Source organism: Microtus pennsylvanicus, chromosome 5, assembly GCF_037038515.1.
Source record: "Microtus pennsylvanicus isolate mMicPen1 chromosome 5, mMicPen1.hap1, whole genome shotgun sequence".
NCBI classification, from domain to species: domain Eukaryota; kingdom Metazoa; phylum Chordata; class Mammalia; order Rodentia; family Cricetidae; genus Microtus; species Microtus pennsylvanicus.
Window position 1 is genome coordinate 64297793 of NC_134583.1, and position 121896 is coordinate 64419688.

The following is a 121896-nucleotide window of genomic DNA, read 5'->3' on the forward strand; positions in this document are numbered from 1 at the left end:
ACCTGTTTCAGTTTAAGTGCTATGCATATGAACACCAAATGTCAATGTCAAGTGTTCCTCCCCAGCTGCTGTGTCTCTTCTCTCACTGGGGTTTGTTGATTAGGCTAAACTGGGTGAGCAGTGTGCTCCAGGAATCTGCCTGTCTCCCCCTCTCCAGGGCTGAGCTTACAAGCACACAGCACTGTGTTGGCTTTTAACACACACGCTAAACCATACCTCCCTGACCCCAGCATACATTTTAAAACATTATTCTGTCCATTTCACTTTGGGTGGGAAGCTACACGTGTGGTTATAGAGACATTGGAAGCTTCATGAGCATTCATGAGAAACACGTGTTAGAGGCGCAGCATGAGGGGAGGGCACACCTGGGATGAGCCCCAACCCTGGCATCGACTCTCTGACCTATCTTGATCTTTCAGTTCACTTTCACTAACCAAAGACAGTCCAAGACTTAATGGCGCAAACCCTCATGATTCCTAATTGTTTGTGAGTTCGTGGGTCAGCAAGGTAGTTCCTCTGGGCTGGGCTGGACTTCTTCTTGTGGTCAGCTGCAGGCTGGAGATAGCAAGTCTGCTGATATAGGCTGGGCTCTGCCAATGCCCAGGCCTCAGCTGGAATTGAGCTTCACTCTAACAGGCCTCCTGAGAAGCTGGCCTGATCTCGGATGTGTGGCAGTGGTCAGTATTCAAAAAGCAGATGAAAGTGTGTATGGTCTCTTGCAACCTAGGCTTAGAACCAGCCCGCCATCTTTTGCCTGCATTCCCAGTCCACATAGACAAGGCCAGTAAGGGAGAAAATAGATTCCCCTTTCAGTGAGAGAGGCTGCTGTCATTTTGCAGAATGACAGCTATGTAACAGGTAAGGAGGGGAGGAGAACTCTGATCATCCTTCCACCATGGTTGTCTGAATGAAAATGGCCCCACAGGCTCATAGGGATTGGCACTATTCGGAGGTGTGGCCTTGTTGGTGGAGGTGTGGCCTTGTTGGAGGAAGAGTATCGCTGGGGGCAGGCTTTGAGGTCTCAGAAGCTCAAGCTTCTGAGTATATTTTCTTAGTACATTCTAGCATATTTTGTATTCTCTTTCTGCTGCCTGTGGATTTAGACATAGAACTCAGATACTGCTCCCGTATCACGTCTGCCTGCGTGCCAACACACTTCCCACCATGACGATAATGGGTGAAACCTCTGATCTGTAAGCCACCTCAATGAAATGATTTCCTTTGTAAGAGCTGCCATAGTCATGATGTCTCTTCACAGCAATAAAAACCTTAACTAAGACAGCTACCATGTGTGAGCAAGCTTTTGGGACCTCTCCTCAATGGCTTTGTCTACAGGACAGAGACAACGTCTCCCATCTCAGAATTGTGACAATTCAGTGGCTGGTGCCTGGGAAGATCCTGCTTCTAGCATAATGACTGTTACTCTGTGTGCTTCTTCTACTTGTTCATGTTTGTCTGTCTGTCTTTCTTTCATTTTTCGTTTTTTTTTTTTGTGGTTTTTTCAAGACAAAGTTTCTCTATAGCTTTGGTGCCTGTTCTGGAACTAGCTCTTGTAGACCAGGCTGGCCTCAAACTCACAGAGATCCTCCTGCCTCTACCTCCCGAGTGCTGGAATTAAAGGCGTGCGCCACTACCGCCCGTCTCATGTATTTCTTCTTCTTCTTCTTTTAAATCAACTTTTTATGCTTAAAACCAGACTCATTATCAACACCACCATGGCTTTGAACTGTCTTGAGTACTGCGTTCTCCTCACACGTATCAGCCCTCATACAGAACAAGTTCTGACCTATAAACGACGACTTCTTTTTGCTCCTATCTTCCAGCCTTTGTCCACAAGCTCAAGAACATCTTGTGTATTTCAAAGGTTGGGCTTAGGGGAGGAAATTGCTTTTGCTCAGCACAGTTAATAAGGCCTGTGTGACTCATCTTCCTTCCTGGGTACTGTGACTCCAAACTGGCTGGAATGGCCTGAGGGAACCTCACGAGGCCTTTCTTGGAGCGTTCCCACATCTGTCTCCATTGCCACAGTCAGATGCACTGGGGTGCAGTGGGCTCTGGCTCCTGCTTCCCATCCACATCTCCCGAGGAGAGGTCACCCTTTGCTCTTCCTTGAGGTCAGCAGTGGCTTCAGGTAGAGATGCCCTGGAGACCAGACAGCAGTCCGTAAGCAGCACTCCCTTGCTGTGTCTCAGCCCTGATTAGTGGAGAGAATTACAGTTTGCTTTCACACCTTCTACAATTTGCTAGCTTCCCTTTTTAGCAGAGTCTCCCAAGTTCCTCTACGAAGAGCGCCCCAGCCAGACGTAATGATCCTGCGGGGACCCATGGTTTTTAACTTTCCCGCTTTCTTTCATGGTCCCTGATCCTAGCTTCACAGTTTCTTCGTGGTACTATATGTTTCCTTCAGAACCACATTTAACCAATACAAAGGAATCGACTTAAAGGAAAAACAGCCTTACGTAAAGAATCGTGTGGGTGAACCCGCAGGACAAAATAAAGTGGCATGCTTCAAAGATCAGCTCGGTAAGCTCATTTAAGAAAAAAGTCTTATAGCTACCATCTAAAACATAAGCTTTCTTTCACTGGAAAGAAAATACTCAGAGCAGAAGATGTAGCTTGCAGAATGCTTGAGTCAGAACCACAGAGCCCCGGGTCCAGGACCCAGCACCACATAAATCAGGTAAGGGGCATCTGTAAGCCCAGCACAGGAGGTAGGCAGGAGGATCAGAAATTCAGGTTTGTCTACATATTGGGTTCAAGGCCTGCCTAAGACCCTGTTTCAAAGACATAGCAGACAGCTGGGCTTGGTGCCTCCGGCCTGTAAGGCAACACTTCTGCGTTCCGTGGCTCTGCCTATAACTCAGCACTTGTTAAGGCAGGGGGACTGTGAGTTTAAGGCTAGCCTGGACTACGTCGAGCACTCTTGTCTCTAATAAATAGTGGATTCATAGTTATCTTCCCCTATTATATTCCCCAGCAGTTTGATGTGTCAGCCATGGTCTGCGGCTGTATGTGCGCAATACCTGTGTCTCCCCAGCCTTGGACCCCCAGCTTCTCACTGAAGGGCTGTGAGGTTGGACACTCTGCTCCCCTCCGTGGGGAAGGACTGGCTACCAGTGACTCATGGTCATGCTTTGCCAAATAGTGTCACTACCACAGTGGCAGCAAAGGAGGTGGTGGGGCGCTAGTTGTAGTTGTGGGGTAACAGTAGCAGCCCCGGCCATGGGAGCGTTCGGGGGCGGGGGGAAGAGCTGAAGCAAGAGTATCAAGCACACTACTGAGCGCCTAAGGGAGACCCGATATCCACACCACCCTCATCCCTGCGTACATTTAGTTTTCACCATGACCCTGAAGCAGCCGACATTTTTTTAGTGTCCACATTTTGCAGATGCGGACATTGAGACTTAGCAAGGGAACAATAAGAAAGCCGGCACTGCACAGATGCAAGTTTGCAATACTTAGGTTCGCCTGGATGTCCAGGTTCATGGTCTCCCAGATGACCCCTCCCATAGGAATGCTGCTTCCGGGTGTGTAACTGAAAGGAACTCTGAGGCAGCTTGAATCTTTAACTGATGTCTCAGCCATGTGCAAATCTGCTTCTCTTCCATCTGCATCCCCCAGAAAGTCAATAAAACCGTGGAGAAGGATCCTGTCTCTCCTGCACCCCCAGCCCCACCAGTGCCGTCTGAAGCCTTCTGTGCTGAAGAGACGAGATTCAGATGGGAAAGTGCTGGCACCAGGTTGAGCAGGGTTCTCTAATAAAGACACTGCGCATCACACATCAGCTGCCTTTGTTGCCATGGTGACAGCCACAATTCCTCCCAGACAGCTCGGGTCTGCAGGGAGGGTGGACCCTGGGGGAAGCAAGTGTATTTCTCCAACCTGTCAGACCCTGTCACCTTTCCTGTTTCTCTCACCTCTCCCACCAGCGCCCCCCCCACTTCCTTCCATGGGATGACAGGGGCGCTGGCACCCCCAGGCCGTCATAATTAGCATCTGGCCAGGAGCCCAGAGTTCTGGCAGCACATTCCTCACTTTCCTTGCCAGCCAATCTCCTTTCCCCAGCATCCCTTCAACAGCACTGCAGCAGCTGTGCGCAGACAGCCCCAGCCCCAAGGTCACCACGGCACCAGCAATGACGAAGCATCCCCTTCCTCCCCGGGTGGGCAGGGCACTAGCTGATGTTTCCCTGTTGCCCTAGCCATTTGGAGGTTATAACCTTAGGGTTATGGAAAAAGAAGCTAGCCATAGGAAGATGGAGAAGGCTAAACTCTGTCTAGTTCTTGGAGGGGTTAAGAGATTCTTCTGGCTGAGATTCCCCAATTAGGTTCAGAGAGAGAGAGAGAGACAGAGAGAGAGAGAGAGAGAGAGAGAGAGAGAGAGAGAGAGAGAGAAGAGGGAGAGGGGCAAGATATCCCAGAAGGTTGAGGAAGTAATCAAAAAGTCTGTATGTCAATATTCCTTGAAGTTTAAGGGCTTAAAGATGGCGGTGGCAATAACAGCCAAAAAGAGCTAGTTGCTATGGTGACAGCAGCAACACTCATGGAAGCTGTGTTCCAGGCACTGTACTGAGCACTTTACAGGCATTAGTTTGTGGAGTCCTGACCTTGACTGCATATGTAGAAAACTACGTGGAGCTACTCTGGTCACTTCCCAGAAGGGAATATAAGGCCAGGAGGAGTTAGCACTCATTCCCTAGCAGGCAATCGGGCGAGCCGAGAAGTGGTACGCTCTGCAAGATGAGTCCCCTAGATCCTTCCAAACTCAGTGTTATTTACTAGTGGGTAAACAAAATTTGCCCGAAGAAAAAGTGTTAAGAGACATTAAGAAGGGGCTGGAGAGATGGCTCAGTGGTTAAGAACACTGTGGCTCTTCCAGAGGTCCTGGCTTCAATTCCCAGCACCCACATGGCACAACTGTATGTTACATGCAGACCACAACTGTCTGTAACTCCTGTTCCAGGGACCCAACACACTCACACAGACATACATGCAGGCAAAACACCAATGTACATAAAATAAAATGTAAAGAGAGAGACAGACATAAGAAATGTGGTTTATTCCACCAGATTGGAGTCTTACTGGAAGAATTTAAACCACCATAAAGAACCTTGAGGGATGTTTGATGGAACACAGACTCTGCAGTGAGACAGCAGCAGGCGGTCACGGTCAACATTCCTTGAATGGGATTCTGGCGTTGTGCTTATGTAGGAGAATACTATTTTTAGGCAATACAGGTCAAAATATCTAGGGAGATGTACAAAGCCTTTAATTACTGGCACATATGATGGTGTCTTACAGAGCAACACAGGGATATGTGTATTGTGTAACAAGGAGAGCACAATATTGACAATGGTTGAATTCAGGCAGGTCGAAAGGATGGAGCATGGGCCGCATGTGTCCAGGTTAGCTGGCCTGTGTCCCAGAAGACACTGGATTGCAGTGTCAAAAGCTTGGGCATAGTGAGATGGCTCAATGTTGCTCAAGCCAGGTCCCTTCAGTCAGATCCTAGAACCTAGAACACAGTATTGTCTGTTAGTCTGCCTGCCTCTCTCTCTCTCCTCTCTCTCTCTCCCTCTCTCTCTTCCTCTCCCTTGCCCCTCCCTCCTTTCCTCTCTTTCCTCCCTCTCTCTCTCCCTCCTTCCCTGTCTCTCTCCCTCCCTCTGTTCCTCTCTCTCTCTTTCTCCCTCTCTCTGTCCCTCCCTCCTTCTCTCTCTCTGTCCCTCTCTCTCTCTCTCTCTCTCTCTCTCTCTCTCTCTCTCTCTCTCTCTCTCATACACACACACACACACACACACACACACACACACACACACACACCACAAAGAAACGAAATGAAATAACTATTAAAAGGCCGATGCCACCAAATGGCTCATCACGGGTCATCACCAGCATGTCGTCATACACGCTCTCTCAGCTCTTTCTTTTAGGTTTCTGCACGTGTGAAAATGATCCTCAAAAGACTGAAAAGGGAAGCTAGAAAAGACAGGTTTAGCAGCAGGCCAGAGCTCAAGGTCACACAGCTGCGGTTTCAGCTCACATCCCTGTCCTCCGGCTTCAGAGCTCTTCCCAGAGAGAGGCCTGCACTCACCCAGGGGTGCCTGCTGTGTTCGGAGAGGAGCCAGAGGAGCTGTAGGCTGTAGTGGCAGCAAAGAGGAGATGGGGGTGCGAAGAGCAAATTCATTCTCAGCTTCCAAAGCTCTGATCCATCTTTTCTAAATGTTCACTTTCCAGTATAAGGCTATTTCAGGTCCGGTGCTTGTCAAGGTCCACTTTGTATTTCCAGCATGTGATTCAGATTGTTGGTGGGGCTGAGCACGGTGTGGCTCCGTGACAGAGCACATGCTTGGAGTGCCTAACGCCCTGGGTTTAATTCCTTGGCACCGAAGAATAAAATAATAACTAAATATAGTATTAAATGATTCCAGTGAACCTCACTCTGGACCTCCATAGAAAGGGACTTGCAGCATGACAGAGCCTGGATTTGAGATGGAGGTGAGGCAGTTCTCCCTCACTATTGCAATAGGACTACACAGACAAGCAGATAAATTCCTCAACGCGTTGATTGCAACGGATGGTGAGGTTTCAAAAACCAATCCGTGCAGACCTTACTTATTCTCTTGAAACACAGACCCCCCCACCCCACCCACCCACACTCCCCATGGTCCTGATCTGCACAAGCGTGTTAGAACAGTTGTCTCATAAAGGGTCACCAAAACGTTACAGAAAGGAAGCTAATACAATCCAATGTCTTCACTCAACACTACTGACTCCGCGCAGCTTTCTGAGTCCTCAGGAGAAAATGGGAAACGAAGAAACAGCGAGTCTGCAGATGGACAGGGATGACATATTGGAATGGGCAGAAATATACAGAAAGATGTGTCTGCGTGAAAAAGAAAATCATATGATTCTCAATATGTATTACTAAGTGCAAAGGGGAGCTAGAGAGGGGGCGTTACTAAGAACAGCTATTACGACATGATTGTTTGGAAAGCAAGTAAAAATGAAAATACTGTTGCCGGGGAGGTGGCACAGGCCTGCCACCCCCAGAACTCGCCAAGACTAGCTCCAGGGTGAATGCCTGAAGTTGCTCTAGGTCCTAGAGTCTAGGCCATGGGTACATTTTAACTAAAAGATTTGTTTCAGGGGGTGGGAAGATGTGCAGTGGTAGCTTGCTTGCTGTGCAAAGCAAACCCGAGTCAGGATCCTCAGCGCCCACATAAAAAGCTGGGCAACCTGGCGGTAGTGGGCATGCCTTTAATCCCAGCACTCGGGAGGCAGAGATAGGCTGATCTCTGTGAGTTTGAGGCCAGCCTGGTCTACAAGAGCTAGTTCCAGAACAGGCTCCAAAGCCACAGAGAAACTTTGTCTTGAAAAAAAAAAAAGCTGGGCACAATGGTACTCATGTGTGCTAAGGGGAAGGGGAAGGAGAGTGGAAACAAGATAGTCCCAGGGCTTGCTGGCCAGTCCGCCTAACCTAATATGAGCCTGAGTGATCTGTCTCAAAAGACAAGGAGGCCATCTCCGCACTCACTCAGGGACCAGCTTTGTGAACTGTCTTTGCAAGGTAAAGGTGAGCCTTAACTCTCCCATCCACCCCTGTCATTATCTCCTCAGACCCACCCTACACCGGTGCCCAGCCTCAAACCGCCTTTATTCATGGGCCCTCTTTGCTTGATAAATGTAGCTCTCACCTCTCATCCAAAAAACCCTCATTTTTCGGCAGAGAGCAGCACAGACAGAAAGCCACCAATGTTCAAAATCCAGAGAGCAACCAAGTGCGGGGTGCCAGCCCCAGTGGACATCTCTACAGTGCAATCCCTACACCTGAGGCTCAGTGAACATCTCAAAAGGAGGCAGGAACATAGTGAGAGCCAAGGAGGTGACATTTGCTGTGGGATCCATGTCTCCTAGAAATGCCCAGGAAACTGTACCCACTCATGATACCACAGCGATGTGGCTGCCTAGACAAGACCTGAGCCAAGACAGCAACAATAGATTAGATTGCTAAAGTGGAAGGGGGGGAATCTCCTGGGGCCCCCCACGCCTTGACAAAGAACTTCAGGAGCTGATGACTGCAGATAGAGAGGGAACTAGTCCTTCGGGGGCGAATCTCCTAATTAATTATCCAGTATCATGTGGTCAGCCCCGAAATCATATGCATCCCAGCAATGCTAAACAGATTCGTTCAACAGATTGTATTTATATATTTATGCATATGTAACAATAATAAAGAAAAAGAGGATATGAGTTTGAGAGGGAGTGGGGGGACAAAGGAGGGGTTGGGGAGGGAAAGAGAAGGGACGTATGATGTAATTATGTTTTAATTGAAAATTGTAAATTACTTAGAAAAAAAAACACGGCGGAGGGCAATCAAGAAAGCCATTGTCAACCTGTGCTTTCCGCGTACATCCACCCAGAGGGAGGAGGGAGAGGAGGATGGTCGCTTCTGATTCTGAACATCACGTCTGGGAGCTCAGACCATCTGCTGTTTGTGTTCTGAGAGCCTCTGCTTCGCTGTCCACTGGACATTTTGCTACTTCCTGTCTCAGAGCCCAGCACGGGTCACTCTATCCCCTCTCTTCGCGAGCAGTCCTATTCACCTGGCCTAATGGAACGATGCATTAGGAGCTAAGCAAAGAGGAAGGGCTGGCAGCCTCCCAGACGCTCGATGCTTCCGGGAAGGACATTTCATTAGATAATAGCTCCCGTCCGGGCGTGTGTCCACAGGATGTGAACACTCCACACTGCTCTGCACTCAAACTCTCCATCCTCCCCTGCCTCTCAATCGGTCCTTTCTTCTCCCCACTCCCCATCTCTTTAGTATCTCTCAGCAGGCAATGACCTCCTTTCTGGACCACTGGAGACACACTGGGTTCCTGCCGGTATTACTTACTCAGTCATTATTTTCTCCACCAAGTCTCTTTACAGAATCCATGACACCCTTCCGGCTTCTCTGAGTCCTCCCTGGTCTTCTTTCCTCCTCTCCTCTTTTCTCTCTCCCTTTCTTCCTTTTTTTCCTTACAAATTACCAGTTTCTCGGCTCCGCGAGCCTTTTCTCTCTGCATTCACTGGAATGGCTTTAAATATGACCACCGCGCCCCTCACTTATGGCCAGGTGACATGATTCTGAGACCCTCCATTGCTGTCCATTCTGCTCCTGAATATCACCTGGTAAAAAGAATCTTTAAATTCTTTTTATTTCCATACTGAGAATTGAATCCAGGACATGCTAGGCAAGCACTGGGCCACTGAACTACATTGCCAGACCTTTAAACAAATAGTTTATGTTTTATTTGTTTGTTTATTGAGACAAGGTCTTACTGTATAGTCTGGTTGGCCTAAAACTCACTCTGTAGACCCAACTGGATTTGAACTCACAGAAGTCTGCCTGTTGCTACCTTCTGAATGCTGGGATTAAAGATGTGTGATTCTATGCCCAGTCGGGAGGGGGGTTGTTTGTTTTTATTTGTTTGTTTTGTTGTTTTTGGGGGGGTTGTTTTTGTTTGTTTTGTTTTTAAGTTAAGGTCTCCCTGAATTGTCCAGGCTGGTCTTGAACCCTCTCTCTCTGTAGATCAGGCAGGTCTTAGACCTGTGACTGATTCTTTTCCTTCCTAAGTAGCCCGGGTGCTGGGCCTGTGTCAGTGTGGATTCCTTAAATTCCACACAGCAGACGCCAGGGTGTATTAGCCTTCACTAGATCTAGTCTCCTCTCAGCTTCCTTTCTGCGAAGCTAAGCTCCAGAATCCACCAGCTGCCCAAGCTCGGGAAGAGTTGGACTCTCAGCTTCTCCTTCCCCTCACTCACCAGCATCCTACAGTCACAGACTGCGGTGATTTACTGTGAATGGCCTAAGGCCACTGCTTTGTTTCTTATGCCTTTAGCTTTTTGGTGTCCTCGACTAGTCTCTGCCGACATCAAGGGGGCTTACATAGACATGAGGCCAGGGGAGCAAGCAGGTACTCCACACACATTTGTTGAATTAATGAAAACCTCGTCTATCAGCTCCTGCCTTAGACAGCTGATACCTCTTCCATTGTCCTCCTTCATACCCACTGTTCATACCCACTTTGTGATCAGCTTTCTATGGCAGGAAACTAGAATGACTTTTTTTTAAAAAAAAAAAAAAAACATGGTTTCTCTGTATAGCTCTGGCTGTCCTGGAAGTTGCTATGTAGACCAGGCTGGCTTCAAACTCAGAGATCCACCTGCCTCTGCCTCCTGAGTGCTAGAATTAAGGCATATTCCATTAAACCCAGATTTTTTGTTTGTCCACTTTTGAGTCAGAGTCTCACTATGTAGCCTTGGCTGGCCAGGAACTCACGATGTAGACTGGGCTGGCTTTGAGCTCATAGAGACTTTCCTGTCTCCTAAGTATTGGGATTAAGGTATACCACCGCGGCTGGCATGTCTCCCTAGTGATTACTTTCTGCTATCCTTGCCCCTATAAAATCTCTCCCCCTTGAATGTGGGAGAGAGCAAGACACTTCTTATAAATTGAACTTGCCAACTTGATGAGATGCCATGTCCCTGTTTGATGAGAAGGCTCTGGCTTCCTCCCTGGGTGGCCCCTCTTACTGGGTCTCTGAGTCAACCCCTGTGTTTCTCTGTAGCCTATGGAGAGGCCCACATGTCAAGGAACAGAGGAAGAACCTCCAACAGGCAGCCTGCCTGAAAGCAGGTTTGCCAAACATGGTGAACGAGGCTGGAAGAGGATCCTCCTTGGTCTGAGTTAGATGAGTTCATAGGCCTGTCCTATGAATGCTTGATGGCCAAAAGAGGGTGTTAGATCTCTTGGAACTGGAGTAACAGATGGTTGTGAACCTTGAGTGCTGGGAACTGAATCTGGTTCCTCTTCAAGAACAGCAAGTGTTCTTACATAGTGATCCATCTCTTCAGGTCCATGGTTGAATTAATTTAACTAGTCAGCTACTATCAGATAGCTGTTTTCATCCCAGCATTGACTGATAGGATTATTATCTTTAAAGTGAATTTCTAGCTGGGCAGTGTGGCGCACACCTTTAATCCCAGTACTCGGGAGGCAGAGACAGGCAGATCTCTGTGAGTTTGAGGCCAGCCTGGTCTACAGAGAGAACCCCATGACAGGCTCCAAAGCTACAAAGAAACCCTGTCTCGAAAAAAAAAAAAAAGAAAGATTCCTAAGGATTAAGTAGAGTCAAAGGGACCCAGCTTTTGAACTTTTGAAATATATTGCCAAATCCCTTTGTGTTTAACCTGAACTATACTGTGCAATACTGTGTTTTCACCTACCAACATGTGAAAGTACCACTGTCTGTCTCTTGGGGATTGGATGGTGATATGTTTTGATGGGACACTCAACTATGGATGTTGTGGAAAGGAACAGAGTTGGAGTCTCAGGAGACTGGGCAGAATACATGGAGTCCCCCAGATGTGTCTGGGTCATTTATTTCAATGAAAAGTACTTCAGTCAGACCCCAGCAGGACAGAGGGCGCATGGTCTAATTTGGTCACATGAGGAGCACTCTGTGGGAGTTTTTCCCAAAGAGAGGCTGAATTGATAGAAAGTCCGAAGGACCCAAGACTTGGACCACCAGGCTTTTGTAGCAGCACTGGGCTGTAGGGCCAAGAGGAGCAGTGGGTTCTGTAAGAGACAGAGGTGCAAGCTAAGGTGCAGAAGATCATGCAGGGAGCAGAGGCATTTTTATAAAAAAGGTTTTCCAGACAGGGTTTCTCTGTGTACCTTTGGAGCCTGTCCTGGCTCTTGTTCTGTAGACCAGGCTGGCCTTGAACTCACAGAGATCTGCCTGCCTCTGCCTCCAGAGTGCTGGGATTAAAGGCATGCACCACCGCTGCCCGGCGAACAAGGCAACTCTTAAAAAAGAAAGCATTTAATTGGTGCTTGCTTACAGTTTCAGAGGTTTAGTCCGTTATCATGGCAGGGAGCATGGCGGCACACAGGCAGACATGGTGCTGGAGAAGTAGTTGGAAGTTCTACATTTGGATCCGCAGGCAGCAGGAAGAGAGCCACTGGGATTGACTTGGGCTTTTGAAACCCCAGAACTCACCACAAGTGACACACTTCTTCCAACAAGGCCACACCTCCTAATCCCTCTCAAGCAGTGCCACTCCCTGCCAACCAAGCATTCAAACATATGAGCGTATGGGGACCATTCTTAGTCAAACCATCACAGAAAAGGGTTTGAATAAAACTAGCTTTCCAGATAGCTCAGTTACTCCTATGCCTCTTCCAGGAAACTTAGCTGTTCTTAGAGTATCTCTCAGTTGTCCTTACAGCTTATATAAACTTGGGAAGGGAGGGTCTTTGTAAATCTGGGACTTAGTTTCAGGGACTTCCTGAAGCTATTTGAGTTGTATATGCCTACTCTTAACAAGCTTCCCTGCAGGAAGGAGTGTTCCACCTCCATTCTGTCTTCATGAGCCTCCCCCTTAGATGGAGGTTTTCATCTCAGAGGAATCTGCTGCTCAGCAGAGAACAAGGAGTCTATGTGTCCAGCAGAAACTCAACAAAGTAGCAGAATTTCCAGCCCCACCTGCAACTTTTATGCCAAATGAAGTAGCAGCTCCGGTAAGGTTCAGTGTGAAAGTCACTCCTCCACCTCTCCAACATCTGGCATATACCCTCGCCCTGAGAGAGGGCTACGGTGCTGAGAGCTAAGATTCTGGAGGCTCCAGTTCATAGCCTGGCTCTGGCACCTCCTATATTAATTGTTTTTCTACTACTATGCTAAAACACCATGGCTAAGGCAACTTACAGAAGGAAGGGTTTATTTGGACTTACAGTTCCGGAGGGAGAAGCGTCTGTCATGATGAAGAATCATGGCAGCAGGCAGCAGGCATCAGGCATGGCGCTATACGAAGGATGCTGAGAGCTCCCATCTTGAGCCACAAGCACAAAACAGAGTGAACAGGGATTGGTGCTAGTCTTTAAGCTCTCAAAAGCCAGTGGCCAGTGACCTATTTCCTCCAGCGAGGCTGCAGTGTTCACAAACAGCACCACCAGCTGGGGAACCCGTGTTCAAATACAGCTGAGGTTATGGGGACATTCTCTTTCAAACCACCACACCTCTATCAGGGCAGGGAAGGCGTGATGGAAGAATGCAGCTCACAGCATCAGGACCCTGCAGTGGAAGCTATTCATGGGCTGGCTGACCAGGAAACAGGAAGCGAGACAGGAAGGGGCCAGGGAGGATATTACCAAGGACTTGCTCCCCATGAACTGCTTCCGCCAGCCACGAGGAAACCCATTGCTTTAGACGTTAACCTAAAAGGTAATAATTTTAAAAAGACGAATAAACCTGGTGGGCACATTTTGACATTCAGCCTGAAGGAGCTAGCCCCTGGTCCATGGTGGGCATCCTGGCAGTGCCCGTGAACTTGTCTGTCTTCAGGGCTTCCTGAGTCAGATGTGGAACAAACCCCACCTCTGTCAATTAGAAATTAATCTCCCTTGCTCCCTATGTGATCAAGCCTTTGTTTCTTCAGCGCCTCTGGCTTCTTTTTCCTTCTCCCAAGGAGCCAACTTGCTCCCACCTGGGGATTTCCAGAAGCATCCCGTCTTTCTGTACCAAAAGCTGTGTGTCTCTGGTATCATCTTCGTCTCTTTCCTGTTATACTAACCGTGCTCGATATAGTGCCTGTGATACACAGTAGGTGCTTAATAAATGCACATTGAATTTAGCATCATACAATCTTTGAAGGTAGTGAATCATCAAATGGCTGGGGGAGGGGGTGGTTAATACTATACTGTGAGTCTGTACTCGGAACATTGTCAAAGTACCTTAGATCCTGGTGACCTTAGAAGGACCTCCTAGTCTCCGTTTCCTCACTGGTAAAAAGAAAATCATAATAATGGTTGCTATGAGGACTGAATAAGTTAATAAATCCAAAGAAGGTAGACTCTGGCATACAGCAAACACAATATAAATGTTTAAGTCTAAAGAAGGTAGAATCTTGCATACAGCAGACACAATATAAATGTTTAGTCATTGTCAGACTTCAGTTGCCGGCTGCGAGAGTCTGAGAAGGTCTGAGGCTGAAGTACAAAATGGCTGCTTCTTCCATCCCCCACACTTATGTTGCCCCAGGGACACTGCCTGGGCCAAGTAACCACTCAGCCCTTGATGTCGAGGGTACTTGGAGGAGAGGCCACTGGAAGTTTCTGGAGAAAACCAAGGCCTCACTGGCTAGGAGATGAGGCCACCGCGGCTTGGTGGGGGTTAAGTCCAACCCGAGTGTGTTTATTTTCCCCTCTGTCTGGAAAGGCCTCTCTGGTCTCCATGGCAACATGATTTCCTGTCCTGGTTTTCCCTTGGAGGAGATACCTGCTAAATACAGAGGCTGAATACAGGGTGGAGGCCAACATGGGGGCTGCTTTCTTCAACCGCCTCCCCCATGTAAGCTGAGTGGCTAGCCTGGCCAGGGGCCATGTCACAAGAGCCTTTGTTTACGAGTGCAGACATCCAACTTGGGGTGACGTCATGGAATCTAGTCTGGAATCCTTGCTACGCCCCATTTTCTTTCTTTCTTCCTTTTGGAGGGCTTTGTTACTGAGGCCGAGGGCAGGCTCAGGCACAATCTCCGGTTTGCTAAGAATATTTTCAAATCCTCCTAGCCGCAGGCCATACCCAGGATCTGGAAGCTTCCCTAGCAGTCATTCAGTCATTCCTTCGTCCAGTTTATCAGTTATTTAGTTCATTCAGCAAACATCTGCGCAGTGGTTAAATGCCGAAACTGTTGTAGGGTTGACGAAGCAGAGACGAATAGACCTGGTCTTTTCTCTTAAGCAGCTGTGACCTTAGTGAATGGAGACGGGGTGAATGACTAGACCCTGCAGTAGGGCTGAGGCTCCCACACAGGCCCCTGCAGAGATGGTGTGGGGCTCTAGTGAACAGCAAAATCTCTTAGACCTGCCTGCATTCTGATTTGGTTCCTAGACTCAGTAGCCTTGATCAGATTCTGCCCCGAGTCTCCTCATCTTCTCGTCTGTAAAATGGGGACAGCAATGGGGGTAACCATGGGGAAGCAGTATACTGCATGGTGATTAAGAGTTTTCATTTTGCCAGGAGTCGGCTCAGCTCTTAGCTCTCCCTGGCCCAGCTCTGTGTCTTGTGGCAAGCGGCTTAGCCCGTCTGCCAGAAGCTGCCTTCTGAACTTGGCATCCTGTTCTGTGTGGTGCCTTCAGCCCTTCTCCACATTCCCACTGCCTCGGGGCCTCCTGCTAGCCTGCAGGAGCAATCTCCCGGCTCTACCTGAAGTCCTGGGGGGCAATAGGGAGCAGATCCTCAGCAAAAGCTGGAGCATCTATGTGATTAGCCTTTTTCACGTGTATGTGGATGTACGCATGCATGAGCATGTGGCGTGTGTGTTGAGGGGGTGTCCTCACACACATGACACCCAGGACGACCTTGGGTGTCATCTTTGGGAATCTCATCTACCTCCTTTGAGTGTCTCCTTCCTTCGTCTGGAGCTCACCTACTAGGCCAGACTGGAATCTGCCTATCTCCCCCTCCGCATGTGGGCCACCACAGCCAGCATTTTTACACGGCTCCTGGGCATCAAACGGAGGTCCTCGGGCTTGTGCAGCAAACTCATTACCACCTGAGCCATCCTCCCAGTCCCTGCAATTACTTCTTCACGTCATTATCTGGGGGTTTGTTGTTAGTGCTGCCGAGGAGGGGATAATGTTGTGTTGTGTCTTGCCGGAAATCCAGATCAGGTCCCATGCTTGCAAAGCCAGCTCTAGCACTGAGATGTACTCCAGCCCTAACTATCTGTTTATTGCCTGTCCCTCCTCCCTGCCGGAAATAAGAAGCCACATGCGCCTCAATTTACCATCTTACCTCTACCTCCAAGAATGTGGGTGGAGCTAGAGATCAAGGAAGCTGAAGCGCGAAGGGTGGAAATGACTGAAGGATGAAGTCAGCTCAGTGTGGCAGCTCATGCCTGTTATCTCAACACGTTGGAGGCTGAGGCAGGAGGATTGTTGTGAGTTTGAGGCCAGGCAGGGCTACATAATGAATCTCAGGCCAGTTTAGGCCATCACAAAAATAAAACCATGAGGAAGTCAAACTTACTCTTTTACCATATGATCTTTCTAGTGTAATTTAAGACTCACCAGCCTCTTGTATTATGCTCTAGGCACACCAATCTGAGAAGCCATGCAGCTGCACACTACTGAGCTCTCTAGAACAGAACTTCTTTCTTCCCTATCCGGTAGTGCTGTCCTCATACATGAGCTTACCTGTGTTCCAAACAACTGTTTGAAGGAGACAGTGTGCGGGGCGTGCTGCTGTTTATTCAAGGCCTTTCCCACCCCCTCTCCATCACTGTAGAGCCTCGAGAGGCGTTCATTGATCCTCAGCTCCAGGGAAGCAGGGACACTCTGGAGCCTGTTTCAGTGACAGATTAGGAAATCCAGACCTTGGGCAACCAGAGTGAGCTCTTCTTCTGACAAAGATTGGGCTATCGGTGGTGTGATGGTGATTAGATTACCGCTTTAGTCTCCTAAAAGATGAGCCTCTGGGCATGTTTGGGAAGGGCTTTCTCAGTGAGGTTAACTGAGGTGGGAAGGCCTGTCCGGTGCCGTGGCCTCATCCCATTCATTCATGTTCCAGACTGAATGAAAAGGAGAAAGCAAGCTGAGTACCAGCATCCGTTTCCTCCTGCTTCCTGACTTTGAGTGTCTTGTGACCCTTAAGCCATAGCCACCGCTATGATTTCACCAAGCATGATGTGCTCTTCCCTGGAATTGTGAGCTGCTTTTGTCAACGTACACAAGTCACAAATCCTCAGTATGGAAAGAATATGTCATAGTCCCATATCCTTGGACACGGTTGAGTGAAGAAGTGAAGCTTTCAATCTCCTAAGGCTGTGTTCTCTCACTGAACCTCAGAGAGCTATCTATGAAGAGCCGAGCCACTGAAGCTAGTGACTGTCAGGGTTGTCAGCTCTCTATCAGGGCTCCTTATGGCGTCAAAGCCAGCTGGAAATATGTTTTCTGGCCTTAGAAATGCCCAGGAACATTGTAAGTGATATAAACCTGTAACATGGGTGTAGAACCCGGATAGGGAGCTGGCATTCAAGCAAGTTTTAAGAGATGGCAAATGTTATTTGTAAGTGACAGGATGGGGACAAGGTATTCCAAAAAGCCCTCTGGCGGCAGTGACAAGGTGGACGGTCTTTAGGACGAAAGGCAGGACCATGCTGTGAGTGGATGCGTGGTGTAGATGTGGTCAGGGCAGATGATGAGAGAAGACATTAGACAAAATGTACCCACTGCCCTGACCAGCAAGGTGGCATGTATCTCAGGCAGAAGAATCACTTGAGCCAAGGAGTTCAAGGCTAACATGACCAGCAAAGCAATTCCTCCCTTTTATAAATATGTAAACTAGGGGCTGGAAGATGGATCCGTGGGTAAAGAATCTGCTGCACATGTAAGGACCTGAGTCTGGATCCCCAGAACTCACATGAAGTCAGACATGGTAGCATACATCTCTACCAAGTGCTTCCACAAGATAGGAGGTGGAGACAGGAGCATCCCTGGGAGCTCACTGGTCAGCTAGCTTGGTATATGTGGTAGTGGATGATGGGGGACCTATCTCAGAGATAGTAGAAGGTGAGTACCAACACCTGTTCTTGTGGCACACATGCATGTGCATACCCAAAGATAATTAATTAATATATTAATATGTTAGATGATATTATAATATATTAATCTCTATATAGAGATATATAAATTCTCCCTCTCACTCCAGATGCTCTTTGTGGGCCTAGAGAAAACTAGTGTTATTTGTTCGTTCGTTCGTTCATTCAGGGCTTTTCCATTCTGCTGGTTGCTAGGTGCACAGCAATGAATCAGACAGAGAAAACAACTGCCTTTTCCAAGCTCACCGATCAGTGGAGGAGCAGACAGTGAGCCGGACGAGCAAGTGCACTCACCATGCTGGTTGGCTAGATGTTGATGCAGCCATGAAGACAAAGCTTTCAGGGGAGAATGAAGAGATGATCGAGTATAGCAAATGATTTAGCCATAAAGTTTCCAATCCGTGGTCTTCAAAAAAGAGACTTTTTTTCTCAAACAAAATCTTCCAAAAATCATCCTAACAAACACATACACACAAACACTTTTTCTTTCTTCTTTTTTTCTTTGTTTTGTTTTTATGGTTTTTTTTTTTTTTTGAGACATGGTTTCTCTGTAGCTTTAGAACCTGTCCTGCCTCCCGAGTGCTGAGATTAAAGGTGTGCACCATCACCGCCTGGCTTACTTTTTCTTTAAATTGAACCATTTCTTCATTATGCAGCTCTCGGCTGGTCTTGAACTCTCAATCTTCTCCCTACGTCCCCACAGCTGGAATCCTGGGTGTGCACCATCACATTCCACTTTTTAAAAAATTACCATTATGATTAAAACCATCTTTCTACATAAAAGCCAAAGCATTGACCAGTGGTGCACACCTTTAATTCCAGCTTTCAGGAGGCAGAGGCAGGCAGAGCTCTGTGGGTTTGAGGTCAGCATGATCTATAGAGTGAGTTGCCAGGGCTACACAGTGAAACCCTGTTTCAAAAAGCCAACAAAACAAAAGCCAAAGCATTGATCCAATCTGTTTATAAATATTAATTTATTTATCTCCATTCTGTGGAAAAGGAAATCAAAAGTCTATGATGGACTATTAGCCAATTAAGATGTCACAGTGGTAAGCTGTGTATGGTAGGATATGCCTTTAATTTCAGGCAGAGGCAGATAGATCTTTGTGAGTTCAAAGTCAGCTTGGTTTATATAGTGAGTTCCAGATCATCCAGAACTACATGGTAAAACCCTGTCTTTAAAAAAAAAATGTCACAGCGGCTGCAGCTCAGGACTTCAGAACTTCCATCTAATTAACACACCAAAACCTTGAGACGGGTTATTGCTTGAGACAGGACCTCATGTAGCTTGGAACTCACTGTGTAGCCAAGGATGGCCTTGAACTTCTGTCTCCTCTTTCCACCTCCTAAGTCTTGGGATCAGAAACGTGTGGACACCACACCTGTTTTTACACAGTGTTGGAGATCAAACCCAGGGTTTGGGACGTGCTAGGTAAGCTTTCTACCAACTAAGCGCTGTCACCAGCTTTCTTGCTGTTTCGACTGTACAAAGCCCCAAGCAAAATGAATTTCCTTGAAGGCTGTGTTTGATTAGATAAGTGAAATCTTTCCAATGTGTTCCAAGAGACAAAAGGTTTTAGGCAGGTGACGTGAGTCAAACCTGCCTGCAGGACCAGGCTAGTCTTGTTGCCATTCTTCCTGATTAACACCCATTCTGTTGTCTTATATAGCTCTATGCTCTCTTTTTTTTAAAATTTATTTATTATGTATATAGTGTTCTGGGCACCAGATCTCATTATAGATGGGTGTGAGCCACCATGTGGTTGCTGGGAATTGAACTCAGGACCTCCAGAACAGCAGTCAGTTCTCTAAACCTCTGAGCCATCTCTCCAGCCCTCATTTTTTTTTTTTTAATTCAAAAGTTCCAGTCTTCAAGGAAGGACTGTCTGGAATGCACTGGAGACCTGGTGTTTTAGTTTGGTTTTCTAGCGCTAGGACAAAACAAACAAAAACACCTTGGGGAGAAAAAGTTTATTTGGCTTACATATCCTGCTCACAGTCCATCATCAAGGGAAGTCAGGAACCTGGAGGCAGAAACTTAAGCAGAAGCCATGGAGGAATGCTTCTTAGTGGCTTGCTCTACACAGCTTGCTCAGCCTGTTTTCTTTTACATCCCAGGACCACCTGCCCGTGAGTGGCACTGCCCACAGTGGGCTGAATCCTTCCACATGGATCATGGGTTAAGAAGGTGCCCCCACAAATTCGCCTGATGGTCAATCTGAGGTTCTTTCTTTCCAGATGACCTAGACAACCCTAGACAATCCACACCTAACCAGCAGCCAGTTTGAGGGAGAACCTGGGAGAAAACTATAATGTACCATGGTTGTTGTAGGTGGCAGACGTTGTATTAAATTATTTGTCAAAAAATCTTAGACTTGAGCCAAAGTCTTTTACTTACCCAGTGGCAAACTGGTAACATTGCCAACTGTAGCTTGCAGAGAATAATGATAATCCTAAAAGAAAATCACTGAAACAGTCACTACCTGGCACCGTCATTTCGTGAGATATTAATTCTTAGTTTGTTCCTGGTGGATTAGTCCCTCCCTTCATCCCAGAAGTAAAACGGCTCTTTGAGTTTTCTCACTAAAAGAGGTTCTGTTGACAAGGCAGGAAGTGGAAGCAAGTGAACAGCCAAACATGGTGTCACCCACCTGGAACCCCAGAACATGGGAGGCGGAGGCAGGAGAATCACTAGAAGTTCAAATCCATCCTGGGCTACAAGCAAGTTCCAGGCTAACCAAGGCTACACGTGGAGATCCTGTCTCACAATAGTAAGAAGAGAAGGGAAAGAGTAGGGAAAGGAAGGAAGGGGAGAGAAAAGAAAGCTAGAATCTTCATTTCCAGTTTGGTTTTCAGAACGTTATTTATGGGGTGGCCACAGGTTGGGTCTTCCCTGAGAACAAGAAAAGGTGAGTGTCTCTCTCTGGTGGAGGGAGGTGGAGGGCAAGCCAAGGCAGAAGAGCTTCGGGTTAGAAACAGGCAGATCTAGGGAGAACAAATGACTCTCCCCACCTTTTCTACCTGTTGGGAAGCAGGCTGCTTCCCAGAGAAATGATCTCATGTTGGGCGTTTGGACTGGGGCCTGAGGCTCACAGCCTAGCCTTGGCTCCTTGCCCAGGTGGGCACAGCAGCAGCCAAGCTGCTTATCTTCCAAATACCAACAGCACACGGATCCAGATACCGATCTGAAATGTAGCGAGCAAGCAGCAGACCTGCGAGCCCTTCCGCCTGCCGCTGTGACCGTCCTCAAGGACATTTAGTTCCTTCCGCTCACTGACGGCTGAGTGGATGTGTCCAGCAGCTGCCCCCAACCCAATCCCCAACACACACTAACCCTTGTCCTAAGCCGCACTGGATCATGTGCTGAGCCCTTCCCAGACATCTTGTTCAATCTCATCCCGAGGGCTAATGTTTTTCCACTTTCGTAGATAAGGAAACTGAGGTTCAGCGATAAGCTGCCTGGGGTGGGGGTAGGTTCCACACCAAGCGGTCTCACCCTGGAAGCTGGGGCTGTGAATCACAGAGGCCCTGTGTAGCTAAATCCGTGGAACCGAGGAAATCGGGATACCAAACTGATGGCTTAGCCCTGTGTAACTGAGTCTATGGAACCAAGGAAATCAGAATACCAAACTGATGGCTTAGCCCTGTGTAGCTGAATCCATGGATCAAGGAAATCAGAATACCAAACTGATGGCTTGAGCATGGGTTACCCAGCGTAGGCAACTTTCCCATTCTTTCTCCCCATTCCATCTTCTCATAGTATAACTGTGTTTTCAGTTATGTCTGTGTTGTTCAAGAAGGTTGCCAGAAGCTTCTACAGCTACGGCTATCCTTGTGGATATGCAAGTCTGCTTCTTTGGTGTCTCAAGCAAAAGCTCTTGTTAAAAAAAAAAAACACCTCTTTAAAAACAAAACAAAACAAAACAAACAAAAGCCAGAGTCCCCTGTGTTGCCCAGCCTGGCTTGGAACTCAGAGATCTGCCTGCCTCTGCCTCTGGTGGCGGAGCTGATAGCTGATCTGGTCTGATCTGGTCACGTCACAAACCTTCATGCCTTGATTTTCTAATTAAGCAACTTTGCCCCAGAGTGACTTCCCCAGCAGAGTGACAGCTGATGGGTGAGGGAAGGAAAAACTGCGCTGCTCGGTGGAACCAGAGTCTGAGAGGCTTCCTTCAAAAAAATCTGTGATCACGGTGCTTATTTAGCTTGAAGATGAGGGGCCAGAAATGAAGGTTGATTCTGGGACCGGTGTTCAAATAATTGCCTACCACTCCAGCAGTGGCACCAGAGCATCAGAGGTGGGAGATGCTGCGTTAGTGACCCTGTCATCTGGAGGGTGACAAGCGGCGTGCGGCTGGTTTTAATAGTTGCTTGCCTAGTGTCCGCTTTTCCTTTTCTTGGTCGTTGTGTTTGGGGCGAACTGAGCCAAGTTAAACGGTCCCTCATCCTTCTTTGAATGTTGGGGTGTGAGCAGGCTTTGTTTCAGGGATCCGGGTGTAAAATGGACCATTGCATTAATGGGTCGCACACTCAGAACTTGTTCTTGCCCTTACCCATCTCTTCTCTCTGCCCTAGTCCTGGGCTTGATGGCTGGAGCTTAAGCAGTCATTCTGAGGCCAGGAGACTCACACACACCGAGGCCCTGATAGTATGTGAACTGTCGAAACAATGGAGAAAGACTACTTATGCCTGGGCAGCTTTGTTTGCCTTTTAAAAAGTGTTTTAGAATTCATTATTCCATACGTGTGCTCACATGTAGTACCAGTGTGTGAATGTCGGTGTGCTCGTGCCATTGCGTGTGCGCAGAAGTCAGAGGTCAACTTTTAGGAGTCGGTTCTCTCCTTCCCACATCTTTCTGTGGATAGAACTCAGGTCACCAGGCTTGGGTGGCCGGCGCTTTGTCCCTGGGAGCCCTCTTACCAGCCCTGCATTTCCTCTTACTAACCTTCTTTGGATCCTTTGTTGGTATGCTTGCTTCTTCTCTCTTCGCCTCACTACACAGATTTGTGAGAACAAGGAGCTCTCATTGTTTAGGGTCTCATAAGGTGAAGCGTGGTCTGTGGGCCCACAGCAGCAGCACCTGGGATCTAGACCGAGATGCAGCTTTGGACCCAGCCCCAGATCCCAAACGGCACACACAGCTCCTCAATGACCTCACGGTTGCGTTGAAATACAAAAGATGGGAAGTTGGGGGTGGGGGTGGTTCTACAGGTACCATCAATGCTTGCTGCTTAAGCACGAGGACCTCAGTTTGGACCCCAGGACCCAGGCGAAAACTCCTGGCTCATCTGTAATCTCAGCACTGTTGTGTCCCTGGGGTTGGCTAGCCAGCCACAGTAGCCAAAATGGCAATCACCAAGCCCCACGAGAGATCCCTGATGCAAAAAAAAAATAGTGTGGCGAATGATTGAGGGCATTCATTATTGGTCTCTGGCCTCCACACATATGTGCACCCACACACACACACACACGTGCACACACGTGTACATACACAGCTCATTGCATTCCTTTTCTATAGTAAACTTTTGCTAAAAATAAAATTAAATAATTCTAAAGCACGAAGACCCATAAGTAGCTACAAACTGTGACTGATGGCCACCTCACTGTTACAACGAGGTTGTTTGGACTCCACCAGATTGGATTACGTGACATTTGTGGTAGATCAGCGGCGATGGTTTGAGTCTGAAATGTGCCCAGGCTTAGGTGTTTTGAACACTGGCTCTGCTCTGGTGAAGCTCTTTAGGGAGGTCATGGAAACATTGGGAGCAGGAGATACATCTGGCAGAGATTTGTCACTAGGACAGGCCTTTAAAGGTTAGAGGCTAGCCCACTTCTGGTCGAAGCTCTCTGCTTCCTGTCTGCCACCACATTGTGACTAGCTACAAACTCCACACCACACTGATGAAGCTGTCCCAGACTCTCCAATCACCTCCCTTTTCCCAACACCATGGACTGATATCCCCTAAAATGTGAGGCAAAATAAAACCTTCTTCCTTTGAGTGGCTCGTGTCGGATATTTTGTCAGGGCAATGGGGGAAAAGTAACTAATTTAATTGGCTTAGCTCACCATCGCCAGCATTAGTGAAAGAGAAGGAACTCGTGGGGGCAGCCAGGAAGAAGGATGTGCAGAGAGTAAGTTCCTATACGGGTATTTACTATGTTCCAGGCACTGTGAGAAGCACCGCGCCAGCCGCTTATTTAGTCTCCCCGGCAACCGTGTGACTCATTCTATAGATGAGTAAGCCGAGGCACAGAAAGGGCAAGTTACCGAGCTGATAAGTTACAGAGCCAAGACTATAGCAGCCATATGGTCTCTGCAGTCTGGGCTGTCTTCCTTGAGCTCGGCCCAGTCTCTAGGGAGAGTTTAAGAGTACCTATGAGCTGGCAGAGAGAGAGTACAGGTCAGATAAGAGTTCATGTTTCTGTTTCCCCTCCAAGTCAGTGCTGCTCGGGAAGGGAGAGTTAGACAGCGCTCGATTTTAAACCTCACCCCATCAGCATGCGCTTGCTGAGCACCTGGTGCCGTGAACTGGGGACTCCCATGCAGGAGCTTTCTTCTGCCGTCACCGACAAGGGGGCAGGTGGGCAGGTGACGAACGAGTCCTAGGAGGAAGCAGGCAGAGTGAGAAAATCCATGGGAACACAGACCAGGGACACTAGTCCTGGCTGTTTCCATGAAGAAAGATGCGGTAGACATTCCACTGTACCCAGTGTGCCACTGTGCAGGGGGTTTGCAGAGGGGGTGATAACACATACAGAAGCTCAGAGGCGGCCAGGGGAGCCCTGTTTCTTATAGCCAGCCCTCAGGGGTGGGTTTTATGATCTTGCATTTTTCAGATAAGGAAATCGAAGTTCGGAGAGGTTTAGGAACAAGTCGGAAGCTAGTGTGGCCCAGGAAGTTCAGCAGCTGAAGCAGGCTCTAAACCCAGATCTGAGGCAAAGACTGTGTTGTTCCTTTCACATGCCACCCTGCCGCTTGCTGCCAGACCCCCTGTGTTGTCTGTGCCTAGATACAACAATGCCAGTGCTGGGTGGCAGCCACAGCCCTGTGGATTTCTTTGCTTTCACCCCTTTCTCTTGACGTTTGGAGCTCCAAGTGGCCTGGATCATGACAGTGAGGGTGTTCTGTGGCTGTGCTCAGTGAGTAGGCTCAAGATGTGTGACTGCTCCTTTGCCTAACTGGCTGGCTTAAACCAATAAGAAACCAGCAAATCTCATATTGAAGGGTGCCAACCCCAGATCCCCGACCCTATTCCTCTGTGTGTGGTTCACCAACTATCATGCTAAACACCTCAGGGTAACGTCTTAACAAACCACTATCCCCTACCACCCCTGTGCTATCAGATTCCTCTGCGGTTTTGTTTGTTTGTTTGTTGTTTGGTTTTGTTTTTTTATCTTTCACTGTCCCAATGCAAGGAAATAATGAGATGTGTTACAGCCATTATTATTTATTATTAATAAATGCATGTGGTACAGAACCAGGGAAGTGGATTTGAGTCGGCCCTCACTAGGGAAGAACATTCAGTTCTGGGAGGAAGGATGCCAACAGGCCATCCATCCAGTGGAGGGTGTCCAGAGAGTGAAAGGCTCAAAGCCAAAACGAGTGAGTAACATTGAAAGCATTTGGGGTTGTCTGGCCTGCCTCAGATGACTCAGGAGGAGACCGCGCTTGCTCTGAGCTCTGAGCTCTTGCTCACGGGCCCCTGCACACTTCATTTGCTTACTTGCAGCTGAGGCTCCAGTGGGCCTCTCTCGAGCCTGCTTAACTTTCCTGACTTTCCTCCTTTGAGCCCAGGGCCCCGCTCTCTCCTCTCCCATTTACCACTTTCTTTCCTTAACGAGACAAACAAGAGGAAACAAAGTGCTGTGCACTGAGTGGTTGCTGTCTCAACAGATCCTCCTGTCTATCGTCTGTTCATCTGTCTGAGCTTACAGAAGATGGCACCGCTTCTGCCTGCGTCATCCCCAGCCGACATCCATCTAGGTCCTCCCACTCTCCCACCCTTCTACAAGGAGGCTCCAATCTCGAGCTGATGTGACGGTTTAGTGAGGAGTCAGGGTACCTGCCGAGGGTCCTGATGATCAGAGATTGAGCTAGGAATCCACGTGGTAGAAAGACAGAAGCCATCTCTCAAAAGTATCCTCTGACCTCTACACATGCGCCATGGCATGTGCATGCCCACACACATGCATGCAAAATAAAAGAATCAGTGTACAAAGTAGGTAAGAAGCTTGATTTTTTTTCTGTCCTCTAAACGGGCCCCACTCCCGCCCCTCTGCTCACTTAGTTTCCCATGGTCCAGTGAAAGAATGTGCATGTCATTTTGTTTACTTATTTGTTTGCTTGTTTTGAGGCAGGTCGCACGTATAGCTTAGGCTGCCTGATGCTCGAAATCCTCCTGCTTTAGGCTCCTGGGTGCAGAGACCACCAGGAGCCCGTGCCATCATGCTTGGCTCCGTGCCAGCACTCCTTTTGCCTTCTTACCAAGCTAGCTCTGTTAAATCCTTCAGCTCATACCACAGCAACCCAACATCCCACTAAACAATGGCACAATGTTTGATTGCCACTTCTGGCAACAGCGTGTTTGAACTATAATCCACAGACCTTAAAAATTCGCACATTTAAAAGCACGCAATGCAATGGGCTTTGCAATGGGATATTCATAGAACCGTAAGTACAGTGTGAGAACATTGTCACTACCATAACCCCATAATCTTCCAATTTCCTACCCCAGTCTTAGGTAACCATTAATTTGCTTCCCATCTCTATGGATTTGCCTGTTCAGAACAATTCGTGTGAATGGAATCAAGTGATAGCATGTACTCTTTCTTGTTTGACTTTCTTCTTAGCAAAATGTTCCCAAGTTTTATCCTCTTGATGGCACGGGTCAGTTGTCCCCTGGCTTTTGTGACAAGTAACCTTACTGAGCAGATCTGCTGCACATTCGTCTCTGCATGCCTCGGGTGATGGACTTTTGAGTGATCTGCACTCCTGACCGCTAGGAAGAAAAGTGCAATACACATGTGTATGGTTTTGAGTTGGCACATGCTTGCCTCTCTCTTGGTCACACGCCTAGCACTGGTAGAGTCCAGGGAAAGTTCAGGCTTGGTTTTGTGCAAATCTGCCATTCCCCTTGGTAAGGTGGGAGGATTCTATTTCCCCCTGTTCTTGTTATTGCTTGCTATTAACTGCCTTTTTTCACGACAGCCTTCCTTGTGGTGTAAAATGGAATTCTGCTGTGCCTTTGGTCTGTGTTTCCATGATGACTCTTAGACCTCCCATTTTTTGTCCCAGATCCTGAACATCTTTTGACGTTCATTAGCCTATGCGGTACCTCTTCCTTACAGACACACCATGCAGCTCCTTTGCATATTTAAAGCTTTGGAGCTGGTGTGTTTTTGTTACTGTGTTGGACGGATTCCTCACTTATATTCCACATGCTAGTCTCTTACTAAAAATGTGATTTGCAAATATTGTCTCCCATAATCAAGTGATATGCTTCCACCTTATTAGAATTTCCTTAGATACATCCACTGTCTACTTTGGCTGATGTCCAGTTTACCTTTTCATTGCTGTTGCTTGTGCTTTTTAGTGTCACAGCTAAGGAATTATTGCCAAGCCTGGGACCATAAATATTTATGAGCCCAACATTATAAAGATCTATCTTTTCTTCTAGGGGTTTCGTAGTTAATAGTTTTCATCTCTGATCCAGCTTGAGTTAATCTTTATATATAATATATGGTATGAACAATAACCAAAGAAAGCGAAAAGCATAGTTTGTTGTAGGGCTTGCCTTCATTCTTTTGCTTTCGGATATTTAGTTGCTTCAGAGTCACTTGTTTAAAAAAATACTCCTTCCCCATTGAATTGTTTTGACTTTCTTATTGCAATTACATTGAGCACACGTGTGAGATTGATTTCGGGACCCTTGCCTCCATTCCTTTATCAGCGTAACCATCCTTATAGCAATCTCCAACTGTTTAGTTATTGTGACCAGGAATACCAACTTTGTTCGTATGTGTATGGGAGGGGATGGAGAGTGGAGGGAGAGAAGGAGATGGGAGGGAGAGAGGGAGATAGGGGCAGGAGAGGAGAGAGAGAGACCCAGAAAGAAAGAGAGATTCAGAGAGAGCAAGAGATATTCAGAGAGAGGAGAGAGTACGTGTGGTGTGGAACTCTGAGTCTTCTCACACTCATCAAGTCCTCTACCATGGAGCAACACTCTGAGCCCCAACTTTGTTAATAAAAGATTATTCTGTCCATTCTGGATCCACTAGATTTCTCCATCAATTTAAGATCGACTCGTTAATTTTCACAAAGAATCTAGCTGTGATTCCAACGTCGATGGAACCAAATAAGTAAATTTGGTAAAGAAATTTGTGTTTTATCATCTTTTTTTTTCCCAAGTCCTGGAACTGGCTTTGTAGACCAGGCTGGTCTCAAACTCAAAGAGATCCTCCTGCTTTGGCCTCCCAAGTGCTGGGATTAAAGGTGTGCATCACTACCACCCAGCTGAGTTTTCTCATACATGAGTGTATGTATTCTTGGATACCCACACACACATGTTTACACATACATACCCAAAAAATGTTAAGAGAAAGAAGGAAGGACAAGGATCCCATAGTTTCCTCAAGAATACACCCCAATGACCTGCTGGCCTCTCTTGAAGCCTCACTTCTTAAAGTTTTCATTCCTAGGTCTAGAAAGATGGTTCAGCAGTGGAGTGTGCACTGCTCCTGCAGTAGACAGAGCTCAGCTCTAAGCCCCAGCATGCAGTGGCTCAAAACCACCTGCAACTCCAGCTCTAGGGGATCTGATGGCCTCTTCTGCCCTCCGTGGGCACTTATACCCACGTACACACACTCACTCATACACAGCCACATGCAAATACATAGAATTAAAAATAAAGGAAGTGTGTTTGTGCCTTTTAAAGAAAGTTTCCACAACTCGGTGGTACCAACCTGGGGGGTAATCTTTGAGGGAACACTAATGATCTAAACTATAGGACTGGCAGAAAATAAGGTGAAACACAAGTAATGGCCACGGGAACAAAAATAAAACACTAGGGGACGGTGTCCCTACCATCTTGAATTGGGGGATAATTTTAAAAGTAAGTTCTCAAAAGTCACACACTAAAAAAAAGCAAAAATTAATGCATAAACTTAAAATAACTACAGAACAGTAAAGTATCTGAGACCAAGTTAAAAGCACTGGCTGTATGAGCTCAGTGGCAGAGTTGTTCTTAGCATGCCTAATATCTAGGGTGCTGTCCCCAGGACAGTCATTTAAGGAGTTGAAAATTTTAAATAGTTTACTTAAAAATAAAGTTTACAGACCATACCATAAACAAAGAGACAACTGCTTTAATATACAAAGAGCTCTCATAAAGAATAGGAACTGCTCATAGAGATTATTTATAAGTAGACACACAATATACATTTAATGAAGAGTTTGCTGTGAAGCCATAAAGACCTGAGTTCAGATCCCCAGAACCCATGTAAAATCTGGTTGTGGCAGAGCAAACTATAACCCTAACGTTGGGGCATAGAAACAGGTAGATCATAAGGGGCACTGCCGAGCCAGACTATCCCAAACAGCAAGTGCTAGGTTTAGTGAGAGACCCTGCCTCAAATACTAGGGTGGAGAAGTAACTGAGGAAGACAACCTGATATCAGCCTGCACACACATATAGGAAGAAAGGAAGGAAGGAAGGAAGGAAGGAAGGAAGGAAGGAAGGAAGGAAGGAAGGAAGGAAGGAAGGGAAAGGAGAGACTGATAACCAAGCTAATTAAGGTAAGGGAATGGATTGACAAGCACTCTTCACAATGGGAAAGAACATGGATGTGTTTCTAGTGGCCTACAAGGATCTGAGCTGGTACAATCCCTTTTGGTATTTGATACAACCAAATAGTCTATTTCTATGAGTCTCTGCCACCAATGTTTCAAATATATCAACAAATGTGTAAGCAAAAGGAATTTTAGAATAACTGCAAACTAACAGAAAAGTTTGAAGTACCCTAAAGAGCTCTTTCTTCCTGAATCAAAGGAAAATAAATTGCTGACCATCTAAAAATACATCCAAATGCATGCTAATTGCTTTGGGATAAAGTCATATCTGATTTCCTGAAAGCTGGGAAGTTCTAGTTAGTCTCACTACAACCACCAAAGGCAAGAAATTAACATGGACACCATCCAAGCCCCACATTTCTTTTAGTCTCTGGATTGCATTCACACAGAGGATCCAGTTTGCAATCAAACATTGCTTTTTAATATTTCCTTTCTCTTCTCCTTCTCCTCTCTTGACTGGGGGCAGAAACCAAGGGCTTACTCAGCTTAGGCAAATGCTCTACCACTGAACTACACCCCCAACCTTAAAAAAATTCTCTAAATTGCCCACACTGGCCTTGACTATTTGATCCTCCTCAATAGCAATCTCCCAAGTAGTTGGGATCTCAGGCCTGCTTCACCCGGCCTGGCTTTGGTCTTCAGTCAGCAACAGTTCCTTCATCTTTTCTTACTAGTTAAAGTCTTGACACCCTAAAAACCACCAGCTTGCTCTTGGAAAATTTAATTTGTGTGAGTTCTTCACGATCAGATTCAAGTTGTACATCTTGAAAAACACAGGAGTGCAGGGCGGCAGTGGCTCACGCCTTTAATCCCAGCACTTGGGAGGCAGAAGCAGATGGATCTCTCTCAGTTCGAGACCAACCTGGTGTACAGAGCTAGTTCCAGGACAGGCTCTAAAGCTACAGAGAAACCCTGCCTTGAAAAGAAGAAGAAGAAGAAGAAGAAGAAGAAGAAGAAGAAGAAGAAGAAGAAGAAGAAGAAGAAGAAGAAGAAGAAGAAGAAGAAGAAGAAGAAGAAGAAGAGGAACAACAACAACAACAAGAACAACAACAACAAGAAGAAGAACAAGAAGAAGAAAGACACAGGAGTGATGCTATATTTCTCTCGAGGATGCTGGGCTTGCATGTGTTGGCTCCTGTGATGCTAACTTCGATTACTTCCCTGAGATGGTATCTTTTTTTCCCCTTTTAAGTTCATAAGCAATTTGTGGGAGGTATTTTAAAATTATGTAAACACCCTGTTTCTCATCAGAGACTTTTTGAAACAGCTTTATTGATTCACATATTTAAAGTGCATAATTTGATGAGTTTTGACATATGTCTACAGCTGTGAAAACATCCCCACAATCATGCTCGCAAACCTATCTGTCATCTCCTAACATTTCCCCTTTTTCTTTCCTGTCATCCTTCCTTCTCATCCTTTCCCACACTCTTCCTATCTGCAGGCAACCACTGACGGCTTTTCTGTCACCACAGAATAATTTATGTTGTCTGAGACTTGGTACATTGAATCACCCGTTCTTTGTCGCCCTCTTCCCCCTCCCGTCCCCTGTGGCCTGGATTCTGTCACTATGATAACCCTGAAATTCCTCCACGTTGTGTATGTCAGCAGCCCACCTCTTTGCTGATACGCACCACACCCTTCTGTGCAGAATTCACAGTTTCTATGCCTTGGTTGGGTTTAATTAATTGATTCTTTTTTTTAAACTTTGTATTAAAGGCACAGTTTTGTTTTTCAAAGTTCTGGGGCTTGGGTCAAGATCAAGATACTGATTGTTTGGCGAGGGTTGCTTCCTGCTTTCCCAGGTGCCATCTTGTTGCTATTTCTAGAATCAGGAAACCACTGGAACAATTTTGTCACTTGTTTCCCATCTCTCATAGATCACCATCTCCATTGCTTGATGTCTGCTGTTTTTAAAGCCATTGTCTCATAATTTGTCTAGCATTTTTTTTACTTGTTTTTTTTTGGGGGGGTGGGGGATCATCCTAGCCAATCCATTTGGTTGGAATCATCAGACTTTGAATGATTGAATAGATTTTATGAATATATTTGTCTATTTATAGACATTTAATTTCCTATTGTGTTGCTATGATTCTTTACTACCATAATACATTTTAGTGTTCAAATTATCTTCCACTTGGTCAGGAGGCATAAGCATCACTAATGTAAAATAGCATTTCTCTGCTAAAACCTATAGAGCGGGAGTGGAGGAAGGTAGCCAGAATGACAAGACAAGGGACGTTATCAGAGAAAGGAGGGAGCAATATTATTGCTTTAGCTGTAACTGTCTGAGGGACCTACTCAAAAGAAGAGGTACCCATTTGATCCTCACTAAAGCCACGAAGATGCCTGGTGGGTCTGGTGGCAAGCCATAGAACTATTGAAAGGTTGCTCTTGGTATTTGTAACATAAATCAAAATAGCAGTTGAAGAGACCATTGGGGAGTCTAGAGGAATCCTATTCCTGCCAGTAGTCCTGATGGTGACAGACAGCTGCCTGGCAGAAGAATGATGCTTCTTGACACCATTAAGGAAATATTAGAGAAGGGGAGGTGACATTTGTTCTTCTTTGTTCTAAAAATACCTTTAGTTAAATGTTTGGGCCTCCCAAGCACTTAGTCAGGTACTGGCAATACAGCAAATACAATGGACATGCTCTACTCTCTGGGAACTGACATGTCAGGTAAATATGTTTAAATAAGAGAACATAAGTTGTCTCATGAAAACACGTGAGATTCCGACCCTGAATACGTCAGTTCTTTACAGAGAACTGGGCTCCCACTTCAATAGCAGAGAACCAGAATGATGCCAATTTACTAGTTGTACTTGACTCATATCTGCATTCTGATGAGAATCAGAGAATCTCAGGGACGGTTTGCAAAGGAGATGGCATTTGAACTTGGCTTTGAAGTGGAATTTGTGAGGTAGACACAATGGGGAGCAAAGGCCTCCCGTTCACACAGAACAGCATGTTCAAGCCACAGAGCTACTGAAAGACACAATAAACTGGCTGTAGTTCAATGTCACTGGATCACGAAATAGGGATTCTGAGAAATGGGGTAGGGTAGGCTCCTGAAAGCCTTTATGTTACGTGAGGGGTTTCAGATGGCGTTCTATAGAATGCAGCTATTCAGGAAATTTTTAGCCTTCGAGCCATTCAAGAGCATTTAGCGGCAGCGGGAGCTCATCAGATTTACTGGCTAGGAAAACCTCTTTGCCAGCAAAATAGATACTTAGGTGAAGGAGATAAACAGGGTGGTAGGAAGATCATACATTCATTAGCAAGAACTACAAAGAGCCTAATATGTACTAATATGTAATTCTTCTACATGCGGAGATTCGAGGAACAGGGCAGACATGTGCCTTGTTCTCCCAAACTTCCCAGAGAATCAGAGACTCAAAGAATAAACAAATGGCAGAGAAGTTTTGTTACAAATGTGATTAATGCTATGGAAAGTCTAGAATAGTTTCAGAGTACGTAACTGGGAGCGTCAAAGTGAGGAAGAGCACGAAGAGATGAGAAGGGAGAAGGCAAGGCTTTCTTGAACAAGGAGACGGGAGCCTTTTAGAAAACGAAAGGCTGAATGCTTGAAGCAAGGTGAACAAGGAGGTGATGAAAGGCCATGGCTACGGGTAATGTTGGGGGATGACAAAGATACTACATGTGGAGCCAAGAGCCCTCAGCGCCTTGGCATTATTTTAAGATGGACCGTAAGATGATGATGGTGTTTTTATTTAAAGTTAGAACATCCAGGCTGTTGGATGGGAATTGTCCCAACACACGGCAAACAGAATGAGCATGCGCACTGCTGGTGACAGCGAAATCATGACCCTTCACCCACTTGGGAATGCAAATGGGCACAGATTATTTTAATAGCATTCTGTTGTTTCTCATCCAGTTAAATATGCATGTATTCTGGGGTGCGGCAATTCTGTTCTAGAGGTATGCTAGTCAGCTCTCTTCTTACTATAACAAATACCTGAGATAATCTACCATGAGAATAAGAAAAGGGTTTTGCTGTTGTTTGTTTGTTTGTTTGTTTCCAGCTCACCGTTTTGGAGCGTTCAGCCATTGATCAGTTGATCCCATTGCTTATGAGCTTGTGGTTCAGAGTATACTACTGCAGAAGTACAAGGCAGAGCAGAAATACCTTGTGGCTGAGAAGGCCAAGAGAAAAGGAACAGGGGTTCCCACTATCCCTGTCAAAGATAGATACACCCACAAAGACTTGAGAAGCTCTCACAAGGCACCTAAAGACTCCACCATTTCCCAGTGGTGCCATGCTGGGGAAAAACCTTTACCACATGGCCTTTCGAAGGCATTTTGTAACTCAAACTATAGCACCAGGTATAGTTGAGAGAAATGAAGACATGTACAATTGTGCCAACGTTTCCTGGGGAGATGCAAAATAATGTCTACTCATCCCAGATGGGGCATCTACCACAGACCAGAGTCATAGTGCCACCAAAGGCCAGCTTTAATAAACAAGGGGTTTACTGGGTCCCTTACAGGGATATGGGTGAGGAAGTACAGGAGCAGAGGTAACGCAAAGGCCGCTGCATCACTGATAAGCTCACCTCAGCCTGGATAACCGCTCAGGAAAGCTGCACCTGGAAGCTTTCAGAATGAACACATGAAACTCCTTCAGTTAGAGTCTTTTCTCCCTGGAAATTGTTCATTGCTGATAGGACCTTGGAGGGTAACCTTGTGAACTTGACTGGTTTCAGCATTTCCCAAACTTGTGAGGAGTTTTCTTCCTCCCTCCAGGAGGGAATGTTTGAATTCAGATGAAATTGTTCCACAGATGTCCACTGTGTAATAGTAATAGTCCCTAACTAAAAGCAATAACTGATCAATAGAAGGACTGGCAAGCAAGTTTTGGTATATCTATTCAATGGATATTACCCACAGAAAAGAAACAAATTTGGCACACAGAGCATATAAATAAATCTTCGATTTGTTCAGCTAGAGAAATCAGACGGAAAAGGGTATATAGGGCGTGACTCCATTATATGAGCTTCCAGAATGAGAGTACTGATTTGTGGAGATGTGAACCGTAGAAGTAGTTTTTAGGTGCTCAGTGTATGGGAGAGGATGGGAGAAAGGGACTGAGAAGAGGCGCAAGGGAATTTTCTTGAGTGACAGAACCCTTTTATATTGATTGTGGTTGTGGTTACATGAATACCTTTGTCATAATACATGAGGGTTTCCCCTTTAAATGGGTGAATCATGTTTTGTGGAAAGCATAGCACCATAAGGAAAAAAGAAGAAAAAAGGGATTGAGAAAGGGACACTGGAGTTTTCAGGGTGTGCTAGAGGGGGTGTCAGTGAGAAAAGAGAGGAAGAAAAAACAAAGAGGATATTTCCAAAATAAAATGTCCTGCAGTTGCATTGAAAGAAGGGGGTGGTGGTGTTAAAATTAATTTTTAGGTCTCTAGTTGGGACAGCTTATGGACTGGTCCTTTTCCTATTGGCCTGCCACTTGGCTCCATTACAACACGCTTACCCTGTTTCCCCGTCCCATCTTGATAATTCTATCACTAGAGTATCAGGCTTTCTCAGGGTGCATTCCTTGGCTCTTTTATGGTATCATAGGAATGTTCATTAATGAAGTATCTAGCTGGGGTCCACATCTTCAGCTTTAATCAGTTGCACATAGAAAGTACTTATGACAACGTTGCGTCAGTCCTGGGTACCCACAGACTTCCGTTATTATTTCCTTAGTAATACAGTTTAGTAACTCTTTGTGGATATTCACTTTGTACTGGGTATTATAAATACTTCAGAGGTGATTTAAAGTTCATAAGAAAGCCAGGTGTGGTGGCATGTCCCTTTAATCTCAGCACTCAGGAAGCAGAGTCAGGGGGATCTTGGTGAGCTGGAGGCCAACCTTGTCTGCATAGTGAGAACCTATCTAAACACAAAAGCAAAACTGCACTATATAAGTGAATTTATTTTCTGTTTGCTCAGAGCTTGTCTGTTCTAGCTATGGTGTGTGCAGTGTAATTTCAGTCTCTGAGGTGTAATTGACTAGACTCAGCCATGTCAGTCTCTGTGTGGGGCACAGTTCCTCCATGGAGTCGTCAGAGCATTTACAGACTGAGTGACATTTGATTTCCTTTCAGTTACTCTGTCTCCTTTACAGCAAATGTATGTATACACATATGTATATATTTAAAATGATTGTGTTTGGTTGATAGATTATGTTATCTGTGATCATCATTTTTGGGTGGCAAAAGGTTGTAGTTATAAAGTATCATCAAAAAAATATGTTAGAGCCGGGCGGTAGTGGCGCACACTTTTAATCCCAGCACTCGGGAGGCAGAGGCAGGCGGATCTCTGTGAGTTCGAGGCCAGCCTGGTCTACAAGAGCTAGTTCCAGGACAGGCACCAAAGCTACAGAGAAACCCTGTCTCGAAAAACCAAAAAAAAAAAAATATGTTAGGTCTAATGCATTTGAGATCCGCAATATAGTGGTTAGGAGGGGGCTTTAGAATCAAACTATATACACACACACATACATATATGATGTGGGAGTTGATGTATGCTGTGAATATGTTTTTATTGCTATTGGTGAGTAAAGCTGCTTTCAGCCAATGGCTCAGCAGAGTAAAGCCAGGCTGAAAGAGATGTACAGAGAGAGTAGGCAGAGTCAGGGAGAAGCCATGCAGCCTCCACTGGAGGAGCCTGCCAAAAACTTTGCCGGTAGGCCATAACTTCATGGTGATGCACAGATTAATGGAGATGGGTTAGTTTAGGATATGAGAGCTAGCTATCAATATGCTTAAGCTACTGGCCAAACAGTATTATAAATAATATAGTTTCTGAATGATTATTTCGGGTCTAAGTGTCTGGGAACAAATGAGCAGCATTCCAACAACAATTTGGCGCCACTAACGTGGTCGACTATATCCATGTAAAACACACACATACACACACATATAAAATCTTAATCACAACCAGGCTGTGTTGGCACACACCTTTAATCTCAGCACTCGGGGGGCAGAGGCAGGTGGATCTCTGTGAGTTCAAGGTCAGCCTGGTCTACAGAGCTAGTTCTAGGACAGGCTCTAAAAGCTACAGAGAAACCCTGTCTCGAAAACCAAAAAAAAAAAAAAATCTTAAATCACTTATTACTTATGTGATTTTGGGAAAATTAATCACAACTGCTAGTAAAAGGGGTGTTAACACTCCCACCTCATTGGGTGTAGAAAGACAACAATTAGTGACTAATTAGTATTTGTAAAGTACTTAGAATAGTTTGGGATAGCACATTAAATACTGAAGAAATTGTAATTAATGATGTAAACACACTCTCTCCAGGAAAGCTTATCCATGTTCATGTTTTCAACTTCTTTCTCTTCATTACTGTGAAGACTTTCTCAATTTAAAAATATTGGTTGGGGATATAGCTCAGTGGTATAGTGCTACTTAGCATACATTTTTGCTATGTTGAGCATTGCAAAGAAAAATTTGTATATATGAATGTTTTGCTTGTGTATATGTGTGTACACCACATGTGTGCCTGATGTCTAAAAAGGCCAGAAGAGGATGATGGATGTCCTGGAACCGGAATTACAGACAGTTGTGAACTACGGTATGGGTGTTGGGAACTGAACTCGGGTCCTCTGGAAGAGTACCAAGTGCTCTTCACTATTGAGCTGTTTCTGCAGTCTCCATTTTGGTTTTTGATAAAGAGGAAAAATTAATCCTTGCCTTCCAAATACATAATTTGTGAAGTATTAGTCCAGTCATCTAGCCTTCTCAGTAAGGCAAGGATGAGCGATTGGAGAAAATTCGTGTTGAAGCAACCGTAGGAACTGAACGGAAAGACAAGTGAATAAATAGAGGAAAGGCCCTGTCTTAGTTTGCCTTCTTATTGCTGTGATGGACACCACAATGACAAGCAACTTGGGGAGGAGAGGGTTTGTTTCAGCTCACAGTTTATAGTTCATCATACAGGGAAGTCAGAGCAGGAACTCAAGGCAGGAACTGAAGCAGAGGCATGGAGGAGTGCTGCTTACTGGCTTGCTCCCAATGGCTTGGAACCCACTTTCTTTTTTTTTTCTACTTTTTTTTCCCTACTCCCTCCCTCCCCCCAGAGTTTCTCTATATAACAGCCCTGACTGTCCTGGAACTTGCTTTGTAGACCAGGCTGGCCTCAAACTCACGGATATCCACCTTCCTCTGCCTCCCAAGTACCTGTAGCTTACTTTCTTATACAGCCTGGGGTAGCAGGCCCAGGGATGGTGCTACCCACAGTGAGCTGAGCCTCTCCACACCCATCAATCAAGAAAATGCCGATAGATCCGCCTATAGGCAAACTCTGTCGGGGTTCTTCTTCCTAGATGATTCCAGTTTGTGTCAGTTTAACAAAGAAACTAACCAGGATAGGTCCTATTTAACTTTGAAGCTGGGGATTTATGGTAAAGCACTAGCATTCAGGAGACAGAGGCAGGCAGACCACTGAGAGTTTGAGGCCAGTCTGGCCTACATAGAGAGTTCTAGGCTAACCAGGCTACATAGTAAGTCAGACCCACGTCTCAAAGCTTACTGGCATTTACTTGGTACTCTTCATTTTATATTTTATAATTTTTTTCAAAAAATGTTTATAGGCTCATAAAATTAAAAACACTAATTTATTTATTTACTACAACACACATTTCTCCCAGAACAGAACAGACAGTCACATAGCTTGTTTCATGGGAGAGAGTGGAGCATGTCTAAGCCAGTTGGAGGATTTAGGACAGAAAAGAGCCAAAAGGAAGTAATCTGCAGAGTGAGTTTTCTGAGAAAGCAAAAGGGAACAGGCTTTAAGTAGAGGAGAAATATGGCAATCACAAGAAGCACTGTGTGCATCGAATATACAAGAATATATGTATCTATGTGCACTTAATATACAAGAATATATGTACCTATGTGCACTTAACTTAGCCTTATATTGCCTCATCTACCTGTAGGTCTGCATCTTATTGTATTTACATTCAGGTATGCGCCTACATTGTACTTTTTTACAATTATTGCACTAATTATAGCTCCATGCTTTATGTTGCTGTATCTTATTGTATCTATATATAGATTTATATGCTTTACGGGTATTTATCTTACAGTATTCACAATTAGGTGTTCACATGTTTTTCTGCGGACTAGTCTGGAATCTGCCTTTTCATTCTTTTATTGTAACCAAGTCCTCCGGCCAGTATTTTCCCTCTCCACCTTTTCCTGCCGCCGCGAGTGGCTGGATGCTTTTCATGCCATCTCACGTCGCCGGACTTCGGAGCTAGTTAACAGTTTTCACCCTTCCCAGTGTCGTGAGTTAGTATCTTGATGATGAAGTACTTAAAAGCGATACCCCAAGTGATTATTTCTTGAGTAGAAATGAGTGGAAGTGGAATTTGCTGAGTCAAGGGTGTGTAAAATTTTAGGCGTAAAATCGTTTTGAAACCTCACAAGCGGTCTCAGGTACGCATTCGTCACCTGAGGAGAGGCTCGAGCAGAGAGGTTAAATAATCTGGCTCAAGGTCAAAAGTAATTAGATGTGGGTGAATTTAAAAACGGGGCGGGCTCCTCCGGCAGCAGCAAGGGTGGAATTTGCGGTTTGGTGGATTTTTTTTTTTAAAGGCGTGTTTCTGTGAGGGAGGGGGGCCGGGCAGAGGGGAAGGAAACTTGTGTCGCAGTAAAGAAGGAGGAGGGGAGGATCGGACTCAAACCCGAACCGGCCTCGGCGAGAAAGGCTGCGGTCTGCTCTCGCCAGGCCCCGAAGACATTTGCGGGGAACCTCGGAGTTCCCCGACAGCTCCGGTGAGGTCCCGGCCGCGTCGGGCCGTTGCCAAGCGTCTGCCCTGTCCAGCAGGCCTAGTTGCTAGGGCCTCCATCTTGGGGCTTCGAGCCCCGCGCCCCCGGAAGGGGTTGCCAGTAGGGCATTCACTTCCGGTCTGGGGCCTGCGGCGGCAGCGGTGGCGGCGGCGGCGGCGGCAGCGGGTCGGTGTAGAAAATGGCGCTGGTGCAGCGGCTCGGGCCTGTCCCCGCGGCGCTGCGGAGGGCTTGAGGCTCGCGAGCCTCGTTCCCCGCGCCCCACGCGCTCGTGCACTTTACACACATGAGGTGAGCGGACCGGAGGGGAGTCTCGCTCGGGGTCGGGAGGCAGCCGTCGGCGCTGCCGCAGGACCCCTTGGGCTGCGGGGCGGCGGTAGCACGGGGCAGTCCCCGGGGTGCGCGGGCCTGGGTGGGAGCCCGCGGGCGGCCTGGGAAGCTTCGGCCCCGCGCGGGCTGCGGCGCTGGGCTCGGTCGTCCTGGGCTCGGAGGCCCGCAGCGCTGCAGCCCGCAGCCCCGCCCCTCCCCCACCGCGCGGGCGCTCTGCCGCAGAAGCTCCGTTTTCACGCGCATCCCCCCCTCCCCCGTTTTTTTTTTGTTTGTTTTTGTTTCCTGTTTCAGAGAATTGGAAGCTAAAGCTACCAAAGACGTAGAGAGAAATCTTAGCAGGTAAGATGGGCGAGCCTTCAGTCTCCCGCCCCCTTTATAATCGTGTGTTTCTACTCTGCTTCTGCTTCGCCCTTCCTGGGTTTACGGACTCTACCCCTCCCGCCCCCCCCATCCCGTGTCATTTGCTTTCGCACGCAGGGAACAGACATTCGGGAGAAACGTCCTCAGGGAATATTGCATGGGGGGGGGCATTGCAGGGAGACGCGTAATTAAGAGTGTGTTCGTTCTTAAAAAGAAAAGCAAAAGGCAGTTCTTGTAAACTTAGTTAAAGCATTCTCACCCTTTTAGAATTTAATTAGGGGACTTGTGCATTAATTACTATTGTAAATGGTTGCAGGCATTGTGTGACTCATGATTGAGGCGGCCCTTATGGCGGGCTGTCAAACTGTTTTGGCTTCCCCGTTATTACTTTGTAGCTAAATTGTTGCCTTTATAAAAAGATACTATGTGTTCGCATTTTTTCCCTCTCTGTCTCTGCACATTGTAGTCAGGCGGATTCTGTTGCATTGGAAACAGTTTTGTCCTTGAACTTCATCGAGCATAAACTGCGTTTTGTTTTCTTTGAAACTACATTTTAGTCTGTGTTCAGTGTGTGCTCTTTTTATCAGCTGGGAAAGTAATTAAAAATCGTTCTCAGTAAGTGATTATCACTTCTGTTGGGCCTGAGTGCTCTGAGTGCTTTTGCACTGGTAACTTAAGCATCAAATACTACCTCAAAGAAAAGGGTTGTTTCTTGTCCCTCACCCCCAAGTGATGCATTTCTGGAAAACGTTTGGTTTTATTGAGCTGTAATTGCTTCACCATCAGGGAATTGTGCTATACTTAACCCTTTTTCTGAGCCATTTTAAAACAGGCTTTCCTTTCCCTATTCACTTTTTTCTTTTGCATCATATTTGGACTCACAGAAACTTCGAGATTAATACAATCTGAACAGCTTCATTTATGACTTACGTTTGTTTGTTGGAAGTTCTAGGCTTATGTTGGGGTTATTAACACACTTGTAATTGCACAAATACTTTTCACCATGTAGAAATTATTGCAAATTTCTGGCTCTTTGAATTTATGTTAATCTGTTGGGGTGACTGTTAAAGAATCTGTTCTGTTGGCAAAGGAACAGGATTGGCTTACCCAGTGAGAGGTTTTCTGGAACTCTAAATAATTACAGAATCATTTAAAGGGACATTAAAGCTGCTATCAGTGGCTAAATAACTGTCATCTGTATGCTTAAACAAGTTATGTTGTCAAAAACTGGGAAAGAAATAATAAGATACAGAGCCAAACAAAATAGATTGAATTATTAAGGTGTAATTTTAGTAACAGTGTAGGTGTTGGGTCTTTTTCTCCCTCCATTTTTGTTTCGGCAGGCAGCCACATAGGTCTTGTTTCTGTGAGGGTACCTAGACCTTAGGTAAACATTGTAATACAAGCATGGTTTTTACTTCATCATGATCGGGCAGAACTTGGACTCTCTTCTATTGGCCTTGTATCAGAGTTTGAATTCCAGCTCTGCCTCTTAAAATGACCTTGACTCTTGGCAAGTCACTTGGCCTTTCTCTGTCTAATCTATGAAATGAGAGGCTTGATCCATCCAGTTGCTAAGGTCTCTTAGGCCCCTTGGGTTACATAAAAAGGAATCCATTGCTGTCACTGTCCATAGAAGGCATGTACAATCTGGTGGGGAAACTATAATATGTGCATAAATAATGGTAATACAAGGTAGTCGTGATGTAGGGGTCAGAAGGGGATGGTGGTCTACCATGTGCTTGAAGCACCTCAGTTGATCATATAATGTGAAAAAGAAAAATATTGAGATTTTTTTTTTTTAAAGCACTGTCCAGTGAGAAGGGAGCAATTAAGGTGCTTTGAGTAGAGAAAGAGGTGATTAGATTAGATGGACACATGCTTCAAGTAAAAAGTGTCAATCTTTGCCTGGTGGTGGTGGTGCAAACCTTTAATCCCAGCACTCGGAAGGCAGAGACAGGCAGGTCTCTGAGTTCGAGACCAGCCTGGTCTACAAGAGCTAGTTCCAGGACAGGCCCCAAAGCTACAGAGAAACCCTGATTGGGAAAACAAAAAAACAACAACAAAAAATCAATCTTTATTAGTACCCTACTCAGGACTCCGTGGCAGGTAGTATTCACCCTAGTAAACTTAGCATTTTCTAGGAACCAGTGAGGGATGAATGTGGGTAAACTTAACAACTAATCATCATCTGCTTGCTGTACTCATCCAAAGACTTTGCATGCCTCCTTACCCTCAAGAGGCTGGGTGAATTAAGGGTTCTTAGCCTTGCTTTACATATAAAGGTTTGAGATATAAAGAGGTTGAGTAACTACAGGAGTCTTACCACTGGGCATTGCAGGAGTCATCAGCCTGCATGCTCGGTTTAAACTCTTACTGAAGGTAACACGCTTCACTTTGAAAAATTGGAACATTTCTTTTCAAAAGTAGACCCTACAACCGCATGCGGTATGTTTATCTTGGACCTTTTCACTATGGACACTGCTTATATTTTACAGCAGCTAATTAAATTATTTGAGGACTGTCCTTTGTAGTGTAGGATGTCCAGCATCTACCAGGAGTACTCCCTACTCAGTGTTTGTAATGATCAGAGTGTTTTCAGATTCTGACAAACATCTCTGGTAGAAGGTGGGAATGGGGGGCAGGACTGTTGGAGATCTTGGTTCAGGTTTTGAAAAGTCCTAAGTATATAAATGATGAATTCATATAAGCCTCTCTTTTTGTATAATGGAAACCCAGCAAACCCCAATATGTGTGTCCAGCTTGAAAGCTCTGTTTTGTGTGTGTCAGAGCTGTGTTGCCATTCTTTCCAGGGATGGTGGCAAACCCTTACCAAGATAGTCCAGGTGTCCAGTGGCAGTGAAGCAAAATGGTAAAACAGACATTTTTCTCATTAGGTTAGCTAGCATTTAAAATTCACTTTTTGACCTTTAGAATTGTCTCACTTTGCAGCACCATGTACTTCATTCAAAAGAGGGAGCTGTGATGTCTAGATGAGGGTGACTACCATTGGAGTGGAGCTTAGGAACCAAATCCAAGTTCAGAGAGGATGTTAGAACAGAAGAAATGAAGACTCCAAATCCAGTAAGCATACAGGAATTTGGTCTCGCAGAAAGAGCAAGTAATTAATCAGACTCTCTTAAGGTATGTTATCTGGAGGGCTTTGAATGTCAGGCTGAGAACTTACACATTTAGATGGTCTAAGGGGCCTCTGCCTGCCTTATGGTAAGATGCCAGTGTGATAGGAAACTCTTCTAGCCTAGGGGTTGTGACCAGGTGTGTACGTGCTGGAAGGGAGAGGTGAGAAGATGAGTTACTGAGGAAGTGGAACCTGGGATTTCAAAGCAGATTAGTAGTGAGGGGTGTTCTGCATTTAGGGTAAATGAGAGATTGACCCAGTCTCCAATGAAATTTATGTGAGGAGAAACAATGATAAGTTACAGTCACAGTTTAGAGGGGAGACAGAAACCTTCCATTAACTACTACAACTCAGTTGATGCAAAACAAACTTTTTTTTTTTTTTTTTTTTTTGCGTGTATGGGTGTCCAGAAGAGGGAAAGGGAATTGGATCCCCTGCAAGTGGTGTTACGGATGGTTGTGAGGTGCCGTGTGAATCAAGCCTGGATCTTTTAGAAAAGCAGCCAGTGCTTTTAACTGCTGAGTCATTCCTCTAGCCCCCAGTTGTTACACTTTTTGAAAGTATATTTGGAGGCTAAAGTTACAGAGTTAGTGAATAGTCAGAGCTAGATCTTAAGGCATCAGTTGGTGTCTATTCTTAAGTGAGAATGCTGATTGAGGGACTATCTAGATTTACAGAGCTGGAACTCCAACAGGTCTTCTCACTCAATTCTGGTCTTTTTGCACAGTAGATAAAACATAATGTACATTTCTGTTCTTTGGACAGAAAAACAAAACAAAACAATTATCTCACTATGTCTCATGCCCATTCTAGTGCTTTCTATAATTTAGGAATATTGTGTAAGTAGAAGTTAGCAAAATTTGTGATAGTGATCCCTGCTCCCCAAACCAACTGTTAAATGCCATTGCACAGCAAATACAAAAGGTTGCCCGTATAGCATCTAACCTAGGATACTTTTGACTGAACCATGAATATCTGAAACAGATGCTATATCACAAGAGACCCAAGACAACAGAAGTGAGCCAGGCTGTACCTCTCTCTAGATAAGGCTATTTGTTGTTGCTGGTCTCCAGTTGTTTAGGTGAAAAATCATCCTGATTTGCTAGGCTTTGCTGTTGTTTTTTTTTTGCTCTGATGTGGTTTGTAGACTAGGCTTCTTTCTAGCTTAATTTGGAGATGATGTGGTGAATTAGCTGCTAGGATAAATGAATACGGACTTGGGGCTTAGCTTAAAACTGACTCTGCTCTGGAAAATTTGAACATGAACATTATAAAAAGAATAGTTTATAATCTCTTTTGAATTTTGGCATATTAAATATATCTGAAAGTATAATTTGAAAGGCATAAAGTCTTTTACAGTTTGATTTTATGACAAACTCAGAAGTATTGCCCACGATTGGAAATACTAAAATGGCATGTGTTATATGTATTCTTTTCAGTTTGGATACTCTTACTCCAGATTGAGATAGCATTCACCAAATTTTCATTTAAAAAAAAATTATTTGAGGGCTGGAGAGATGGCTAGGCAATTAAGAGCTCTTGTTGCTCTTGCAGAGGACCCAAGTTGCACTCAGTTCAGTTCTTAGTGCCTGAGTTGGCTGGCTCACAACCACTTGTAACTCCAGCTCTGGGGGATCTACTAGCCTCTTCTGGACTCCATGGGTACTTGGCACTCACATATGCACATGCACACATAATTAAAAATACAATTAATCTTAACAAAAAGTCATTTGTAACCTTAAGCAAAGTACCAAAACTAGGGTAACATGCTCGTGCTTTTCATGATTCTTTATCATTACACTCTATCCCCAAAATACAGCATTATAGTACATAACAGTCAAATGACCAAACATGTAACATTTAACTTTACACTAGGGTCTGGAGGATGGCCCAGCGGTTCAGAGCACTGTCTGCTCTTCCAAAGGTCCTGAGTTTAATTCCCAGCAACCATACGGTGGCTCACAACCATCTGTATGAGATCTCGTGCCATCTTAAGGAAGAGACCTGGTCAGTAGTCCTCATCAACTTAGACCATGTAACCATGGACAAGTTCAACAGAACTGCCGTATATGGGCTGCCCATGCATGCTTCAGTATTGCCAGGGCATACATTTCATAGGTTTATATTTACTTATTTTCAGTTGTCATGGTGGGTTTTCTTTTCACCATTTCTTGATCCAGGGTTGCATTAGCTGTCTTGTCTCTGAAGCTTCCTTGCTACCCCTTTTGTGAGAGTGCAATTTTGATTAGTTGTTTTACATAATTCAATTTGGGGTTGTCCTATCACTTCTGAATGATCAGATTGAGGTTAAATCTCCTTGGTTGAAGTGTGTCTCACCATTGGTGATGTATGTGTTCTCAGCACATCTCTGCAGGTGTTCTTGACCATTTGAAAGGAATTTTCTGTACATTATTCAACACTTGCACCTTTATGCTGGCCTAGTTAATGTTTCTTTCATTATAGGAAATGCTATAATTTCAGTTTAGTTTAATCTGAAACCCAAGTTTTAAAATTACAGAAATTTTAAATCTACTTTAAATTGACTAGTGGTTGTGATTGCTACTTTTTTTTTTTTTTAAAGAGTGTATCTTTTTATTTCTTTCTCTTTGTTTTTTTAAGACAGGTTTCTCTGTAGCTTTGGAGCCTGTCCTAGAACTTGCTCTGTAGACTAGGCTGGCCTTGAACTCATAGAGATCCGCCTGTCTCTGCCTCCCAAATGCTGGGATTAAACCACCTGGTGTTTAAAAGTGTTTTTGGCTCGAAAAAAGCAAAAAAAAAAAAGTGTTTTTGAAGATAGCTTCCTTGTTAGTGGACATAAAGGTTGTTTTCAACTTTGATCAATGATGGTTGGTAAGAAAATGAAACATTGGTTAGGTTTGTAATTTGTATTCTATATTTTATTTATTTTGTTTTTGAGACAAATTCTCACTAGGAAGCCCACCCAGCTTGACCTAAAATTTGGGATCTTGCCATATACTTCTCTGTTCAGTACACTCTGCATCATTGTGCCGGGTATTTAGATTATCTTGGCATTGTGGCCGCAGACAAGGTAAGATGCTCATGCTGTGAGTGTACAGGGTATGGCAGCTGAAGAGAAGTACTTTGGAAAATTGATTATATATTTGAACAGAACAACAAAACAAACACACTCAGAACCGAAGACTTGGTATGCATTAGAGTTAGAGGAGCTCGAAGAGGAGTTCCATGAACATAAATAGAGTTAAAAGTTCTATTTAAGATGTCTTACTTTAAATATCATTTGCATACTCTGTTGAGTTGGCTAGGCAGCAGAAATCCTAGCATTTCCTTCCTTGTAACCAGGGAGAAACATTTGAATTTTCGGCAGTAAGTAGTGTTATGTGACAATGACTCAGCTTCCCATTTGAAGTGGAATGTTCAAAACAGATTGAAACCTAGTTGAAGAATTTTATACTTTGAACCTTAAGAGATATTTTGTGCAAACAGCAATTGATTGAATTTTGTATAACAACAAACAAGACTGAGCTAGTTCACTTGTTTTGCTGTCCTTAGTGCATTGCAATCTGATAGTGTTTATTGGGCAGTTTGCTGCAGAGATATTGGATGTTTTTGTAGGGATGATGTCTGTGTTTTTGTTGACTTTAGTCCCTTTTTTCTTTCTTTTTTTTTGTCCCTTCTTCTGTGTTTCTGTCCCCTGAAAAATGCATATGTGAGCTAGCAGGAGGAAATGGTGCTGCCTGGTACCTAAATATCCTCTGACCTGAAGAGCATTCTAGTATCACTTACCTGTTGTTAATTGCCATAGAAGGGCAAGAGAAATGCATTCTTGTGAATCCTCAAGCAGGTGTGAGGCACGTACAGGAAGCTTAGTGAGCATGTAACAGGTTTATTGCTTATGTAGCTAAGGCTCTTCTGGATCCCATTCCTAGTGGGGTACACCTGTAATCTCAGCTCTTCTGAGGTAGAGGCAGGGGGCACCCAAATTCAAGGTCAGCAAGTTTAAGGCCATCTGGGCTACCTGAGACCTTGTCACAAAGTATAAAAATGGAAAGGGACGTAAATAAGCTTTCTCTGCATTGCTTACTGCAGGGTAGCAGTTGTAAGCCAACTACTGGAGACTTCTGATTCCTCAGTGGCTGTGGAATCAGAGGCAGCTATGCTCAGTACTAAGATTTTATTAGTGCTGTCCTGCTTTTGATCTATTCTCAAGTTCCTTTCTAAAGTGTCATTCTCTGTTCCTTCTGCTCCTCCTTGCATCATGTAGTCCTCACTGGCCCTGAACTCAGACTCTCAGCTGTTTTTGTTTGTTTTGTTTTTTTGAGACAAGGTTTCTCTGTAGCTTTGGTTCCTGTCCTGGAACTAGCTCTTGTAGACCAAGCTGGCCTCTAACTCACAGAGATCCGCCTGCCTCAGCCTCCCGAGTGCTGGGATTAAAGGCGTGCTCCACCACTGCCTGGCTGACTCTGTTTTTTAATATTAGCGCTATTGAGATCAAATCGCCATGCATGTGAAGTATGTGTCTTATACATTCTGTGATTCCAGACCATGTTCACACTCACACACCCTCTCCCCAAACCCCAAATACTAAGCAGTCACTCTTCATTTAGTGTGGCTTCCAGCTCCTGTCAGCCACTAGTGGATTTTTCTGTTCTGGGCATTTCATAAATATGGAATCACTCACTAGAATTCTTCAGTGTGTGTATGTTATTTGGTGCATTCTCAAGCTTTACCCATGGTGTGTCATTGTCACTATTTCATTCCTTTTAATGGGTGAAAAATACCATCCCATTGTGCAGGCCCCATTTGTCATCTTTTGCTGATATAAATATGTGATATTTTTGGTCTGAATTGATAGGAATTGAACTCAGGGCCTCAAATGCCAAGCATGTACTGCGTTGCTAAGGTGCGACCTCAGCACTGTGCCACATTGTATTTATCTCTGCATCACTTAGTAGGTGTTTCAGTTGTTTTCACTTAAGAGTTGACTAATGCTCCATTAACATTTGTGTGCTAGTATATTTGTATGGATGGTTTACTTCTATTGAATATCTACCTAGGAATGGAATTAATTCCTGGGTCGTCTGGTGGCTGTAACCTTTTGAGGAACTGCCAGGCGGTGTACAATGTAGTCAAGTCATTCTCTTCACCAGCAGCTGCCCTTGTACACATCCTTGCTGACACTTGTCCTTATTAATTGGTAGGCATGCATCTTTGTGGATGAAGACAACTCGTTGTGGTTCTGATTTGCATTTCCCTAATGACTGATGAAGTTGAGCATTTTTTCATGGCCTTTATTGGATGTTTGACTTGGAGAACTGTCTATTTATAGTCTCTGTCTTTAAATTACAGCTTTGTCCTCCCCTCCCTTCACGGTCTCACTGCTACTCTGGCCTGGAACCTTTTTTGCTTTCTTTCTAAGTTCTGGGGTTAAAAATGTCCACCACCATGTCTGGCTTGTTTTTAAATTTTTAAATGGATTGGTTTTCAGTTTTTTGAAGCAGGGTTTCAAGTAGCACAGGCTAGCCTCAAACCTGATATGTAGCTGAGGATGACTTTGAACTCCTTGACCTTCTTGCTTCTCCTCCTCCAAAAACTGGGTGTATAAGCATGCATACCACATAAGTTTTGGGGTGTATTTTGTATTGTTGAGTTTTGAGAGTTCTTAATGTATTATATCTATATATTATGTATTTATACTTATGATTTACAAGTATTTTCTCCTATGTAATTTTTCACTTTCTTGTTGGTTCCTTGAAGCACAAATATTTAGGTCTACTTACCTATAATACTGTTGCTTGTGCTATTGGTACTCATTCTAAGGTTGCAAAAAATTTTGTTTCCCAACAGTTTTATGGTATGTATGTATTTATTTATTATGTATACAATATTCTGTCTGTGTGTATGTCTGCAGGCCAGAAGAGGGCACCAGACCTCATTACAGATGGTTGTGAGCCACCATGTGGTTGTCTGGAATTGAACTCAGGACCTTTGGAAGAGCAGGCAATGCTCTTAAGTACTGAGCCATCTCTCCAGCCCCAGTTTTATGGTTTTTACACTTAGGTCTGTCATCGCATTTTGAGTTGTTTTTGTGCATGATATGAAGGCTCCAATTTCATTCTTACAATTTTCCAGTTGTTTGGCACCATTTGTTGAAAAGATGGTTTCTCTGGTGTTCTTGAAGATCAGTTGCTCATTCTGAAGGGCGTTGTCTCAGGATTCTGTAGCTGTAACATTTGGTTGGTCAGCTATCTGTAGGCCAGTTTCCAGTCTCTTTGTTACTGTGGTGTTGTAGGTAGCAGGCTTGAAATGAATCCTCCATTCTCTCCTTCTCAGGAGTGCATTAGTTCCCCTTGTGTGAATTTTAGGGTCAGCTTGTCAGTTTTAATGAAAAAGTAGAGTTTTTTATAAGATCAGTTTGTAGATCAGCTTAGATAATATCACCATTTTAATGACACTAAGTCTTCTAGTTGTTCATAAATATAGAATCTTTCCAGTTATTTTGGCCTTTACTTTTTCAAAGATATACTGTGTTTTAAATATACGGTTTGTACTTCTTTTGTAAAATTTATTCCTAAGTATTATATATTTTTAATTGGTACCAAGGATCGACACTGGACCTTACTAAGTATGCTGAGCTTGTACTACATCACAGCTATTCTACCGTCTATGCTATCTGTGAATAGAGATAGGTGTACCATATTCCTTTCTGATCTTGCTGTGTATTTGCCTGAGTGAACCCTCCTTCCCTTTCACTTCGGCCAGCCAGCCAGCCTGCCTACCCACCTGCCTTCCTTTTTTCTTGTTATTTTATGCATGCGTATGGGTGTTTTGCCTGCAAGTGTGTCTGTGCCTGTGAAGGTCAGAAGAGGCTGTTGAATCCCCTGGCACTGGAGTTATAAATGGTTGTGAGCTGCCACCAAACTGGAGTTCTCTGAAAGAACAGTGTTCTTAACTAGTATGTTATATCTCCAGCCCCTGTTGTTTTTGTTTTGTCTGTTTCGTATAATGTTGAAAGACAAGTGTCCTAAACTCTGGGCTTTTCTGTAACTGCCCTCTGTCAGTTTAATGACATTTTCTAAATCCAGTTGGATTTATTTTCTTGGTGAAAGCATTTTTCATTTTTGTGACTGCTGCTCTTGTGTACTGATGTCATCATGTAGAGCTGTCTTCATTCTGTTAACATTGTAATTGATTTTGACTTGGAATCTGGGGGGTTAGCTGTTGCTTTGGGGTGTTTCATATGCTGCATTGAGTTGTTTTTATGTATTCATTTCTATTTTCTCTATATTCTTGCTCCGACTTCTTTCTGTCCCAGCTTGTCACTCACAGTGTCCTGAGTTTTCTGTAGCCTGATGATTAGTGTACACTTACTATGTGCCTTCAGTTAGCACTTTATCTGTATTGCCTAATTTAATCTTCACAACAGCCTTTTCGGGGAGGTACAGCTGGACGTCACTAATTAGAGGACAGAGGCTTGTGAGATGTTACACACCTTTGGAAGGCCACACAAGCTGCTGCTGGAGTTGAGGGTTAACTTCTCCTCTTCTTGACATGGGCCCCAGAACTCTGCACTGCAAGCTGTGCTTAGAAAGGGCTGCTTTGATCCCGTCTTTGAAGAAGTAGTATGTGGTGGGAATAAATGAAAGGAGCACAGTTAGGGAATGTTAGTAAAGGGAAGGAAGCAGGAATTGTCTAATTAAGAGCCTCTCTCTGCCAGGGAGTACAGTTCAAGTAGAACTGGTTTTGTCCCTGGACCAGTAATTAGTCCTTTCTGGAGCAGTGAGATTAACATCTAAAATAATTAGACCATGTATATTGTTTAATTGAAGGTCAAGGGTGAGGTTTGTGTTGGTTGGAAAGAAATGTGAAGGAAGTAGTAATTGAGCTAAGCTTCAGAAGGGAAGTGGGACTTAGGGATTTAGATAGGCAGCTTTACCTTAGCCTGTACCTGACAAGCTATGGAAGAGTGTTTTTAACAGTCGATGGGAATGGAACTAGTATTTCAGGTTGTAGGTCCAAAATAAATAGTTCCAACACTGTAGACTACAGAGTGCTGCTTTCCTGGTGGTGGGATATCTATTTGACTAACTTTTCTCAACCTAAACTTTCATTATTAGTCCCCCTTTTTACGTGCATAGTATTTTTACTGCTTGAGAGAAACTTGCTTGTAACAAGATGCTCTTCTACCCCTAAAAGCTTGCATTTTCTAAAATCAAAGGTATTTTCTTAGTAATTAGAGTGCAGTTCTCATAGTTGGGGAAATAACACTGACATTCGTAATTGCCAATGAGAAGACCTTATTAACATTTTATGTATTGTTTCAGTAATGTTCGTCATATCAAGGCAAAAAGAAAAAATATTTATTTTATTTTTTCTGGTTGGAGAGTCAATGTAAGGCCACAGGTTATATTTGGTTTACCTGCCTGTACTCTGGCACTGGGTTGCAGTTCTTTGTTGTGCAGATTTTTGGTGTATAAAGAGTGAAGCTGTTTTGTAGGTTGACTCTCTGTTTCTGTTTGCCTGGAGCTCATTAGGTCCAGAGCTGTGTTTTGGACAGAAGCAGCATAGGGGACCGAGGTGCTTTTCTTTGTGTGGGGAAATTCATGAAGTCACTTCGTCTCATTGCCACGGATGTTAACTGTACATCAGGTTTCGTCATACTTTGACAACATGTACGTATTCTTTTTCATCAGTGTATATTTTACAGTGAAGATCAATCTTCATTCCTTATTTACTTGATGATCCATCCACATCAATGTGGAATCACAGATTCTTTTCAGAGGCTTATAATTTTTTATTAATGTTATTTTATTGCACAAGTTCTGGGAGTAATGGGAGGTCTAGTGAGACCCGGATTATGTTGTCACCTGGAGCCTCATTGCTTTTGGTTTGCCTATTGTCTCTTCCTTTTCTTACCTTACATAGTTTGAAAGAGAGTATCTTGTACTTCAAGCTGGTGTCTTGAAATCTCAGTGTAGCTGAGGCAGACCTTGAATCTTCCTGTTTATACCTTCCAACTGCTGGGATTACAGACATGTGTTGCTGGGTTTGACTTGTTTTTAAGTTAATATTTTGTAGTTTGCATGAAAAGTAATTCATTTGGATATGGTGTTTTCATACCTATATGTCAGTCTACTCTGCTGCTCTTCCTCTTTCTCCCTCAGTGTCTTCTCCATCCCCCGTCCTTCCTTCGTGCTGGTCACCTTCCATCTCCACGTAGTATAGCCCCTTTTCCTTTCATTTCTTTTTACCACAGGAGTTATTGGGGAAACTGACTCAGCTGACTCATTCCCTTACCAGTTTATGCTGTGATTGGGTTTCCGTCCTACTATCTGCTGATGTTAATTAGGTTACCAGTGACTTTACTGTCTAGCACTGACTAGTTTATTGATCAACACAGAAATCAAGACTGAGGAGAATGTGAAGAGGAAAGCAATAAAGCCATGAGGAATGGGTGGGGGCATCAGGAGAAAAGAGGGCAGATAAAGGTTTATAACAAGAGTGAGCATGCACTTGATGTGTATGTGAGGGTGGCCCTGACTGGGCCATCAGAAACGTTACCTCTTGTTTCTGTTCCTACAGCAACTCTAACCACCCATCCGTGCTTCATTGTTGTTTTTCTGACAAACTTTAAAGTCTAGTTACCATCAGTATTTTTCCTTCATGCTGTCAGCTGCCCCACTGTGCTGGCTTTGCTTTTCCTTTGCATTGAGGTTTGGGCATTACACATTCACTTGGATTACTTCTCACTGTACATTCTGCTGCCTATTTTTACCCAACACTTACTTCTTGTCAAGATTCCATTGTGTGTCAGTCCTGTTAACCTGTCAGGCTAACCAGTCTTTATGCTCCCCGGGATACATGTCATTCTGTGCTCTCTTGACTGGAAAAGCTACTTTATTTTTTTTGTCTGTAGAAATTCTCCCTCTCAGGTTTTATAGTTCGTGAGGAAGACCTACAGGATTCAGCATGTAGTTGTATGGAATATTTGTGCAGCAGTTACTGTCTAGGGATCCTGATCGGGTTCACTTTCCCTGACAGTTAAATAATTAAAAGGCAGGGGGGAAAGTTTCGAGAATGACAAGTAGAAGTGGGGAAATTCTTAAACACAGTAGACAGACTCAACCAATAAAGGCTTTTATTGGGGAGAGAAAACACACACAGAAAGCACACAAAAATGACTGCAAAGCAAAGTAGGGACCTTGGAAGCTGAAGCCTAGCCTCTCCTTGAGTGGTGGGGATTTAAAAAGTTTTTGAAGGATTTTTTCCCCTAATTTAGGATTGGTCAGTTTGAAGAAAGCCAGAATGGCTGATTGACCCTCAGTAGGGAACCAGTGGAGGGAGAAAATGCCCACAAGACCTTTGTTTTAAACTGTCAGGCTTTTGTCCTAGGTTAGGACGGCGAGGAAGAAGCCAGCCTTCTTGGAAGTTCACCACCTTCATTAGCTAGTCATGGATGGTCCCTCTCCTTGTCTTTCTGCCTATCAGGGAATATGTCTTAACTCCAGGTCCCTCGAAATGAAAGGAAATTGAAAAAAAAAAATCAACAAAGGAAACAGGTATATAGGTTAAATCTCTGAGGAAACTAGGTGTCAGCTTCCAGAGTTCCACTCCATGCAGTTAAAGAAGATATGCTTAATTTTCCTCCCGTCAAAGGGAAACATTTTTAAGATAATTTGCCAGAGGCAAGGCTTGTTAGAAATTTATTGTCCTTGGGCTGGAGTGATGACTCAGCAGTTAAAAGCACTTATTCTTGTGGAGGACTTAGGTTAGATTCCCACCATCTACATAGTGGCTCACAACCACCTATAACTCAAGTTCCAGCGGGTGTGAAGCTGTCTTCTGACTTCCTCGGGTACCAGGCACACGTGCACAGACACACATGCAAACAAAAGCATTTGTACACATAAAAATAAATAAAAGTAGATAAAAAATAAATTTATTGCTCAAGGCTTCTCTTGGAGACTGGTTTCATGTCATATTTGGAGGAAACAATAAGGTGTTGAGGTGGATTGTAGTACTTGTGCAGTTCAGGCACCGGTAGCTACTCTCATCAGTTACGGAATGAACACCATTGAAATCCAATTTTCTGATATAGGCCAAGGATCAGTTTGTAGTTAACATCTACTGTGCTGATTTTATTAACTCATTTCAGCACACCACGCAAGCCTAGTTCCATCAACATTTAGCTGTCTGGCATGCCTATACTATAGCTTAATGTTTTCCTCTGGATTAGTCTGCTGCTATTGTTTTATAGTATTCACTTATGTATTATTCCCTTTCCAGTGGCTTGGGATTAATGAATCACCTGAGAATCATCTTGAATGTTTAATGTAACACTGACACACTACTTAAAAAATAGAGAATCTGCAACTTGTGTTTTCCCTTTCCTACATTAGGGGCATTCCTTCCAGTGAGTAAGCAGATAGGCTCCTTTTCATTATGCTTTTCATGCAGCAGCGGCTTCCTCATTGATGGGACTTGCAGTGTTTGCTTTCAGAGAGACTTGCAGTGAACTTTCATATGCATATGCCTTATGCTCTAGTGCTTCACTGCTGTAAGACATCCTCAAGGATGGTGGTAGAATGATAGCTGTCTGTCTGTCTGTCTGTTATATTACTTGCCATACCGCTGCCATACTTCCAAAAAGTTTTATGATTTTGTGTTTTACTTTTTTGATTTTTATTTTGTTACTGTGTTTATTTACTGTGAGCACATGTGTATGTCATAATGTAATGCAAGTCAGAGGACAACTAAGAAGGAGCCATTTCTCTCCCCTTTCACATGTGATTCCTGGGACTCAAACTCAGGTTGTCAGTCAGGTTTGGTGGTAGGCACCTTTATCTGAGGTGCTATCTCACTAGCTCGTTTCTCTTAGGTTTTTAAAACTCTACAACTGCACAGGGCCAGATTTTACAGTATTTACTTGTTATGGTCTAGTTTGTCCCTTATCATTGTCTCATATACATTCACAGGAGAAAAAATGAAATTTCTTAAAATTTTAAAAACCATTTATTTATTGTCTGGTGGGGGGTAGTGGAAAGGGGCAGGTCAGAGGACCACCTACAGAAACCACTTCTCTCCTACTGGGTGGGTCCTGAGGATAGAACTCACATGGTCAAGCCAGGCGGTGGTGGCGCACGCCTTTAATCCCAGCACTCGGGAGACAGAGGCAGGCGGATCTCTGAGTTCGAGACCAGCCTGGTCTACAGAGCTAGTTCCAGGACAGGCTCCAAAGCCACAGAGAAACCCTGTCTCGAAAATCCAAAAAAAGAAAAAAAAAGAAAAGAACTCACATGGTCAAGCTTGGTGACACCTTCTGATTCATTTTGCTGGCTCCTGAAAGTTTAAGGTCCCTAGTGCTGCCTGGCAACATACACATAAAATAAAAATAAAAATTAAAAGAAAATCACATGGGAGATGCAGTTTATATACAATGACATTTACATTTTGATTCTAGGTAGTAGGTGTAGCAAATGTATACAGCTATATAACTCCACTCCAGTCAGAGCATTTCTGATTCCTACAAGATTCCCTTTGGGCACTCAGAGGCTTTATATGTGGTGCAGGCTATAAGTAAGAATACTAAGTTCTCATAGAAGGAGAGCCCTTCAGGGGGAGCCCAGTTTCTGTTTAGCAGCATGTAGAGTCATAGAATGATAGCTTTGAAATATCCTCCTACTAGCCTTGAAGGGAGTATGACTAAAATATTGGAACTGTGGAACATGTGAAAACTGAGGGGGGAGGGAGAGGGACAGAGACAGAGAGAGACAGAGACAGAGAGAGGCAGAGAGGGACAGAGAGAGACAGAGAGGGACAGAGAGAGACAGAGAGACAGTCTGTATGTTTCTCTGGGGAAAGCATGAATAGTAAGGACAGTACTGAATAACTTTCCCCTATCCTTTGAATGTCAATTATTAACCCTATTACATTTTGAGATCTGCAGCATGTGCCATAAATACTAATAAGACACTTGCTAACTTTGGAAAACAAGTACTAAATAAAGTTTAAGAAAGGAGAAGAATCAGAAAAGGATGAGCTTGTAGTTGCCAGAAGGCCATGAAGAACAAATGCTAATAAGAGTGATATCTTGATACAAGTGGGGTACATATTCTTTGGATGCCACTGGAGACCATGGTAGTTAATAAGCACTCCTTATCTTAGCCTTGGGAAATACTGTGATGCAAACATGTTTTTGTTTTTTCTGATATAGGACCTGCCTCACTATGTAGCATAGGCTAGCCTCAAACTTGTGATCCTCTTGCGTATGCACACTGGTATTTACAGGCATGTGCCACCATATGTGACTGTATCCCAATTCTGACATGGTGACAGTGAGGCTTTTGTTTTTGAGTTCACCCTATGTCCCTGTGGACATACCCTTATCATCTTTGTGTATGCCATTCAATCTGCCACTCTTGTATACTGTGGTCACCTTGGCCTTTGACTTTGTTGGGATGGTCCTTACATAGAATATAAAGGAGTCTAATTATGCATCTGGCGTGAATCTGTTATTTCAGTTGTGCATGATGCCAGTCTTTTCTGTTTTCTCAGTCTATTTACATCCCTCCCTCACTTCCATCAGAAAGGCTAGATTTAAGCTCTTCCAGTTTCCAGATTTATCTATCTTTCTGGTTTTATTTTGTTACATCCCCACTGTCATTCAGCCTTAACAAATGGTTATGTTTCCCACTGAACCTCTTCATGACTGCCTGTTGTTTATAGTGTGTCCTCCAGAAAACTTATTTAGGGCAGTTAGATACTGTTTTTGGATATGATGGTTTTCTTCAATATGCAGAACAGTTCTTATTCTTATTATGAAACTTAGACTCTAGGCTGACTAATGAAGGTAGCTAGAGAGGTTCCTCCGTATTTTCATAGCTTTCTTTTCTGAGTAGACTGTCCTTGAATGATAGGACTAATCCAAAGCACCATGTGAATGGACAGGCCCCACTTGAGTGATGGATGGAGAACCAGTAGCCTCCAATAAGGAGAGCTGTGTACTTTGGGAAGAGACCTGTGAGCCTCCTTTGGAAGTTTTAGATTCCTTAGAGAGCATTCTTTTCAGTTTTAGGTAGGTTTTTAAAGCAGATACTTCCTGTAACCATGCAGACAGGAAGGACTCAGGGATTAGAGTTGTTGATGTGGTTGTGGCTGTAGTGGATCTGGCTTTTCTGTTCCTTATGTTGTTCCCCCCTTCCCCCGCCAGTGTCTGCCTTTTCTATTCCTTATGTAATCCCTCCACCAATGTCTTTCTGCTCCTGTTGTTCCCGTCTTAAATGTTTTCTAGCGCTCTACTAAAGGGGTGGCAGGTATATCACCTAAAACTTGTATGTTTATCATTGGACATGATTCCCTTTGTTGTAGTTCATTATTAATTTCTCTCTGAATTTCAGTGAGGTGGAGGGAGAAAGAGGAAGCAGTTTCTCTAGTCCTGATACCCTGAACAAGAGGATCTTTCTGTTGGCAACTTTGAAATTTTGAGTTTCCAAAAATTTAAACAAACTTAAATGAATATATTATTGTTTCCAAAGAAAGAATAGTTTGAGATTATTATAATGCTAAAATACATGTTATCTATTTATGAATAACTTGTATTTGAACAATGTGTATGACTGGGTATGTAGCTCAGTGATGGAACTCTTGCCTAACATATGCAGGGCTCTGAGTTCTTTGATTCATATTCACAAAGTATGTTCACTCATGCACAAACATACCCACAAACATATGCACACACTACTGTAAGAGAGCAGAGAAAGCCCATCCTAGGACCATCCCAGCCCATCACCATTAGGTACGGCTTGATAATTGGGACCCTTAGCAAGCTAACTACAACTTACACAGTGTTTATATCCTAGAATTGGAAGGAACTTGAATTTCCCAGTGTAAAACTTGTCAATTTTTTTGTTGCCTTCCTTGATATGACATTAAGATGAAAGCCTTCATACTTGTGAAGGAAGGCTATGTCAATTAAAGAAAAGTAAATTGTACTACATGGTAGCTGTGTGGCTAGGTCGCAAATTGTGTTGAATAAAGACAAATTTGCTCTATTTCTTATAAGTGAAAATGAACCTGTTTGCAACATTATTTTTATTTCCAAATCCATTTTGGGAAAGTTAATTGCAACTGTGTGGTTCAGGGATTTAGTGCAAGAAGAAGAACAGTTGATGGAAGAAAAGAAAAAGAAAAAAGACGACAAGAAAAAGAAGGAAGCTGCTCAAAAGAAGGTAGTATGTATGTGATAAACTTTGTTAAGCAGTTTGAACATAGAGTAAAAGGAAATTACTCATGGCTTTGTTAAAGCATCTGCTTAAGTTTGTTAACTTCATTGAAGATTCATGTTAATATTTAATGTCTTTGAATGTGCATATATAGTAGTTTGCTGAATGTGTAATTCAATGCATAGATAATCTTACTGGTTTTGAGTTTTTCAAAGGTAAGTACATCTCATAGGTCTTTTTCTTTCAATTAGTGATTTCTATGTATTTCATTATAATTTTATAAATTGGAAGAGCACAGAATTTGTAGCTGTACAGTTATATATAACTTAGTGGCTATGAAGATAGACATGGTTTTGAAGTCTTACTTGCTCATATACTCATAGAATGATGTGTCCATCAATTTTATTTAGACTTCCTAGGCCTCAGTTTCTTTACATTTTGTAAGTGTTGAGTTAAATGAGGTGATAAAATACATGTGCAAAAGTAGGAAATAATGTAAACTATATTTAAGCAAGTTTTGACAGGATAAAGAATAAAAGTCCCTTTTTATTTGATACTAGTCCTGACTTTATATATTTTCAGTTTAAATTAAGATACTTTAAAACAAGACCTAAAGCATTTATTGGAGAGAAGAACTGTGGCACACAAAATACAGGATAAGAAGCTGACCCGAAGCAGAGCATGCCAAGTTAGCAAACCTAACTAACCCTCAGTCTTTTCTGTAGAAATTCTCAAGGACTTTCAAGTGCTCTAAAAGACCCAGCAGTTACTGTTCATTCTTTTAATGAAAAAGTCCTGCTATGCTTTTACAGTGCATCCCTCTCTTAGGTGCTAGGAACTGGACTAAGTACAGCAGGGCACTTCACTTCTCGTCATTCATTAAGAAACAACACACATCAGGACACATAAATAAAGTGTATCTTTATGGGCATCTCTAGAGGCACAGAGGAAGATACCTTAGCCTGAGATGGAGTGAGAGAAACAGGACATTTTCCTAGGATAGAAATGAGTCAGGTGATTAAGGAGCAGAAAAGTACCCGAAGCACAGTAAACTCAGAATGAGGAATTTGTAGTCTGTACATCCTAAAATGTGGAAGCTTGGTGTGAGGTGGGGGGAGGGTGTAGGAATATCAGGAGATGGCTCAGAGGCAGGTAGTGGTAGGCAAATTCTCTTCTTGAGGAAGTTATTGACAATTTTTTAGTGAATGACACGAAAGTTTGTATTTTACCTTAGGAAAGTGTTGAGTTGCATTGGAAGGGATTGACTGGCTTAAGGGATTATTGACATAACCCATAGAATTTGCTTAGTGGCTATGAAGATAGAACATCTAGCTTGACTTTTAGATTCTGTATTGAGTGATGAAGTATATTTGGGATCAGTTAACCTACTTAGATAATACAGACCAAGGAGAAGTGATAAGTCAGTTCTAGGTGGTGCACCTAGCAGGTATTCTGGGGCGGGATGGAGTACAGAGCTCTTTGGAGGACTGAGTGTGAAGAGGAATGGTAGGTGACACTAATCTGTCAGTCTAGTCTGGTTGCTCTCAGGGGAAGCAGAAAAGAATACATAGTATATGCATAGTATGAGTTTGGATAGGGCTCTTACGTTGGCTCATGCCATGGGCTTCCACCAGAGGCTTTTTGATATTTAATGGTCTTAGCAGTTTGGTCCATCTTTATTTGGTATTTATGAAAGAGTTGTGTCGTCTATGTCTAAGGTTAGAAAAAGCTTACTGTATTCTTGGGCCATGGTGTCATTTGCCCTTAAAAGAACTTCTGAAATAAACTAGAGGCTGGTGAGTAGGCTGCTTGGTGTACTTAATGTAGAATCTTGTTTGACAAGCGTCTTAGTGTTGTTGCCTTAGGCCTTGTTGGTCCTAAGTAGTTCAAGATTTAGCTGGTAAGCTACAGTACAAAATATCTGGGAAAGAGCCTAAGTAATGTTTAGGCATATGTGTTTGGAATAAGCCTTGCTCACTGAGAAAATTCTGCAAAAGGAAGACATTTAGTAGAATAATTTCTCTAAGCACTATTTTGTAGTGTAATTTTAAATCATAGCATATAGAAATAATGACTCAATTACTAAAGTTTATTTTTTCCCCTCACAATCAACTTTTTAAATCACCAAGTCAGTAAAACTACTCTCTTATGTATGCATAAATTCACATGTAGCACTTGAATGGGTTATTTGGCATCTCATCAAATCTGCAGTGACAAGTTTTTACTCTTTTCCCACTTCTTCCTGCCTTAGCTATTGTTTCCACCTTCACATTCTCATCATGTCCCACTAGAACCATCAGAGGCTGAGAGATAAAAATGTCTTGTTTACTAGATCTCCCACATGAACAGGTTATTGTGTGTATCCTATCTATCCACTGAACAGTCTAAAGGAAAGGCTAAAGCCCTCAGTTATTGTTAAATTTCGTTGTCTAGACTGTCACTGTAAATACAGCTTCTCTAAGTTGCAGAAAACTGAATTTGAATGCAACCTGTTGGCAAAATAAGGACAGCTGGTATTTCCATACACTGCTACCAAATAGCTCCTTAAAAAAGAGGAAACTTCCAGATTGGCTCATATGAAAGACCGTGAGTCACAAACTGTTAAGACAAGCTTTGTGGAGCTTTCTTTTTGTTTCATGTAGGAGCCAGCAAGTAAACTCCAGTAGGTGGTAGGAGACAAACATGAGTCAGGTGGGCAGGACCATTTTCACATGAGTATTTGAACATCCGCTCATCATAATCTGCCAGCTCTAGGATGTATTAGCCATGCACTCTCACTTCTGAAGACTTCAGCTGCTACCTGTTCTAATCTGTTTGTGTTCAGTATACGTGATTTCAGTGGCTAACCTTAGTTTCATCAAGGCAACAGAAGCAGAAGTAAAATTGAAACCTTTTCCCATTAGGGTTTCTATTCAAAACTATCACAGCACTCTGCTTTCTATGCAGTGTTAGCTTGTAAACTTTTAAATTGAGATATAATATATTAAGGAAAATTTTATAATAGGAGATAAAATGTAGTTTATCATGCTACGAATACAGAAAACATGTAGATTTAATTTCCTAGCAGCCCCTGTGTGCCTTTGAAATCTAAGTTCATATCATGCGCTTTTTTTTGCTTCAAATAAAGAACCGAGTAACACAATTTCTTTATTTGAGTGAGATTAAACACAGCTTTGAGCCTACTAAGTAAGGAAGCGCTACACTAAACCAGAGTCCTATGCCCTTCCCCCCTTGATAGCTTATTAGAAACCTCAAAATTCACTCTAGTATTTTAACTATAAGTCTTCCTTATTTTGTTATTAAAGTATATGTTTAAATATTTAGTAAATTGGGTACTTGTAAAAAATGACATTTTCTACCTTAGTAAATGAACATGGAGCTCAGTGAGTTTATGACTGCATTTTTTCCCCAGGTTTTTTAAAAAATTGTTTTTATTGAGCTATACATTTTTCCTCCTCTCCCCTCTACCCTCCCACTTTGCCCCCCATGCTCCCAATTTACTCAAGAGATCTTGCTTTTCCTCTTTCCTAAGCAGATCCATGTATGTCTTTCTTAGAGTCTTCTTTGTTGTCTGGGTTCTCTGAGATGGTGGACTGTAGGCTGGTTATCCTTTGCTTTATGGATGACTTCATTTTTAACATTTTTCTGTTATAAAAATGTGGCTATGTATGTACAGTGCTTTTCATATAATGAAGAACCTTCTGATTCTTAGACCTAGAAAATAGTTTGATGGCGCACAGGCATAGTTTCAGCCATTAAGAGGGGCTAGGGCAACAGCAGCAACACAGGGCTAGCACAAATCTCTCCCCAGGTTCCATTTTTAGAAGAAAAATTTCAAAAGGGATCTTCAGGGAACTGTAGTGAAGAAAAGGGAGGTTGAGAAATAGGTTAATTATGGAGGGATAATTTAGAATATCCTTCACTTAAACATGTAATTGTAGTTTCTAGAAAGCTATAATAGTGAAGGGTTGGGGAAAACAATAATACAAACTGGTATTTCCTGATATAAAGTATATTTTAACATTAATGCTATTTTAGTTGCTGTTACTGTTTGAATTGAAGGGACTTTTAAGGGTTTTATGGATGTGAGTTACTAAAGCCTAAAAGAGACTTAGGTTGTAGAAACATCTAACTTCTTTCCTCCCTTTGGGGATGATGCAGAGTCTCATCAGTGCGCTTCTCTGTAACCTTGGTGATAACAGGACCAGACTGAGGAGCACTCATTGAGGGCGCTGAAATGCTGTCCCTATGGCTCTGTCCTTTCACACCCCTGTTCTTCCTCAGACTAGCTACCATTTGCTAACTCATAGGAAAGACTATTGGGTAGTACTTACCTCATTTTTAAAAAGTTGAGCCTGGTGTGACTCAGGCCTTTAACCCTAGCACTCAGGAGACAGAGACAGGCAAGTGGATCTTTGAGTTTGAGGCCAGCCTGGTCTACAGAATTGAGTTCCAGGACAGTCAGGGCTACACAGAAAAACAGAAAAACCCTGCCTTGAAAAACAAACAAAAAAAAAAAAAAAAGAAAAAAGGAAGAAAAAAAAGTGAGTTGAACTAGATTAATTCTTTATTCTTTTGTGTCTTTGTTACTTTAAAAAAAAACATCATGACTGCAGTTTCTCCTCCCTCTTCTCTTCCCAGTTCCCTCACTCCACCCACCCCTCTGTTTCTGTTCAGAAAAGGACAGGCCTCCCATGGATATCTTAGTTACTTTTCTATGTGAAGAGACACCATGACCAAGGCAACTCACAGAAGAGTTTACCAGGACTCAATTCCAGAGGATAAGAGTCCGTGACCATCGTGGCAGGCAGACATGGCATTGGGGCAATTGATCCACAAGCAAGAGGCAGAGAGAGCTCACTGAGAAATGGTGTGGGCTTTTGAACCACAAAGCTTATTCCCAAGGATATATTTCCTTCAACAATGCCTCACTTTTAATTCAGTTGACAAACTGGGGACCAAGTATTCAAACATTTGAGCCTGTGGGAGCCATTCTTATTCACACCACCACTGTTCAATTATAATATTGGGAAGGTGTTGTAGATGATCAGACAGGCGGATCTCTGTGAGTTCGAGGCCAGCCTGGTCTACCAAGGGAGTTCCAGGACAGGCTCCAAAAAGCTACAGAGAAACCCTGTCTCGAAAAACCAAAAAATGATCAGAAAGGAGAAAGACGAAGAACTGGCGGGGGGTCAGCACATTTACAAATGTGAGAGGTAGAAATGAGCTAACGCTCAGGTAGGCAGTTTAGCTGATTAGCTGACAGCAGCAGGAACGTATACCTACTGACTGCTCCCCAGTGTCCCGTTCCTTCATTTGAGCCAATCTGGAGCCCTGAGCCTCATGATAGTGCGGAGAGAAGGGCATTTGCCTCTGTTTTGCAGATGAGGTAGAACGTTAGCTAATTTAGAAAAGTTGAGTAGTTTGACCAAGTCACACATTGTCAGTAATAAAGGCATGGTTCAGAACCTGAGCCCCTATAGTTTGCTTAGATACTTTGAAAGTTAGGCAGGCACTGCAGAACTACTGGGAATGAAGCATCCATTGTCCTGTCTACTCCTATCTGGTGTCTCCATTTGTAGAATCACAACGAAAGATTGTTTTAAAGTGAAAAATGTTAAATATTTAAAATGCCAACTGTTTGCTTCCACGTTTGATTTGTTAGAACCTTGTAATTGTTTTGTAGAGTAACTATATCTATAATGTCATGTATTTTCCTAATCTAATCTGTAATGTTTTATTGCTTAATCCTCAAAATAATTCTGAAATATGAACTGGTAACTTCCCCTTTTGAAGAACTAGGAAGTGAGACTCAGAAAGTTGAAAAGGAAGGATCATTTAAAAGTAAAAAAGAAACAGTTTTTAGTCCCAGCACTTGGGAGGCAGAGACAGAAAGAAGCATTTATGTTAGTTCCATGGCAGTCAGGGCTACATAGTGAAACCTATTTAAAAAACAACACAAGAAAATATAAAGGACAATTCTAATATATTTATGTAATTTAGTATAGAGCCCAAATATTGCTGTTTTAATATACAATTCATACACAATATTTTTAATAAAGTAGCTTTTATTCTTTGAAAATTTTTCACTATTAGAAATCTGGTATATATTTTGAAGATCTCCACTTAAACTGGCCTTATTTCAATGGTCAGTAATCATATGTATGACCAATGGCTACAGTTTAAGGCAATAGAGACAATCAGTATTAAAATACGAGGCCCACTTGGAAACTCATTATAATAATTTGTTGATCATACTGTGCTCTTGGACGAGGTTCCAGAAACCTGCTTTAAAGAAGCAAAATTCTACCACTTGCATTTTCTTCTCTTCAGTTGTAGGGAGCTCTTGATTTCTATTGCCGATGTTCCTTCACCCTGTTAGGTTAGTGTTCTCAGGGTTAGAGACCTTGGATTACCTCCTCAGGGCCATTCTCTATAGGAGACAGGAATACTGGTGAGGCTGTCAATTATTCTAGAACAGCTACTCTTAACCTGTGGGTCGTGACCCCTTTGGTGAGGAGGGTCAAACTCTTGGTTACTTAAGATCATTGGAAAACACAGATATTTACCTTATGATTCATAACAGTAGCACAATTACAGTTATGAAGTAGTAATGAAAATAATTTTATGGCTGGGGGTTCCATAACATGAGCTGTATTAAAGGGCTGCAGCAGTAGGAAGATTGAGAACCACTGCTCTAAACAACATAAAACTGCTTTCCCACACCAGCACAGTCGGGGAAAGTCACACTGGATACCTTTGGTTTTAATGTCATAATTTCTGCGTCTTGCAATGTATCTTCTTTGAAAAAAATATGTAATTTTTTTAGAATGACTTTGGGTTTACAAAGTAATTCTTATGCTGATTCTTTGGCTTTATAGTTATAGCATATATAACACTTCTAAAACTTTGTAGAATTCTTGCTGAGTTCTCTGAAGGAATTATTTTTTTCCTATAATCTGATTTTCAAAATTACTTCTCCCTAAAATAAATAATTATTGTCAAGGTAGTTGACAGGCCTCTTAGCATTACCCTTCCATCACTGTTTTCCTTTTAATTTTGATCCATAAAATATAAGATGGGCCTCCATTATTTTATGTATCTAGTGCTTTAAAACTGGACATAGCATCATAATGAAGATGAACATTTGGTGTGGCTTCAAAAGTAGAGTAATTGTTACATTTTTTATTACATATATTTATAATGGTAAAACTTAAAATGGAATTTTTGGTAGCTTAATAATTTTATTTGACAAAGCAAAATTAATTATGCCTTGAGGCAGTTAGGTAAAACTTTGTCTAAATTTAGAAATAATTCTTTGTTATTCAGCTACTAATATTTAGCCTTTCTAGTCAACCTGAAAATTCTTGAATCTTACTTTCAGGTCTCCATACCAATTCTGATGAGAAGGTGATTTTGCTTGGGGACCTCTCTTGCAGATTCTTGTTCTTGTCAAGGCCCTTGCAATTTGAGCTGGTTGCCTATGTGAGCCTCACTGTCCTCCAGCCTTTTCCTCAGTGTTGGTGTCAGAGAACTAGCTAGTAAACATGGGCACAGGTTCAGCTGCTCAGCTGCTCATCAGTCATTTCATGAGACATTAGATGTGTCAGAAGCTACAAGTTAGTTAAAAAAGTTTTCTCACCTAACAAATATTGAAAAGATGACTGTATTAAATATACTAATATATGTAATAAAATTTGTATATTATATAGATATATAATTTATATAATATATATTGTATAGATATCTATGTATAATATATTGTATATAATTAATAATATATTAACTTGATATCCAGAAGTTTATTACAGATTTGGCCAAAGTGATTATTTATAACTTTTGTAGAAAATATAATTAGTCTTTGATTATTTGAAGCTATTGAGACATACAAAATTTGTTAGAAACCTTTTTATACAAAGGTGATAATTACAAAATATTTTAAACATAACATGAGAAAAATATAGCTCACATTTGAAAAATTATAAGCCACCATAAAATGTCTTCTATGCTTTATGTCTAATGAATGATTACAGAAATTTTTATTACTAAACATAATATCAAGAACAATGGGGCACATCTATGGGAAAAGAATGCTTTGCATGTCTTTTCCTATACGGTTCATCTAAATGATAATTTCTTTAATAAAATGTATATCTTATATAGTAATATGAGCATTTTATCATAACAATTCATTTCTCTCAGTTTCATATTTACATTGTTTTTTGTTTGTTTGTTTTCATTTTAGGCCACTGAACAAAAAATCAAAGGTACGTTATTTAAAGCTATTTCTTCTTCTTTCATTGAAAGAAAGTTGTTTATGTGCATTTTTATTTTTCACTTTGGGACGGTAAAGAAGTTTATGAAGAAACCTGGGGTGGGACAGACTAATGCAGTGTGGTCACCTTGGTGTCTTCCTTTGGGGCTTTTTTATGGTAAATGTCACCACATGGAAAAGGTACTGCCCTAAGGGCTGTTTTCTGAGTAGTCCCGTTTTCTAATACTGTGAGAGTTTAGGGGCAAATGCCTTCCCTTCGGTCTTTCATTCTAAAATCTTATGTGCAGGGGTGGGGAAAGTTTCTGCCTGCTTCGTTCCTGTCCTCTGTCCTTTGTAAAGACATAGTAGTGACATCTGTTCCTGTATTACCATTTAAGTAATATGTTGTAAAGACATAGTAGTGACGTCTGTTCCTGTATTACCATTTAAGTAATATGTTGTAAAGACATAGTAGTGACGTCTGTTCCTGTATTACCATTTAAGTAATATGTTGTAAAGACATAGTAGTGACGTCTGTTCCTGTATTACCATTTAAGTAATATGTTGTAAAGACATAGTAGTGACGTCTGTTCCTGTATTGCCATTTAAGTAATATGTTGTAAAGACATAGTAGTGACGTCTGTTCCTGTATTACCATTTAAGTAATATGATGCTAACCCAGCAGTCGTTGAGCCAGGAGTCCTTCAGCTACCCAGCCCTGAGTACTTAGTAGTGAAAGTTGTACAGCTCAGAGACTGAACTTAATTGGCTCCAGCATACGAAATTGGGGTTTTAGCTGTGTCAGAAGTGTGTGTTATGGTTATGAGGTTAACACTATTTAAGATGATATCTATTAGAGTTTCTTGTATAAGAGTAAATAACAGATAAACCCTCTATTTTATTGAAGAAAGTGTTTACATGAACCTAAGGAAAATTTGAGAGACAGGAATTTGAGGATTTATTTACAGTTTTGAAAAAAAGATGGAGAGAAATCCTTAGTGTTTTGACACTTTGCAATACCAGTGTTGATTTATGGAAAAGATTCAATAGAATCCAAGAAATATGCATATGTAGATTCAGCCATGAGTTTAGGTTAAACACCTCCTGGGAAAGGAGAAATGTCCTATTCTGTTCGGCTTCAGGGCTCCCATAAGTGTCCTGTCCTTACCCCACCTGGTAGTTTCTGGAGAACTTCTAGTCTCTGACTGGGAGGTAAATCAGACCTGTATTGAACCTCAAGGACCCGTGTAAAGTACTGAGCATGACAGCTTGCTTTTATAGCCCCAGTGCTGGGATGCAGGTGGGAATCAAGTCACAGTGAGCTTTATGAGTGTATTATGTAAATGTTATGCATTCATATGTGAACATACCAAGGAACTTGGAGTTTAATAGGCAGCTGGGAGCCACTAATAAAGAACTTAAACAAAGTGGCATGGCTTATTTATTTTGTTTTGAGACAGGGTTGTTTCTGTATTATAGGCTAGGCTGGAACTAGGAGCTCTGAATGGTAGACATGTGTCACCATGTCCAGCGTCTTTCATGTTTTCAAACTGTTAACCTCTCTGTGTGGAAAACTGGCTGAAACATGAGTGGAGATTTTAAGAGTGCTAAGACAAATACATTTCTGGACAGAGGAGATTGGTAGACAAAACTGGTAATAAGGATGGAATATTTGTCTCTGCGTCGGGATATAAAGGGGATTGACGGCATACCAGCCTAGAGACGTCGTGATCACAGAGAAGGAAGACCAGAGAGGGATGATAAAGAATATAGGGTAAAGAGAAGAGATGCCAGGTATAACAGTAGTAGTAGCTGCTGAGCTGCTCTATGATGGCTCATACCTTTAATTCCAGAGACCGAGGCAGGAGGAGCTCTGAGAGCAAGGCCAACCTGGTCTAAATAGTGAGTTTGAGGCCAGTCAGAGCTATATTGTGAGATCCTCTGGTGAGAAGTCTTCATGTTACCTCTTTCGAATGTCAAGGAATTCTTTTTTGATGCTGAAGAACATTCCAGAGTGTGTGTGTGTGTGTGTGTGTGTGTGTGTGTGTGTGTGTGTGTGTGTGTGTCTTCCCATCTGTTTGTCTCTGTGTGCTCATACACAGGTGTATGCTGCAGTTTGTCTACTGACACATTCGTGTTTTGCCATATCTTTGCTAATGTAAGTAAGTCTGCAGTGGGCCTGGAGTCAAGGTGCTGCCTTTGTCTCTTTGGGTATGTACTTGAGGAGGTACTGCTGTGTCGTATGATGCATTTAGTTTTCATTTTAGAGATGCCATTTGTTCTTCTCTCTCAAAGATCAGACCTCATGCTGAACAAAGTTCAGGGACTTAAGTGATTTTGTAGCGCTCAGAGTAGTAAACAACCATCAGAAAGCTGTGGCTTCAAGCATGTAATATGGTGTAGGTGATTGAGGCTGTTGGGTAAATGGAAGTTGTTTGCAGCTGATGTGATACCCCAGAGAATCTGGTACACGTAGCTGCAGTTCATTCTATCACTTAGGTGGGAGATTAATCCCTAGGAGAATTAGAGTAGTGGTGAGATTAGTCTGGCTTATTGTTTTGTGTACCATTGTTCTACTTTGTGAGATAATTTGGAGACCAATATGTGTGCTGACGTTTGAAACAGAACACAGATGATGCTGATTAAGAACCTCCTAGTGGCAGATTCTCTTCGTCCTGTGAGAGACGCTTTGAGTTGTGTAGCAAATAAGATTTGTAACTCTGTACTAACAAGATAGAAAAAAAATAGCCACCTACTTTCATGGAAAATAGTTAAGAAAACAATTTTGTTTGATTTTCAGAATCCCCATTTTTCTTTTCCCCTTACGAAGGAGGGAATATGACTTACACACATCAGCTTCGATTAATGTACACGGTACTTTCACAGAAATGCTGAGGACTAAAGCAATAATTAGGGCTTCTGTTTCAAAATGAACAATCCAGGGACTTTCTCTTTTAAGCTTTTGGAGAAGAATTAAGATGAGTTAGTAAGAGTAGCTGTATCAGTTATAAGTCCTTTAAAAAGACACACACCAAAACATTTCACCTGTATTAATATGTACACTTACTGTCCTTTAATTCTGATAAAAGGAGCATTTATGTTTTAGATTGTATTCTGAGTAAGAGCCCTTGTTCTGCTGTGTCCTTAGGGAAATATTGCTGGGATGGCCAAAGACTGAGAGCTTTGAATCACTGCTAAAGACAGTAACTGGGAATGACTGTCACCTTTGCAGTCTTTATTTCTGTGGTTTTGGACAAGTTCCTTGATAATCCAGCCAATGTCTGTGTTGTAGAATGAAAAGGTAGTGGATTAGAAGGTGTAGGGCCTAGAGGCCAAGTGTTGGATAGGTATTGTGCATTCAGGTATGTGGGTAGAAAATTTGGGTTTTTAGAGAGCAGCACTTTGAGCTAAAATCTACAACTGTGGCTCATCCCTGTCAGAAGTGAATGCAGATCTTGGTTTGTTTTCCTTTGTTTTTTCATTAATGTTAACTCATTGGGCCCACATTAATGTCTTATTTTAATTGAGATGAAATCATTTTTAAAGTGGTTAGTCCATTATTAGCCATTCCCCTGTTAGAGAGTTTGGCTCTCTTTATAGTAGGGGAATGGCTATACTCTTAATTTCAAATTAAGATGAAAGTTAGTGTTGTACACTAAAAATGACAATTGTTTTAGGATCACACTGATTTAACCTAGCTCTGTTTAGCATTTTACTAGATGCTTTTGCATGCACAGCTTTCTTCTGTGTCTCTGTCCTTTTATCTGTAAAATGGGAATAATACCTCAATAGTATGGAATTATGATGAAAACAGACATACATTGGGTTAGATAGTCCTAGCCATCTTTCATCTTTTGAAATAACATGGTAGGAGTTAACTGCAGCAGTTTCTGGGCCTTCCTACCCAGACAATGATTTGCTTTTTTCTTCCATTAAAGTAGAGCCCAATCCATTCAAGGTAAATCATAGTGTATTGTGTATTGTGTTTACATTTAGGCATGAGTTGTATCATCTTTAACACTTGGGGGTGGGCGTGGGGCGTGGTAGCCAAGGCAGGCTGGAGAGATGGTGAGGTTAAGATCCTGACAGTTCTTATAGAGGATTGGATTTAATTTTCTAGCACCTATACTGCCTCTAAATCCAGCCTCAGAAGATCTGACATCTTCTGGTCCCTTGGATGGACGGGCAGACAGGACCGCCACCACACACGCACACACACACACACACACACACACACACACTCAGTAAAAGAGTCAATCTAAGATTAATAGGTTAAGATTAGAATTTTCTTGCCTTTTTTAAAAATTATTTTTGTGTGCATTGATATTTTGCCTGCATATATGTCTGTGTGAGGATATCAGATCTTGGAGTTGCAGACAGTTGTGAGCTTCCATGTAGGTGTTGGGAATTGAACTCAGGTCCTCTGGAAGTGCAGTCAGTGCTCATAACCCTTGAACCATCTCTCCAGGCCCTTCTTGATTTTACTAATATTTACTGTACTAATTTTTAATGATTTGCCCATTCTTGTTTACCTGTTTAACTTTGAATTTTTGTTAGTAATTCACATGCGTTAACTGTACATGCTTATTAGTTATTGTTGGATTAGTGCTTGCTGTATTTCTCACGTTATATAGAGTTCTAATCTGAGATCTAGGATTGTGGCCATGAGGGAAAAAATGCCATGTATGGAGAGAGCCATGCCTGAAGTCAATCTACAGATGGGAGAATATCTGATTAGGAGCACCAGGCCCCACAGACACACATACACAGAAAAGGAAAATATATACTCAAAGGGAAACAGAATTAGATAGCTTTTATAATGTTAGCTTTGACTTCCAGGTCTGAGTTACGTGGTTGTGTTGAATGTTTTCTTAAATTAGGCTTTCATGAAACTGAAACAGTGCATTCATCTTTTCCTTATATCAGGGAAGGTGGGGATAGAGGAGGAAAAGAACAGATCCTTTTTACTTAAAATATATGTCTGTTTTAAAACTGGAATAATTTTATCTGGTTAAATTATACGTTTTTAAACCTTATTTCTTATTTGACTTTGTTTGTTTGTTTAGATAGCCCACTTTTGATCCAGATTTCTGTTAGAAAATTTTGCCTATGGTCCTAAAGATCGTGGAAACTTAAGCATTCTGTAGCATTAATTATTCACTAGGTATTTTCTATTAACTTCCAGCTGAATTTTTAGGTATTGTCACTTTATTTTTGAGTCAGAAAAGAAGTTAGAGCTCTGTTGGTGTTGATCTATAGTATGTTGTAGAACAGTTTTCCAGACTTGCTTGGACATGTGTACTCTGTTTCAAAAGCATAAATTTTGATAAGAAGTGTGTCTATGAGGCTGAAGAACCTCGTGGAAGAACCTCGTGTAGTTAAATTAGTTCTAACAAATTTGGAGAGAGCTGTTGGAACTTAAGAAGGACAATGTGGCCCTTCTCTAGGGTGTGCCTCTAGGTGAGAAGTAGATCTTTTATTATCTTTTTTTTTTTTTTTTTTTGGTTTTTCGAGACAGGGTTTCTCTGCAGCTTTGGAGCCTGTCCTGGCACTAGCTCTTGTAGACCAGGCTGGCCTCGAACTCACAGAGGTCCGCCTGCCTCTGCCTCCCGAGTGCTGGGATTAAAGGCGTGCGCCACCACCGCCCGGCTATTATCTTTTTTTCTGAATCTTACATATTTGGACAAGATTCAGCAGTAGTGTATATTGTGAACACTGTGAACAAGTTTCATGTCCAATGAAGCCCCTGTATTTTAGAGTAGACAGAGCTAGCCTTCTGTTAAGAGAAGTTTCATCCTGTGTTTGGCTAACAAGGTCACCCACAGCAGAGCTGTCAAGAATCTGCTACTTAAGGAATTGGGGGGGTGGGGGGGAGGCCTTGAGTAGGAAAGTAGGTAGAGTCTGTTTAGGGAGCAGAGCTGTTCTCTAGAATTTGTGAGATAAATTAAAATTAAGTGAACTCAATTTAATATTTTTTATTTGCTATTTAATTTTGAACTGGTACTTTGTGTTATCTTGCTGTTTGATATTTTTCCTTGGGGACTTTTCTGTTCTTATTCCTTCAGTTTTTTGAGACAGGGTTTCTCTGTGTAGCCCTGGCTGTCCTGAAACTCATTCTATAGACCAGGCTAGCCTCAAATTCAGAGATCCACCTGCCTCTGCCTCCCGAGTGCTAGGATTAGGCATGTGCCACCACAACACTGGCCAGGCCCCTAGGGACTTCTCAGCAGAAATATTAAGGTTTGCTCATGCCTACATAAAATAAACTTTTAAATATTTTCTAACAGCCATTCAAGTCGTACCACTTAGTAAGAGTTAATTAGTAGGAGTTAGTGGATTGACAGGGAGCTAGTTCCTAGACTAACTCTTAAAACCTTAAAACACTACTTATCAGTAAAAATATTAGCATTTTATCTTAGGGCTTTCCAGTTTAAAGACTTTTTTTTTTTTGCATTCAGCATTTCAAAATTGACTGGTTACTGCAGAATATGAAATTTTTGTTATGCTGGGGAAGTATCTGCAAGACAGTGTTGTTTATGCCAGTATAGTGTTTTTCATGATTTCGGTAAATTTGATTTATAAACTCATTTATATTGGTAAAAGCTATTTATTATTCTTATTGTTCAACTAATTGGCTTCTTTCCCTGTCTTGCTGTCTCAAAAATGCAAGGAAATGGAAGTTAAGATACCATAGTACTTCTGAGGCAATAAACTGTTCAAATGCTTTCCCTTGATACCTTACTAAAAGATACAAAGTGGAAAAGCAACAGAAGTTGGAAACCCCTTTTACTGAAAAGTTTTGTTGTGGATACCTGTCTGATAAGTGTTGATATTCTCATTGGGTACATGTCATATGAAAGTCTGTGCTGAGGTTGTGGCTCTCGGGAGGTTGGAGAGATGAGAGGAAGAGCAATGTCTCCTTGTGAAGAACACAGAGTAGGGAAACAGCTAGAATAATTGACTTTGAGTGGTTAGGATTTTAAGGGGACACTGTTTTGTATTGGAATTGCTTTTACACTAGGGAGGACCCATGTGGTATTGTCTAAATTTTGGATATGCTGTTTTGTTATGTGTTAACTTTCTTCTATCTGCAATGATCTTGATTTCCTGACACAAAGTTTCACATATCCCAAGCTGGCCTTAAACTACGTAGCTGAGAAGGACCTTGAACTTTTGAGTCTCTTGTCTCACCTCACCGTTGGGATTACAGATTATAGATGTGAGCCACCTACATCTAGTTTATACTATGCCAGGAATCAAACCCAGGCTTTATGTATGTTAGACAATCACTCTGCCAACTGAGCCACATTCCCAGCCCCTATTCTGTATAAAACTTTTAAAGAATATTTACAAATAGTATGTGAAAAAATATATCATTTGAACAACTGTATTTTAAGATTTTTTTTTCCTTTTTGGTTTGAGATAGGGTTTCTTAGTATAATAGCCTAGCTGTCCTAGAACTAGCTCTATAGACCAGGCTGGCCTCAAATTCCCAGATATTCCTGCCTCTGCCTCCCAAGTGCCAGGATTAAAGGTGTGTGCCACAGTTGTATTTTAATATTTTTTTTCAAATTTCTGATAATTTTATACATGTGTACAATAAAATGATCATGTCAACTAACTCCCACCACTACCCGGCTTAGGTTTTGTTTTGTGGTTTGTTTTTTTTAAGCTAATTAGGGGACCTTTCTGTATTTTTCATGTTATTTACATTGAGTGAGTGAACTTGTTTTCTACATATGACTTTAGATTTTATTATGATTGATTTGTTCAGCAAACTAGTGAACTTCATCATCCTTTTCCTCTTGATCATCATGTGGTTTCAGAGCTATTTCATGGTACTCTATGGATCCTGTACCTCATTATGCTGGATCTTGAACATTTTATTGAAAGAGGATTCAGTAACCAGCACTTGCAGACTATATATGTACTGCAGCCTCAGAATTTGTCGGAATGGTGGAGAGTAAAACTTTTGGTCCTAGGAAATAGTTAGAAGGCTGCTGTAGAGGGCATTGATGAATTGTTTTCTAGGTATAATGGGCAGAGATCTTTAAGGAAACTGTCAAAGTATTTTGGGCAGAAAAAATTGCATGGACGACCATGATAACTCATTTTGAGAACTGCTAGCATTTGGTACAGTGGAAGAGAAAGGAACTGTATTATAGACATAACAGTATATGGATTTGGAAAAATGATGGAGAGGATTCATTTCAATGAGTTAGATTCATTCTGAAAATAGTTTTATGATAGATATGACTGGAGGCAGGATAGGCTTAGGGTGTTGTGAAAGTGTCTGGGGCAGGATAAGACCAAGCAAATGTAGGAAGTTTTTGCAGAGTAAATTAATACACACCTCACTCACAGCAGCACCACAGGGGACATGAAGTTCATTTGCATCCCATCAAAGAGGTCATCTGTTGGACCTGCTTTGCTTATTAGTTAGATCTAGAGAGTTTGGGATTAACTGAGGAAGCTATCCTGTTTGAGCAACCATATCTACTGAAACAAACAGCCTCTGACCTTCTGCCTTTGACTTAACTTGTTCTTGTGATTTCTTCTCTTTGATTCATAAATCTCTTTTCTGTACCATACCGTTTTCATTTTATAACTCTTTAGGACTTCTTTTTCTGTCTATGTTGAATCTTAAACTTATATTTTTAGTTCAGTCTGTTTTGAATTCTAGGACTATATATTCAATTACATTGTATGCATGGATTTTTCTATAGTGATGGTGTTCAAAATTGAGTATAGGAACCCTCAAAGGTGCCCTAAAATTATTTCTTGAGATCTGTAAGAGCCCCAAGATTCTCTTCAGGATTCAGATTGGATGCTACAACAAGTGAAATGAATCTTTTTCGTAGGATATCTGGGGCAAATATATGAACTCTCACACTCCGTGCTTTTCCAAATCAGTGTCTTTTTTTTCTATTCTGCCTCTCCTATCTTCTTTTTAATCTCTCCTAGCTTCCCCTAGCTTCTTCTCCCTACAGGAGCTTTGAAGTGATTAAAAAAAAAATTACAAGAGTTAACTCTCATTAGTCAAAAGCACATCCCTTGGGTAAAAAGATAAGGAACTGAGCCTTTGCCATGGTAACCCAAGGTTACAGGAGTAAGACTGTGAGCAGACCCTAGACCAGGGGTGGGGGTGAGGGATATAAGGCACAGTGCCCAGTGACAAACTTTGAGACATAGGTCTATTGTCAACAGACTGGCAAGCAAAGAATTGGCATGCTTTTCTTAAGGTGCTTTATGTAGTAGTAACCTTGGTTGGACATCTGTGACTCTGACTTTGTGCATAGCTGTAAGGTTTTAAACTCACGATCTATTTACAAAAAGCCTTTAGTCTACTTTTGAACTAAGTGAGCTAATTATGTGCAGTTAGCCTGAGCAAAAAGGAACAAAACAAGCTTTTTTTTGAAGAGTCTACTATCTTCAACAGGCAAATAGATCTAGTTATAAAGCATGCCCCAGCACATTTTCTATAGACCTATACAGCTAAATGAAAAGTCATCTTCCTGACAATCTACAGATATATGTGCCCGTAAGATTGAGTTGTAATCATGAGATTACATATACATGTCACATGAGATTGCACACTACAATGCAGGTATTAGGGGGACACCAGGCTGCTTTAGCAAAAGTGAGCAACAGTTTCCAGAGTTGATGGTCCTGCAGGCCTTGCCTGGACAGGATTAACCTCCATCAGAATCACTCCTCTGGTGGGTTGATGCTGTACATTTCCATGGTGTCTGACAGTAGTATTATATTGGTATTCTTTTACTGTGCTCTGGGACCATAAAAAGACAGATGCATGTGTCTTAAAGTAGTATAAGGCACACAAACAAAAAACACAGTGGTGTAGATAAATGACCCAGTCCTAATGGGTATGTTCATAATTTTCTGTTTCTTCTATGCTAATTAGTTCACCTGTTTACTTTTCCCATTTCTTTGTTGCTATTAAACATTCCCTTCTCTAGACTTTCAACTAGCTACAGGGTTGAGGGTTTTGTTTTGTTTTAAACTTATTTTTAAATTGAATGTTATTTTTTTGAAATAGGATCTTGAGTAGCCCAGACTGGCCTCAGACTTGATGTGTAGCCAAGGATGACCTTGAATTTCTGATCCTCCTGCTGAGAATCAAGCCCAGGGTAGCTTTATGCATGTTAGGCAAGCGCTCTGCTATTTGAGCCAAATACCCTGCCCTTGAGAGTAATTTTTAGAAAAGTTTTTTTCATTTCCCTTAAAAATATGTTAACTGGTTGTTTTGCTGTAATATAATCAAGCCTGTCAGTTCACTTTATAATCATTGATTTCTGGACCTAGTAAGATGGCTCAGTAGATAAAGGTGCTAGCTACTAAGCTCAACACCCTGATTTTGGTCCTTTGAATCCACCTGATAGGAGAGAACTGATTGCCACATGTTGTCCTCTGACTGCTGTGACAAATGAACAACCTCACATACACACGAAATGTAACTTTAAATCTTTTAAAATTGGTTTTGTTAGTACTTTACTGATTCATTCTTTCTGTTGCCTTTACTTTATTTGCCTTCCTGAGTTGTTTATTTTATATCTTGATTGTTCGAAATAATTACACTATAAATTTATCTTTGAGCACTAGCTTAGCTGAACCTCAATATGTTTTATTTTATGCTTTATACTATTTCCTAGTCTTGCAATTTTGGTAATTAAGGCAGTTTTATTTACTAGCTTTGTCATTTATAATGATGATGTTTTTGACCCAGAAAATTTGTTGTTTATATAGTTGTTTATATTTATACAGTTTATAACTTATCAAATGATTTCTTTGGTTTTTTTGAGACAGGGTTTCTTTGTGTAACAGTCCTAATTGTCCTGGAATTAGCTCTGTAGACTAGGCTGGCTTTAAACTCACAGAGATCTTCCTGTCTCTGCTCCCAAGTGCTGGCAGTGAAGGCATGCACCACTACCATCCAGTGAGGCTTTACCTTTAAACAAATGAACTTAACTCTTTCATATTTGTGGTGATTATACATATTATGAGGGCTTGTTCTTTGTATTTTAAGCATTTTATATTAATCACAATTTTGAAATTTTTATTTTATTTTCATGTCTTTTGAACATGTTTTTAGTTTTTTTTCCCTTCTGTCTAATGGTTTGGGTTCTTACTGACATAATTAAGTATTTAAATATATATGTACAACAGCCAGAATTACCCACTACTGATTACCTATACCCTTTAAATTCATTTATTAGCTTTATTTTTTTGAGATTTAAAATTTTTTAAATCTAATATGTGTGGTATATCTATACACCATATGCATGTCTGATATCTACAGGGGTCAGAAGAGAGCATCCTGTTTTCTGGGTCTTACAGACAATTATGAATTGCCATGTGGGTGCTGGGAATTGAACCTAGATCCTTTGGTAGAACAGTCAGTGCTCTTAACCACTCCAGTCCTGTGTTTTGATTTTCAGTAATATAATTGATATTAATAAACCCTCTATTCTAGGATCAACAACTTACTTTACTAACTTAAGTTCACAGTCAGTTGTCAGATAGCATGTTGAATCCAGTATTAAGCACATTAAAAAAAACAGACAAAACAGGCTTTTTTTTTTAATGTTGCCTATAATTTCTAGTTACATTTGTTTTATCTTCCTTTCATTTTGGAGGCACTTTAAGTATTCTAATACTTTGTACTGTGTGTGTGTGTGTGTGTGTGTGTGTGTGTGTGTGTCTTAATGCATAGAGATCAGATGACATCTTGTGGGAGTCTTTTTTTTTTAACCGTGTGTGTTGTCAAACTTACTGAGCATAGGTTGTCAAACTTAGTGGCAAGCTTTTTTACTTGCTGGGCCACCTTGACAGCCATAAAATATATTTCAAATCACTAATCCTTCCATATTATTGTAAGATGCACAAAGGAATCTATGTCATTATTACCTATTGAGACCATTATGTTAAGAGAAAAAAATTAAGACATAAATTAGATCAACAAAATACTTGGCCCAAATTATTAAAAGACTTGTTAGTAAGCATAAAAAATAAAAAGGATGGACCTGGAGAGATGGCTCAATAGTTAAGAGCATGCACATATTGCTCATACATACATATAGGCAAACACTTAAACATATAAAAATAAATATTCTTTTTGAAGACTGAAAATGATGGGGCCAATGAGATGGTTTGTGGCCAAACCTGACAAAACCTAAGTTTGGTCCCCAGGATCTTGTTCGCTCTCGCTCTCTCTCTCTCTCTCTCTCTCTCTCTCTCTCTCTCTCTCTCTCTCTCTCTCTCCCTCTCCCTCTCGCTCTCGCACGCACGCACGCACGCACGCACGCACACACACTGTCCTAGTCAGGGATACTAGTCAGTGATACTACTGCTGTGATGAAACACTATGACCAAAAGCAGCTTGGGGAGGAAAGGGTTTATTTCGAGGCAGGAGGTGATGTATAGGTGCCATGGAGTTGGGCTGCTTACTGGCTTGCTCCTCATGGCTTGTTCAGCCTGCTTTCTCATAAAACCTAGGACCACCTGCTCTAGCCATACCTATAATGTGTAGCCCCTCTCCCATCGGTCACTAAGAAAATGCCCCAAAGCCTTGCCTTTAACTAAACCTTATGGAGGAGACATTTTCTCAATGAGGCTCCCTCTGCTTTGATGAGTCTAGCTTGTGCCACGTTGACATATACTAAATAAATAAAATGATGATGGATGAAAGAGTTCCAAACAATAGAGAGAATATTTGTTAGTTTTTTATTGTAATTTCTCTTGGACTACAGTTTGCTTGAGTCCTGTAAAAAATAAAGTCACCTTGGAAAAAAAGGAAGACATGATTTTATATTAGAAAATGTTAATGTGAGAGAGAGTCAATCAAACTCAGCAAGTCTTTACAGAAGGGAAATTAGTTTGGATTGCTGAACGAAAGGCAGCCCTGGAACTGATGGTGCAGAAGGAAGCTGGGTTGAATACTCTAACAACACAGTGAGCAAAGCCTCAGTCACAGCATCTTTACAGTAGAAACACTTGACAATAGCTCTTGTGTAGGCCACAACAATAGCATCTATTGAATGGTTACAGTTTGCTGGGTGATTGACTAAGGCCATCCCTGCTTTATAGAATTTGTTTATAGAATAGAAACAAATGAGATTTCTTCCATTGAAGGGCATCTAGGTTGTTTCCAGGTTCTGGCTATTACAAATAATACTGCTATGAACATAGTTGAACAAATGCTTTTGACATATGATAGAGCATCTCTTGGGTAAATTCCCAAGAGTGGTATTGCTGGGTCGAGGGGTAGGTTGATCCCGAATTTCCTGAGAAACCGAAACACTGACTTCCACAGTGGTTGCACAAGATTGCATTCCCACCAGCAATGGATGAGTGTACCCCTTACTCCACAACCTCTCCAGCAAAGGCTATCATTGGTGTTTTTGATTTTAGCCATTCTGACAGGTATAAGATGGTATCTCAAAGTTGTTTTGATTTGCATTTCCCTGATCGCTAAGGAGGTTGAGCATGACCTTAAGTGTCTTTTGGCCATTTGAACTTCTTCTGTTGAGAATTCTCTGTTCAGTTCAGTGCCCCATTTTTTAATTGGGTTAATTAGCCTTTTAAAGTCTAGTTTCTTGAGTTCTCTATATATTTTGGAGATCAGACCTTTGTCTGTTGTGGGGTTGGTGAAGATCTTCTCCCAGTCAGTAGGTTGCCTTTGTGTCTTAGTGACAGTGTCCTTTGCTTTACAGAAGCTTCTCAGTTTTAGTAGGTCCCATTTATTCAATGTTGCCCTTAATGTCTGTGCTTCTGGGGTTATACCTAAGAAGCGATCACCTGTGCCCATCTGTTGTAGGGTATTTCCCACTTTCTCTTCTATCAGGTTCAGTGTTATCGGGCTGATATTGAGATTTCTAAGTTGGGCTAAGGGTGTTTTACTTAAGCCTTTACCGGAATTTTCTCAAGTGTCCTCACCAGAGTTTTATTTTGTTCTATAGTGGGATTGAACCATTGCAGGTATATAGAATGGTATGCCAGCTGTCTTAGGGTTTCCATTGTTGTGAAGAGACACCATGACCACAGCAACTCTTATAAAGGAAAATGTTTCATTTTGGTGGCCCGCTTAGGTTCGGACGTTTAGTCCATTGGTGGGACATGACAGTGTGCAGGCAGACATGTGTTGAAAAGGTAGCTGAGAGTTCTACATCTTGATCAGCAGGCAACAGGAAGTGGTCTGTCTCACTAGGTACATGAAACCTCAAAGCCCTCCTCCACAATAACACATTTCCTCTAACGTATTTCCATATATACTCCAACAAGGCCATACCTCTTAATAGTTCCACTCTCTTTGGACACTATTTTGGGCCTTTTCTTTCAAACTACCACACCACCATTACAGAATAGCCAGTACTTAAACAGGCATATGTCCTGTGCTTTGCAATGACTAAAGCGTTTGATACTGGAATGTCTTACAGCAGGTTCATTGAGGCTGAAGTTGAAGCCTAAGTCCAGATACCATGCCAATTGTGGTTTTGAGAATGAGGTCTATTTTTGTAGCTTTAAGGTGCTTCCATTAGTTTATTTACAGATATTCGTGCTGAACAGTTAGAATCACCTATCACTTTCCAGTCAATCCTGCACCACACAAGTATTTTCTTAGATTTGTCTAAGGTGCTGTCCAGGTCATTCCTCACTCTTGAAAGCTGCACAGGTTCCATCCTGTCTCCTGCATTTGCATCCTGTTCTGAACTTGTTCTTTGCTTAGATATATTCACCAGTGGAAAATTCATAATCTTGCCCTTTGTATGGAAATAAAGCCTTTTCCACCTGTATCTTCTAAATACTTAAAGTAGTGACCAAGTACAACATGACTGTATCCACTTGTAACCCCAGCACAAGAATGTGTACCCTTGTGGATACTTGAGTAGCTTGTCAGGAGAAGTAAAGTTTGACTCTAGGCAGTGGCATCTCTTCAGAAATTTGAGCCTCTGACTGAGGCTGTTCTGACGCTTAAAGCTTCTGTTCGGTTGTTTTCATAGTGCCTTTGAGTTTGAGGGTAAGGTGTACTTCACTGGCTAATCTTTTCCACCTCTGTTCTTTTGTTGGAATTAGTGCCAGAACAGATAAAGCCCAGTGTAAGCCAGCCTCAGCCTGCCAACTCTGATAACGGCACTTCCACAGCAACCAGCACTAATAATAATGCCAAGCGAGCTACAGCCAGCAATCAGCAGCCGCCGCCGCAGCAGCAACAGCAGCAGCAGCAGCAAGAGCAGCAACAGCAGCCACAGGCCTTGCCTCGGTATCCTCGTGAAGTACCTCCACGATTTCGCCACCAGGAACACAAACAGCTTCTAAAGAGGGGTCAGCATTTTCCTGTCATAGCAGCAAACCTGGGATCTGCTGTTAAGGTGTTAAACAACCAATCAGAAAGCAGTGCTGTAACAAATCAACAGCCACCAAATAACGGAGAGGTGCAGAACAGCAAAACCCAGTCAGGTGAGAAAAGACCTTTCCTATAGGACTCATTTTTGGTAGTGTAGTAACGTTTATAATCTCTGATTTTTTGGTGATATGTTTTGTATGGCAAGAACTCAAGAGCTGGGCTTTAAGAATCCTGAATAGGCCACTTGAGTGGAGAATTCTTTACTGCCAGTTACATACTTACCTTACTTAGAAAGTGAATATTGTGATTGTTTTCATCTTCTCTCAGGTCCCATATTTATTAAGTTTGTAGTTAAAAGTGAGCCCTCCCCACTCCTTGTGCTATGCGGTCACCCCCTGACCTTCCCTGGTGACTATCACTTGCTGCCTGGATGTTCTTTTATGTATGCCAAGCATTGCTCTGTGTTAAAATATATTGCCCTACTTCACAGCTAGTAAGTAGTACATTTTGGACTCAAAGTTCTGTCTGATTCCAGAGCTATGCTCATAACCACCATGGTGCTCTTTGGCAATACATTTCTTGTGATAGGAAAGGAAAAGGAAGACATTTCTAATCCATGTCTCTAGAGCTGCACATTATGAGAAGGACACATATAGTTATCATGATTAAAACTACTTCCTGTTCCCCAAAACCACTTACTACCTGTGTCAGATTGATCAAAAAGCTAATTCATGGGATCTTATGGAAGCATTTTCTCCATTGAGGTTCCCTCATTTCAGATAACTCCAAAACAAGATTAGTTAGCTTACTCTTACATTTATAGAAAGACCTTCACTTTCCAAAACAGTTTAACATTGTATATAATCCAGGTTGTAGATAATTAAGAAGTTGAGGGGGCTGGAGAGATAGCTTAGATGGTAACAACACTGACTTACCTTCCAGAGGTCCTGAGCTCAATTCCCAGAAACCACATGGTGTCTCACAATCATCTGTAATGAAATCTCGTGCCCTTTTCTGGCATGGAGGTGTATAGGCAAGAGGAATATTGTAGACATAATAAATAAATCCTTTTTTTTTTTTTTTGCAGGATGAGGTTGAATGTTTATTCAAGGGGTTATGGAGGAGGATGGGTGAAGGGGGTGCAGAGAGAGAGAGAGAGAGAGAGAGAGAGAAGAGGAGAAAGAGACAGAGAAGGGGGAAGCAGAGAAGTGGGAAGAGAGGCAGAAGCGAAGCTGCCTCTCCTAGAGGAAGATGGAAAAGACAATAAATAAATCTTTATAAAAAGAAGTTGAATTTTATTTGGGAAGCCAGTTTAAAAGAAAATGTATTCTTCATTGGCATAAGCAATCTGTTACTAAGATCTTAGGAGAGTGTTCCTTATCCATGAAGTGCCTGAGTCCCTGCTGTGAGCCAGGTAGGGTGGTATATGATAAACGGGCAGTGAAGGGACGTATATTTAGAAAAGTTTAGGTATGCCTCTTCCTTTTGGGAAAGGGAAGAATAAAGCTATTTTAAAAATGGAAACAACGGTAGTATAAGAGTTGTGTATCTCAGTAAGTGTGGGGCTGGAAGGATGTTCACTCAGTAAAGTCACAAGGACCAAGTTCAGATTTTTCAGCATCCCTATTTTAAAAAAGCCAAATAGAGTGATGCACATTTGTAATCCCAGCACAGGGAAGACATGGTAAGGGAGGATCCTTGGGACTTGCTGGCAAGCTAATCTAGCCAAATTGGCCATGTCCAGGTTCTGTGACAAACCTTGTGTGGAAAAATAAGATTGGAGACACCTAGCATTGGGTTCTGTCCTCCACATGCACACGTGCCTACATATGGCCAACATATACACATACACAAAATGAGTATGGGTCAAAAGAGTCAAGTTTTGTAGATGTTCATTCTGATGAGAAGTTACCATGTGTGAGCATAGGAAGAAAAAGCCTCCAAAGAAATCAATGAAGAAGTCCGTGCTGCCTCCCCATCCCTACCTCTTTTTAGGAGGTACAGGCAGGGCTGGAGAGATGGTTCAGTAGGTCTGAGTTCAGTTCCCAGAACCCACATGGCATCTCATAGTTGCCTTATGCCCTCTTCTGGTATGCAGATGTACATGCAGGCAAAGTACCATATACATAAAATGCATAAATAAATAAATTCTTTTAGTAAAGAGCTTGGCAAGCAGCTATACATTTATTTGGAGGCATTAAATCCCAAAGCCATTAGGTAAGGAAGACTGAAACTTAAACACTCCAGAGAATAAAGTTGGCACATTTGTCTTTAAAGGTTTATTTAAATTTTTTTAAATATATCTGTACATGTGCTCCTGCATGAGTACATATGTACTATGTGTGCAGGAGCCACATCATATCTCCTGAAACTTGAGATCAAGGCAGCTGTAAACCCCTTGTAGGTGCTAGGAACTGAGCCGGATCCGCTGCAAGAGCATTAAGTGCTCTTAACCACTGAGCCAGCTTTCTAGCCCTGGTACTTTTTGTCTTTAAAAGATATTTCTGACTCTCCTCTTGCAAGTGTATTTCATGTACTTATATTAATAGATCACTGTGTATTCTGTTTGTAGTGGTAGCTGAAACTTTAGCTATAAAACAGACCATGAGAAGTCAGTGAGCCAGAAAAGGTTCCTTGTAAGAATCAGATCTTACAGAGCTAATGGCAATGAGTGTGTCGATCGCAGGACTGCTCTTTACAGGGTGTGTGTCATGACTGTGTACAAGTGAGGTGCATATATTCTTTTTGCACACATCAGATAGTACCATATTTGTTCTACACATTAGGAAGCAGCCAACTAGTGATGACAGTGTAAGTTACATGCTCAGACACTCAGAGACACTTTAATTGTGTAGATGATACAGAATTCAGAATTGCTTGTATTTAGCCTTTTTAGATTAGGAGTAGATTTGGCATGATGCAATACATAGAAATCAAATTCAAATTTTCATGGTCAAGAGGAAAAAGATGCCTCTCTTGTCCTAGTATATTCTGTGCAAAGAGTAAAATGAATACTTAGATAAGATGCAAAACCACCCTCAGGCTAGCAGGTAAGGGATATAAATAGTGGGTTCTCTTCTCAAGCAGCTCTGCACTTCATTTTGTTAGGACCTTGTGCAATGCTAAGCCCTGACCTGTCATTATCTGATATAGTCTCCAACAGTGTGATTGATGGGGGATGTCAAGATGGTTCATTAGGTAAAAACACTGGCTCTGCAAAGCCTAATGACCCGAGTTCAATCTTGAGAACCCTGTGAAGTTATTAGGAGAGAACTGACACCACAGAGTTGTCTTCTGACCTATAGCACACAGGTACTCACACTTACATAATGCACACAGTAGGAACAGTAAACACAGTCTCAGATTACCTCTTTGCACTTGACTCATAGCCTGCTCTTGCTCAATTAGCCCGAGTTAGAAGACTGTAGTGGTGGTAATATCACTCAGCAGCCCGGACAGAATAGTGTTTTATGGCCAGAATGCTATAATCTCTCCTTCTCTTCTATATGGCATAATCCATGTGGTACAGTTACAAAGACTAGAACAGTTTATGTCCATCCTCTCTAGCCCAAGGGCTGGCACCACTCTTAGTTGACTCACTGTGTTTTGTTTTTTTCTGTCACACACACAGCACATATACATTATGGTTAAACCTTTTGAAGTTGAAATGGTGAACCTCATGGCACTTCCTCTTTAGTGCCCTGACACTAGGGGTAGTCTCTTCTCCAGCTTTGACACTGTTGTTTATATCCCCTGTCCACGGGACTACTAACAATTCATCAGTGTCTTCTAATAGTTGTTCACATTTCTGCTCTGCATTTCAAGGTAGCTTTGTTTGTTCATGGTATGAAATATAAAAAAGCATGTAAGATAGTACCATATTGTTTATGGATAAATTCAAATATAAAATGTAAAGGTTTTATTTGTCTATTGGCAAAATAGACATGTAGAGAACAATGTAGGGAGTCTTCCCCTAGCACTCTGTACTTATTAAAGTGGTGTTACAGAAATTATTTTTTATCAATTTCCTGTATTTGAAATATTCCCTCCCTCCATTTTTTTTTTTATTTTTCTTTTTTTAAAAGGAAGCTCAAAGACATTTAAGCTATAATGTGAAATGAGTAAAAATTTGGAGGGCATTAAGATTTCTGAAAGTGTTTCAAGATTGAAATGGTCTTACCCCTCCCGTTGGTCTCTTCCAAGGTAGCATGTATAACTTGCACTTCTAGCACCCACTGTCCTTCCTTTCACCTGGGAACACTGTAATGTCTACTTGCTTTGAGTTTCTCTAAGTCACTATATCCTTGAGACTCTTAGAGAACTTTTGTCCTCCTATTTTTAGAAGTCTTACAGTAATGGCATACACTGCTATAGTTCTCTGCGATCTTCCTCTTGCTCACTAACCAGAGAGCTGTTGATACCAGGATGTCAGATGCAGACTGTTGAAAGTATTGAAATGTGAATTATGTTTTGTTTTCAAAAGTCTCTTGTAAGTAGATGTTGTTGGTGTTTGGTTTTGATTTTTTTTTCTTTCTAATCACTTCTTTCTTAAAAGCTTCATTTTTAAGAAAGTGATTCCGTTAAAATCAGGAGGAACAAGACAAAGCTGTTCACTCTCTGCATGTCTCTTCAACATAGTTCTTGAAGTTCTGGCTATAGCAATAAGACAAAAGGAGATCAAGGGGATACAAATTGAAAACAAAGAAAGTCAAACTTTTGTTATTTGTAGATGATATGATAGTATATAAGTGACCCACAAACTCTACCAGGGAACTCCTACAGATGATAAATACCTTCAATTATGTGGTAGAATACAAGATTAACTCAAAAAAGTCAGTAGCCCTCCTACATACAAATGATAAGCTGAGAAAGAAATCAGAGAAACATCACCTTTCACAATAGCCACAAACAACATAAAATATCTTGGGGTAACATTAACCAAAGAAGTGAAAGAACTGTACAAGAACTTTAAGTCTTTGGAAAAAGAAATTGAAGAAGATACCAGAAAATGGAAAGATCTTCCATGCTTTTGGATAGGTAGGTTCAACATAATAAAAATGGCAATCCTATCAAAAGCAATCTATAGATTCAATGCAATCCCCATGAAAAAATCCCAACACAGTTCTTCACAGACCTTGAAAGAACAATAATCATCTTCATATGGAAAAACCGAAAAACCCAGGATAGCCAAAACAATCCCGTACAATAAAGGAGCTTACGGAGTCATCACCATCCCTGACACCTATGAACACCTGATTTTTTGTCAGAGAAGCTAAAATTATACAATGGAAAAAAAGCATCTTCAACAAATGGTGCTGGCGTAACTGGCAACATGTAGAAATATGCAAATAGACCCATATCTATCCCCATGCGTAAAACTCAAATCGAAATGGATTAAAGACCTCAATATAAATCTGACCACACTGAACCTCACAGAAGAGAAAGTGGGAAGTAGACTTCAATGCATGGGCACAGGAGACAGAGTAACAATAAACAATAAATAAATAAATAAATAAATAAATAAATAAATAAATAAATAAATAAATAAATAAATAAATGAGACCTCCTGAAATTGAGAAACTGAGAAGCTTCTGTAAAGCAAAGGACACAGTAACACAAAAAGGCAGCCTACTGAATGGGAAAAGATTTTCATCACATCAGACAAAGGACTGATCTACGAAATATATAAAGAAATCAAGAAATTAGACATCAAAATTCTAAATAATCCAATAAAATATGGGGTACAGAACTAAACAGAATTCTCAACAGAAAAATTTCAAATGACCAAAAGATACTTAAGGAAATGTTAGACATCCTTAGCCGTCAGGGAAATGCAAATCAAAATAATTCTGAGATACCATCTTACACCTGTCAGAATGGCTAAGATCAAAAACACCAACGATAGCTTATACTGGACAGGATGTGGAGTAAGGGAAACACTCATCCATTGCTGTAGGAATGCATACTTGTACAATCATTTTGGAAATCAGTATGGCGGTTTCTCAGAAAATTGGGAATCAACCTACATCAGGATCTAGTATTACCACTCTTGGGCATATACCCAAAAGATGCTCAATCATACTACAAAGGCATTTGTTCAGCTATGTTCATAGCAGCATTATTTGTAATAGCCAGAACCTGGATACAACCTAGATGCCCCTCAAACTGAAGAATGGATAAAGAAAATAAAGCACATTTACACATTAGAGTACTACTCAGGGGGAAAAAAAAACAATGGCATCTTGAATTTTGCATGCAAATGAATGGAACTAGAAAATACTATCTTGAGTGAAGTAACCCAGACCCAAAAAGATGAATATAGTATGTACTCACTTGTAAGTGGATACTAGTTATAAACAAAGGATATTGAGTCTATAGTAATAAGGTAAACTCTTAAGGAAAACATATATAGATCTACCTGGAAAGTCCAAATAGACAAGATTGCCTGAAAAATTGGGAGCATGGGGATAGGGAGGGAAAGGAAGGTGGAAGGGAGAGAAAAGGGAAGAGGTGATGAGAACTTGAGGGAACGGGATAGTCGAGATGGAGGAAGGACAGAGATGAGAACAAGGAAAGATATCTTGATTGAGGGAGCTGTTACGGGGCTAGCAAGAAACCTGGCTCTAGAGAAATTCCCAGGAATCCACAAGGATAACCCCAGCTAAGACCATAAGCAATAGAGGAGAGGGTGCCTGAACTGGCCTTGCCCTGAAGTCAGAATGACGCATATCTTAAATATCACTGTAGAACTTTCATCCAGCCACAGATGGAAACAGAGGCAGAGACCTGTACTGAGCTTCCAAAGTTTAGTTGAAGAGTGGGAGAAATGAGAATATAAGCAAAGAGGTGAACCCACTGAAACAGTTTACCTGAGCTAATGGGATCTCCAATTCCAGCCGGATTGGGAGGGAAGCATAGGACCAAACCAGTCCCTCTGAATGTGGTTGACAGGTGCATAGCTGGGGCAGACTGAGGGGCCACTGGCAGTTGCACCGGGATTTATCTCTACTGCTTGTACTGGCTTTTTGAGATCCTATTCTCTTTGGATGGATACCTTGCTCAGCCTAGATATAGTAACGAGGGCCTTGGACTTTCCCCAAAGTAATGTGCCTGAGGAATAGATGGGGGCTGGGGGAGTTGTGGAGGGGAGGGAGTGGGAACTTGGATTGGTATGTATAATGATAAAAGATAAGTTTGTTTTCTTTTTTTTAAAAAAAATAAAAAATGTTAAAAATCTCTGCATAATGTCTATCTCTTCTCTTCTTGTACCGTCTGCTCCTCTTGTGTATTTAGCAGTTTCTCTGACCAGCTCTCAAGTTTTATTCCTTTCCATGTCTTTGTTTCATGTTTCTCCATGTTTCAGGGGCCATGTCATCTGGAATCTTCAGCTAATATTAGGTTCCTTTAAACTCAGTATGTCCAAACTTGAACTCATCTTCCTTCTTGATGCCTCTGTCCGCCACAGATCATTCACAAACCCATCTAGAGTCATCAAAATCATTCTTGAATCTTACCTTTGTTAGTCATGACTCACGGTTTATCATGCTCTGCTCATTTTGAACTCCAGATTTCTGTTTCTTTTCTCCCCTTTTTACTGTCAGTTGCTTGCTTAGTGGAAGGACATAGTCAACATCTGGTCAAAAGCAGCATGCTTTTCCTGACTAATGTGTTCAGCTTTCTTGTGCTTTCTCATTGACATGTTGTCTCATTAACTGATTCCAAGACACATCAGCAGAATTGAGTAGTTATCATAGACCATCTTGCCCATGAAAATATTTGTTAATTGGAGCAGAAGTTTGCTGCTCCTAGACCAACAGCTCAGAAATAGGTACTCTGAACATTATTTACTGAATCATCATCAGCCCTGAGTATTATTTACTTTTGAAGCTTTCTTCTGGTGAGACTTAAAGTGTTTAACTTAAAAAGGAACATTTAAGTATTTGAAAGGGAAAAAAACTATTGAATTTCCTTCAGCTTCAATTCTTGTTGAGAGTGTTGTTTCTTCCATCAGTCATTTAGCTGACATCAGCTGTTTTGGCTCTGCTCTCTAGACCCTGTTTGCACAGGTATCCCCAATACACTGTTTCATCCTTCTAGGTCTGGGTCAGCTAGCGCCTCTCCTAGAATTGTTTCTGAATGGGATGCTGATGGCATTTTTTGTTTGTTTGTTTTGTGTTTTCAAGACAAGGTTTCTCTGTGTGGCCTTGGCTGTCTTAGAACTCACTCTGTAAAACCAGGCTGGCCTCTTAAGTCAGAGATCCCTCTGCCTCCCCAGTGCTAGTTTTAAAGGTGTATACCACCATGCTCAGCACTGATGGTAATATGGATTTCACTTAGTAATGTGTAGCACCACACTGTATGAAAACTTTGATTTTACATTTACACGGTAATGCTCCCTTCCTTCCTATAATACAGGGGTTTACGATCGCAGTGTTCCTCACTGTTTCTTGGGGCAAAGTCATGGTCATATTGTACTTATGAGCCTGAATGTTTTATTCCTTGTTGCTTAGAGTAATGAGCATTGATTTCCTTCTTCTACTGGACTTTTGTGTCTGATCAGCTTCTGACTGATTCCTGAGTTGCCATTTCCTTTTGCCACCATTTCTCTCTATATACGGTAGCATTTTCAAAATCAAAAATGTCTTGAGAAGTCATTTGTAATAATTCACTTTAGAAATAATTTATCAATTAGGATTTATTGAAAATATCAAGTATGCTACAGTTTCAAAATGGAATTTTAAGTCATAATTACTGAAGGTATCTCCATATTTTCCTAAAGTAATTAAGAATAACAGCAATATTAATTTTATTCCTAAAATAATTAAAATAACAACAATAGCAAACCATTAGATCACCACAAACATCTCCAGGCAAGGTCAATGTCGGAATCAGAGAACACTTGTAGTAGCATTAAAGGTGATGGAACCCATTTGCAGGGTCAGCAGCTGCTGATGTTTTCATTCTCTGTAAGAAAAAATTGGTTATTTTATGGTTTCTTTTTTTGGTGTGGGCTGGAGGTAGATGGTTTAGACAAAGACTCACTTTGTGACCCAGACTAGCTTGAAACTCTTCATGCCCTTGCACCAGCCTCCTTAGTACTGGGATGACAGCTGTAGCAGGGCTCCTGCTGTTAGCCCCAAACTCACAGAGACTTGCCATGGCCTGCCTGGTTTCTTTTCTTTGATGAATAAAAATTCTCTTTACCAGTAACTTGTTTTCCTCCCTTTTTAAAAAACTTTAATTATTTGCTGGCTTTGATTTATTGTCTCATTTAAAAAAAAAATTCCAAGTCCTTTTCTCCTACAAATTTAAAATGTTGACCTTTGCTCTAACTTTGGCATCTACTTGGTTCTGTTAGTAAATTGGCTTCAGGTTTAGTAGTGCTTATACAGTCTCTTGGTGCACTGTGTTGTCTGTTATGTGATCCTGCAGGCTCCCACTGTTTGAGACTGGGGGCAGTTCTTGTACTTGTTAAACACACATGTCTAAGTCACTTTTAATTCTCTTATACATCTCTGGTTGAGCACAGAGTCTTGCTGCTTCATTCCTTCCAGGATTGAGTTTCTGTAGCAAGTTTATTTCTATGGGCTGCAATAAAGCCTAATTATATAGGACTTTCAAGTATTTTTGTTACTTATTTTCTAAGTGATTTTATGACTTTTGAAAATCGAGATCTCTCTCTCACACACGGTATATAGTAAAGTCACTTTTTCTTGGTAATTTTTATTTTTTGACAGAATCTGTTGTGTAGCTCAGGTTGACCTCTATCTAGCTCATTATGCAGCTGATGATGACTTTGAACTTACGATACTCCTCTTTCCACTACCACATCCCTCCACTGCTGGGATCATAGACTTGTATTATCATGCCCAGTTTCTGCAGTGGTGGGAACTGAACCCAGGGCTTTGTGTATGCTAGACAAGCATTCCACCAACTAAGCTATGTCCATATGATTGGGTTTTTTTGTGTCCTTGTGAATTTATCTTGTTATAATGTATCAGGTAGTCCTTCCAGCACAGGATTGAATAGTAGTGTTGTTGACATGTATTCTTTTTCCATGTTGTAGTGGGAATGCTCTGGGCATTTTCATTGTTCACTCCAAGTCTATACTCTTATTTTCAGTGTGGGTAGTTTTATTGTAGATGCTCAGTGATTTTTTTTTTTTGTTGCTGCTTATGGAAATGTCAATACATGATGCAGGTAATTGTAGTTGACATCACAGTGGTCCAAGGTGGGGATAGTGATAAAAACGGAGCTGCTCTCGATTTGGAGGGAAGGTTACCATTTAGGAATGGGTGATGGTTTTGGTTTATTGTGCACAGGGAAGAATAAAAGCTAAGGCTTAGGTCTTAGCTAGTGGTTAAGAAGTCTTGCTGCTCTTTTGAGAAAACTAAGCATCTTCCCAACACCCAAATCAGGTTGGCTTACAGCTGCTGCCTGTGACTCCAACTCCAGAGGATCCAGTGCCATCCCTTCTGACCTTCAGGAACACACACACCCCAACCACACAAATGCATGACATGTTAAAAAAATAAATTTTTTAAAAATTGGAAAAATACTTAAGTATTTTTATTAAGTTAAGGGAAATTAGTAAAAAAGTTTTATACTCCACATATTTTCTAGAAGGAGGCACTGTCGAGGCATAATTGTAGTAGACTTGACACTAGCTGTGATATGTGCTGTCATTTTGTTCTTAATGATGGTCTGGTAGCACAAGCCTTTGATCTCAACATTTTTACAGGTAATGCTGAAAGATTGTTCACAAATTCAAGGCCAACCTGGGCAGCACTTAGAGACCCCCATCTCAGCATTGGATCAGGAATGAAGCGCAGTGGTAGAACGCTCGCCCAACATGAAAAAGAGTTCAGTTCCCAGCATTCTTTACCCTCAAATGAAAATAACATAACCTCGTTTCACAGGTTGTTGCTCTCTAGCCGCTATGAAGAATCCAAGCTTGAGTCCTATTGTTGTTGATGTGCGCGTCGCGGAATTTTAGTTGCTTTGCTTTATGGAGGTCTCTAACTTATTTTGTGTCTTAGTTAGGGTTTATGTTGCTGTCATGAAACACCATGACCAAAAAGCAAGTTGGGGAGGAGAGGGTTTATTTGACTTACACTTCCCTATCACTGTTCGTCATCAAAGGAAGTCAGGACAGGAACTCAAACAAGGCCGGGGCTGATGCAGAGTCCATGGAGGGGTGCTGCTTATTGATTTTGTCTCCATGGCTTGCTCAGCCTGCTTTCTTATAGAACCCAAGACCACCAGCCCAGGGATGACACCACGCACAGTGAGCTAGACCCTCCTGCATCAATCACGAACTAAAAAAATGCCATGCAGGCTTGCCCACAGCCTGATCTTATGGAGGCATTTTTTGTTGTCATTCGTTTTTGTTTCTTAAGAGTTTTAATCCCAGCACTCAGGCTAGGATTAAAGACCTGCACAACCAGACTTGACTTGGAGGTATTTTCTTAATTGAGGATGTCTTCCTCTCATGTCTTAGCTTATGTCAAGTTGACGTGAAACTATCCAGCACATCTCTTGCCTCTCATTCAGTTTCTATAAGTATTTTAACTGTTGCCTCTTGGTTTCTCTCCTGCAAAGTAAGGACAATACTTGTGCTCTAGAATTGTGCCAAGGACTTGGTGCAGATGTTTGTAGAGCTGCTGCTGTGTAGCAATGAATGCTAGCCATGGGTTGGTATTGCTGCTGCTGTGTGTTGCAGGATAGAATTATTTCTTCTCAGGGAGACTAGAAGACAAATGAAATTGACTGCTTTTGGCGGTGGGAGGAGGACAAGGTTCTGCATAGTCTACGTTTATCTCTGAGTCACAGAGCTCTGCCTCCTGAGGGTTTGGACTAAAGATGTGACAACACCCAACTTCTGATCGCTTTTTTGATAAAGTATTTCTAAAAGGGAGCAGTAGTCTGTGCTCTTTGCAGTACTTACTTGAATTATGCTCACTGGTTACTTTACAGGTTGATCTTTAGTTGCTTTTCTTGCCATTCTTAACCGCTCTTATTATCTACTTAGCATTTGTGCTTTGAGAGAAAATAGTAGAAGCAGAATCATTTTTCCATGGTAGCAAATCATACTATTAATGTGACTCCTTACTGCCTAGTCCATTTTCTCCCAAGTCAAGTCTCTGTGAGCGTGGACTGCCTTAATTCATCACTGCCACCTAGTCTTCCTTACTCCAAAATTCTTGGTTTGTTGGGATTTTACCCATCATACATTTAGTGGATATTCCTATGGGGCTTTCTGTTCCACACAATACTATATGGTGTCGAACAAAGCAGCACAATTCTGCCTGTGAAATTACTGAACATGGAGAATTGGTGGCTGGAAGATGACTAGTACCTCAGCTGTACTGCGGAGCATCTTGCTAATGTTGAGGAGCTACATGTATTTGTAATGGATCATCATTTTTCTCAGCCTACTTAATATCATTTTGGAAATGGTTTCCACTTTATAAATAGTTGTACTTCTCCTTTATTCTAGATATAAATCATAATACTTCAGGATCCCATTATGAAAATTGCCAGCGGGGACCTGTGTCTTCTACAAGTGACTGTAGCACAAGCTGTAAGAATGCTGTAAAGGACTTGTTGGAAAAAGAAGCATGGCCCTCAGCCCCTGGCAGTGATCCTGAGTTGGCCTCAGAATGTATGGATGCTGATTCTGCCTCCAGTTCTGAGTCAGAGAGAAACATCACTGTCATGGCTTCAGGGAATACAGGTGGTGAAAAAGATGGCCTTCGGAACAGCACTGGACTCGGTTCTCAAAGCAAGTTTGTGGTTGGTAGCAGCAGCAATAATGTGGGCCATGGAAGTAGTTCTGGGCCATGGGGCTTCCCCCATGGAGCCATAATAAGCACATGTCAGGTCTCTGTGGATGCTCCTGAAAGCAAATCAGAAAGTAGTAACAATAGAATGAATGCTTGGGGCACTGTAAGTTCTTCATCAAATGGAGGGTTAAATCCAAGCACTTTGAATTCAGCTAGCAACCATGGTGCCTGGCCAGTATTAGAAAACAATGGACTTGCCCTAAAAGGGCCTGTAGGGAGTGGGAGTTCTGGCATCAATATTCAGTGTAGTACCATAGGCCAGATGCCTAACAATCAGAGTATCAACTCTAAAGTCAGTGGCTCTTCTACCCATGGTACCTGGGGCAACCTTCAGGAAACTTGTGAGCCTGAAGTAAGTGGTACACAGAAGGTTTTATTCAGTGGTCAACCTCAGAATATCACCACTGAAACAACTGGACCAAATAACACTACTAACTTTATGACCTCTAGTTTACCAAACTCCGGTTCAGTACAGAATAATGAACTGCCTACCAGTAATCCAGGGGCCTGGCGTGTGAGCACAATGAATCATCCTCAGATACAGGCTCCGTCAGTTATGAATGGCACTTCCCTTTCTCACCTTAGCAATGGAGAGTCAAAAACTGGAGGCTCCTACGGTACTACATGGGGTGCCTATGGTTCTAATTACTCTGGTGACAAATGTGCAGGCCCTAACGGCCAAGCCAATGGTGACACTGTGAATGCAACTCTAATGCAGCCTGGCGTAAATGGGCCTTTGGGCACTAACTTTCAAGTTACCACAAATAAAGGGGGAGGTATGTGGGAGTCTGGGACAACAAATTCCCAGAGTTCACCATGGGGAAGTGGAAATGGTGCGAATTCTGGAGGAAGTCGAAGAGGATGGGGAAGTCCTGCACAGAACACTGGCACTAGTCTACCCAGTGTTGAGTGGAACAAACTGCCTAGCAATCAGCATTCCAATGACAGTGCAAATGGCAATGGTAAGAAGTTTACAAATGGATGGAAATCTACTGAGGAAGAGGATCAGGGTTCTGCCACATCTCAGACAAATGAGCAAAACAGTGTGTGGGCCAAAACAGGAGGCACAGTGGAGAGCGATGGTAGTACAGAGAGCACTGGACGCCTTGAAGAAAAAGTAACGGGGGAAAGTCAGAGTAGAGATAGAAGAAAAATTGATCAGCACACATTACTCCAAAGCATTGTAAACAGAACTGACTTAGATCCACGTGTCCTATCCAACTCTGGTTGGGGACAGACTCCTATTAAGCAGAATACTGCCTGGGATACAGAGACATCACCAAGAGGGGAAAGAAAAACTGACAATGGGACAGAGGCCTGGGGAAGCTCTGCAACACAGACTTTTAACTCAGGGGCATGTGTAGATAAGACTAGCCCTAATAGTAATGATACCTCATCTGTATCAGGGTGGGGCGATCCCAAACCTACTCTGAGGTGGGGAGATTCCAAAGGCTCAAACTGCCAGGGGGGGTGGGAAGATGATTCTGCTGCTACAGGAATGGTTAAAAGCAATCAGTGGGGGAATTGCAAAGAAGAGAAATCTGCATGGAATGATTCGCAAAAGAACAAACAGGGGTGGGGTGATGGACAAAAGTCAAACCAAGGTTGGTCCATTTCTGCCAGTGATAACTGGGGAGAAACTTCCAGGAGTAACCATTGGGGTGAGGCTAATAAGAAATCCAGCTCAGGAGGTAGTGACAGTGACAGGTCCATTTCTGGTTGGAACGAACTTGGTAAAACTAGTTCTTTTACATGGGGAAATAATATAAATCCAAATAATTCATCAGGATGGGATGAATCTTCTAAACCTAATTCTTCCCAGGGATGGGGAGACCCTCCAAAGTGTAATCAGTCTCTAGGTTGGGGAGATTCATCAAAACCAGTTAGTTCTCCAGATTGGAACAAGCAACAAGACATTGTTGGATCATGGGGAATTCCACCAGCCACCGGCAAGCCTCCTGGTACAGGCTGGCTGGGAGGACCTATTCCAGCTCCAACAAAGGAGGAAGAACCCACAGGCTGGGAGGAGCCATCCCCAGAATCTATACGACGTAAAATGGAGATTGACGATGGAACTTCAGCTTGGGGAGATCCGAGCAAATACAACTACAAAAATGTGAACATGTGGAATAAAAACATCCCAGACGGCAGCAGCCGCTCAGACCAGCAAGCACAGATGCATCGTTTGCTGCCATCTGCAAGTGCCGTCTCAAGCAAGGAGGCAAGCAGTGGCTCTGGTAAGCGTTCCTCTTTGGAATACAGTGGTATTCTGGAAGCAAACTTTGTGTTGACATACTGTCTTAAGATTTGTTTAACAGAGCACTTGGATATGCACATCGAGGCCTTTCAGCTGTACTCTAGGAGTCATGTTCACCAGGCAACAACTTGGGCAATGTTGCTGTGAACCTTACATGTTCTGTTCTCCGTTAGGAATGTAAAAGGGGTTAAGTATACTTCTCTCAGTCTGAGTTAAGGCTTAACCAAGTGACTGAGTACAGTACTATAGGTATTTGGTATTCGACTTTAGAGGAATTTTCTAAACTAGGCATCTAAATTTTAAATTAAAAAGTCCACATCTACTCTGATAACAGTGGATATAGTGTGTGCATCTAAAACATTGCACTGTATCTTTCTAGTATATTCCCACTTTTCCTCTCCTATACTGAGCAAATTCTTTTCTGTATAAATTGATATAGCAACATTTTCTTTAAATGTGACAGGGCCTGTATTTCCTTTTTTAATGGGGATTTTGTTGCGTGATGTTTCATTGGATAGAGAGATGGCAATATTTTCATGAATTCTTTTGATACTTAATTGTGGTTTGTTTGCTTGTCTTTAAATATGAGTCTAGTCTGATAATTTATGTTTAACTCTTAGGGCAGGCATCTTTGTTTTCATTCTTTAAACGAAAATTTTGTGGCCTTTTTTTGGTCTTAGACAACTTCCAACGTGATAGTGTAAACTTTTCTTCCTGTGTACTTTTAAATGAACGTTAACCAGTATGTATAAAGTGCATTGCTCACCTAGTGTAGTCGTGTAGTCAGTTGTTGTCTATTGCAGCACTGGGGGAAGGGCATCCCTCCCATAGGTGCGGCTGGTATAGCCCTTCCACCACACCTGCCGCCTCAGATCACAAGCTTCTGTTCAGTTAGGAACTAACTTCATCCTCAAAGGAACAGGATTTCCTATAATTATTCAAAAGAATCTGCCCTAGCATCAGAAGGCAGTTTTGAAAGAAAAGGTTAAAACATTATACAGTTAAATTATATTAGTGCAGAATAATTTATGTTCTTTATATAAAGTGTGCCTCATCTTGTCGCAATGTCATTGTTTGGTGTGTGGCTGTGAAGTTCTTCGTCTTGTTTTCCAAGTATTTCCTTGTCCTTTATTTGTTATGCTTCCTTATATGCATGTTGATGACTTCTTTTCCCATACTTTCTAAAGGCTGGGGTGAGCCCTGGGGGGAGCCTTCTACTCCAGCCACGACTGTAGATAATGGAACTTCAGCCTGGGGTAAGCCCATAGACAGTGGTCCCAGCTGGGGAGAACCCATTACTGCGGCATCCAGCACATCCACGTGGGGCTCCACCTCTGTTGGTCCACAATCATTAAGCAAATCTGGTAAGTTATTTTTGATCTTTAGTAGCCATTTTGTAGTGGTACTGATGAACTCATTAACTATATTTAAATAATAGGCTAATGCTTCTAAATTGTCACTGATGTAGCTTTATGATGTGGTATATTCTATATGATGTTCAATACATTTTTCTCAAAACTGTAACTACTAATGACTTATATATCCTCCACCTAATCTAATTTCTTTCTTATCTCATTCAATTATTTAAAACTGACTTAGCTTTCATGCCATTCAACCTGAAAGACTAAATATATGTATTTATAATATGTAGTTATTTATATATTATAAATAAATTATAAAATACATTTTATAATTTGTATAAATATTTATAATTTATTTATACAGTATAACAAATGTCCAAGCCATTAAATCTTAACTGAGAAGGACCCTGAGATACAGATGAGTGAATGTTGTTTTTTACCATGTTAGGGTTAGGATACCTTGTAGGAACCTCAAGAGCTGTGTGTGTGGAGATTAATTGCTTACTACCTGCGACTTCAATACTCTTTGACCAGTCCTGTAGAAACATATAAAACTAATTCTTTTGAGCCTCATCCATCCTCTATCCTTTGTGTCATTTTAAAGATCAAGAAGCTGCCATTGCCTGTGTCTAGTTACTCTCTGATTTGCCAGGTGGTGATGGTAACACACCTTTAGGCCTAGCATTCAGGAGGCAGAGGCAGGAGGATATCTGTGAGTTTGAGGCCAGCCTGGTCTACAGAGCAAGTTCCAGGACAGGTTCCAAAGCTACACAGAGAACCCTGTCTCAAAAACCGAAAAGGGGGAAAAAAAGAAAGAAAGAAACCCTCTGATTTATGAAAACATGGGAAATTTCATTGATGTTTTTTTCTAGTGAACTTTCAATGCAAAATAAACATGTTTTCTATTGCATGTATTTGAGAAGGTGTGTTGTGTTTAGCTCCAATGTCTCTGCACTGTGATATATGTTTGCCCTCTTGGAAGAATTGTTTCATTAAAGTCTGTCTTTGTATCACAAATCTACAATTCAGGGCCCAAATCTATGCAAGATGGCTGGTGTGGTGATGATATGCCATTACCTGGAAGTCGCCCCACTGGCTGGGAAGAGGAGGAAGATGTAGAGATTGGGATGTGGAACAGTAACTCATCTCAAGAGCTTAACTCATCTTTAAATTGGCCACCATATACCAAGAAAATGTCATCAAAGGTAAACATTTCAAGACCTTTGCTCTTGAAACTTTAAATCTGAAAGGTAGTTTACTCACAGAAAATTAATCTATTCTGCCCATTTATGGCAGTCAGTACAGTCCAGGCAACCCCCAACTTAGGTATAGCCTCTTGAATGGGCAGCTACCTAGAAAAACATAAGACCACAGGAACTTCCTTTCTCCCCACTGCTACAGCTTGGGATTTCTCTCCTCCTCAACTCCACCAGTACTGCTTGGGGCAACCCCAGCCCCAGCCCCATCCCCAGGTGGTCCAGCAGTGGTGAGGATGAAGAGAAGGGCAAATCTCCATGTTGACTCTCCATCTCACTGCCAGTTCATCTCCATCTTCATTTTACCTCCTCACTCAGAGTCCCAATTTTCCCCTTACCCAAAATCACCATTCTCTTTATTCACTGATCATCATTGTCCCTTCCTCATCCCTAAGGTCCTGTGATGAAAATCCCTAGGAAGGGCCCCGGTTCCAGATTGTGTTCCCATACCTGGCTTTACATGAGAAATGTATTTGTTCAACACATAGTCTTTTATATTCCAAGGTCTTCTGAAGTTTTGGAAATTGCACCAGTTTGCCAAATATGTCTAATGTAGAACCAGGTTTAGGAACTATTGTGTCCTGGGGAGTAGTGTTGGGGGTTGGGGGCTGGAGGCAGAGTCTCCTGGGACATCTTTCAAAATAGGTACCCAGTCTCACAAGTGACTCTGAAATGTCCTCATCACCCTTTTTGAGAATGATTGTCTTTGAGGACCTTGATAAGTCATATATTTAGTGTATACCTGGCCTAGCTCAAGGCCAAGGTTATTCCCTTTTAATCCTGGGATTCAAAGTCTAGGACCTGCCATTTTCATTTTATAATTTTTTTCATTTGGCTGGATTTGCCTATTGATGCCTGGCCATGTAGCTTATGATGTGCTTTTACATGTTTTACATAAATCATTGATTCTCATAACCTTCTGAGATAGGACACTGAGGAGGAAGTTGAGACTGGAAAAGGTGGTGACTTGCCCAAAGTTGCATAACTAGTAAGTGACAAAGCAAGGACTTAAGTTTAGGTCTTGAGATTCAAAACCTTGTTCTTCCCACTGGACCATGCTGTTTTGTGACTTTGTCTTTCCTTACAGGGTCTGAGTGGCAAAAAAAGGAGAAGGGAAAGGGTGTGTAGCCTTTTTACTCTTTCTCCTTTGTCTCTACTAGTAAAATCTTTAGACAGCAACTGCAAACTCTTATTTAGCTTCTGCTGTGTGCCAGGTACTGTGCTTGGTGCTGGGGTTCCCATACACTGAAGAGCGGCCCCTTCAGGGGATCCTAGTCTCTGGCGGGGCATCAGGCGAGCTTCATGGGCTATCGAGCTCCACACAAATGTGTGCTGGGATGTGAAAGGTGCCTGGGGTGGCCTGATAGAACTGAAAAGTCAATGTCTAAAAAGAAGTGACAAAGAAAGCTGGCTCTGTAGTTAGATGAAGGAAAGAGAAAGTGTTATCATTCCAAATACTTGAGCTTCATTATTTACTAAGTATGGAGCCAGTGAAATTTAGTAGAAAGCAACTTCTGTGGCTTTTTAAAAACTTAAAGAGAACTGTCTAACATTAGTGTGTAAGACCAGCTGGAGTAGAGGAAGGACCATAGGTAGGGATCTCAGGAGGCTACTACAGCATCCCAGGTGGCAAGGAGAAACAGTTAGAAATGCATTTAATAATGGAAGGGGCAGAGATTGACAATTGTTCAGACCATGGGAGGCAGTGGAAGGGGGAACAGGAACCAGAGATGCCTTCAGAATCTTTGGAAAGGGTTAGGTGCTTGCTTTAGAGCTCTGCCTTTGTGGGGAGTTAAGAAGCTGTGCTCTGTTTCACAGTCAGAAGGAACAGGTAGTAGCATCGGGAAAGAGACATTCATACCCAGAAGGTCCTTTGGTCATCACATCAATGTGAGGCCTAGATCTCTGGCTTCCAGCTTACCTCTGTGACAGCTGCCATTTATGGCCCTTTGGTTCTCTATGTAATTATCTGTACTGTGTAGCCCACCAAAGCAGCTCAGATGCTGCTCAGGATATTGTGTTCTTAGCAACACAAATTGAAAATTTTAAAGACATTATGATATATAAATACTTAGCAGGTACTTGGTGGGGGTCTTTGGTTTTTCAGCAGAGTGCTCATATTATTAAGTTGTGGATTAAATTGTTACGACTAATTTGAGAACCTATTTATTGTTTTTTACTTTGATATGAGAATTCTAAAAGTCCAAATAATGATATATGTCAGAGAGTACAGTCCATTTTAAAGTCTTCCATTACACAGAGGCCCGTTTTTCTCTTCACGGGTCAGTAAGGCCCTTTGCTTTTGTCTTTTCCTTCTGACTGCCTGCCTTTAGAGATTTCTCTATACATTACAGCTATACCAGAGGACTGGAGCAAAGGAAGTTGAAAATCAAATGAGTTTATTTATTTAATTGCTAACAACTCTGGTGAGAGTTGATTGAAGGAGAAAATATTGGCTAAAAATGAGAGTTGGGAATTGTCTTGAAGTTTGATTAGTCCATCACTATGTCCAGATAATTAGAGATGGCCATGGCATCTTCTCTACTCTTTTATTTTACAAAGGGAATGATGAAAGGTGGAAACAAACAAGAAGACGCATGGATAAATCCATTTGTTAAACAGTTTTCAAATATCAGTTTTTCGGTAAGTGTGTTTTCTTAGCAGCCTCAACCTCTTTAGTGGTGGTTCATAATTTATCCCAGTTTTATTTTTTTATTTTCTTCACAATTATTCCTCATTGTTAAGTCTTTAAAATATGAGCAGAGTTAAGAGTAAAATTAGCCAATCCTTAATTCTTAAATTTTATAATTTTCTGCACATTAAAAATACACTAAACCATAATAAATAAATAAAAACATAGGACTGGAGGGGCAGTTCCACGTTGAAGAGCACTTGCTGCTCTCCAGAGGGCCAGAGGTCTGTTCCCACCTTTTACTTGGGGGTGGTTAACAGCTACTTCCATTCTAGCTCCAGGGCATCTGAAACTATTCTGGCTTCTGCAGGCTATTCCAGACGTGTGCCAAGCATACATAAATGCAGACAAATTTAAAAAAGAAAAAAAAAGTATGATCTGCTTGTAGTTCAGATGATGAAACACAGGGAAGTTCTTCACTCCTTGTTTTCTTTGGTAAAGTCTGCTAACACATTGCTTTTTCCAACTTCAGAGAGACTCACCAGAAGAAAACGTACAGAGCAATAAGATGGATCTTTCTGGAGGTGAGAGAAAATTAAATCATTCTGAGTTGGTATTTATCATTGACAAGCCTAGAGAGTTATGATCTTGCAGAAAGTACCCTCACCCAGTGCAGGAGAGCAGCCCTGGCTGCTCTCCACAGACTTGTTGCTGCACTGTGTGAGCACACGTGAGTAAAGTAGGTTTCGCTGTTCCTGTAAGGGGCACATCACTGCGCTCAGGTAGTGCTAGTGTCTGGCAGGCTCTGCTGTCCCAAAGTCCCATCAAGAGTAGGGTTATTCAGGTGAAAGGTTTAGCCATCTGGATCAGAGGACGGTGCATAAAAAGACTTAGATAAATGACAGATACATCCTAAACCATAGTCAGAAATGCCAGCCAGGCCATGACTGAGACAATCAATCTAAACGTGGTGGTTTTAGGAAGGGAGGGCTGGGTAGTTGGTGCAACCTGACTGGGGGAAGGTGCTGCATAACTAGATCAGGCTAAATCAAAAGTTAGGGTATTTTTACTTCATTCTGAAAATAGGGGGTTAAAAAGGTTTGTTGTTGGGCTGGAGAGATGGCTCAGTGGTTAAGAGCATTGCCTGCTCTTCCAAAGGTCCTGAGTTCAATTCCCGGCAACCACATGGTGGCTCATAACCACTGTAATGAGATCTGGTGCCCTTTCTGGTGTGCCGGCATACACACAGACAGAATATTGCATACATAATAAATAAATATTTATAAAAAAAGTTCAGATTAAAAAAATGTTTGTTGTTTTGGGTTTTTTTTGCAAATGTGTATTATTATAGTATTTTCATAAATATCTATGATTTCCTGTTGCTTCTGCTCTTCCCCCCCGCCACTGGTCCTTTCCCCAAATAGTCCCTCTCTGCTCCCCACCCCACACACACACTGAGAAAGACAATGGAATGCCTAGATTAATTCAGTGGAGACTAGGATTAGGCTTAAGAGAAGTTGATAATTATTATAAACAGTTGGCTCTGGGAGGCGTAGGAGATTTTGTGATTTCCACTTTGCCCTTACAGCTTACTAAATGGTAGTATAATCAGAGCAGAAGAAAGACAGGGGGCGTGGGGAGTGGCAATAAATGGAGAAGGAAAGATGAGCATAAATTACAAATTATCAACTGACAAGGAGTTAGAGTAGCAATGGGTTTGCCTGTAAAAAAAAGGGCAAAGAGACTGAGATGGTGCCCAGAAGAGCACCCATACCTTATATAGAGCTCTTGGCTTTGTGCTAGCCAGCTGTGTTGTTGTGGTTACCACCCCAGTGTGATTGCATGATCCTCCCTCAGAGGAAGGGAAGGACCACTCTCAGGAAAATGTTAAGCTAGAAGCACTGCACTGCTGTGCAGAGCCAGGTGGCAGCTGGCAGCTTCTGCTGAGGTGAGCCCTGGGGGCCTGGGCTGCAGAAAGTGAAAGCAAACTAGAACTGGGGGCCGGCCCTTTCTTGTAGTGTCTTTCCTGCACTCTTCACTTGCTTTGCTGCCAGCCAGCAGAGAGAACAATCATATAAAGAGCAATAGTACATTCCCCCCTTACAGTGAGAACGAACCCAAAATACTGATTATAGGAGGTGGGTACTGAGAGGACACCTCCCCTTCCATAGACATTCTGCTGTGAGTGCTTGAACTTGAGCACAGTGGTGAGACGACTCCATTGTCATCCCATACCCATCGTCCAACAGCTTGCTTTCTTGTGAGAAAGACAGGGTGCGCAATCCCCCAGAGCCATGTGCCACTGAGGAAATGACCCTCAAGCCAGTTTCTTCCTAAATACTACATTAGAGTTAACTTTCAGTAACTTTTGAATAAAGCATAATGGGAAAGAGAAAGGAAATGATTAGCCCATACAAATGTTCACACATTTCACAACTAATTGAAAACATGAGACACACTGCAGGTGGTTTCAAGTGGGATGAGAAGCATTTCAAATGTTGAAATTTTGGACTTGAGAATATTTCTACAGCTGAACATCTGTAATCCAAAACCTATACTTTGGGCAATATTCAAGGTGGGGCTGCTAAGCCTGTGCCTCATTTTTATGTAGTTGCTCATAGCTCATCCTTTACTTTGGTGTTCCTTCTTACATTTCTTACCCCTTCCTTTCCAATTCTTAGCTGGGTTAACTAGTGGGCTCATTCAAACCTATCTCCCAGTGGTTTCCATCCTCAAAAGTACTGCCTGTTTTTACTGTTGTAAGTATTCATGACCCTTTAGTAAGCAGAGAAGTACTAAGAAGCAATTCATAGACTCCCTGGGTTCCAGAATATCTCGACTGCCTTCACTCAGTGTCAGAACACTGTTGTCCACTCCATAATTCAAAGCTGTTTGCTCCAGCCCATAGACTGTTCCTGTACCTGCCTGCTTGCTTACAACATTTGGGGGACAGACTCTCCAGGTGCCTGGCTTTCTTGTACATTTCATTGGAACCAGATTTGTCTTGTTGGAGGCTTTGTCCAGGACCAAGATCTAAAGAGCAGAAGCAGGAGTTCTAGAAGTGGTGTGGGTATCACTGAAAGACCCACTACCTCAGACCTGTGGTTTCTGGCATATTGAGGCCCACTGACCATGTCCTGTAGAACAGAATTTGTACTCTGAGGATGTTGCCTCCCAACTGGCATTATCACTGAAATCTTCAATAAGCTTTTCTACCCAGTTGGCTAACAACTTTCAGGTGATGCCCTGTGTGGTAATAACAGGTAACTCCACATCCTGAGCCTGCACCACACTTCTTTTGCTGTGAAGTAACTGATGGCCTGACACAGTACTGTGAGGTACCAAGACAGTGAAGAAGGCATTCTCTGAGACTGGATAGCAGAAGCTTTGAGGACAAGAACAGCTCATATGCAGAAGCTGTGTCTATCCCCATGAAAGCAAATCTGCCACCACCATGGCTTGCCAAAAGGCAGAAAAATTATGATGTAGTTGTGGAACTTGCTGGGTAATACTACAGATAACATAGGTAGCACACCAAATACTGTTTCAGTGCTGTTTAAAGGTATGTGAAGAGCTGACCACAGTGTTTGCCAACCAACAAGGCATGAAGAAGCTAGCAGTGCTCTGGACCCCTGGGTCATGCTTTTCACTCCTCACTGACCTAGAAGCATTGTCTGGCAAAGCCCCAGTGCTGACTGGCAAAGAAACGGATAAATAGATCTAGATGTGTTTTTATAGAGTAGTCAAACAAAGTGAATTTGGAAAGAAAGGACATATCAGCAGCTGGCCATTACTAACAGTTCTCTAACAAACAGGTTTGATAGGTGTCTTCCTTGAGTGAGAGTAGGTACTGGTGTCTCTCGTTTGCGGGGGAGAATTGAAGAGGGGTATTACTTGGGATTATTGATGATTGGGATGGTTTTTCAGGTACCAAAAGGTAGACTATTAAGATACTTGGTGTATCTTAAGAAATTAATGGGGCTGGAGAGATGGCTCAGAGGTTAAGAACACTGACTGCTTTTCCAGAAGTCCTGAGTTCAATTCCCAGCAACCACATGGTGGCTCACAGCCATCTATAATGAGATATGGTGCCCTTTTCTGGCATGCAAGCATACATGGAAGGAATGTTGTATACATAATAAATAAATAAATCGTTAAAAGAAATTAATGGCATTTTAAAAGATGTTCTGTTTAAAGAAATTATTCTTTTTAAAGACTTTTTTACTTGCTTGGAATAAGGGTGTTTTGATGCTGATAGACATCTCAACATTTGCAAAGAATCACTGGGTGAGATTCTAGGATTGAGGAACCTGTGTAGAACTAAGAGACGAAATCTTTGTGAAGAGATATGAGGTAGATCTGCTAAGTTAGCATTCAGAATACAGGCTTTTGTATTTGGAGGGTCACTTGAATGGGGACAGTGACATTGAAACCCCAGTAGTGAGTGAATGTTAGAAACACGTTCGAGTGCTCTCCACATTGAGTACTGAGTAAACCCAGGTGTATATCCAAGGAAAAAGAGGTGATGCGTACTTGTGGAGAGGAAAAGAAAAGCCAGCCTTGCCAGTGGAATGATTAGGATAAACCACTGTTGGGTTCTCTGGGGTTTGTTGACTTAGGTAGGTAAATTAGAGGTAGGTAGGTAAATTAGAGGTTGGCAGTGTCCAGCAAAGATGAGGTCAGTCGGTCTTATGGCAGAGCAATCAGAACAAGAAGGGTAATAAGCAGAGAATATCTTGGGTTGTTTTGTTTTGAGAGAGTCTTACTATTATAGCTCTGGCTATACTGGAACTCACTCTGTAGGCCAGACTGGCCTTGAACACAGAGGTCTGTCCACCTGCCTCTGTCTCCAGAATGCTGGAATTAAAGGTGTGCACCACCATGCCTAATCAGACAATATCTGATATCTTATAGAAGTGAAGACATTGCCCTTTCTGGTCTCTGGCTTCCCCGGCTGCTTACTAGGGGCAATATATCAAGTTACAAACATATAATTAGTAAGACTGAAACATTTAAGTCCCATTTGACCCATAATAAGTATTCACTAGATGGTGGTTTATCAAAGTGGGAGGGATGTTTGTTATTGTTATCTTGTTACTTGCTAATGAAAATCATTTTTTTTATAAAAGCAAGCAGATTCAGGGTGGGGAAAATGCTCAGTTGGTAAAGTTTTTGCTTCACAAACATGAGGACTTGTTGTTCATTCCTCAGAACCCACAAAAGATACCAGGCATGCTGGCATGCACTTGTATTCCCACAACTGGAGAGGCAGGCACAGGAGGATTCCTGGAACTGCCTAGCTAGCCAGTTTATCCTAACTGGTGAGGCCAAAGAAAGACCACATATACATAAAATACTAAGCGGATAAGAGATGATGTAAGATTTCTTAGGTTGCTTAAGAAATCTGTAAAATGAGATTGTTAACTGCTTTCTGCTTACCAGTCCCTTTTCAAGTTAGTTGGTTCATAAAATAGTACTCTGTGTTTGAAATATGTTATGTGTAACATACAGAATTTATGCAATAGAAATGTAGTTGCTTTTGTTTTGTTTTTTGTTTTTTTGTTTTTTTTTTTTTTTTTTTTTTTTTGGTTTTTCGAGACAGGGTTTCGCTGTGGCTTTGGAGCCTGTCCTGGAACTAGCTCTGTAGACCAGGCTGGTCTCGAACTCACAGAGATCCACCTGCCTCTGCCTCCCAAGTGCTGGGATTAAAGGCGTGCGCCACCACCGCCCGGCTTTTTGTTTTGTTTTTTGAGACAGGGTTTCGCTGTAGTTGTAGAGCCTGTCCTGGAACTAGCTCTTGTAGACCAGGCTGGCCTCGAACTCACAGAGATCCGCCTGCCTCTGCCTCCCGAGTGCTGGGATTAAAGGCATGTGCCACCACCGCCTGGCCTAGAAATGTAGTTTTTAACATGTGTTTATTGAAGCAGAAATGGTTTCATTTTGGAAATTGAGCATTTTGCTTTCTACGTAAATTTTTCTAAATGAAACAAATTGATTCTCTTCCTGCTGATAATAGTTTATTGCATTTATTAGGAATGTTACAAGACAAGCGAATGGAGATAGATAAACATAGCCTAAATATTGGTGATTACAATCGAACGGTCGGGAAAGGTCCTGGCTCTCGGCCTCAGATTTCCAAAGAGTCTTCCATGGAGCGCAATCCTTATTTTGATAAGGTACAATTTTTTCTTCCTTCCTTCCTTCCTTCCTTCCTTCCTTCCTTCCTTCCTTCCTTTTTATTTCTTTCCTTCTTTCCCTCTTTCCTTTTTAAAATCTCCAAGACTAATCAGCCATACCTTTAATAGCATAATATTTTAGGAAAAAAATGTATGTAATATAAAATAAATATAAGCAAGTGCCTTTCCTATTAATGGGCTTTTGGTTTATTGTTTCATTTATATATATCAGTTTAGCATAGAGGTTATGTGTATATTTTCTTCTTAATCCCATGAAATATGTGTTTGGCTCTTTTTATGTGCTCTAGAATTAACACTAATTTGATCTCTTCTGTTTTCTGCCTGTTTCCTGTTGGTGCTGGAATGTCATGTGACTTCTCCTCTGTTCCTGCAATGATTTCTCCCTTCTACTTGTTTGCTTGGCTGGTGTTACACATCTTTCTGTCTGTCCAATCAGGATGGCATTGTAGCAGATGAATCCCAAAACATGCAGTTTATGTCCAGTCAAAGCATGAAGCTTCCCCCTTCAAATAGTGCACTACCTAACCAGGCCCTTGGCTCCATAGCAGGGCTGGGTACGCAAAACTTGAATTCTGTTAGACAGGTAAGTCCAGATGTGCATTGTAGGCTTTCTCTTGAATGATCTGTCTTAGTAGTAATGTCTCTCTTGTGTATGTAGTTGCTGTGTTTAAACAGTAGTATCATATAGTAATGAGTGATTCCCTGAAGAATCACTTTGTTATTCTGTTGGTTGTTTTCTAGAATGGCAATCCCAGTATGTTTGGTGTTGGAAACACAGCAGCACAACCCCGGGGCATGCAGCAGCCTCCAGCACAACCTCTCAGTTCATCTCAGCCTAATCTCCGTGCTCAAGTGCCTCCTCCATTACTCTCCCCTCAGGTAAACAAGCTCTTCTCCTCTTTTCTGGGGAAGAACCTTGAATAAGTTTGTGTTTAGAGGCTGAAGTGATGGCTGTTCTTCTAGAGGACCCATTTTGATTCCTACCCACATGGCAGCTCCCAGCTGTCTGTAACACTATTCCAGGGGAATCTGATGTCGTCTTATGGCCTCTTTGGGCATCATGCATGCATATGATTCACTGAATACATGCATGCAAAACATTTATACAAATGAATTAAAATTTATGTTTGAGATGACCAGTGAACATCATAATAATTACTGACATCTTGGGATACTGCAAGTACCATTTGGCTGTTGTTGCAAAAGTGTGAGAGAAGGATTAAAGAATGGTTATTTAAATCTAAAATGTACACTATTTTCTTTTTCTCTTTTTTTTCCTGTAAAACCTCTTCAGGAGGGCAACAGCAAAGTCAAATAGGATGGTTAGGATTTATCTTCGTTATTTTGACCTACTCTAAAAGAGTGTGTGTGGAATTCTCTAAAAGAGTGTGTGTGGAATTGTTTCTTAGTTAAGAAAAATACACTTTGAGTGACTGTCACATCTCATAAAGGAGCTCACTACTTTTAACTGCCTAATTGATAATTAAATTGCACAGTATGCTTAGCTAGTTTGAGATATTGCAGCAACATTACTAACTTAACCATTGTGATCTCAAGGTTCCAGTTTCATTGCTGAAGTATGCACCAAACAACGGTGGCCTGAACCCGCTATTTGGCCCTCAACAGGTAGCCATGCTGAACCAGCTATCCCAACTAAACCAGCTTTCTCAGATCTCCCAGTTACAGGTAAGTATTTATTATCTGCTTGGTATGCAGCGGGGGTTCTGCAGCAAGCACTGCAGTAAACAGAGGCATTGCGTCCATAGCCTGCATAGAGCTGACAGCCTGTCAGAAAAGATGAAGAGTGAGCCTGTGTGGAAAGAAGTTCAAGATGTTGTCCAGGGGAGATCCAGCAAGGGACTATAGAAAGGGAAGCATGATTAGGAAAAAAAAAAAGCCTGTTAAAGTAAAGCTGGGGGGGGGGGGGTGTTTCATTGGTAGAGGTTAACATGCAAAGCCCTTGGTTCTATCCATAGCATTACAAAAGATAGATTGAACCAAAGACAGGGTTTTTGCAGAATTTCTGGAAACTAGATTGATATTCCAAGAAAGAGGTTTTTACTATGTGAGGCAGGACCTGGGTATGTAGTATAGTCCTATAGGTTCACTGACCGTAGTCACCCTTAAACATTCTAATCTGCAACAGCTCAACAGTGAGAACCCTTTTCCATCTTCTTTCAGCGATTGTTAGCGCAGCAGCAGAGGGTGCAGAATCAGAGAAGCGTGCCTTCTGCTAACCGACAGCAGCAAGACCAGCAGGTAGAAAAGCCCTCTCCACTGGTTAATGAAAGAATTTTATTAAAATTTAATGAAGTGTGCATTTTTAGTCTGCTGTTTGTCCATAAGTTATAGTAACTATAGAACTTTGATTGGTGTCCTTCCTCCTGGAAGGAGGTAAGTTCAGAAATAAAGAGTGTGTACTTGTGAAGATTCACGCTCACAATTTTCCTGCCTATTTTGCTGTTTGAAGGGTCGACCTCTTAGTGTACAGCAGCAGATGATGCAACAGTCTCGTCAACTTGATCCAAGCCTGCTGGTGAAGCAGCAGACTCCGCCTTCTCAGCAGCCGCTCCATCAGCCAGCCATGAAGTCCTTCCTTGACAATGTCATGCCCCACACTACACCCGAGCTGCAGAAAGGGCCATCGCCAGTAAATGCTTTCAGCAACTTTCCTATAGGTGAGTTCCTGTTTGGCCACTACCCAGGTTACCTCCACTGCCTTTGCAGCGCTATTCTTCAGCACAGCCCTGGCCTTAGAGATGCTACTTATTGGGGAGTAACTTGTACGATCTCCTAGATTAAGCTCATCTTCATGCTTCGGGGATGGAGTCTATGTGTTCACAAAAACCACAGTATTTTAGAAAGTTGTTCTAATGAGAAAAGGATAGACTAGAGGACACATTTGTTTTCAGATTCAGACTGGGATGTGCAGGGACAGAAAGTCTGACGACAATGTTACTAGGAAGAGAAATGATAAGCAGGTGCTGCTTATGGGAGGTACTGGGAATAAGCCCATTAGGTTTGTATTGAATTAAGAAAATAGGTATGAGGAAGACTTGCCTCTTGTTTTCTCCTAGATCACCAGTCTTTTATTCACTGAGGAAATTCAAGGCTTGCATGTTTTCTCTTCCCCGGGTTCCTATGTTTGGATTCTTGGTTAAGCATAGCTCATTAATTTTTTTTTCTAATCCCTCTCCTGCCTGAACAGTAGTTTCATGTAAATGAGCCATGTTGTTGTTACCCCAGCTCTTCTGAAGACCTTAATTCTCATCACATATTCTGGGCTGTACACAGCAGCTGGAGTCTGTGTTGTTCCTGCTGGTATTTCTCTCTGACTGGGAGGTTTCTAATTTGGTTCTTCTGATGTTATGTAATAGACTCTGTGCTAGGGCAAGAGTCCTTGGGATTGTTAGCAGAAACAGTCCCCATGTCAGTTACCACTGCTAAATACTTTAGAAGGTGCTAAAGGTGAAGGGAAGTGGTTCCACTTGACAGATACAGAACTGTGGAGAGCAAGTTGCAATGTTTCATCTCCAGGTGGCCTTTCCATTCTGCTTCACCTACATAGATACTACACAATAGCCCTGAGCAAAATTTGGCCACTGTCCAGTTTCACAAGGTTTTATTAGAACAGAACTGTTACTTCTTTAACATAATGTCTGTGGCTGCTTTTGCATAGTAACATAGCGAAGGCTATACATATATTCCCCAAGCTACCTTTTGAAACTTTATGCAGAGTATTTGAAAATTCTTGGTCTAATTGACGGGTCTAAGAGCAAAAGTTTGTTTTCCACAAAAAATGGAATGTAGTGTTGAGTGGTGGGCTGCGTTCCCGCCCGGCTACTGCATGGCTAGCTTTATACCCGAAATAACAACACACAAATTGTATTCTTTTAAACACTGCTTGGCCCATTATTTCTAACCTCTTACTGGCTAACTCTCATATCTTGATTAACCCATAATCTGTGTAGCACCACAAGGTGGTGGCTTACTGGGAGAGATTCAGCATGTCTGACCTGGTGGCTGGATCCATGGCATCTAACTTACTTCCCTTGTTCCCGGCATTCTGTTCTGTTTACTCCACCCACCTGTGTTCTGATTTATCAAGCCAAGCAGTTTCTTTATTAATTAACCAATGAAAATAACAGACAGATGATCCTCCTCCATCAATGGAACTGGGAATAATTTAAAGAATTTATACTACAGTCCTAATACTGTATTTTAAGACCATTGAATTTCAAACTTGAAAATAAGAACTACTTGGGACAGTGTTTAGACTTTTGCTTCATGACAAACATTTGAAGTGATTCTAGTGCTCGTAGTACCTACATCACACTTTCAAAAACGCTGGCTTTCTGTCAGTTTTCTGACTATAGTTTATAAAGCAGAATTATCTGTCCTTGGGGCTGGAGAGATGGCTCAGCAGTTAAGAGCACTGCCTGCTCTTCCACAGGTCCTGAGTTCAATTCCTAGCAACCACATGGTGACTTGCAACCATCTGTAATGAGATCTGGTGCCCTCTTCTGGCCTGCAGGCATACAGACAAACAGAATACTGAGAATACTGTACACATAATAAATAAATAAATCTTAAAAAAAAAAGAATTATCTGTCCTTAGACCAAGAGCTTATCTGAGGAGATCATGCTCTATCAGCAAAGACTCAAATAAATTGTGCCTAACAGATATGGGAGTCTTTCTCTCAGGTGCCATTGTTGGAGTTAGGATAAATAGCATCTTTTGGCTAGTTAGCCATCTGTAAAGTAATGAACTTGAAATCAAGAACTGACAATTGAGAGTGATCATACATTATACATGACAGTCTGAGAAAATAGTTAGAGTACAATTACAAACTGTATATAGTCCTCTTAAAACTTTTTTCTCCTATTGTGTGAAGTTTTTAAATGATAAAGCTTGTATGGATGAATAGTTTTACACATGTACAGCCCTTGTGATTTGAAAGCACAGTACTGTGTAATATTAGAGGACCTACTGAGCCACACACCTGTGATTGGACTGTATATGTGTGTTTGCTGAAGGACATTAGGCAGCATTGAAAACAGTTCCTGTAAATAATTTTTAGAAAGTAGAAATTTGATTATGGAAGTAAAATGTCCTGTTTTATAATTTTTAAATTTTATTTTAAAGGCTTGAACTCAAACTTGAATGTAAATATGGATATGAACAGTATTAAAGAACCACAGTCAAGACTAAGGAAGTGGACTACAGTGGACAGCATTTCTGTGAACACATCTTTGGATCAAAACTCCAGCAAACATGGTATCAATTATAGTCTTCGACTTCTCTTGGGGGAAAAAAATGTGGGGTGGGTATGGAGGTAAGATTGCTTAGTGGTTGAGTATGTTTGTCACCAGGTCGTACAACCCGATAGGAAGAGAGCCAACTCCGACCCACTTGTCCTCTGAACTTCACGTATACACTACACACAGAAACACATACGTATAAAATAAACTAAATAAATAATAAACCCGGGAAACACGAAATTTTGACCTTTATCTCTTTTGTGTTTATGTATTCCAGCACAAAGTTAGTAGAGATAGAGACCTAGCACTTGGGAGAAAGATTTTGTCTTCATCAGAATGAAGTATAAGCAGAGGGGCACAGAGAAAGGAAAGAACAGGAAATATCCTGGAGCCACTACGGTTTTCCACCCGCTCTTCATGTGGTGTGGTGTGCTGTCTGTCACAGAGCACTGAGTGCTTCTTTTTTCTTGCATCTTTATATAATAAACTGGGCAGTCTGGTGCTTACATCCCTAATGAGAAGCTTTACTCCATTTGCAAAACTAAGAAGTGACTATGCCAGTGTGGCTTGCTTACATTTCGTCGTCATTGTTTTCTTTGTAGGTGCTATTTCAAGTGGTTTTAGGCTGGAAGAATCTCCATTTGTTCCCTATGACTTTATGAATAGCAGTACTTCACCAGCCAGTCCTCCAGGTTCAATAGGAGATGGCTGGCCACGTGCCAAATCGCCTAACGGCTCTAGCAGTGTTAACTGGCCACCAGGTAAGATGCTCATAGTGCCTCTGTGTTGTCTGCTTTCACCAGTGGTTTGATCTGGTTTTATGATCAGAAGTGCAGCCCTGACACAGTGAAAGGGCAAACATTGTCTGCATGCTCCGGTTCCTCTGCTCCAAGTAGTGATCATGGCATGGTTCACTGACCTGTGTGGAAGTCTCAGAGAGTCCCCTAGTGGGTGGTTGCTCTCTGGCTCTGTCAGAGGATTCGCTTGACACAGAGGCTCACTGGAAGTGCATCTCTGGCCTGCCTAAGTTTCTGCAATGCTATAAAGATAGAAATTTAGAGAAATTATTTCATTTGTATAAATAAGCAAGTTTATATAGGGGTATATATAATCCTGTTACCAGCCTGGCCTTTTAGGAGGCATTGTTACATAGGTTTTAGGAATGATTGGATATTTAGTTTGTATTTTAAAGCCATGCACTAAATTTGAATTTCTGTTTGCAGAATTTCGCCCTGGTGAACCATGGAAAGGTTATCCAAACATTGACCCTGAAACTGACCCTTACGTCACTCCTGGCAGTGTCATAAACAGTCTTTCGATTAATACTGTGCGGGAAGTTGATCACCTCAGGGACAGGAACAGTGGTACGTAGGGCCTGAGTTGTGCAACAGCATAGGATAAGAACGTCTCCAGGTGGCTGGTGGGAACAGGATTCCCTCATTCCTCACATCCACGGGAACTGGGACATAGAAAAGCAATTAACTGTGGCCACTTTTAAGATGCTGAGGATTTGTGGCTTGAGTAAGTGAACACCAAGACATGCAAACATTTACTTTCTGATAACGCTGTCAGCGACTGCCAGATGGACAGTTCACTTATAGTCAACAGTGTTGACATGCTTTCCTCGGGAGAAACAGCCTGGGCTCTCAGGGCTTCAAACACTGAAATTCATGTATTTTCTAAAGGGCTGTCAGGTGAAATTACCCTGTAACTATCGTGGGGCTGTTTTCCACCATAGGCATATGTGAATATTTTGTCTGTTATTTTGCACTAGAAGAAAAATTAATGAAATGAGTTAGTGAAACACTAAAATAACTGAAAACTTGTAGTATAATTTACAAAGGAAATTCAAAAGTGTCAACTGTTTATACTAATATGAACTTATTAAGATAGCAAGTGTTTGCCACATCATAGTGCTAATTGAAGAGTCCTATCATCCTGAAATGGCAGAATCTACTCAATAGCTGTGTTAGAGTTAGTGAGAGCCAAGACAGCAGAAGATAGTGATGCACAAGGCCAGGCTAAAGGGAGTTAGAAGAGTTGTTTGCTTATAGAAACTGCTTCTTTGAGGGTAGAATGTTCTGAAAGTTGAAAGATGAAATTTGATATTAAAGAAAGAACCACCACTAAAAGCTTAGAGCTGAAGGGCCCATGTATCTAAATGATGTGTAGAATAGACTCTATGGGAGGCTAGTCGGGACTGTCTTAGTGACCAGGTGACAGTCAAGTCTAGAGCTAAACTAGAGGAAAAGACTACAGAGCCCAGATATGGAGAAGGCAGAAGCCCTGGATCTTGGGTATGTGTGACAGGTACTTGGGTGGCCTGACTTGCCAGTAGAAAGCTGTCATTCAGAGTCTCAGGCTAGGAGCAGCAAGAACAGCCTCTTCAGTGCCCAGTGCTTGAAGGAGAGCCTGGGTCTCCTAGTCGTTGCTCTATTCTTGGGGAGCAAGAAGGAAATGCCTATTTTGAGCCAGGGCAGAAACAATCAGCAGGAAGGAAGCTGCTGTCTTGGTTCCCATCTTTAATCTTTAGTCTTGTTGGCGTCTATCTTGAGGCATGCTGTGACCCTGCAACTTCTCAAACACTATGCCCTGCTCTGGGAGCTAATTGGACTCTCTTCTGCAGGGTCATCCTCATCCTTGAACACCACGCTGCCTTCAACTAGTGCCTGGTCATCCATTCGTGCCTCCAACTACAATGTTCCCCTCAGCAGTACAGCACAAAGCACTTCAGGTGGGCCCTCTCAGGAACAGCCTGGTGGTTACTTTTCCTCTTGTCTTCTCAGGTAGTTGGGGAATGTTTGTGATCCTAGGGAAGTGTTGCAAGCATTGTTTCTCCCCTTTTAAACTGGAAGTTCAGCGGTCTTGTAAAACAGTTCACCTCTATCACACATCTAAGCCTCCTCAGCCCTGTGATAAAGTACAGTTTAATCCCGAGCATACTGAAAGCCATCTGCATTCGTTTATTTAATTCTCAATCCTTCGCATACTGATAGCTGTACAGACTGATGCAGGAAACAGGAATTTGTAGGCACTGCCAGAATGAGTGTGCCCTGGAGAACTAGGCCCCTGCGGGGAGCTAGGTGGCTGTAGTCCTGGGTTTTCACTATGAATCTGCTGTTGCTCGGGTAAACTGTGATATGGCCAGACTTCCTTCAGCCACACTTGGAGGAGCCATGACCTATGGCCATACACTTTGTAATAACTCAGGTCTGAATGCTCAACAGTTGTTGAAGGGTTTCCCCTCCCTCCTCTCCCCAGTCTTTCAGTGTTGTTTACGGCACCGTTATCTCTCAGCTCTGTTACTGCGCACCCACAGCTTTAGCTCTGCTCTGAGCCAGCAAGAATAGGTCGCATCCTGGTTGTTTTTAAGCTAGAAAGGGCCTACATTTGCACCCTTGCTGGACAGATCATTTGCCTTTCTGAGGACACTGAGAAAGAGCCTTGCAGCCAGTGAGCATTTCCCACACCACTTTCCCAGGAGTAGATGATGAGCTAAAACTGTTACCTGCTGACCTTGCATCTACTGAGTAGCCTGGTCGGCCTGGGAGGCTGCAGATGTGAACTCTCAGTCGTCTCTTGTGATCTCAGAGAGCAGCTCTATGCTTGCATAGTCTCTAGACAGTAGCAGATGAAGGTCCTGAGGAAGGAATTGCTGTTTGGGGGCTGTTTTTCTCCTTTAGGCCTTTAGTTGCGTTTAGGGTTTTTGATAGTTTCCGTTTGTTTGACACGCTTTTCATGGGATAGTGATATTATTGTATAAATTCTCTCTTTTTCTAACATTATCCCACCTTCAGTTTTGTTTTGTTTTTTTTAATTTTCTTTTTTTTTTACTTTTTCCTTTGAATAGCCAGAAATAGTGATTCCAAATTGACGTGGTCTCCTGGTTCAGTTACAAACACCTCTCTGGCTCATGAGCTGTGGAAAGTCCCTTTGCCACCTAAAAACATCACTGCTCCGTCCCGCCCACCTCCGGGGCTGACTGGTCAGAAGCCACCCTTGTCTACGTGGGATAATTCCCCCCTTCGTGTAGGTGGAGGATGGGGAAATTCTGATGCCAGATATACCCCAGGTAGGACACAGCTGCTATGGTGGTTGATGATGAGCTGATTTCTGTCAGCTGGGAGGCCGCACCCTGGGAAGGTGGGATGAGCTTGAATAGGCTTTGTAGTTCATTGCCACGTTTTGCAATTTTCTTGAGGAGTCTTGACTAGTTTCCTTCAGAATGTTTACCCAAACTTGTATGGTGATACATGCCTGAAATCTTAGCACAAGGGAATGAGGGCAGGAACATTAAGTATAAGGAGGTTGGTATCATTTGTTCATGAGACGCTGTCTAAATAAGAACGCTTACCCAATGTTGATGGTAATGCAATGGTCGATGGTAACGAGAGTGGGGAAGTAGCCTCTTTTCAGAAGTTCTTTGGGAAGGCATCTTAAGCGTCTGTTGGTTTCCTGCTCATGGCAGGCTTGCAGAGCAAAGCTGCTATATAGAACATGAATTGCAGAGGCTGTATGGAGGACAGCCCAACTGAGCCTTGGAGAGTGGGCTTGTTTGTGTAGTAGTTTGGCCTAACCCAAAAATGACCATGCAGTTTGCTGTTTAAGCAGACATTTGAGAGTGGAAGGGGGTGCTATTGATCTTTAAACTCAAGCACACATAGGTCAGATTATCCCAGGAGTACTACAGTGACGTGATTGTGAAATACCTGTAGGTAGTCACGGGTGGTTCTTGATTGTATTGAAAAGTTCTTCTGCTAGAGTGAAAGTGATTGTCATGGGGCCATGTAGGAAGGCTAGATGGGGTACCCACATGGTAACCCAGACAAAATCAAAGACCGAACAGTTCAGTCCGCCTAAAGCTTCCCATCTTAGGGTACATGCAGGGACACTTCCCTGAGGCTTGCCTCTAGGAGCAAATTTGGTAGAAACGATGCCAGAGAGGTAGAAAAGCATTGTGGCTTATCTGCCTCACAGAAAGAGCCACCTGCAGTAGTGATCAATGCCCGATCCAGACTAGAGTGAGCTGACATCCCATGCCTGTTTGTTACACTAAGGGGTAGGCAAAGGAGATGGGAGCCCTGATGACTGGAACTAAACTGTCATTTGCTTGGGCTGTGTCTGTCCTAAATAGCCACAGTAGTAGAGTGCTGACTTCCTTTCTCTTTGTTAGGTTCCAGCTGGGGTGAGAGCAGCTCAGGGAGAATAACGAATTGGCTTGTTTTGAAAAACCTCACACCTCAGGTAAGGAGGCACCTATCTGATATATGCGGTGGACACGGGAGCATGGGAACACTCTGCTGTTCCAGAACAGGGCCTGTCAGTGGTCATCAAGGCTGGGCCGAGCATGATACTCAATTGCCTTGGGTCTGATTCACTGGTTTTCATGCTGTTATGTTTAGACGAGCCACAAAAATGCAGGTGCCTCCATCTCACCCAATGCTGACTGAGTAGTGCTGGCCTGGTGGCCTGGGCTTTGCAGGCGTGTTTGTGGGATTGTGCTGCACCTCCAAAACCTTGGCTTGCCCTTCTATATCTGAGCACTTTCTTAGCCCCTGGGCTACCCGCCCACCCACTCCCCTATAGGGCCTTCGGGTCCTGTTCTGGAGCAGGAGCACGTTGGCTTGTCACATAGCTCTAGGCCCAGTGGACATAAGAAAGGGGTGCTGAACCTGGCATTAGAAGGACCGGGGCACCTCCTGAAGCTCTTTCAAAGAAGCTCCTAACCTCAGCCTGCTCTGTCTAGATTGATGGCTCAACTCTGCGCACCCTGTGCATGCAGCATGGTCCACTGATTACATTCCATCTGAACCTTCAACATGGAAATGCTCTGGTCCGTTACAGTTCAAAAGAAGAGGTAGTGAAGGCACAAAAGTCTCTGCACATGTAAGTTGCCTAGTCTCCTATTAGGGAAGGTCTGGGGGAACTGTGAGTAGAAACCCAGCCCAGGATCCCTGTATAGACCTGGTCAGTGTGGGCCTGGAGAGACTGAGGTGGAGGGATCACTTGAACCCAGGAGTTGGAGGCCAATGCAGGAAATACAAGACCCTAGATAAAAAAATGAAAATAAAATCTCAAGGAAGTGGAGAACTGCTTGTGTTGCCTTCAGTAGACAAATCATGGGGTCTAGACACCCCATGATTCTTTCTGGGATACACACTGTGGGTGTGGAGCAGGCCAGATTCCTTCTGCTCCTTCTTGATTTTTTTTTCCCTCAGAGCAAGTCCCACTGCTAGTTAAGCTTGTGAAGCCATGCAGTCAGAAGGTCTTCTCATCTTGTGCCCTCTCCTCTAGGTGTGTGCTGGGGAACACTACTATTCTCGCTGAGTTTGCCAGTGAAGAGGAGATCAGTCGCTTCTTTGCACAAAGTCAGTCTCTGACCCCTTCTCCTGGCTGGCAGTCTCTCGGGTCCAGCCAGAGCCGGCTGGGCTCCCTCGACTGTTCCCACTCATTCTCCAGCCGGACCGATCTCAATCACTGGAATGGTGCTGGGCTGTCGGGAACTAACTGTGGAGACCTTCACGGCACTTCCCTCTGGGGGACCCCACATTATTCCACAAGCCTGTGGGGTCCCCCAAGCAGCAGCGACCCCCGGGGAATTAGCAGCCCATCCCCCATTAATGCTTTTCTTTCTGTTGACCACCTGGGTGGGGGTGGAGAGTCCATGTAACCGCATAGGTGTAGACGCAAACTGTGACCTCAAGAAGAGAAGGAAAGGAGCACTAAGTTGGGCTCGCCGCCTGCAGCCAGGGCCACCTGTGGGAACAGCTATTTTCTGCACATTTTCCACTTTGTTTTCCCCAGAACATATCAGTTTGAATACTTGAATCATGCAGGCCAATATTATAATGTGAAAGGGTATCTATCTATTTACACTCCCAAATAGCGCCATACAGCTAACCGTGTGGAATTGAGCTCACTTGTGGATTCATCATGTTTAGCCTTCAGATTCCTTCTTTCCTTCATTTCCACCCCCACCCCAACCTTTTATTTTTATTTGTTTTGTTTTGGGTTTTTTTTTTTTTGCAAACATTTTTGGGCTGATGTATGAGCTTTTACCTTTGCACTGAGTGATGTTCTCTCCGTCTAATCGGCAATGTGGGGGGGCAGCTGTTCCAGTGTAAATGTTTACTCAAGGATGTTCTTAAAAGGCGAGCGCTCTCTACTCTGCCTCATGTTGCCTACCTTATTGTGGTATCGTGGAGTTTAGAAGATCAAGTTAAGATACTGACGTAGGATTCTTAAAGTATTGCACCAGTTTTTTCATGTCGTAAAACTAAAGAATTTTCGCTCTACAGTTTGAGAAACTGTGGCCACCGCTGTGACCTGCAGCCCGCCTGCTGCCCAGGACGGGCCCTGCACTTTGAACAGGCTTTCCATGTTGTTTTGAAGGTTCCCACGGTGAACCTTCTTGTTTACAGATTTTTTGTTTGTTTTTTGAGAAAAAAAAATGTTTACTCTTCCATCATTTAAAAAAAATTTAAAAGACAAAAAAAAAAGAGGAGGGTGGTTTAAAAGACGCTTTCTATCTCTGGGAAAAAGAGCAGCATTTGGCCATGTTCTTCTGTTTTCTATCCCTATCCTAAATCAAAGAGCATGGTTCTCAGGAAACCAGTTCCCCGTCAAAAAAATCTTGTAGTTTCTTATAGGAAAAAAGAAAACCCTGACTTTTAGCACTGATATTACGTATTGCTCTGTTCAAGAATTTTCTCTGCCAAAAAAAAGAAAAAAAGAAAAAAAAAGAAAAAGAAAAAAAACCGCTTCGAGCTGGAGTTGCCGTCTGCTTTCAGATGCTGTCCTTTATTAGTGAGTGATGATGGTTTGCTGATAATCGCTAGGTGACTTTTTGTAACCCCATCAGTGGCTCTCCTGTCCCTGCTCTCTTGTGACCGTGTTCATGTTTAACTGTTGTACCTTAAAGCCGAGATCAGTAACTATGCATACTGTAACCAAGACATTGGGCTTACAGAGTTGTTTGTTGTATAAAAAAAATTTTAAATGTTGTTGCAAACTAACGAGTTACAGACCATTTTAAAATTTCTTTCCTCCCCAGCTCCTGTTTTTTTGCCCACAAATGGTATTATAATGCTTGCTTAGTCAAAGAAGAGAGACTAAACAAGGGTAAACTTTTAACAG

At 42.3% G+C, this 121896-nt stretch overlaps 1 protein-coding gene and 1 long non-coding RNA gene across 6 annotated transcripts; one reads left to right on the forward strand and one right to left on the reverse strand.

The window, feature by feature from the left end:
• Positions 1–5043: 5043 nt before the first annotated feature.
• Positions 5044–6239, reverse strand: LOC142850961 (uncharacterized). The gene is made up of 2 exons (XR_012910724.1): positions 6091–6239; positions 5044–5514 (listed from the first exon to the last, which is right to left on the reverse strand). It is a non-coding gene; the product is annotated as an uncharacterized LOC142850961 (long non-coding RNA).
• A 33206-nt stretch (positions 6240–39445) lies between these two features.
• Tnrc6a (trinucleotide repeat containing adaptor 6A) lies at positions 39446–121476 on the forward strand. Of its 5 annotated transcripts, XM_075972114.1 has the most exons (25): positions 39446–39597; positions 39928–39975; positions 58254–58341; positions 66581–66602; positions 81680–82063; positions 94450–97032; positions 98240–98416; positions 99443–99618; positions 100757–100789; positions 102232–102312; positions 102834–102885; positions 108335–108477; positions 108935–109081; positions 109240–109377; positions 110056–110184; positions 110680–110757; positions 110969–111176; positions 113645–113776; positions 114363–114521; positions 114984–115124; positions 116387–116494; positions 117611–117832; positions 118934–119004; positions 119507–119646; positions 120055–121476. In XM_075972114.1, the coding sequence occupies exons 1-25, from the start codon at positions 39593–39595 to the stop codon at positions 120428–120430; spliced, it is 5841 nt and encodes a 1946-aa protein (XP_075828229.1). In that variant the 5' UTR covers positions 39446–39592; the 3' UTR covers positions 120431–121476. The 5 variants fall into 5 exon arrangements, with proteins under 5 accessions (XP_075828229.1, XP_075828233.1, XP_075828232.1 ...); XM_075972118.1 differs by lacking the exon at positions 108935–109081; XM_075972117.1 differs by lacking the exon at positions 100757–100789.
• Positions 121477–121896: the final 420 nt, after the last annotated feature.

What these genes read in the sequence shown, in the direction of transcription:
- Tnrc6a (XM_075972114.1), top strand. An exon ending in CTCAGATCTCCCAGTTACAG is followed by an intron (nt 110,185 to 110,679) that starts GTAAGTATTTAT and finishes ATCTTCTTTCAG; the next exon opens with CGATTGTTAGCGCAGCAGCA. An exon ending in TCAAAACTCCAGCAAACATG is followed by an intron (nt 113,777 to 114,362) that starts GTATCAATTATA and finishes TTTTCTTTGTAG; the next exon opens with GTGCTATTTCAAGTGGTTTT.